Source organism: Triturus cristatus, chromosome 10, assembly GCF_964204655.1.
Source record: "Triturus cristatus chromosome 10, aTriCri1.1, whole genome shotgun sequence".
NCBI lineage: Eukaryota > Metazoa > Chordata > Amphibia > Caudata > Salamandridae > Triturus > Triturus cristatus.
In genome coordinates, this window is record NC_140593.1 from 1180987784 (window position 1) to 1181131962 (window position 144179).

General features: G+C 46.6%; 1 protein-coding gene across 1 annotated transcript; it reads left to right on the forward strand.

The window, feature by feature from the left end:
* The first annotated feature begins 22226 nt into the window (after positions 1 to 22226).
* Positions 22227 to 107913, forward strand: LOC146796956 (anterior gradient protein 2 homolog). Its single transcript, XM_085629583.1, has 8 exons — positions 22227 to 22374; positions 40402 to 40521; positions 42236 to 42299; positions 65784 to 65836; positions 72786 to 72859; positions 74546 to 74609; positions 88638 to 88721; positions 107652 to 107913. The coding sequence occupies exons 2-8, from the start codon at positions 40407 to 40409 to the stop codon at positions 107699 to 107701; spliced, it is 504 nt and encodes a 167-aa protein (XP_085485709.1). The 5' UTR covers positions 22227 to 22374; positions 40402 to 40406; the 3' UTR covers positions 107702 to 107913.
* The last annotated feature ends 36266 nt before the right edge of the window (positions 107914 to 144179 follow it).

The window sequence follows — 144179 nt, forward strand, 5'->3', positions numbered from 1 at the left end:
CCTTATCTGGCACCTATTGGCCTTGATAGTTAGACAGGGCCTGATGCACCACCTGGAGATGATGCAGGTTGTCATCCCAGCTGGAGCTGAAACCGGCAATGTTATCCAGGTAGGTGACCCTGCGGTTTTCTAGCCCAGTTAGGACTCGGTTGACCAACCTCTAGATCACAGGGGTATTCTTCAGTCCAAGCACTTTGAACTGGAAATGGCAATTTGGGGTGGAAAATAGGAGCTTACATGGTGTTAGACTTGGCATCTTTTGGCATGTTTCCCATGTCTTTTTGCTTTCTGACCTCCCGGTTTTGACTCTGTTTTTGCTGGTTTAGTGTCTCTGCGCACTTTCTCACTTCTGTTCAGTGTTAAAGTGCAAGTGCTCTTATTGTAAATGATGTTTTGAATTGTTGTTTCCATGATTGGCATATTTGACTCATCGCAGGGTCTGTGCACAGTTTGTAACTGCCATGTCGACCTGGCAAGTGCACCCACTTGCCAGGCCCCAACCTTCCCTTTTTCTACATGTTTCTGTGCAAAGTTTGTAACTTTCATGTCGACCTGGCAAGTGCACCCACTTGCCAGGCCCCAACCTTCCCTTTTTCTACATGTCAGTCACCCTTAAGGTAGGCCCAAGGTACCCCTGTGGGCAGAGTGCTCTGTTTATTAGAGGTAGGACATGTACTGCTGTGTGTGACATGTCCTGATTGTGGATTACAGTGTATTTCATTTTTCACCATTGCAAGGCTGCATGTTCCCATAGGACGAATTGGGGAGTTTGTTTATAACATCTTATAAACATAACTGGCCCTGAGAACAAGGTAGGAAAATAAAGTTTAGTATGCATGAACTCATAATGTTAAAATGCATCTTATATTGAGGGTGAATTTTACATTCTGTGTTTGAAAATACTAAGCCTGGGCAAAGCACTACGCTACGCTCGCGTAGTTTGCGAAGTTCGCGCTACTTCGCACTACGCGAACTGCACGTAGCACAGTGCGAACACGCGTAGCGTAGTGTTGCGTAGTTCTGCGGTCATTTTTTGCTTGCTCGCGGTCCTCAACGTCAAGTTGGCGACCGCGAGCAAGCAAAATGACATCCCGGCGAGACTTTTTCCTTGTTCGCGATCAGCAACATCAAGTTGGCGATCACGAGCATGGAAAATAAACCTCCCGGCGAGATTCCCAACGCGAGGAGGTCAGGTTTCTCATTGCGAGTGGTCGCGTATGCTCGCGATGAGAAACTACCAGTTTGCGTTGAGAAAGCTGCCGCTCGAGTAAAAATCTACTCGAGCAGCAGAAAACTACAGCTCGCACTGTGCAAGATGCCATTTTCAATGATTGCACAGTGCCGGTTGCTTGTCCGCACTGTGCAATCATTGAAAACGACATCTGGCACAGTGCGAACAAGGTACTACACAGTTCGCGAAGTGCTACGCGTAGCTCGCGTATTGCGAACTGCACTTTGCCTAGCTCCGCAAAGTGCTACTTCGCGAACTACGCCCAGGGTTAGAAAATACCACTTTTAGAAAGTAGTTATTTTCTTGCCTAACCAGCCAGTGTGCCTCTCCTAGGTTTGTGTAATGCATGTCTGGCTTTTGGATGACAGGGGCAGGAGAGGAGCAGCGGCTCCAGAAGTCTGATGGGTCAGGGCTGGGCTGAATAGACCTGGGTTGCATTTAGAGTAGTGGGAGGAGATTTCCTTGCACCTCAATGGGCCTGGTCTGCCTGTCACAATTCCGTCTCCACCCCCTGCCAGGAAGCTGCACCAGTGAGGACAGAACTGGTTTTCGCTGGGTACAGACACTCTCTGACTTCAGAGAACAATTTATTTGGTAGTATAAATATTGGGGCCCAGACCCTAGAACTGTAGAACTCTTTTGGACCAAGAAGACTGCCAAGAAGAAGAGCTGGAGAAGCTGTGAGGAGAAACTACCACTTTGCTGTGTGCTTTGCTGTGATGGCTGGCAGTGGCTGCTTCTGTCTTGGGCAGTGAAAGGACTGGACTTTAACTTTCTGCAATCTCTTTTAGTGAGTTTCTCCAAGGGCTTGAGGTAGAGCTTGCCCCCTGTTCAAGAAGTCTCAGGAACAGCAAAGACTTCAAGTGCCTCTGCCCTCAGCACTGGGGACTGTGTGTTTTGTGCTGCAACAGAATAAAAAGCACCCCGACACCATCTACGACGCCGCTGCCGACTCTGTGTCCTGAAGGCACCACAGAGGGCACTGCTGCACCGCAACCCTGGTCTCACTGATGACGCCTGCTGGTGCCGCTACTGAGCCGCTGCTTGCACCGCGCCCTGTGGGCACCGCACTCTGCACCGTCTTGCTTCACTCCGTCGCCTTGGTTTCCCCGACGACATCGCTTTACACTGACATCGACGCCGCTGCTTGCACCGTGATTCGAGGACACCACTCGTAAAGTTACACGACACACCGTCCTTATCTGGCACCGCAGCCTTGGCCTACCGACACCGGCACCATCGACTCTAGTTCATCAGCTGACGACAGTGATTCAGCAACGACGACGACGCTGCTTGCACCATGACCTGCCAGCACCACGACGAGCACCGCATGCTGCACCACTGACCTTTGTACCGCAGCACCCGACTTCAAGCGCAAGGAGCTCAATCTGCAACGCGTGTGACTTCAAGGGCCTGACGACTCCTACACTGACTTCCAGAACCGACGCCTGCAGACGCCATTCTTTTGGAGCTCAACGAGACGTCACCGACGCCCTACATTTCCAAAGGTACTATTTTGCGGGTTTCCCCGACACCGTAGCTGTCCCGCGACGCCGCGGTCAGCCAGAACTGTTTGAATTTTGCTGTTAACGACGACGGGATAGCCTCAAACGGAGCCATCAACTTCAATGATTTTTTTTTCAAGGTTATTTGTGATAACTGAAGATTCATAAGTACTGTTTTGTGGATTTTTATTGTTTTTGGTCTTGTCTTAAGTATATAGAAATGTTGGATATTTTTCTAAACTGGGGTGGTGTCCTTTTGTAGTGCTTACACTGTGTTACTGTTGTTTATGTGCAAATGCTTTACACACTGCCTCTAAGATAAGCCTGACTGCTCATGCAAGCTACAAAGGGGGTTATCAGGGGTTATTTTAGGATTGTAACTCCCTTATCCTGACTAAGAAGAATGGTCTCTATTTGGACAAAAGTGCAATCCCTTGCCAACTAGAGACCCCCATTTCTAACACTTGGGCACCATCAGTCAGGGAGATCTGACGTCTTGATCTTGACATCATATCAAATGTACTGAGGAACTTGGTAGCCCTCAACCAATCAATGAACTCATCAGCTCTGAAGATAGGATGATCATCAGTCATAGTGATTGAGTGGAGGCCTCTGTAATCCACAAAAAACGTAAGATCTGGGGCAGTGTCCAGTGGGGCAGTCTTGGGTACTAGTGCCACTGGACAAGACCAGGTACTAAATGAGGGCTCACTCATTCCCAAATCCAGCATTGTGGTAACCTCATCCTTGATGCTGGCCCTCACTTTGTCAGACAGCCTGTAGATGTTATTATTGACAGATATGCTGTCCCTTGTGTCTATAATGTGGGTACATAATCAGTAAGACATGGGGCAAGTGAGATGAGTGAGGCAAACTGCCTCAGTAAGTGGGGATAGCTCCTTTCTGCGGTCAGGATAGGGGAGAGGACAACTCCTTCCACTGGCCCATGTTACTTCAGGAGGTCTGGGAGGGGTTCAATCTCCTCCACCTCAAATCATCTATCACCAAGAGAACAGTCACTTTAGACCTCTCAAATTGGGGCTTTAGGAAATTAACATTCAGAACCCTTAAAGGATTTATTGGGGCCTCGCAATCCACCCATTAGGTGACCCCTTTTCAATTTCTATGCCTCATAGTGCTCAATCCACTTGTAATTCATGGTCCAGGGCTCCACTGGCTTCATCCACCACATTTCGGGCCAGGCAGGTACTCAACAAGAGGGGACTTCTGGTGATACCAGTGCTTCATAACTTCCTGACTGGCATCTAGGTTCTCAGTGGCCTCCTTCGACAAGAGCATCATCTGAGACCTGATGTCCATTATGTATCTCACAATGTATTACATCTTGAAAGGGTATCTTGGGAGATTGCTCCAACTGCCCCTTCACAAGACAAAGAGGTCCATGCACTAGATGGCTAAACAGAAGCTCAAAGGGAGTGAGTCTTACTCACTTCAAAGGCACCTCCCTCTAGGCAAATAGTAAGCATGGCAAGAGGACGTCCCACTTACACCTCATAGGTTCTAGTAGTCCCATAATCACCCTTTCAAGGTCTTGTTGAACATTTCAACAAGCCCATTGTTAAACCTTCCAACAAGCCCATTGGTCTGGGGGTTGAATGGAGTGGAGAACTTGCAGCTTATCCCACACTTCTCCCACATGAACTTCATGTAAAGAAACATGAAGTTGGTGCCCTTGTCAGAGACAACCTCCTTAGGAAAACCCACATGGGTAATTATACCCATCAGTGCCCTGAACACCACAAGTGCTGTCACCAATACCAGGGATATTGCCTCAGGGTACTGTGTGGCATGGTCCACCAAGAACAGGATGAATCTGTTTCCTAAAGCAGTTTGGGGGTCCAGAGGCTTACCATTATCATTGTCTATCCTCTCAAAGGAAGTTTTCACTAAGAGAATGGAAGCAGGGGGGGCTTGTGTTTTGCCCCTGACTTACCACTCGTCTGGAAGGCCCGGGAAGATTTGAAGAAGACATCAGACTGCATCTGAGGCCAATAGTGCCCTAACAGAGGGATGGCATGAGCCAGTTCTAGTAGGACCTGGGGGACCATCAACTGGATGATCCAGGCTTAGGGATCTTAGGATTGCTATATAGGAGACCATTATCCCAAAGAGTGAGGTGATCATCACAGGTGTTGCCAGCTGCCTAGGCCTCTGCCTGCTGCCATGGGCCCTCAAGAGTAGGGCACTCCCTCTGCCCTTTGCAGAACTCTCCCTAGGATGACCCCCCTTCAGTTTGCCACCCAGCTAACTCAGGTAGCTCCCACAGGGCAGCAATGTCCTTCCCTAGTAGGTTCCAGGTCGTCACTCAGGATCAGCCTTCTACTGTATTTCCCATTCCCCCTTCTCTTCTTCTTCTTGGCAGGCAGCTTGACCTGTTTTGCAGGCTCCAGGTCCTTCTGACTCCACTGATCTGCCATAAACCATATGTTCAGGCACATCCACTTAAGCAATCACAACATCTCCAAGTGAGCACTGAGCTCCAACTCTTTCCAGATGGTGTGCTCACAATTGCATCCCAACAGACAGTCAGTACGTATGGCTGGATTCACAGCTATTTTTAAGAAACCTGAACTCTGCTCTCCCAATTCAAAGATAATTAGAGCCACTAGATCCACTGGATAGTGGCACACCTGGTTGTCTGCTGTCACAGTCTGCTGGACTGCATCATGGACTACCTCTTCTGAGGACACTGGATGACACCTAACAGTAGTAGTACTGTGCCTGTGTCTCTCAGATCATCACTCCTCTTCCCGTTCATGGTGACCCACTGCCAATACTTTTTGGTATTGTCAGGCATGTGAACATTTGGTACCATTTCCTTGTCACCCAGGGACACAAGAGAAATCACTGAACTTCCCCCAAAACTAACTTGGCAAACTCGCCCCTAGCACTATACTGGCCATTTCTGGGGAATGCCCACCAGGGGGGTGGTTTGCTTTATGTGGGGGCAGATGGCATCCCCTAACACTCATAGGACTTGGGCCAGATGTAGCCCAGGGGCCTCTTTCTATTATAACGACCCTTCTTTTGCTCAGGATTGGAATGTGATCCATTTAGCTGAAAACTCTTTTGTAGGGCCTTTAGAGGAACCTTTGCTTTTTCTTTATTCCTCAACTCCTTCTTCTGTTGTCAATGCTGCCCACCCTTCTGATGGTCACTCCCAGATACCTTCTTTGATATCCTGGTACTAATCCTGAGGTCAACTTCCTTTACAAGCCCACTGGGCATAGTGAGCTTGGCAGCTCTGCAAAGCAATTACTAAACATGTGTTTTCTCAAAATTAGATTGCACAGGCCTACACAGTCACTCACTTTGATCATCCTTCTAGTGTCTTCCTAGAGCAATCTATGAAATCCATCCAAGACTAGTTAAACAGTTTCTGTCTAACTTCAAGTGAAACTTCTCTGGGGTCAAGCCATATTTCACAAATAGGGCTTTTTTCATATGGTTTACTTTATCCTGTCAATCTTACCTGGAGCCAATAAAGTGTCCCTCTCTGCAGTGGATACATGCTTCTGGAGACTCACCACCCACTCCTCCTCATGAACTTTGTGCATTTCCAAGGCCATCTCATAGGATTGAAACCGACTGCCAATATCATCCCCACTCCAAGGTTAGGCCCCTTATGCCTCTTTTAGACACTTCTTGTGTCACTGCCACCATCTTCACTGGGCTCTCTCACCCTCCTGGCTTTCAATGTCAGTTCTTTCTGAGTCATCCCATGGGCCAACTGACTTTTCTGCTTCTCCAGAATCAGCTGTTTTTCCTCTAAGGCTCACTCAGCCTCTGCTCTCTTCTCTGCAGTAGCTTTCTTTTCTACAGTCTCAGCTCAGCTAGCTGATGTCTCCGTTCCCTCTCAAGCTTCCTGTCTTTTAACTCCGATTGGGTCAGGATGGCAAAGGAAACATGGCTCCCAGCCACAAATACGCAGGTGACCTCACTCCTGTGGGCACTTCTTCTTCCTCTTCTGGGTTTGGCTCTGGGCCTGCAGCCAAGTTAATTTCTTCTTCTTCCCCATCCTCCTCCTCCTCTGTGTTGTCACCCTCTTTCTCCTATTTTGCAGCTAACATGAGGCATACCTCTTCAGAGGCTCTGAGGGCTATTGAAAAAGTCCACCTCTGTAGCTTCTGCTCATTGCAGAGCTTCTTCAATTCTGCCACTTTGAAGATCTCACTCATTCTGAGATCTATCTCCATCCTTGCAAAATTCACAGGTGCAAACATATGAAGAAGGAATTGAATTTAGGAAAATCAGAGAAAATTACCAACTACAAAATTAAAGAGAATTCAACATAATGGATTTTATAAAGGTATTTTTGGATGTATTAAAATAACTGAGTGGCACTGCAAAAACACAAGTACTGAATCCCACCACTGAACACTAATGTAAGAAAACAAAGTATTAGTTGAGGGGGGTGAGTACCCACCTAAAATATTAAAAACATGCCTTGTCAGGGTGAACCACAAGAGTCATTAATTAAACCTGTGCTTAACCCTCTGGTAGCTTTGCACACCAGCAGTTCCCATCAGGGTGAACCTCAAAAGTCACTAAATTAATGTGAGCTCAACTCACCGGTAGCAATGGGACAGAGGAAACAGGCTTAACTTAGAGACAATGTGTACAGTATTTATGCAGTACCTAAACAGTTTTAAAGTGAGAACAAACCACAAGAAAAATCTCAAACCTATTTAGTAAGATATAGAATATTTTGAAAACTAAAATGACATGGAAACAATAGTAATCCAATAAGTAGAGTCTGAGCTATGAATTTAAAAATGTAAGGTTCAAAATCATGCCAAAAGGCACCAGCCATGGTCATATGGTTGCACTTTGTCCAGACTAGGGTACGTTACAGGTCGAGCGTGACAGAGTTCTGGTTGGATACAGTGTTGAAGATTGCATTAATTTCTTAGCATGAGCTGAAAGCCATTTTGTACTTGGCAGCCATTTTAGTTAGCTATGTGCTGGACATTTGCTGTTTCCCTCTCCCAGAGTCTTGCACATGCTCAGATGGGCCTAGCTAGTAGAATGCACCTTTCCTAGTATAGAACTGACAGGCTGTTCTAACTGATGTCAGCAACTTATTACTCCTCCTACTTGTTGACTGTGCAGTTTCTGTATGACCATCTATGTGCATAACTCTTCTCATGTGTACTTGTACCGCCTTTTTTCAGCCCGTGTGGGTATATAATGCCCCTGTTCTCTGTACTCCTTAGAAAAATGTCTCATACAGTGATTTGAGAATACTATGTGACACATTTTTTCCCTCTTCAGAGGTTAAATAAAAGATGTCTTTTATATTACAGCTTCTGTGCCAATCTCTTCTTTGTTGGTTTAAAAGGACCAGGTGTATCAGTGAAGCCCCTGAGAAGGTTTTGATTTCTACAATTGGTGCCCTCTGTGAGGCTCATCAGAGAAGTGGCTATCCAAGGGAGTGATCCTGATGGGAGACAGGAATCTACTGAGGAGGAGAGAACAGGACTCTAGTAAAAAGGTACTCTAAAACTGAGATTCTGTCTCTGTAGCCCAGTATATTTCTGGTCTTCCTGATTGGACTCCTCCAACTGCTTACCACTCCTGACTGAGAACATTTTTGGCATATTTGCTGCCTTACAACCATTGCCAGAGGGGCGCGGACGTCAGATCTAGCTTGAGGAGTCAGCACCAGTCCAGCTTGAAGTCAAAGTGAAGGTAACCAGCACAGGCATTGCTCGCAACCAGGACCTCAGTGAAGGTAGAAGGCCGGAAGCACTGGGATGTGAAGTGTGTACCCCTGCCACTGTCTTGGGCGAAAGACTGGGTCACAAATCAGAAAGGAGAAATCGTGGATCAAGTTTTTGATGCCCAGCCGAGAGTCACAGACCGACCAGGAAGGCGAGAAAGTTTTTGCTTGAGGTAACCCCCTTTGAAACAAGGGTTGCTTCAGAGATCCTAGCATCAGGCCTCTGAATCCTGGTCCCAAAGTGGCTGTAAAGTCTTCACCTTTGTTGGTCAAGAGATACCTGGGCACACTGAATGCAATCTATGGCCCCAACGAAAGAGCAGTGTGCCAGCAGAGCAATACAGGAGTTAGGGAAGGACTTGAGTTCAGGGTGCAGGTGCTGTGTCTCTGGTGCCTGTTAGATTAAAGTGAAGAAAACTGGTGCACTGCCTGAGACACTGGACAGGATCGCTGAGAGCATTTGCCCTGGTGGGTGATTGCCCTATCCTGAAAGAAGAAACTTTTCCCTTGAAACTGGGCCGTGATTCCTGAGTTACGAGTTGTGCAGCTCCACCGTGGGAACAACAAGAGCCTGCCTGTGAGGCTCAAACGGACACAGGGAGAAGACTCCCCTCTGGTTGGTTGTACAGCGGCTTTAATTTCCCAAGGACTTCTTTTACTTTTTTGTTGAAAATGTACCCCATTGGTCGTCCCCTTTTTTAGGAGGAGCATCCCTTCGCAGCTCTTTGTCCTAATTCTCAAGGTCCTGTTTGTATTAAGAATAATGTTTATTCTGCGAGAGAAAAGTTCATCTGAGCAGTTGACAAATGTTACTTTACCCTTTCCTTGATTGATACTCTAACCCTCATAAAGGAAACACTGGAAAAGTCTAGTGAAAATGTTTTTATTAGATATGTGCAGTTAGCTATTTTGAAGTTGAAATTGATGGTCACTGAAATGCATAGGAGCCTTGAAAATGTTTTTACTGGATGGTTCTAGGATTTGCTTAGGACTAGAAAGCTAATAGTTCTGTTTCTGATAATAGTAATTACTCTCTCCTGCTATCTGTATGACCCAATGCTCTGTTCCCTTTGTACTCCTGCTTATACCTTATACATACCCGCTTAACAATATTTAGAATGAGAAATGCCCACCTAGCAATGAATTAGGATATTGATAAATTTATGAAAAAAATCTAATGTGCATATTTTCTGTTTTCCTACTGGATTATGGGAATGTCTTTAGCTCATGCTAAAAGGACCATCTGTTGAAGATTGCATTAATCTCTTAGCATGAGCTGAAAGCCATTTTGTACTTGGCAGCCATTTTAGTTAGCTATGTGCTGGACATTTGCTGTTTCCCTCTCCCAGAGTCTTGCACATGCTCAGATGGGCCTAGCTAGTAGAATGCACCTGTTCCTAGTATAGAACTGTCAGGCTGTTCTAACTGATGTCAGCAACTTATTACTCCTCCCACTTGTTGACTGGGCAGTTTCTGTATGACCATCTATGTGCATAACTCTTCTCATGTGTACTTGTACCGCCTTTTTTCAGCCCCTGTGTGGGTATATAATGCCCCTGTTCTCTGTACTCTTTAGAAAAATGTCTCATACAGTGATTTGAGAATACTGTGTGACACATTTTTTCCCTCTTCAGAGGTTAAATAAAAAGATGTCTTTTATATTACAGCTTCTGTGCCAATCTCTTCTTTGTTGGTTTAAAAGGACCAGGTGTATCAGTGAAGCCCCTGAGAAGGTTTTGATTTCTACAATAGGGACCAGGTTTGTCCAAGGGGAAAGTTTTACCTTCAGACTCAGTCTCTGGGGTGGAAATGAAAAATCATCATCAGGATGTGGCCAAAGATAGCTCCATGTCATTGGAATGTCAGTGGATGAAGTCCTGGTGAAACCATTGACTTTTGGCTAGAAAGCTCCGAGCGTGAGTAATTTGAATTTCACATCCAGAGAAGGCCCCTAACCAAACGGATACTTTTCATGCCTTCACCCGGTGGAGATTTCTACCTTTGGAATTGATCACTTTATGGCGATCAGATTTTTTCAGCAGGGCAAGACTGCAAGTTGTAACCAGAGAGGGCTCCATGAGGCTGGAAGCCTTCTCAGCAAAGCCCTACTGGATCAGATTTGCTGCTCCAGAGAAGGACGTAGTGGGAGCAACCTCATTCTTTCACCCAGTGGTGATGCACCTTTGTTAGATCAGTTTGGCAGGTTGGTCCGAGTCTGCCATTAGTTCTCAGAGCAAAAGGCTGGAAAAAGTTTTCTATGCTTCTGGTTTCAGGGCACTTTAGGAGGAGTACACTTTGATGCCAGCCAAGGGTCCAGACCTCTAGGGACAGCACTTGGGTGTCAAGGCTCACTACACCAGGGGCAAGCAGCTGGGTCTAGGGCAGGATCAGTTGGGACTGGTTAGCTGGGCAGTTACAGGGAAGGACACTTGATGCTTGTTGTGTCCCAGTAACTCAAATGGGAGGTCAGCCAAATGACCTTTGGAATCACTTCTGGAGTCCTGGGTTCAAGGCAAGCATGTCCATTCTTAAATCAGGATCTTCAGACAGCAGGGCAATCTTTCCTGTGATCTTCAACGGTCAAGGAGTGTTCTGAGGAGGGTACTGGGTTGCCACATTTATGCCGAGTGCCAGCCTGTGGGTGGGAGAAACACCTAGCTACTCCCTAACCAATGGGGTAACATTCCAAACTAATTTCCGCACTTCCTGTGTGTTTTATTGTACACTATTCCAAGGTGCCCCTCTCTACCTAAATCCAACAAGGCAGAACCCTTCTTCCCCTGTTCAGAGATCACTGTGTTAACCAGAAGAGTTTGCTATGGAAATGATCAAACCCTTCCTTGTGGCTACTCCAAGTTGGTTCTGGGGCAGCTTCCCCCTGCTCCCACAGGGTTTGGAGCCAAGCTGACTACGAAGACAAAGGGAGGCAAACCTAGGAGTGAGCTATAACTGCCTGTGACAGGGTAGTCAACCTTTGAAACTCAGTAAGGGTGTGGGCACAGCCGTCAATTCATCCTGCTCAAAGATTAAACACTCCACTCCACACCCAAGCCTTTTGCCCACTGTCTGGAGCAATCCACACCTCACCACAGGAAAGCCATTCACCAGTTAGATGACACTGGACACTGGCAGAAAGACACATTTGGCTTAGGCAAGAAAATGACAACTTTCTAAAAGATACATTTTCAAAATTGTAATATAAAACCTGACTCTACCATTATGTCGGATTTAAATTACTATTGAAATAAGTCCTTGAATCATTTTTCTAGCTTCCCCCCACCTGCAATTACTAAAGTATACAAAAAAGTGATGGCAGGAATGGTTGAATTAATCTCAACCACTAATAATTAATCGGCCACATCCCAATCCATCATTATTGTGCACACCATGTCACCTCAGTTTGGACCCAGCCATATGCAAATCAGTCTTGACCCTGTTCGAATCAGAACAGTCTAGCCAGAACTGCCAAGCCAGGTGCTCTCTCATCCGGTACACAAGCAACCCATGGCCGGTTGCGCACTAATTATGGTCTCATCAACCGGCTACAGCTTGGTTCCAGTGACAGTAATTCAAGCATTCTGTCCGTAACCTTTCTGTTTTTGCACTTGCCACTCTAAGTGTGCCAGGTATGCCCAGACGTGGGTCCCAGGCTCACTGTGCCACTGGCACTGAGCTATACCTGCCTGAAGAGCAAAAACAAGCGCAAAATAGGTCCTAGGTTGCTTGTGTTCTGGTTCAGGGAAGACTTGATCTAGCAGTTCGGGCTGGACTATTCTCATGAGGAGCAGGCTCAAGATTGATTTGTATATGCTGGGTTTAAACTGAGGTGGCATGGTGGGCAAATGAATTATGGATTGGGATGCGACCCCAGCAATTACCAGTGACTGAGATTAATTCAAGCATTGCATCCATCACCTGGTTGTTTTTGCATATGCCGCCTTAAGTGTGCTGGGTAAGCCCAGACATGTGTCCCGGGTGCACTGTGCTGTTTAAACCATACTACACCTGGCTGAAGAGCCCTAACTAGTGCAAAACTGTTGCTACGCTGGTTGTGTTCTGGTTCAAGAAGGACCTTGCCTGGCAGTTCGACCTGGACTGTTCCCATGAGGAGCAGGGTCAAGACTGACTTGCATGTGGCTGGGTCCAATTTGAGGTGGCATGGTGGGCAAAAAAATGATTGAATGGGAGGAGGCCCTGAGCGGTTGCCAGTGGTTGAGTTTAATTCAAGCATTCCATCCAAAACCTTTTTTTTTTTTTTTCCATTTCCATTTTCAAGCTTTATTTCGGTCATTATAGACCATAAAAGCAGAAAGTATAATACATACCTCACTGGATTTGAGCGATAAAAACATCAATAAACATTAAAAAATATAACCAGAATTCAGATGAATTGATCAGGTTTCATAACAGTTAAAATTTAAAAAGAAGTAAAAACAGCGATTTTATGAATTATTAGTATTAAAACAGTAGAAAATACAAAAAGGGCGTTTAACATATGCGGGGGGAGTTTAAAAACTTACGGCGTCTAAGCCACATAGAATTGAGGAAACGGGACACAGCAAAAACAATCGGAGGATGGGTGTCAGTTCTCAAAACTCTAAGGGCCTCCAGACACTGCCTATACCCCAAGTTCCTGCAAAGTGGTAAGAGCCAGTACCTCCTGGCTGCATTATAGCCAGGACAGAAAAGAAAACAGTAATGACTGACTCTTCTTGGCTGACACAAGCAGTACATCCAATGGGAGAAGCTTTTGACCATTTATTTGTAAATGCATGAACTGGCAGGGAGCCCAATCTGAACTGTATATATAGCTTCCTTGCCATGGATGGTTGAACAACATCAAGGAAAGACTCAAATAGATACTGGTCTTTAAAATTAAGGAAGTCAGAAGTTAGGCGGCCTAGTTTTGTTCTCCCCTGAGTTTCAGCCAGTCTGAGCAGTCTGTAGACATTAACTAGTTCTATCCGCGATATTGTCGGGGACACTTCCTCAGGGTCGGTCCATAGGTTTGGCCGGCCTAATTTGAAGCACATATCTCTTATGTGTGCAAACCAGGATAGTTTTCCCACCCCTGGGAGTCCCACAATCACCTTAAGTACAGACTGGTAGACTGTTAGTTTGGGGGTCGCACATAGTCTACACCAGAAAGTCAAGGGTCGCAGTCCAATCTCCTCCTCTATGGGTCTAATCCCAAGATCCATACATAGGGGGATGAGAGGGGTACTTAGTGGTAGACCCAAGAGCTGCCTCATAAGCTTATTCTCAGATTTGGCCACTCCACCTGCAGGGAGATGACCCCAAAGCTCTGCCCCATACATTATAGCACTCCTGATTTGGACTTTGTAAATCTCGGCCAGCGGGCCCGGCAGTCTATATGATGAGTTCCTGAATGATTTTACTATACCCCCAGCCATCTGTACTAGCCTTAAGCCTGCCTTTTCTTGCTGCGGGCCCCATCCAAATGTTTCTTTCACTGTAACACCAAGGTAATCAAAGACTGCTACCCTCTCTAGCTCGGTGCTATTTAGAGAGGGATTTGGGGGAGATGTTTTGCTTGGGTTAAAAACCATATACTTGGTTTTTGATGCGTTGATCTCCAACCCCCGTCTTTACAAAATAAAGAGAAGCTGTCAAGGATCCTTTGGATGCCCATGGGAGACTTGGATAGTAACAAGGTGTTGTCCGCAAACATCATTGCTGGCACCTTGTCATGGACCAGCTTTGGGGCCTCATTGTTAGCTACCTCACTTAATTGGTCCACCAGAGCATTATTAAAAAGACCGAACAGTGTAGGGACCAGAACACACCCCTGCCTTACACCTCTATTTACTGGGAAACGGGGGGTTAGTACCCCATATATCCCGTATCTCACCTGGGCAAAATTTCCAATATGTAGGTGCTTAATAAAAGTCAGCAAGTAGGGCGGAATGCCCATTTGCTCAAGAACCACCCACAGTTTATCTCGAGGTACCAAATCAAAGGCTGATTTAAGATCAACGAAAATCAAATAGAGGCTCCCACCCTCTATTGACACCATCTTCCAATATAATAATTGGAGCCTGAAGATTTGGTCAATAGTGGAAATATTTTTACGAAAACCAGCCTGGTACGCACTCAGGATTTGGTGCTCGTCAACCCAGGACAGGACACGCTCCAGGACAATCCTGGCAAATAACTTCTGAGTGACGTCAATCAGGCTGATCGGCCTGTAATTAGTGGGCAGGAGGGGTGAACCCTTCTCATATACTGGAAAAATGTCAGTCCCTAACCAGGTATCTGGGATTTTCATGCCATTTAAAATGGCGTTAAATATTACCCAAAGATAGGGGCTCCAGATATTGGGTTGTTCCCGAAATAAGTCCCCAGGGATCTTATCTAAACCAGGGGTCTTTCCAAAGGGAAGCTTCCCAATAGCACTCAACACTTCAGTCAGAGTGAACCCTTCCACATCTTCAGGGGTATTCCCTTCTGAGGTTGATAAAGTTCCCATAGTAAGCTCTAAGGTTTCCTGTGTGGAATACAGCGATTGGAAATTAGATTTCCAGGCGTTTGCAGTGATGTTCGGCTCAATATGTGAGTTCTCTGTGGAGCTATCTGTACGAACTAGGATCCAAAATGCCTTTGTATCCCTGCTAGTGAGGGCCTGTTTGATTGCATCCCATCTTTCAAGCTCCCAGTTCTTTTTGGCTAGCTTTATACTATCACTATATAGTGCCCTATTTGTTTTTATCAGGGATCTGTCTTTGGTTTTTATAGCATTGATAAGGGCGCCATTCGGCAAGAATAATTAAATCATGTAGTTTTAGGGCTCCTCTTACCCTTGGAATGGGTCAGGGGATTGAAGATGTTGGTCAGGCTAGTGGTCAGATCCACATGTAAAGCCGTGAGTTGAGCGATGGTATCAGGAGAATTGAGTATCTGGGCAGCCTCCTCCATCACCACTAAAGGTGAAATAATTAAAGAGTAAAGGGCAGCAGCCTTGCCTGGTGACTGCTTCAGGGTTTCCCATCGAATTCTGCTTCTGTTATTGGCTAGTGTTAGATTGCTGCCAGATGAGGGGCTAGTAGTTGAGGGACTGTAAAGATCCGGGAGCTTGAGGTCGAGTACCAGAGCATTGTGGTCACTGTCGTGTCTCGACAAGACAGCAAAGTCGACAACCCAATGCCATATGCTTGCTTCCACTAGGATATAATCCATTGAGGATGATTGCCCTGGTCTATTGAAAGTAGGCTTCCCTGGTTGGTCTGACTTAATACGAACATTACATGCCCTCGGTGCATGAGTTAGTGTTACTGCACGGACCTGGAGAACCAAGGGAGTCCAGGCCTTTACCGGAGGTATTTGCAGTTCGGGGATTAACCAAAAGGAATCCTCATCAGTAAGGGAAGAGCCAGTAGGAATGGCTAGAGGCTCAAATTGACAATTGAAATCTCCCCTTATACCCATCCTAGTATTCGGGAGAATTAGTTCGATAAATTTGGTTAGCATATCTATGGTCAGGGATTCCTGTGCAAAAGTTACCAGGCGTGAATAGATGTTAATAAAGGCAATTTTAGTCCTGGTAGAAAAAGTTAGGAGGGTACACTGGATGTCATCAGATGCGGTGTTCAACTGTTCAACTGTACAGTCCAGATGTGTAGCAACCCACGTGCATAAGCCCCCCGATGGTCTGCCTCTACCTCCCATAATGACTAGCGCATTAAAAGTTACATAGCCCCTCATGGCAATGTCCTCTCTTGCCCAAGTCTCCTGGCACATACACACATCATAATCTTGTAGGAATTGCCTCCAGTCAGGATTTTGGAGTTTAATTTTAATACCAGCGATGTTCCAAGACAAGACCCTCAGTTTGTGGCCTAAGTTCAAAATGGCATCATGTACTTTATGGCCAGAGGGGTTGGGGGTTTGTGTAATCTCTGGCTCAGACCCAGAGTCTAATACACCCTTTTCCATTAGGGAGCTATTCCTAACCATACTTGGGGGTATGATATCAGGGGTGAGAACTAACACCAACATAATCTTGCGGTCCCTGATAAGGTTCATGTTGAGACTCCCCTGGTGCATCTTCAAACAAACCAAGAATACTCTGTGACTGGATCCCAATGTTTTTCGGTTTAAACTCTCTATTGGTCTCCCGAGACCCACGACTTGGAGTAAGATCAGGTGGTAACAGAAGTCAATCCACTTCTTCAAGGGCTCCAAATCTATTTGCTACTGCAACATTGTACAGGATTCTAAAGGTTTGACCTATTGTTGGATGGGGTTAAAAACAGTGTGTTGGAACTCTAGTGCAAGGGGTCCAGGGTGGTTGATAATTACAAGAATAGAAGAAGTCCAGGGTGTGTGGTTGAATCCCTGTAAGCGGTACATAAGAACGGGAGAACTGGTCTGCCAAGATTTGGACTGTCTGGAGATTACTTAAATTAATAACTATACAGTCTCCTTTAATTGATTTGGGGTTCTTACCAACCCAACCCACTCTTCGCACTAATAATATCTCACCTGCCCTATCATAGGGAAACTGCCCATGCCTAGTAAGCCAAAAAAGGCACTTGTTCCTCAATTCCAACTGGGTTTCTCTCTGGCCTGATTTAATTTCAGGTACACCAGTTACGACTATAACAAAGGGGCGTGAGGCTGGGGGTAGATCTACTGTTGGAGCAGCCAATAAAACTGGATCAGAGTTCTCACTCTCTGCTGGATTAGGCCTCTTCCTACCTAACACATGCTCAGAATGGACAAGTCTGCTTCTACGTGGGCCTTCATTATTAGGAGCAGGATGGGGACTCACATTCTCAGTGGTGAGTCTCCTGGGGCCAGGAGTAGTCCTCCGTACTTGGGCCTGATGGATGCCGGGTTCCTCACAATGAGAGTGAGTGTTTCCCTCTTGCACAGTGCTGCATGCCGCTGCCTTAACAGCACTCGTTAGAACTGGACAAGATGGAGCACTAGAGGGGCCACATCTATCTAAAGGGGATTGTCCTGCTCTATCCGTCTGTGAACTACAGTCTTTCTTCTCCACTACAGCAGATAAAATATTAACCATGGGATTGGCCTGTGAGCTCAGGTCAGACGACTGGCCTCTAGCTATGTTCCCAAGGTGAGCGCTAGTTCTTCCTGGACAATGGCTCTCATCTGTGCCTCTAGTTCCACTATCAAGTTCCTCACCCATGAGGGGAGTCAGGATCTTTATGAGAGTAAGAGGGTGGTTCTGCCACTCCCCCAAGGTGGACTGGTTCATCCTCCCTGGAAATTATTTCTGGACTAATCCTTTTCTTAGTTCCTAGACCATTACCCATTTTGAGCCTACCAGGCTTAGGTAGAGCAGTAGCCGTTCTACTTTTATGGGTTTTTGGCTTCACTGGGGAATGTTTAAGAGGTGGCGGCAAGGTCTCACTTGGACCAGGCAAGGATTCTAGTGGACCAAAAATAGATCTGGGACTAGAGGGTTCAAAGATTGGTGGCTCAGATGACTGAAGAAACAAGTCTGGGGTTAGGAATAATCGCCTCTCTGTAAGCTCTATTTCAGTTGAGACTACACCTATAGCTCTCTGGAGCATCCTATCAATTGAAGTTTGGGGAAGTGGGGCTGGTATCATCACTGGAAGATGTCTTTTAGCTACACAACCACGCTTCCCCATGTCCACAGCAAAGGAAAAAAGTACCAATACCAAATTACCCCGAGGGCAGATCCAGGGAGATCAGGCAGCCCCAAAAGACACCATTGTAAAAAACAGTAGAAGAAAGTACAAAAAAAGCCACAGTCCCAAGGGTCGAGTTAATAAATAACCAGTCTGTTGGTGGAGAGCTGGGTCAAAGAGTTAAACAATATCCGCAAATTGTTTCAGGTGTATCACCTGTTCGCAATATCCCCGGCTCCACCAGCTGCTCCCAATGAAGTTAAACGGTTCCCAGAAAGTCCTACCCATTTTGTTGGCCCCAAAGACAAACTCAAGGGGGGTGGCCCTGCCCTGCCTCTTCCTGACAATGACGGGCCAGGACGGGCCCGCCCTTGGCCCAGGTACCGCCCGGGCACGTCCCGCACTGCGGGGGGGGAGGCAGTGCTATAAGCGCGATGACAGCGCCTCCCCCTCATTAGCAGCACCTGGGTGGGCAGCAGAGGATGCTGGGACTTGTAGTCCCCTGTGGGCACATCAGGCGTCTGGTGGAATGGTGGTGCTGGCGACAGGATGGACCCTGGGATTCCAATCCCACCAGGGTGCAGGAGGAGGCGAGAGAAGCCCCCAGCAGAAGCAGAGAAACTGGCAACAAAAGGCGTCCCGTGCTGCGGGGTGAGAGGCAGCGCTATAAGCGCGATGACAGCGCCTCCCCCTCGTTGGCAGCACCTGGGTGGGCAGCAGAGGATGCTGGGACTTGTAGTCCCCTGTGGGCACAGCAGGTGTCTGGTGGAATGGCGGTGCTGGCGTGAGGATGGACCCTGGGATTCCAATCCCACCAGGGTGCATGAGGAGGCGACAGCAGCCCCCAGCAGAAGCAGAGAAACTGGCAACAAAGAGCGTCCCCTTGCTGGACTTTCGCTGGGCTGTGTTCTTAAAAAAACTTATAACTAGGCCTTGTGCGGTGTGCAGATGAACTCCCCCATAAAGGCTGAAATCGTCCTCAGCACCACGGCACCCCCATATTCTTTTCATTTTACTGTCCTGGTGTCTTTTTATACTTGCACTTGAATTCAGGTTGCATCTATTCAGGTCTCACAGCCTGAAGCCCATTTCAGATTTCTCCCCGGCAGGCTCACCTCCTTTCTCCTTTTTCAGGGACAGGCCTAGGCTCGAGCACCACACCCCACTCCGCCAAGCTCCCAATCCAAACCGGGATGCCTCCCTCGAGCTGCACACCCAGTCTCAGTGGACCCGGTCTCAGCGGACTTGATCTCGGCCCCGTCCTGGCCTGTCCCAGCTGCGAGAAAAGCAAAACTCAGCACAGGGTGGATCCAGAGGACGATAATCGGCAAAACCAAAAGCCGAGACTCGGAGTGCCAGCACGCCAGCACACCAGCATTCAGGTGAGGAAGCTCACCAGTCTCCGAACTCCATTGCGGGGGGAGGGGCCGGCAAAACCGGCAAAGCCAAATCGCCGAGACTCGGAGTCGGAAAAAAATAACTCCTGCAGGCAGTTTTTGCATTTGCTGCCCTAAGTGCACCAGTTATGCCAAAACGTAGGTCCCAGACTCACTGTGTCACTGAAACCAAGCTATACCTGGCTGAAGAACCCTAACTAGGGTGAAAGTGGGACTAGGTTGCTTGTGTTCCGGTTCAGGAAGGACCTGGCCTGTGAGTTTGGGCTGGACTGTTCCAAAGAGGAGCATGGTCAACCTGATTTGCATATGGCTAAGTCCAAACTGAGGTGGCTTGGTGAGCAAAAGAACAATGGACTTGGTTGCGGCCTGAGCGTTTACCAGTGGCTGAGATTAATTCATGCATTCAGTCCATGACCTTGTTGTTTTTGTCCGAGTTGAAGTTAAGCATTATAAGTTGTAATAATGGGACCCAATGTTTTCTTATGGGAGAGCCTGCTTTGCTACATAGTTAACTGTCGGAACATGTAAAACAATAAATATACATGTTCCATGTCTTAAATACGATGCACCTTGGCATATGGGCATTTAGAGCCTACCTTAGGAGTTGCTTAAAAAGTATGGTTTAAGCCTGGTAAAAGGTTTATTTTGCCAGGTCAAAATGGCAGTTTAAAATTGCATGCCTAGGCTGCAGGGGCAGGCCTGGAGACATTTCACTGTGCTACTTTAGTGGGTGGCACAATGAGTGCTTCAGCCCACTTGTGGCATTTATCTTACAGGTCCCAGGTACATGTAGTATCATATACTAAGGACTTATTTTTTTTTTTTTATGTTCAGAATATTTTATTGAGTTTTTGATCAAATACAACTAAAAGATAGACAACACATAAAATATTATGATTAAGCAATAATACCTAGATAACATTGCATATCATAATCAAAGTCATAGAAAAAATTATCTTAGGTAATGAGAAAATACATAATCAAAATATACTAAGGACTTATAAGTAAACTAAATGTGGTAATTAGGTGTATGTCAATGTTGCCATGTTTGAAAGGGAGAGCCCAAGCACTTTTGCCACTGGCTGGCAATTGTAAAGTGTGCAGAGTCCTAAGGCCAACAAAAACGGCTCAGTGCAAAAGGGTCCCAATAAAATCTGGGGGAATACCAAGCAAAGGATGGTCATTTCCAACATTCTGTATTAGAGAGCGGTCCCCAGATGCTTCCGCGGCCCCATCTATAACAACAATTAAGCGGACCCAAGTTTTATGCAGTTACATTGTCAAGGTGCGGTTCCTCATTTTCATGTGGTCATGGCCACGTTATCAACTCAGGGTCTAGGGAGGCTTGCTAACTGCGTGCTCCCTACACTGTGGCGCTCAATCAGTGCCCTCTAATGTACCATTTAGGACCTCGGGGTCCCCTAAACCGCTCAGGTGACCTTCAGGGGACAGTAATGTCGCACACAACTCCTGTTTGCACTAAGGTTCATGCCCCGTCCTCAATAAAGGCCAGGCCCCCTACGGTGAAAAGGACAGCCAGTGTTTGAGATTGACATTCTGTCGGTCCCTGATGTGCTGCCCCAGTGCAGAGACGAGTTTGTGCACTCAATTGAGGAGAGTGCATGTGTTTGTAATAGGTCAAAGGTTCCATGCCAGGCGAACCCAATAGGTGTACACACTCACACTGGTGTAGATTGGCAGTGTGCACCCAATTACATGAAGTCGAACATGGCCTTTCATTTAATAATTTAGCGTGTTTTAGGATTTTGCAGTCTTTCCTTTCTTCCATTGACCCAGTTGCAGTATCACACCTGACAACAAAGATTCACAGCAAAAACTCCAGGGCTGCAAAGAGCGTTTCCTGAGGACTCGTAGGAAGGTGGGAGCCCTAGTTGTGTGAGATGTCTGTGCACACTGCCGCAGAGTTTCACAGTCTTGTGAATTACAAATTGGACTGTAGTTCATGGCTGGCTAACATTGGTCCACGGGGGCTGGACCCCCACTATGCTCCTTTACATAGTCCGACGTTGTGATGGAAATCGGGGGATAGATTCGTTCCAGGTGCACTCAGCCCTGCATCTGCCTCAAAGAAGATTAAGGGATGGAGGGGTCGGGATGAAGCTAAGCCTGTTCCTCCATGACACATGACAAGCGTGGGCATTCATTCACTAGCTTCTAAAGCCAGGGACCACGTCACTTTTTATGCCGAAATTATGGTGTTTTTGTGATGGAAAGTGCACTCCTGATTAAGTGTGCATGGTACAACCAAGGAGGCCTGTCGGAGACAGTTTCACAAATTCGACATTTGAAGGGGAAAGTGGATAGGAACGGTGTTTGAAAAGTCTCACAAAGGCTGCAAAGCGGGCCGGGGGGGGGGGGATGTTCCAAACACCTCTAAGGGCACGAGGAGGCAAAGAAGGGCAGGGTGCCCTTTGCCCACCCAGCTCTTCCAGGTCCAGGTGAGACCAGAGCCAGCCAATGGGGCAGCGACAAATCCTGCCTGCGAAGTGCCGGACGCTGAACAGGAACTCAAGCGTCTTGAAACGGTTCGAGCACGGTGCCAGAGCCAGAATGAAACTTCACTCAAGGAAACCTTTTTAGAAACGTGTTTCTTTCTCATTGTTCGCAGAGTTAGATGCTCCCAGGTCCCCTCCCAAGCTCTGGGCCTGCAGGTGCATTCCACGGCAGAGGTGTGGAGGCAGGGGGAGGGATGGGTGTAAACTAAGGAGGAGGGACGGCCGCGCAGGAGGCAGGGCCTTGGGTATTAATCCAAGGTGCGTTCTCCTCGCTGGCTTTCACTTCGCCACAGAGCCCACGGACAGCAACTTCCCCAGGACAGGCGGCAGCCAGAGAACAGGTGAGCGACTTACACTGTTAGAGCAGCAGATGAGATCTGTACCTGAGCCATACATAGTGCGCCCGGCTCGCACACCCGCAGCCGGCGCTGCTGCTTCCGGGCCTCAGATGAGTACAGATGATGCAGTAAATGCACGTGAACTAGCTCGCCCCTCCGTGCCTTTCTCTTACAGCGCACGAGCAGTGTCCGTGCAGGGCCCAGTGCAGTGAGCTCTGTACCTGAGACACAGTGCGCCAGGTGCTCACACCCACAGCCCTGCGCTGGTGCTTCCGGGCCTCAGATGAGTAGAGATGATGCAGAGAATGCACGTGAACATGCTCACTCCTCCGTGCCTTTCTCTTACAGCGCACGAGCTGTGTCCGTGCAGGGTACAGTGCAGCAGGTGAGATCTGTTCCGGAGTCACAGTGCGTCAGGTGCTCACACCCACAGCCCTGCGCTGGTGCTTCCGGGCCTCAGATGAGTAGAGATGATGCAGAGAATGCACGTGAACATGCTCACTCCTCCGTGCCTTTCTCTTACAGCGCAGGAGCTCTGTCCGTGCAGGGTACAGTGCAGCAGGTGAGATCTGTTCCGGAGTCACAGTGCGTCAGGTGCTCACACCCACAGCCCTGCGCTGGTGCTTCCGGGCCTCAGATGGGTAGAGACGATGCAGAGAATGCACGTGCACATGCTCACTCCTCCGTACCTTTCTCTTACAGCGCAGGAGCTGTGTCCGTGCAGGGTACAGTGCAACAGGTGAGATCTGTACCTGAGCCACAGTGCGCCAGGCGCTCATACCCACAGCCCTGCGCTGGTGCTTCCGGGCCTCAGATGAGTAGAGATGATGCAGAGAATGCACGTGAACATTCTCACCCCTCCGTGCCTTTCTCTGACGGCGCACGAGCTGTGTCCGTGCAGGGCCCAGTGCAGCAGGTGAGATCTGTTCCGGAGTCACAGTGCGCCAGGTGCTCACACCCACAGCCCTGCGCTGGTGCTTCCGGGCCTCAGATGGGTACAGATGATGCAGAGAATGCACGTGAACATGCTCACTCCTCCGTGCCTTTCTCTTACAGCGCACGAGCTCTGTCCGTGCAGGGTACAGTGCAGCAGGTGAGATCTGTTCCGGAGTCACAGTGCGTCAGGTGCTCACACCCACAGCCCTGCGCTGGTGCTTCCGGGCCTCAGATGAGTAGAGATGATGCAGAGAATGCACGTGGACATGCTCACCCCTCCGTGCCTTTCTCTTACAGCGCACGAGCTGTGTCCGTGCAGGGCCCAGTGCAGCAGGTGAGATCTGTACCTGAGTCACAGTGTGCCAGGCGCTCACACCCACAGCCCGGCGCTGGTGCTTGCGGGCCTCAGATGAGTACCGGTTCAAGTGTACTTTATGATTTCATTACCTCCCACTTTCAATCCTACTTGCTGTCTCTCCTCCATTGCTGCTTTTCGTCTCTCCTTCTGTCTAGATCTCTTCCAATGAGTGCTTTCAGCCCCTCTTCTTTCCGTCTCGTTCCTTCTCTCTCCTCCTTTGCTTCTCCCAGTCAGTTTTATCCCACTCTTTTCTGCAGCTGGCTCCCTTGCCTGTGTCTATCTAGTTCACGTTTTTTCTTCCCCATTGCTGCTCCTTTCTCTCTTCTCTAGAGTTGCTTCAACTTTCCTTCTCAATCAAACATTCTCTCTCTCTCTTCTCCATTGCTTCTTATAGTCTCACTTTCTGTTTATTCTGTTTCTCTCCTCCATTGCTACTTCCATGTTCTAATTTTGCCCATCTTTGGCTCTCTTCTCCGTTACTGTTTACCGTCTCTCTTTCTGTCTAGCTCTCTTTCTCTCTCCTCTGCTTCCTAAAGCCTTTATATCCCATTCTTTGCCTCTACTGCATTGCTGCTCCCCGCCCCTCTGTCTGTTCCTTTCTGTCCCATTCTCTTTTTTCCCATTATTATGTCAACTCCCTCATATAGTCTTGCTTTTTCTCTCTTCTCTATTGCTGCTATCTAGTAGTAGAAAGTTTCGCGTTTTTCATCCTTCAAGATCGATTTCTTGAATGATTTCTCAACCTTCGTTAACTTTCGTAAAGAACACAAGGTTGGTAAAGTTTTAAAATTATATTCATGAAGTGGGTGGCAGTGAAGAGTAACCCTGGGCGTAGTTCGCGAAGTTGCACTACGCGAAGCTATGCAAAGTGCACTACGCGAGCTACGTGTAGCACTTCGTTAACTGCGTAGTACCCTGTTCGCACTGTGCAAGATGCCATTTTCAATGATTGCACAGTGCGGACAATCATCCGGCACTGTGCAATCATTGAAAACGGCATCTTGCACAGTGCGAGCTGTAGTTTTCTGCTGCTTGAGTAGATTTTTACTCGAGCGGCAGATTTCTCAACGCGGACTGGTAGTTTCTCACCGCGAGCGGTCGCGAGCATACGCGACCACTCGCAATGAGAAACCTGACCTCCTCGCGTTGAGAATCTCGCCGGGATGTTCATTTTCCACTCTCGCGATCGCCAACTTGATGTTGCTGATCGCGAACAAGGAAAAAGTCTCGCCGGGATGTCATTTTGCTTGCTCGCGGTCGCCAACTTGATGTTGAGGACCGCGAGCAAGCAAAAAATGACTGCTGCACTACGCAATGCTACGCTACGCATGTTTGCACAGTGCTACGTGCAATTCGCGTAGTGCGAAGTAGCGCAAACTTCGCAAACTAGCCGAGCGTAGCGTAGTGCTTTGCCCAGGCTTAGTGAAGAGTCCAAACTTCGCACACCCCTAGTAGAGGCTGCTCCCGAAAGGAGTTATGTCACTCACCCAAGCCCAAATTTTCTTTTTCCTTTCCTGTGCTCTCTTCTGTTTTATTAAGTTTGGCTTTAAGCTCATAGGATGGGGATGAGGCTAGCGTAGTTGGTGAAAATCCAGCAGTGGCTGGTGTGCAGTCGGGATGGCCGGGTGGGGGGGGGGAATGGACATAGAAAACAGTAAAAAAAAATGCTAAAAGAAGAACTTACCTGCCGCATCGCGCCTGCCAAAATGCCACTCTTCTGTTTCTCCCTCACTGCAGCACAGGCTCCCAGCCTCCCCGGTGGCCAATCCTGATGCTGCTCTCATGCTTGAGAGCAGAGTCAGGATTGGCCTGGGCACCCTCGATTTGAGTTCCCATGGAGACTGGGAGCCTGTGCTTTGCTGTCTCCAACCTGGCAATGCAGCTGAGACCTGAGACGGTCGGTCAAACCCACACACGCACTGAAGGCAGTGCTCACTACCCCCTCCCGACTTGCTTCGTGATGGCCCTGTCCCCAAACCTCATTCAATGGAAGAGAAATAAAACAATAATAAACACATTTTATTGTTCAAATTTTGAGGCTGGCGGGGGCGGGGGGGGCGATGCTCCTCCGCCACAGCGGAGGAGCTGCCGTTGTGATAACCAATGGACTGGAATGTTGGTCCGAGCAACTGCCAAAGGCTGAGATGTTTTGCAATTATTCTACCCAGTCCGCTTGTGTTAGCCTCAGTGTGCCATCCCTAGGAGTGACAAGTATGCCTATGCATGCATACCATTTGCACTCTGGCATAGAATGAAGGCTATATATGTCTAAGAATGCCTATGTATGTCAGAACCTGTGTAGGGCTGCTTGTGTTCCCATTCAGAAGGGACCTAGCTTGGAGCATCAGGATGGACTGTTCCAAATGGAGCAGACAACTCACAACACAAGGGGGTCAGGGGAATTTATTGACCCGGACAGACATCAAATCTAGGGGTGGGTGGTAAACTCCACTCCTTCGGCAGAGTTTACCACCTCATGCAGTTTTGCCCACACAGTGCTCAAATTGGAGCACAGAGGTTTGGAAACACTCTGCCAACCACCACCAGACAGAGTTTTTTTCTCACAGGCAGCTCACTAATGTTAAGTTGGCGAGTGCAAGCGAGAAAATCGAGCACTTGACCAACTCCGTGCGAGATTTCTCAATGCTGGCTGTCGCAGCAGGGCACTACCGCTCATGTTGAGAAAGCTGCCGCTCACAGTGTGAAAGTTGCCGCTCGATTAGAAAATCTACCCGACCAGGAGAAAGAAGCAGCGCCCTCTGGCACATCATGTGGTGCCACTTGTGCTGATTTTACAGAGAGGACAAGCTTCTGGTGCTAAAAATCAGTGCGAGCAGTGTGATGTACTGCAACTCTGCTGCTCGCGGAACTCCGCAGAATCTCACAGAGTTTTTCTGCAAGTTCTGCCCAAGTCTAATCAAATCCTCAATAAATCTAATGTAACTCACACAGAGATGCAGTCAGTCATGTGACGCTTGTGGTTAAAATCTGATGATCCAAATACGAATCCTGTACCTCAAGAAAAATCAAACATTTTAAGGGCGAAAGCCCTCACCCACCCTGAGGTGGCATGCTTCAGCATCAGGCCCTTCCTCACACCAAGACTAGAAATCCAAGGTGTGGGCTCCTAATTCTGATTCTCAACTCCTGAGAAGCAGCAAAAGGAGCTCTTTGAGTTTTTTTGAGTTTTTTTTTAGAGCTGGTGTTTGTTTGGGAGAAAGGTGTGTATGGGGTCAGTTGTGAGTACAAACTGCGAAGTGTATGTGAAATACATCTAGACTAAAACGACCTTCTGGTGGATCAGTAACTTTTTTGGCGGTCCCCAGATGGCAGATAAAAAATCAAGGGGAGTGAAACCTTCAAACCAATCAAAAGAATTGTGTACATCGACATGTTTCTGTACTACTCAGCACCCTATCTAGAGGTTCCAGGCATCCATCAGGACACTTAGATCTTCACTCTGCTGTAAAGTGTAAATCAGTGGGAAAAAATGGTTTATATTTGTATAAATTCCATTGAAGTGGCAATTCATAAAAGTACATTATTTCTGGTGCCCGCTATCAAGTAGGGAGCTAGGCTGCAACTCAAACCTTTATTTGATGGACACAAGCAGGGCTTGATGCGTCCGCTGCTCTCCTAGTCCTAGTGAGGAGACTGGAATTTTTAAGTAAATAAACCATGTTTACCCTTTCCTCACTGCTCTACACTTTACAGCAGAGTGACGACCTAAAAATGCTTTTGATTGGGTTGAAGGTTTCACCCCCCTTTATTTTTAATCTGCCAACTGGGGGCCACCAAGAATGTCATAGGTAGTTTTAATCTAGTTGTATTTCACATTCACTTTACAGTCATCACTTGCGATTGACCCCACCCACACCTAGTTCTCAAAGGGAGACGGTTTCTCAAAAACACCTCAAGAACCCTCAGACAGCTCCTGCAGTTGCCCCTCCGGGGAGTGAGTTGGATGTAGTAGCCCACACTATTGAACTTCCATTCTTAGGGTGAGGACGGGCCTGATGATGAAGCATGCCACCTAAAGGTGGGTGAGGATTTCATCCGTAAAAGACATTATGGGGCAGATTTACAAGCCCCTTGCGACACATTTACGTTGCTGTTGCGTCACTTCGGTGACGCAGCGGCGGCGTAAACCATGCGCCATGTTGCGCCTTATTTACAACGTGACGCATCTAGCGAGATGCGTCACGTTGTAAAGCCCTGCGCCACATTAAACCTGCGTCAGGTTTAATGTATGCAGGGTGGGCATTTGTCCAAAAAAGCCTCGGAAAAGTGACACAGTGAAATCTACAAGATTTCACTGAGTCACTTTTCCAACACTGCTGCTTCAAAACCCTGCGCCTGCATGAAGCAGGCATAAGGCGTGACGCAGCATGTTAGGTATGGGCAGCCCCTGCACATTGCTGGAGTTGCGTCGCGCTTGAGACACGACTCCAGCAATGCGCCGCCCTTACGCCATCAGATGCATCACGCATCTGTTTATCCTTGCGCCACGATGCGGCGCATTGTAAATGCGGCGCATCTGTGGTGGCGCAAGGGTAAACTTGTGTGACGCATCTTACTTGGCGCATCCCTGCTGATATGCAGGGATGCGCCTGTCCTTGTAAATCTGCCCCTACATTTCTTGAGTACTGGATTCTTGCTTGGATCATCAGATTGTGGCCACAGGTGTAACATGGCCGGCTGCAGCTCTGTGTGACTTCCAACTGGAGCAGACCGAAGGCAGATTTGCATATAGCTGGTCCTTGTCTGGAGTGGCATAGTAGGTGAAAAACAATGGAATAAAACTGCCTGTGGCTGAGAGTTTTTTACAAGCATTCCACCCATCTGTTTTGTGTTTTCCTCATCGTGGCTATTGTCAGGATAGGTTGCGTGTGTAACACAGCAGTATCCTGTACTAAGTCACAGTGTGGTTTTTAGGTCTCTCTGAGTCAGCGCGCATGCGCTGCTCGGAGAGACTTTAGTAGGTGCGTTTTCAAAGTGCTGCTGGCTGGCGACAAGCTTGCGTTCACGTGAGCGTGCACTCGCGAACCGCCAGCCTTCAGCGCCATCTGTCTTTGCTCTTGCTTGCTCCTTGCCTCCGCCCTTTCCCCCGCCTTCGCCCAAAGTGTTCTCCGTGCCCACAAATGTGCTTCAGGAAACACGGTGCCCGCACGGTGCGCGTTCTAGAATTCAGCTCAACTGCGCTCTACTACAGGATGCTGCTAAACACAAGCTTTCTAAAAATAGGGCTGTGCTTTAAAATGTCCCCATGTCTAATGTGCCTGTAAAAATGAGCATAGTGAGCCCCGTGCCAATGATTTCGAGTCGTGAATTATACGAACAATTCACGCATACAGAACAAATTTTGAGCCCTTTAATGCACAACATTCTGTCAGCAACAGAATGGGAAATGTCACACGAAAATAAACACATTTCTCTTGCTGTCTCATCTCTCACCTTTATCCTCCTTTCTGTTTCCACCCCCCTTATCTTTCATCTCTTTTTTTCTCCGCCTTCCTCACAGTTGTTATCTTCCTTGCAATCTTTTTTCCCTTGGTCTGTATTTCTTCCTTTACTCGTATTCCCAATATTCCACTCTTTGCAGTGGTACCTTCCTGAGTCAGTTTTCTATATTCACACCATGGTTGGCGAAGGATTCAGCATACATTGAGCAATAAAACTCAGTCCTTCCTCAGTGTCACTTACCAACATCCAAAAACGCTTGGTCATAGAATAGATGATGCAAATTATATCAAAGCTACACAAAGCACAGATCATCTGAAAAAGAGCCATCCGAGCCCCAGACTGTCAGATCTGCAAAGTTGCAGTGTCCTTGCCATATTGTGGCTTCATCCTGGGACAAACGCTTTGTTAGACAGGATTCACATGAGACAAATGCTTCACACCCTTCCCTCACACCGCCTTCCTCACGCCACCTCCCCTGGGAGAGGGCCCCTGTTGTCGGGTACCAACATCAAACATACAAAGCTCAAGGTGTCCTAATTGTGGAGATCGAGGGAATACAGTGCAGTGTTCAAAGGCTTCAACTGCCTTTTGTTTCTGAGCCTGAAATATGCTGCTTACAGAGGGAAACAAGCATTGGCATATCCAATAGGTCTCGCCTTTGGGACCTTATAAGTATTTAATTATGCAGCACAATTTGCTTGGTGCAACATCAACTATTGCATGGCTAAACAATTATAATGTCCCAAAGGCGAGACCTATTGGCTATGCCAATGCTTGTTTTCGTTGCTGGAGTTCCCTTAAACACATTGCACATCAAATCTATTGTATCAGGACTTGCATTTTATAGTTACAATAGTTTGAAAGCAAAAGAACACTTCCTTCAGTATCTATGAGCGCAAAATTCATCCCACATAGTTGGAAGAAGACACCAAAGTTCACCTTCTATAAAATGTAACAACCGATCACTGTCAACCCTGCAGTGAGAGGAAGTTTCAATTATTGTGAAGTGTGCGTCGGTCATTCATTGGAATGATTATTTTCTGACTGATTTTCAAAGAACGTTTGTCCTGCAGTCTAGGACACTTCTGTTCTGAAGGCATACCTCATAAAGTCGTGTCAGAGAGAGGTGAATGGAGAGCTACCGAGAGGGGAGAGAGGTACACGTGAGACGAGAGAGGCCCTTATCTTACATCCACGCGAACAGTTATCATCCATCAGTCCAGCCGCCCACCAACCGGTGCCTTCGGCCGTCCGTCCAGAGTTATGCATGTATCACTCTTTCCATACCTATGTCCTCTGTCAACCTATATTCATGCACTCATCCATTCACCCTTCCACATCTACACCCATGCATCTACACACTCATCAACCATCATCCACATATTCTCTATCAACCCACACACTCAAACACCCAATGACCCTGAAATAACCAACATACCTCAGTACACTGACACTCATGAAGTCATCCAGCTAAACCCATGCAGGTTTCATCCATCTACCTATAGAGTGGCAACCTTCCGTCCATCCATTATCTACCCTCACACGAAACCTTTTATCGCTCCATTCACTCACACCCGTCCCCAGACATCCATTTTCAATGTTTTCTGCCTGGGCTGATTAAACCATCTGTCAGCTGTCACCCTTGAATTCATCTACATATTCATCCATACATCTGTTCACACTCACACCTATGCATTCAACCCAAACTCCTACATCTGCTCAAATCCATACAGTGATGCATCCACGCACACGCATCTTTCTGCCCATCCACCCATTTAAACACCATCAATTCAACCATCCATTCATACATGTCTATCTATCCATCCACACAACCCCTTCACTCAACATCTCACATGTATTCTGCGTGAATCTGTCCACATGCGTGCAGTTATACCTCAGTCACGTGAATGCTGTCCACAATCCAGTGGCTCAATCTGACGGTCCATCTACCCATTGTTCGTATGATCTTTGTGTCCTCATGTGTGTTGTGCCCATGCTTCTATACAGTATCCTTCTTATACATATGTGCATCTGTGTGTGACATCTGTGTGGCACGTGTGTTTAGGACTGTGTCATAATGCATGGTAGCCTGAATGTCAATTGGGTTGTGGGCATGTGTGGGAGTGGTAAACTATGTCTGCATGTGTGTGCATGCTTTGCGTCACAGTCTGCATGCGCTATACAACACCCAAACCTGTTGGCTTAGTCAATGCTTGCTGTAAAGAAGCAGTCATAACACACTCTTGCCTGTCTGCAGCGGCTCGAGGCCCAGTGCACTGCAATGGGTGGGTGGGGGAGGGCATCCTACATCGGGGACACATTTCAGGGAGCGGTGAGTTGGGTGTCTGGTCAGCAGAAAGCCACCCGCCACCTTCTGCCATTCAGCCTGTGCAGTGTATTTGACATCAGCATTTTTTTTAAAACAGAGAAAGTGGGCACAGGCTCTTGCTGTCATAATATTAATCAGATATGATTAATAGAACTGATGTACAGTTTTGAGACCACAAACATGTAGTCATCATTCTGTCAAAGCGCTTCTCTTGGCGGTTAGGGTGAAACCGAGCTGAGTATGGCTGTCCTACCATCTGCTCAGTCCTAATAACCAAGACCAAACCTTGAACTTTGAAGCCCATGAGAGTGCGCGAGCTCACGGTGTGCACTACACCACAGCACTATGTCGGCCACCCTCCCCCCCACTCCCCCCCACTCCCCCTCCTGTACTCGCCTCCTTCCCTGCTCAGCCTCTCAACTGCCCTCTGTTTCCACTTCTTCATGACCACAGTGATTGAATGAGCCAGTGAATGAATAAATGTGTGAACGAGGGAGGAGGAAAGGGGCGGTGGATCACTTGAACTAGGGAGTGAGGATGACTGAGTGACCTAGGGAGCGAGTAAGAGAGAGTGGATGAGCAGCTGAGTGAAAATATGACAAGTAACTGCACGAGTGAGTGCCTGCTTCTCAGCTAGAAATATTATTTTGAGTATGAGCCTACTACAGCACTTTTTCTGGACTGAACCGTCCCTGGGCGTGGTCTGTATATGTACAAGATCTACCAATAGCCAGGCCTCATCGCAGTCAGTGCTGGAGCAGGGTCTGCAGTGAGAACAGGGTCATTCTTTTGTTTCTGCCAGATGTGCTAGTTCAGCATGGCACAAAGAACCTGTTCAGAAGGAGTCGAAGAGCTCTTGACTCATATTCATGAATCAGGATTCCACATGTGAATCCTTGCAGATTCACAGCTGGGATTTGCAGGGGAGAACATACCTCCAAGGGCGCATTTGAAAAGTGTCAGTAGTGCAACTCTTGTATCATTTAGTCTTTCTTTATGCGTTCCTATGTTTTGGAAGTTATTCATAGTGTTTTTTGCAGGTCCTGGCTTCATTGCGTTTTAGATAAAACATTGTGATGCATGCATAAAGGGCAATCGCAGCCTATGGAAACAGAGAGGTCAGATGAAAAGTTAAATCCATAATAAAAAAAAAAACTACAGACAATATTAACAGCAGCGTTCAAGTAAAATAAACAGTGATCAAAGAGATATACATCGGGTAGTTCAAGTTAGAAACTGAACTCGAGAGGAGACGGACAAGGAGGGCGCTTTCCAACAATCCTTTTGAATTGGTAGTGACTACAATCCTCCACTAAATATGTCGTTCCCTACGAAAATCAAATCGGCATATTTTACATTTATTAGCCATAAAGTGTGAATAATTGTTAGAGGCTTCATGAATGGCAAATCCCAATGTACGTCTTTGAAGTTGGAGCAAACCCTGGAACATGAGCTATGGAACGACCATCTAGTTCTCCAGGCTGTGCCTGGGTATTAAAAGTAAAATATGCTTTTTTTTTGCTAAAATTATTAGGTTTAACACAATGTATCAGCTGTGTCTACAAAAGTGAGGTGTAAGTGCATACCCACTAATAATATATTGTAAGTGCTGAAAGGATGGATCAGGACAATTCGCATTGTTTACCTGCTGATCGTGCGGACAGTCAGGCACTGCCAGGCGCCTCCTGTTAGAATCACAAGGTTTGAAAGAGGGGGCAGCTGAACACAGGGGGCAGAGGCGGGGTGTCAGAGGCATGTACGGCTGCAATTCAAAGCCATCTCTCGTGCCTTTAGACCCACGTATTACAACAATCAAGGCAGAACATGTTCATTCATTGTTGAAAAAAATGCCCTTTTTAGGTCTCGCATCAGCCAGCGCGGGGTTTCAAAGTGCTACCCCATGCTTTTGATGGCCTAGCGCTTGCGGACATGCGCGTGTGCACGCGCGCACCCGTCAGCTTTCACGGAACGAGGCGTCATCTGGACCGCCATCAGTTTCACTTTGGCGTTCCACGCGCGCGAGCACACAACTCCCGTTAGGGGCCGCACGTCATTACCGGCTTGTTTTTAACTAATAAATTGAGCGCGCAGCAGCGGCGAGGGCAGGCTGGGTTCTCCTCTCAGGTTACTTGTTTTTCTTATTTCCTGCCACTTTCCGTTATTCACTCATTTGCTCTCTCCTCTGTTATTGTATTATATATTTTTCTCATTTTTACACCTTTATGATATAGAGAAATATTCAATGGGGAAATTCGTTAGTAAACAAATAGAGACTGTTCTGCCATCCGGCCCAACAACGAGGAAGTCATTGGCAGAGATCGGTGTTTGAAAAGTTCATTCTGTATCTGACCTGCAGAGGCCGGTCGGCTTTTTTCTAGCCTCACAATAAAGGGCAATCCCTTATGCGCTGCTGTTATTGCCGGAAACATTGAATTAAAAAGATTATTTAAAACCCGTCGTCCCTCCTGTTCAGGGCACTCCTATTTATTGTTTTTTACGATTATTTTCAACAGATTATTTCCCCGCTTCTAAGTTTTATTATTGAAGAAGCCTCTTAAATTCTGTTTCTCCTCAAACTATTATTTTTGTACCTTGGATGTTATGTTAAATTCTTTTGTAAGCACCTTTCTGTCCAAAAGGACATTACATAAATGGCTCTTCAGCCACGACCTACAACTGCAGTGCCAGAGCATCCATGGCAGCTCTCTGTGGTGGGTTCGAGGGAGTCGCTCGTGGGTCAGAGGCAGTTCATTATCTGCCCCTTCTATTAAAGCATCATCTTCTTTCTAAACAAGCATTGGCATAGCCAATAGGTCTCGCCTTTGGGACCCTATAAGTGTTTACTTATCCAGCACAATATCCTTGGTGCAACAACATCAAGTGTTGTATGGCTAAAGACTTATAAGGTCCCAAAGGCGAGACCTATTGGCTATGCCAATGCTTGTTTATATATATATGTATCAAATAAGAGTAACCCTTGTTTTAAAAAGTTATTTTGATTTTATTCATATCAACTCCTCAATACGTGAAAAATGTGCATGCGATTTACATTGGCAACATTATTTAAATGCTCTTATCACATGTCCATTGGGCACAGCACCTGGTTTGTTTTTGAGAGTGCTCAAATAATCAAGAGTCCTCTTCAGGTCAGCAATAAATAGAAAACATGGTCATAAGCTTCTTAGACCCCTACATGAATTATGTAGGATAATATGAACCATGAATCCTATATGTACTTGTATGTATAATACACATTGTTAAGTTTTTACCTACCTATGACTATAAAGGAGGGCTTGATAAGGTTGTGGCAGCCCTTTTCAGTGATGAAGGAACATTGATGCACACCGCCTAAGCTCATTTTTCAGTCTCCAATTTTTATTAGGACTTGGTCTCTGGTTTTGGTGTTCAAGGGTGCAAGCTTGGACGTCCAGCACAGTCTGGCCGGCTTTACTGAAAATGTATTAAATACGTTCCTCCTGTATTGGTCTTGAGTTGGGGTGAGCTCTTTCATTCTTTTCCATGGACCAGCATGCTTGTGAGTGAAAGCATCCTATGGGCTCACTCCGCATTTCGCCTCCACATGGAACTGCTCATAAAAAGTGGGGGTCACCAATACTTTGGTAAACCTGGCTCCTGAGGGAAAAGCTGAAGTTCCATGGGGGGGGGAGTCATATTTCATCAAGCCCTTGATGCAGCATGTGGGACACTGCTCCGGTGACAAACAGAAAGCACCGCTGCCCTAGGTGCTTGTATTTGAGAATCCCAGCTCGTTCATTGGTGGGTCATTGTGTACTCCCAACGCAGAGTTTGATTTGACAGCATGTCGATTAATATCTTAAAATAACTCACTAAATCACTACTGCACAAGTACATTGTTTTTTTGTGCCATTTTGGGTAATTGAATCTTTGTTTATTAAATGTAACGTTTTTGGTGCAGCTCTTAATGTACCACATGCTGTATTCTCTGATGAAGGCCTCACTGTTTGTGCTGATTTTTAGGACAGAAACATGTTAATCTAATAGGGATTAGATCCTTTAAATTTGTGGAGACCCAGGCTTCCTACAAAGGAGATATAGTGTACAAATAGGCAGAGCTAGGTATAGCAGTTTACATCTGAATGCAGAGTGAAGTGGACGGAAGTTGAGGGAAATACATAGGTAGAGAAAAAAAATTATGGTATTGAAGAAAGAAGAAACCTGCTGAAGAAATATTTAAATTCAGATTTGGGTGAAGTGAATTGGTGCATCTGGCATGGAGGATGTAATTCTGGATGTTAGGACCCAGAGATTGAGTGGGTCATAATTGTATGTGTTTTTCAAAGCTGGAGTATTCAAAAGGAGTGACTAAACTTCGCAGAGAGATGTGTGAAATAAGTGGTAAGGAGAGCTGGGATGAAGGATTCTGGACACCAGAGAGGCCATTTTGAAGATAAGGTACAGTGTCAGATGTCATAGTGCAAAAGGAAAATTAGGGAAGTATTCAGTCCACCGTGATGCTTCTGTCTGCTCCTTCTCATGGCTCTAGCTGCCAATCACACAGTGGACCCTGTCCCCATTGAACAGTTTCCTCTATGTGAATGATGACAACTGCACTTGTACGTTGGCAACCTTTTAATGATTTGCAAACTCACCTCGCTGCCCCTTTGTCGCCTCTTCTCTCTTCTTCTCTCCTCTTTTTAGGTCTCGCTTGACCCAGCGCATGCGCTGGTTTGGCGAGACTTATTGAGAGGGCTCCAAAAAGTGCTACCAGGACAGCCTAGAGCTACAGTGCATGTGCGCGCTTTACCGCAATTACTTTCACTTTCGCTGCCGCATGGCCGCTTTGATGTTTGATCGCGATCACTTTCGCAGCCACACGGCCGCTTTGCATAGCCAATAGGTCTCGCTTTTGGGACCTTATATGTATTTAGTTATGCAACTGTTGCATGGCTAAACACTTATAAGGTCCCAAAGGCGAGACCTATTGGCTATGCCAATGCTTGTTTCTCCATCCTTCGTGTTCTTTTCTAAGATGCTTTTTAGAATAGTCGTGTGTGTTTCAATCAAAGTACAACAACCACATGCCGATGGATTCCTCTTTACACTCCTTAGCAATAACAATACCAATAACAATAACTTTTATGTAATACATACCGCAAACCTAATTGAATCTTGTTTTCTTAATAATAGATGTTATTATCATTAAACACTGTGGTCTTCATTTTATAAAGTTTTTGAGACTCAAAACCCAATTCAGCCCTGCTGTATTTTAGATCAGTGACAATCGGGTTATGTAGAGATATTTTCAGTAGGTGTGCAACCCACTGAGCAGTCTTACACCAACTATAACTACTTTTTCCTTGGGGTAGGTCCACAAAAGCTCGCTAACTGTAGGTGGGATAGATGCATTTAACCTGAGACCTCGCCTGGCATCCTGTAGCCTCCCCCCAACCTCCACCCTAACACAGCCTGGGATCTCTCCTTGGGTACGGTAGGCTCACCTCTGTGGCTGGTAACTCTGGCACCAGTCCATGGGTGCTGATGGTTCACCATTGGCTGCCCTTCCCCTGTGGGAGCTCTACCTGTGGGCTAAAGACTTGCCTTGCTGGTTGCTGACCCCAACTCTGAGACAGTGGTGCAACGAAACATGAGGAAGCTCCCCTACAAAGTACACGGAGCACCCCCCGATCCAGTCAGGAGCTCTTAAACCAAGGGCGCACCTCCTGTACACAGTGCCAGAGGGAGTCCCTTGGCACTCAGGGTCCCCCCTGCACCATGGGGTCTTTGAGGGATAATGTTACGCCACTTCTGTGTGACCTCTCTGTGAGTGCTAAAGGTGCGCCCCTCTGGCTGCTGAAACAACACCATGGGATCTCTCTGTGTGTGCTGAAAGATGGTGTTTCTGTCTGGCACACGACTCTGACACTTGCCCAAGTGTGCTCATGTCTGTGGCTGGTCCTGTTAGACTTCCTTGGGACTTCATCTTGAGTTCTGACTGCTCAGCTCCCCGGTGTTCTACCCTCTCTCAACATTGGAACTGTAGCGTCCTCCCCATCCCGGGTACTCGTCAACGACTACGCCACACATGGAGCTTAGTATAACACGTCTTTATTCTGCTGCATATAAGCATAAATGCAACATTCTGTACCTGCATTCAGTTCACTACCTTTTAATGCTTACATCACAGTTCTACGGAGTCCATCAGGAGCCACAAAGGTTCTGTCATTACATGCTCACACCACACTACAGGAACCACTCATTGAATGCTGACGGCTCACATGTGTCACAAACATTTTGACCTCTCTATAGATGTTTAAAGCTCTTCCCTCCGGCTGGCCATGTCCTCTTTCCACCCAGGAACCACTCCTGAGAGGCTGAAAGCTTACATCTCTGTCCGTTCCTTCCCCAGAACAGAAAGGGTCGGAGTGACCCAGGGACGCCCAGGTCCTGGACACATATCCTGCACAGTCTGCTAAATTCAGCCTCTTGAATGTGTAAACAGTGCTGATCCAGGGCTCCAGAAAGGGATCACGCTGCCGGAGTCTGGCACGGGTTCCGGGAGTGCTCACACAAATGGTGAACGAGCATCAGTGCACTTAGAAGGGGCGCACCCTGTTTTCTGTCCTCCCAGTTCCCAATAAATCTAACCACACTGGTCTGCTTCAGAAGAATAGAGGCAGCTGGCTTATTGCCATTTGTTCAGCTACAGGTATCCTCAATACCAACCCATGTGCCCTCAATGCCAGGCTGTTTAGTTATTATAATCCCTACAAACTTGCTGTTGCTTTTCGGTATCCTGTAAAACTTTGAGCCTTTCGGGTGATCCCTGGGGAGTTGTGGCATTTCTATTGTTTAGTATGATATGCACAACGTTTGTGAAGTTAAATCTTTTGTATGAAATACATTACACCGGTACCTCAAGTAACTTTTCTCCGAGTGTAGACCACGCACAGGAAACCGACAGGAGACTTGTCTGTTGACAAAATATCTTGTTCAAGGAAACAATGCCTCCCTGTAAAATATGTTCTACTCCAGTCAGTCCCGCGGGCACAAATAGAATAAAATTTAACTTAACGAGTAAAATCCCACACATACACAAAACACAAAATTCAGGAATGATGCGATGCGAGAATACACCAGTGTAACCACATTTTTGCACTGACATAATGACCACTCAGCCTTGCTCCCTGACATTTCCTTTTCTGAGTCCTCTAAATATTTGTATTTTCACTCGGATGATTTACTTCCAGTGGCTTTAAATATTTATACCTTTCACGTGTTTATTCAGTGTCCTTACCTCTATTCATTTATTTCATCTGGATGATTCTCAACTTCGGGTAAATTTTTCAGACTGATCATTCACTTCCGGGATACTTAAAATTCATGTCTTCCACTGTTTATTCACTTCTGGCACCCATCAACATGCACTCCTTATTGGAGAATCGTTCACTCCCAGTTCCCTCTAAACATTTGCAGAATTCGTGGGATATCTCAATTCTCACCTCTAAAACGTTATTCCTTTTATCTAATCGCTCCCTTCAGTGCCTCCAAACATTTACAGTGATTCTTGAACTCTGGTAACTATAAACATTTATAACTTTGAAGCGATCCCTCCCTTCAGGGATATCTAATATTCATGTCGTCTGGGTGGTCATTCACTTCCGGTACCAGCCAGAATTCTTACCTATTAGATTATCATTCACTTCTGCCTGACATTTCTACTTATGTCACCTCAGTGTCTCTGTCCTGAATGGCATGTTTCAGAATCAGAGTTCCCTGATATGTTCATGCCAAGGTCTTAGATTACATTCTTTGGCCTCTCTATATATCTTGCCAGTGGTCTAATTCAGGAAACGTCCTGCATTTTTATCACTTATACTGTTTGTTTGTCTGTAAGTTTGGCTTCTGTGTGACACTAGTCACTGCCCACAACCCGCTTTCAATCTTCGTGCCACGCCTCTCTCAAGTGATCATGGTGGGCACGGTAGTAGAAACCCAGCTGATTTAAAAACTTTTCCCACAGACTTGAAAGCAGACACTCTTCTCGCTGGCTGGCATCTGTCCTGACAAGCACATGCAGTTGAAGCCAGTTCTTTAGGGTCAAAGACAGCTGAACAAACCAGTTCAAGCATGTTAACTTGATCAGGTAAAGCCTTAGGCACAGATCGGCTCCGCTCAAGAAAATGGAGTCAGTAGCCATTGAAGCGACTGATTCTGTCTCACTCTAGGGCATTCTGCCTCTGGCTGACTGTAAGATTCAGACCAATAATTTTAATTTGTAAGGATTTTATTGGGTGAATATGACCATTCTTAGGGTGAAGCCTGCAACGATGTTGGACACAGGTAACAACTGGTAAAATGTTAAAAATAAAAACGGACACAATGTTAATAACTGATGACTGTGCCATAAAGACTAGGGTTGCTGGCTACTCTTGGTTGGTCTGTGTGCAGTTAGACTCTAGGACCAGGGGTGTGGAGAGGAGCTCCCAGTGCCCTACTGGGTCTCATAGGAGGTCTCCACCAGGGGTCCAAGATGTGGTCTTTCTACCATGAACATCTGGACGATGGGTTCGATGGATGGGTGCTTCATAGAACGACCATTATAGCGGAATCACATGTCCCGAGGAGCAGCTGTGGCCGATAGGAGGTCACGATATTTAGGGTTGGGATAAACTCACATTAACCGATTGTGTGCATTTCCACAGAAGCTGCAAATTCTGCTGAATATTCAGCAGATTGGGAAGTGGGCGACATGCTTGTTATGTGAATGTTAACTGAGCAGGGTCTAGGAGTCTAGGGAAGTGGCCCCCCCTCTAGGCCAGGGTGACTGGGTGTGTCGGCACACATTACTGGGATGTTGTGATATTATATCGATTTCATTTCTGTTTGGAAGATGTCAACCACCCTATTCAGATCCAGAGGTCCTGAGTCTTCCCATCTCTCAAGCTTTGTCTTGCCTTTGCAGGCATCATGCAGACACATCATGTGACCATCGCCCTGCTCATCTTGGGGGTCTCCTACTGCCTGGCCCAGGATAAAGTGACTTCGAGGAAGCCAAAGAAAGCACCCCAGACAATGTCCAGAGGTAGGGTATGAATGAGAGCACAGCTCACCGTGTGCAATGAGTATTGATCGGTGTACAGACATTGTTTACACTTCTTTGACCTGGTCACCTGCAGGTTTGTCAGACCCTAGTGGTCAGTTGTAATATAGAAGGGGTGGTTGTGTTATCCCCGTGCAGATGCGTGCTTTGTGTTACAATAACAGAGCACAGAGGCATTGCTAATGGGCAGCAGGAGTGCAGTGGACACTTCCTGAATGGTGCCTCCCTATTTTTGCACTTGCCGCAAATACCCTAACAATGCCATGGATGTGCTGTATTTACAATACAGGGCTCCATTGCACAAGGATTCACGGATGCGTCCAAAATTCTCACACAACAGTTGACGTTAAAGTGACACACTGCTGGAGTTGGTTGTAAGACTGATGCAACTCCAGCACTGTGTCAGAACACAGAGGCGAGTCCCATGTTAAAAGCCCTGCGTCAATCCTCACGCCTGGTTTGAGAAGGCGTAGGGATTTTGACGCAGTCAAGTCGTAGAGTGGCACAGTGAAAAGTTGTACATTTCACTGCGTCAGTTCTATGTGGCTTTTAACATGGAAATGCCTACCCTGCATACATTATACCTAGCACAGGTATATTGTGACGCAGGCCCCTAGAAACTGACGCATTGGGCTCAATGCATCAGTTTGTAAATATGGAGCAGTGTGGACCACGGATTGTGCCGAAGCTGTGCCAAACAAAATGACATTGCGGTAGCGCTAGCTTCTTGTAAATATGCCTCAAAGTATCTTTGTGCACCTCTGCCTTAAGCTGGGGATTTGTTTTTGTAAAAGAGACAAACACCACCACATTAATACAGTCAGATATACAAGAAGGCTCTTTGGGCTGCTCTGCTGTGAGCCCCTGTGAATGCCACCGGGCCGGACATGTGCATTTCGCACCTTAACACTTGAGATCAGCCCTGAATCTTGCCATCATTCTGTGCTTCCTCTGCCACATTTGCCAAACCTTGAAGCACTTAAAAATGAGCTAAATGCAAACATCAACCACTGTATAACTTAGATTAAGTGGTTTGGCATGTTTCCCTGAAAGTGGGTAACTTGATACATTAAACAGTGTACAGCCTGGACAAACAAAATGCAATCCTCCATAATACAAACACACATGCACGCACGCATGCACGCGCACACACACACACACACACACACACACACACACACACACACACATACACTGCAGCTTCCTCCCCCACCTCTTGTTGCATCTGTGCAAGAAATCCTTGCACATGTAACAGACAGGAGCAAAGGAAGATGCTGAGCATAGATACCCCTAGAAGCAAAGCTGGGGCCACATTGCAACCGTGGCAGTAATCGGTTTCCTCAGCATTCATCCTACTATTCCACGTCTGACCTACTTTCCCATTTCATGTTTGGTGCCTCAGCTGAGACCTGAGAAAACCATAATCTTTGCTTTTTGTGATGGTGGTTCAAGATTAGGAAATGATTGTCAAATGTCCACTGGAGCGACAAGCCCACACACCCCCTGGTTACTGAAAATACCCATCAGTGACAATTCATTAAAACCTTAGCAAGTGGGGGGCAAATGTACCCAATAAGATGGAGCTGAAGTGTAGTCTTAACCTCGCTTCTTCTTCTGTCAGTGTTGTTTTTCCATGGTTTGATCTATCTTGAAAGCCACCGCTAATTCTTCTCGTCTCCAATCTTGTCTCCTCTAGGGTGGGGAGACAATCTGTACTGGACCCAGACCTATGAGGAGGCTCTTCACCGAAGCCAGACCAGGTAACCACCCTTACCCTTAGTACACAATGCGTATCCAGAATAATTTAATGTCTGAAGAATATCTTGAGAGGTTCCAAGATGGCTGAAAGGGTTGACTCCGCTTGGGAAGCCATCAAACCTTGACGACTGATTGTCACACGCTCTTTCCCACACTCTTTTGTGTTGCATAGCATGCATATCCACAGGGCCTTGCAGCCACTGTGACCTTGGTTACATCTTTCCCCTAGACACCTGATGTATGGAGAGACAAAGAGGGGGAGGGGGACAAAAGGGCATCAAGGTGTGGAGAAGGAGAGAAGGGCATGGGTGAAGAAGAGCTCCCACAGAATTAGACAACCGACTCCACGATTAAGGGAACTGAGAAATTAAGAATTCATCCTTCGACTTGCCTTACCTCCTTGAATTAGCAACAATTGCTCTCGATACACCAAAAAATTCCCCACAGTTAGCCTGATACAAAGGCACTGACTAAGCAAGGGCAGTGTTTCAAATTGTCACTGGACTGTACCAATTGTTCTAGGATTTATATGGGGCAGTAGAAACTACTTGGCGCATTACACACAGCGTCTACCTGCGGATTAATATGTTTACCCAACGTAGAAAGCGCAGCGCGCTGGTACTTGAGTGCTTTAGGCACAGTGAAAACCCAGTCCTGATGATGGTCCCTGGGAACGTGTGGCAGAAGAGACCAACATGTTGATGGGTCTACCTGTATAACCATAATTATATGATTGCATCACTCTACAGTTCACATCATTGCTGGAATCAATAAAAAAACAGATGCAACTCAGGATTTATTAACCTACATGGTTAAGAGGACTTTACGCTTCCTAATGATCCTTGTATTTGTTCAAGTAATATTGATCAATCAATCAATCAAAGTATTTGTAGAGCGCACTAATCACCCGTGATGGTCTCAAGGCGCTGAGCGGAGGTGGGGGTGCAGCTACTGCTCAAACAGCCAGGTCTTGAGATGTTTCCTGAAGGTCAGCAGGTCCTGGGTCTGCCGCAGCTGTGTGGGGACGGTGTTCCACGTCTTGGCCGCGAGGTAGGAGAAGGATCTGCCTGCTGGTGGCGGTCCTGTGGATGTGATCAGATGATGTGATCAGATGGGTGGCATCAGTGTTGTTTCCGTCTATATTATATGCTTTCTTGACTGTATACAATATACTATATGTTTTAAAATATAAATAATTTTGTGATAGCAATGCGAATGTTTCATACTCTGCTTTGTACGGTTGGATCAAGTGACCATCATATGTTGTAATATAGCAGAAACAATTGCTCCAGGAACATATTCTTCCTGTATGTTGATAACCGAGTTCCCTGGCGGAACATTGGGTTGTCCTGTTGTGTAAGTACTAGTGGGCCTGCAGCACTGATTGTGCTTAAGTAGCCCTTTAAACATGTCTCAGGCCTGCCATTCCAGAGCCTGTGTGTGCAGTTTTAAAACTGCTATATCAACCTGGCAAGATATACCTCCACCCACAGCTTGGTCATAGTGCGGGGTAACGACGGAGAGAGCGTGGCCTCTTATACCTGAGCTGTGTTCCAGGCGAGGTAAGGCCCATTCCTCGTATCCCACGGGTATATTCACACTTTGTGGATACAGAGGATACACACTCGATAGGTGAAATTGTATTTATTCCAATCTGCACATTGATGAAACATTCCTTGAAAAAGAAAATTAAAAAAATATTTTTGTTTGCACTTAGTACACAGTAAACACCGATGCAGTAGCAACACAACAAGAAGGGTCTGATGAAAGCCAGGGTAAATAGTCCCGCAGGCTGAAACATGTTGACCGTATAAGACAGGCGGTGATGTATGAAACTGCCTGGATCCACTGTTTTTAATGAGGATTATAACCAGATACTTCAATAAATTCTTTCTCTGCTATAAATCCTTTTTTAATCTGCACTTACACCTTTGCACTGCACTCAACATTCCCATCATAACATCTTTTTGTAAGACCATTTTTGATAGGGTCTTTTTGCACTTGATCTATCCCTTTCGTTGCAGTCTCTTTTGAAGACCCCCTTTATGATATAATCCACAGCTGAATCCTCATTGATCAAGAGGAGAAGTGGATGGAAGGCTGGATACCCAGATGATAAGATTGATCAAGTTTGCGATTTTGATGGGAATCCAACTACTCATAACGGCTGTGTTTCTATTCTACAGTTTTTTTGGGATAGTTATATTTTCATGATCATTGTATGCGCACTTAGTACAGACTGGTAGTTAGTATATAGACCCCCGGGTCCTTCTCTTTGTTGACATTTTTAGATTAGGGACTAAACCCGTGGCAGGTCTTTAAATTCCCTAAGACCCCCTAAGATATACCTATTGCCAGGCCCAAACCTTCATTTTTAATACATGTACGTCACCCTAGGGTAGGCCCTGGACAGGACAGGGGGCAGGGAGCAGTATATTTAAAAAGCAGGACACGTACTTTTAACTTTTACATGTCCTGGTAGTGAAAAACCCTTAAATTCGTTTTTTACTACTGCAATGCCCATAACTCCCAGGAGATAACATTGGGATTACCTTATTACATTTTATAAGCATAATTTCAAAATGGAAAGATGTTAGACCTGTCAGCCCTTTGGGTGGTCCCTCCTCATCATTATTTATTTTGTCCCACTTTTGCCTCAAACCCTGTTTGAATTTTTCCTTTTTGGGAACCACCAGACTTTTTCGTGTTGCTGCAGATTCAGGGAGCCATTTTAGCTACCCCTGAAACTTCTGTCTGAGGGCCTGGAGCACAAAATGGTGGCCACCTGTGACATCACCAGCATCCACTGGAACCTACCAGCACCTTCCAGAACATTCCAGAACCCTGTGACAGTTGGAGGCGGTTTGGAATGTTGGGAAGCTAAGAGAGAGAGTTGGCAGTTGGAGCTGGCAGTTGGCACCTGACTGGTGAAGAGTGAGCAGCAGAAACTTGAAGGAGGAAGGAGTGAAGCAGCAGGGGTGGAAACTTGTGCCTGGAGTGGGGTCCATAAACCCACCCTTGATACTAGTCCCTACTGACGGAGCCCAGCCTAGAGCCCTGTGTGGGAAGAAGCCAGAAAAACCGTCCTAAGGACCTGGACAGCAGGAACAGGCCTTAGAAACAAGAGAACAGCAAGATCCTGACCTGGAAGCTGGTTTCCCTGAAGTCCGACGTCGAGTAGCCTAAGACCTGGAGCCCGAGGTGGAGAAGCGGCGCTGACTGGAAAAGCCGACGTCGTACCCGGAGCCGCCAGAGGTCGAGAAAGGGCGCCGTCAGAGGTCGTGAGGAATACCAGAGGTCGAGGAGGAAGTCACCCGAGGTCGAGTGAGCGGCGTCATCGGAGGAGTGAAGTCCGCCCTCCGGAGTCGTCGGAGACCGAGGTGAAGTGTAACGGAGGTCGGGAGTGAGGATCGCACTCCGGAGTCGCCGGAACCTGTGAGAATCGTGCCGGAGGTCGGGAGTGGAGGTCGCACTCCGGAGTCGCCGGAAACCTAAGGAGAGGAGCACCGGAGGTCGGGAGTGAGGATCGCACTCCGGAGCCGCCGGAAGTCGACATCGAGGCCAGGCCGGCCGACGTCATCGTATCCGAGGTCGCCATCGGACCGGAGCCGCCCGAAGTCGACATCGAGAAAAGACTGCCCGACGCCATCGAATCGGAGGTCGAGATCGAACCGAGGCCGCCGACATCGGAACCGCCTACCGGCGTCGTCAAGAACTGACATTGTGCCGAGGCCGCCGACATCGAACCGGAACCGCCTCACGGCGTCGACACGACTCCAGCGGCGTTGGAGCATCAGAAAAAGGGCAGTAAGTGGAGTAGAGGGCGCCTAAGGCCCTGTGGAGACCTGAGAGACTGCTCCAAGGGGCTAGGGAGGTGCTGGAACCAACCTGACTGTGCCAGGGGTGAACTGGGACTAATCTAGAGAGGTTGTGTGGAGAGAGAGAGCCAGGTCTCTGGTATTTCCCCCCTTTATCTACCTCAGTTTAGGCCTCAGCCTTGACCAAGCCAGGGAGTAGACACCCTCAAGCCTTCCACATCCCCACAAGCTGTGCCTGGGCCAAATCAGCCCTTAGGAATCAAAAGTGATCTGATTTCATGAGTGTCACTGTCAGCTTTTAAGTATTTATTAGGGGCATTGTATTTATTGTATTTAACCTATTTATTGTTCCACTGTATTTATTGGTCCACAGTATTTATTGATGCACAATATTTATTGGTTACAGTATTTATTGCCTCAGAATATTTAATTGCCTGTCTGTATTGCACTTTTATTTATGCCTTCAGTATTTATGATCACCCCTATTTATTGAATCATTAAGCCAGTATTTATTTGACCTGCACTTTCTAAAAGTTTGTATATTGTGATTGTTATTTATTTTCTCCAATCAGCAACTAAGAGAAAAAGAAGATAAAGAAAGATATTTTCATAATTTTTACGGTGTAGAGTCGTTTTTGGAACGGATGCACGCATGGTTATTGTTTGGGTATGTTGTATGCTTAGCACGGAGCCTGATTCCTGACCACTCGAGCCAAGCTACCACAGTGTGTCCGGAAGACCACCACCACCCCTTCTAGTGTGGGAGTGGTTTTCCAACATAAATTGGTGTTCAGTGGTGGGATAGAGCTGTGCCTACGTATACTCGACAATAACTGTGGGTAGTCCATAGGCCTACACCGGGAGTTTTCTCAAAGCGGCCTTCCTAATTGTGGGTTTTTGTTTTTTCCAAATTTACTCTGGTGGTGGGAGGAGGTATTATTAAAGGTACCCCCCTGCATAGTTACTGCACAAAACCTGTCCTCTAACCTGAGTGGGCGAGATGGAGTTTGTACTAGAAAATCTAGAAACGTACACTGTGGCCCAACTCAGGGAGTTTTGCCAGCGGGAGGGGGTGTATTGTCCCCCAGGAGCAAAGAAGGGTGCACTCCAAACCAGCTTAAGGGCTTGGGGGGAGGCACGCCGAGAAAGCAAGGCTGAGGAGGAAGACAGGGATGGAGAGCCTGACACCGAGGGGGCTGAGATGTACCAACCTGAGGTGGGGAACCTGTCAGCGGGGCCCAGGACACCTTCTAGGAAGGGCAGCACTGTCTCTAGTGGTGGCTTATCTGAAGTGGAGTTAACAGACCGGAGGGAGAAGAGACAGCTCACATGGGACTTAGCAAGGCTGGAGAAGGAGAAGGAGGAACAGAGGATGGCTCATGAGAAGGAGAAACAGAGGATGGCTCATGAGATAAGGCTGAAAGAGATAGAGCTTCAGATCCTAAGAATCGGGGCACAACCTGTTCCTAATGGTGGCAGCCAAACCCAAGAGATCACCAGGGAACCTAAACCATACCTGCCAAAGGACATAGTAGCTAGCTATGGAGTGGGCGACGATATCGCCAAGTGGCTAGCGGCCTATGAGGTCTCGTTGAGGGCCCATGGGGTTCCAGAGAAGTACTGGGGGGGGGGATTGTACAAGTACATGCCTCCAGCTGGTAGGGATGCTTTATTGGCCCTCGAAGAGGATGAGCAGACCCACTACCCCACCATGAAACTGGCGCTCATAAGGAAGTTTGGACTAACACCCGAAAAGTACAGACAGAAGTTCAGGGGTAGTCACAAACTGGGCACACAGAATTGGGTGGACTTCCTGGACTATGCAAAGAAGGCACTTGAAGGTTGGATTCAGGGCAGTGAAGTGAGGAACTACGAGGGGTTGTTTGACCTAGTACTGAAGGAACACCTGCTCGAGAAATGTTTCCCTGAACTGCGGCAACACCTGGTGGATAGCAAGCTGACCAGTCCCCGGAAGCTTGCTGAGGAGGCGGACATTTGGGCTAGTACCCGGGTGTCCACAAGGGGGACTGGAGGGGATACTCAAAAGGCCGGACAGGGCGCCCCCCAGAAGAAAGAGGGAGGGGAAAGGAAAAAGGAGTTCTCCAAAGGCCCCCAAAATAACTTCCAAGGGAAGGGAACAGGATTCACCCCTAGGGCTAACCCACCCAGAAACCCTAATCCTGGCCAGAGTCAGCAGCCAAGGGTTGTCCATTGCTATGAGTGCGGTGGCGTTGGACACTATAAAGGAGATCCGAAGTGCTTGAAACGACCACCCCCTCCCACTGGAGGAAAGACCCCCGGAGTAGCTAGTGTAGTGCTCGGGGAGGAGATGCCCTTAACTAAGGGAAGGGAGTGGGCGGGTGTCACTTTAGTGTCCCTGGGAGAACGGGAGATGGTTCCTAAGATCCAGGTGCCCGCAAATACTGCAAAGTATGGGCAGTGGGTCACCATCAACGGCCAAAGAGGGGAGGCTCTGAGAGACACAGGAGCCAGTATGACTATGGTGCGTAGCCAACTGGTGTCTCCAGAGCAGGTAATTCCCGATGTACTCCACCCAGCCGCGATGGCTGACGGCAGAACAGGCCACTATCCAGTGGCCGAGGTTCCCTTTGAATGGGGGGGGGTTGCAGGTTCACTTCGAGTTGCCGTAAGCCCTGCCGTGCCAGTCGATTGTCTGCTGGGGAATGACGTGGAGCACAACGCTTGGAAGGAGGTGGAATACCGGACTCACACTGAGATGCTGGGTACACCTGACTGGGCCTGTGTTAGCACAAGGTCCGCAACTACCCGAAGAGGGAGTTCATTTCGGCTGGAGCCTGGAACAAAGGCCCAGCCAGCTGCCAGTCAAGGGGAGAACCGAGGACAGGAGGAGCCTGCCTCGGCGTCCCCACCCCGTAGGACGGATAGGCCACCGGAGCTGGTGGACCAGGAGTCTGCGGTGGGGGACGTTACCAACCTGGAGGACCTACCCATCCCGGCCGAGTGGCACGTGGAGGGAGGCCCGTCCAGGGAGGAATTCTGCCAGGGCCAGAGGGAGTGCCCTACCCTTGAGGGGCTGAGGCGACAGGCCGAAGCCCAGGCAGCAGGGAACGTTGAAGGGAACTACAGTGTTTACTGGGAGGATGGCCTCCTCTACAGTGAACCCAAGGCACCCCTACATGGATCGTCACGAGCCTTGGTAGTCCCTCAACGTTATCGAGCCTTCCTTCTGGAGTTGACTCACGAGATACCATTGGCAGGACACCTGGGGCAAGACAAGACCTTCGCCCGTCTTGTCCCACACTTTTATTGGCCTCAGATGAAAGTGTCGTCCGATACCTACTGCCGGACATGTGTGTCTTGCCAAGCCAGTGGGAAAACAGGGGTGAAGCTGAAAGCTCCCCTGGAACCACTTCCTGTCGTTAGCACCCCCTTTGAAAGGGTGGGCATCGACATTGTGGGTCCATTAGATCCGCCAACATCAGCTGGTCACAGGTTTATCCTGGTTCTGGTGGATCATGCCACACGGTACCCAGAGGCAATACCTCTGAGGACCATAACAGCACCTGTTGTGGCAAGGGCCCTGATGGGAATCTTTACCCGAGTGGGTTTTCCCAAGGAAGTTGTGTCCGACAGGGGGACCAACTTCATGTCAGCGTACATGCGGGCCATGTGGAAGGAGTGTGGAGTGACCTACCGGTTCACAACTCCTTACCACCCCCAGACCAATGGTCTGGTGGAGAGGTTTAACAAAACCTTGAAGGGCATGATCAGAAGTCTGCCTGAAAGCCTGCGGAGGAAATGGGACGTCCTCCTGCCCTGTTTACTTTTTTCCTACAGGGAAGTGCCACAGAAGGGAGTGGGCTTCAGCCCCTTCGAGCTTCTGTATGGGCACCCTGTACGTGGACCTCTCAACCTGGTGAGAGACGGATGGGAAAGAACTCCCAGAAAGCTTCCCCAGGATGTGGTGAGCTACATGCTGGCCTTCCGGAGCCAAATGGCTAAGTTGTGGAAGCAAGCTTCTGACAACTTGGAAGCCAGCCAAGCAGTGATGAAGGCGTGGTATGACCACAATGCTCACCCGGTGGAGTTGGAGCCTGGCCAGAAGGTGTGGGTGATCGAACCGGGAGAGCTTAGTGCCCTCCAGGATCGCTGGTCAGGACCCTTTGAGGTGTTGGAGAAGAAGGGTAAGGCTACCTACTTGGTGGACCTGAAGACCCCTCGTCAGCCCCTGCGGGTGCTGCATGCCAACCGCCTCAAACCCCACCACGAGAGGCCCGAAGTCATCTTGATGATGGTGACTGACGGAGGAGAGGACGTGGAAAGCGAGCCTCTCCCTGATCTGTTTGCGTCTCAAGAAAAGGATGGGTCGGTGGAGGGAGTGATTCTCTCCCCATCTCTAACTCCTGAACAGCAGGAGGACTGTCGCCAGGTCCTGGGGCAGTACTCTTCGTTGTTCTCCCTTGTCCCGGGTAGGACTCACCTGTGCGTCCATGACGTGGACACAGGAGACAGCCCACCTGTGAAGTCCAAGATCTACCGGATGTCAGACAAGGTGAAGGCCAGCATTCATAGTGAAGTCACTAAGATGCTGGAGCTAGGAGTGATCGAACCTTCTAGCAGCCCCTGGTCCAGTCCGGTGGTACTAGTACCAAAAGCTGCACCACCGGGTGCCCAACCAGAACTGAGGTTCTGTGTGGACTATCGGGGACTGAATTCAGTGACCAAAACTGATGCTCATCCGATCCCTAGGGCGGATGAATTGATTGACCGGCTGGGAGCTGCCCAATATCTAAGTACCTTGGACCTTACTTCAGGGTACTGGCAGATCTCTTTGACTGATGGAGCAAGGGAAAGGTCAGCCTTCTCCACGCCCAATGGCCACTACCAGTTCTGTGTGATGCCCTTTGGGCTCAAGAACGCACCTGCCACGTTTCAGCGCCTGGTAAACCAGATCCTCACCGGAATGGAGAGGTTCTCTGCTGCTTATCTGGATGACATAGCTGTCTTCAGTAACAGCTGGGAGGATCACTTGCGTCACCTGCAAGCTGTTCTCCAGGCCCTGAGACAAGCTGGATTGACGATCAAGGCCAGCAAGTGCCAGATCGGGCAGGGGTCGGTAGTGTACCTTGGACACTTGGTGGGTAGGGGAGCGGTGCAACCCCTCCAGGCGAAGATCGAGGCCATCATGGCCTGGGAACCCCCCAAGACTCAGACTGAGGTCCGAGCATTTTTGGGCCTCACGGGATACTACCGCCGCTTCGTGAAGGGGTACGGTACCATCGTAGCCCCCCTCACGGAGCTCACGTCCAAGAAACAACCTCGACGGGTAGTCTGGACGGAGGCTTGTCAGCAAGCCTTTGAGAGATTGAAGAAAGCCATGTGCGAGGCCCCGGTCTTAAGGGCCCCAGACTTTTCCAAGGAGTTCATTGTCCAGACAGATGCATCAGAACATGGCATTGGGGCAGTGTTATCGCAACTCAACGAAGAGGGTCTGGATCAACCCGTGGTCTTCCTATCCCGGAGACTACTTCCCAGGGAACAGAAGTGGAGTGCAATAGAGCGTGAAGCCTTTGCAGTGGTATGGGCTCTGAAGAAGTTGCGGCCATACCTGTTTGGCTCGCACTTCCTGGTTCAGACCGACCACAGACCCCTTCGTTGGCTAATGCAAATGAAGGGGGAGAATCCCAAGTTGTTGAGGTGGTCTATTTCCCTACAGGGAATGGACTTTCAGGTGGAACATCGGCCTGGAGTGGACCACGCCAATGCAGACGGTCTCTCAAGGTATTTCCGCCTTAGTGATGAGAACTCCCAAGGGGTTGGGTAGCTCTCCCCACTTTCAGCTGGGGGGGACACGTGTTAGACCTGTCAGCCCTTTGGGTGGTCCCTCCTCATCATTATTTATTTTGTCCCACTTTTGCCTCAAACCCTGTTTGAATTTTTCCTTTTTGGGAACCACCAGACTTTTTCGTGTTGCTGCAGATTCAGGGAGCCATATTAGCTACCCCTGAAACTTCTGTCTGAGGGCCTGGAGCACAAAATGGTGGCCACCTGTGACATCACCAGCATCCACTGGAACCTACCAGCACCTTCCAGAACATTCCAGAACCCTGTGACAGTTGGAGGCGGTTTGGAATGTTGGGAAGCTAAGAGAGAGAGTTGGCAGTTGGAGCTGGCAGTTGGCACCTGACTGGTGAAGAGTGAGCAGCAGAAACTTGAAGGAGGAAGGAGTGAAGCAGCAGGGGTGGAAACTTGTGCCTGGAGTGGGGTCCATAAACCCACCCTTGATACTAGTCCCTACTGACGGAGCCCAGCCTAGAGCCCTGTGTGGGAAGAAGCCAGAAAAACCGTCCTAAGGACCTGGACAGCAGGAACAGGCCTTAGAAACAAGAGAACAGCAAGATCCTGACCTGGAAGCTGGTTTCCCTGAAGTCCGACGTCGAGTAGCCTAAGACCTGGAGCCCGAGGTGGAGAAGCGGCGCTGACTGGAAAAGCCGACGTCGTACCCGGAGCCGCCAGAGGTCGAGAAAGGGCGCCGTCAGAGGTCGTGAGGAATACCAGAGGTCGAGGAGGAAGTCACCCGAGGTCGAGTGAGCGGCGTCATCGGAGGAGTGAAGTCCGCCCTCCGGAGTCGTCGGAGACCGAGGTGAAGTGTAACGGAGGTCGGGAGTGAGGATCGCACTCCGGAGTCGCCGGAACCTGTGAGAATCGTGCCGGAGGTCGGGAGTGGAGGTCGCACTCCGGAGTCGCCGGAAACCTAAGGAGAGGAGCACCGGAGGTCGGGAGTGAGGATCGCACTCCGGAGCCGCCGGAAGTCGACATCGAGGCCAGGCCGGCCGACGTCATCGTATCCGAGGTCGCCATCGGACCGGAGCCGCCCGAAGTCGACATCGAGAAAAGACTGCCCGACGCCATCGAATCGGAGGTCGAGATCGAACCGAGGCCGCCGACATCGAAACCGGAACCGCCTACCGGCGTCGTCAAGAACTGACATTGTGCCGAGGCCGCCGACATCGAACCGGAACCGCCTCACGGCGTCGACACGACTCCAGCGGCGTCGGAGCATCAGAAAAAGGGCAGTAAGTGGAGTAGAGGGCGCCTAAGGCCCTGTGGAGACCTGAGAGACTGCTCCAAGGGGCTAGGGAGGTGCTGAAACCAACCTGACTGTGCCAGGGGTGAACTGGGACTAATCTAGAGAGGTTGTGTGGAGAGAGAGAGCCAGGTCTCTGGTATTTCCCCCCTTTATCTACCTCAGTTTAGGCCTCAGCCTTGACCAAGCCAGGGAGTAGACACCCTCAAGCCTTCCACATCCCCACAAGCTGTGCCTGGGCCAAATCAGCCCTTAGGAATCAAAAGTGATCTGATTTCATGAGTGTCACTGTCAGCTTTTAAGTATTTATTAGGGGCATTGTATTTATTGTATTTAACCTATTTATTGTTCCACTGTATTTATTGGTCCACAGTATTTATTGATGCACAATATTTATTGGTTACAGTATTTATTGCCTCAGAATATTTAATTGCCTGTCTGTATTGCACTTTTATTTATGCCTTCAGTATTTATGATCACCCCTATTTATTGAATCATTAAGCCAGTATTTATTTGACCTGCACTTTCTAAAAGTTTGTATATTGTGATTGTTATTTATTTTCTCCAATCAGCAACTAAGAGAAAAAGAAGATAAAGAAAGATATTTTCATAATTTTTACGGTGTAGAGTCGTTTTTGGAACGGATGCACGCATGGTTATTGTTTGGGTATGTTGTATGCTTAGCACGGAGCCTGATTCCTGACCACTCGAGCCAAGCTACCACAGTGTGTCCGGAAGACCACCACCACCCCTTCTAGTGTGGGAGTGGTTTTCCAACATAAATTATGACTGATTCTTTTATATGTTGAAGCCACACCCTCTCAGCATTGTGAAGGTCATTTAAGCACTTTCATCTTACTCAAGGGGGACACTGTAAGGAAACAGGCTTTTTGCAGGTTTCACCACACTATTTGCCCTCAGAATGCACTGAGGCCTGTTGTCCAGATCTCAGTTCTGACCCATTACAAAAGATATGCTGAAACAGATGTACCCAATTGACAAGCACTGACTTACATGTAAGCCCCTACTATATGGTATCCAGATTACTAAGGGCATGTAAGGCACATTGTCCACCCAGGGCGTCAGCACTGTTTGTGCCACTTTGAGTGTGACAAATGACAAAATGACTCCCAGCCTGCCGCTGCAGATTGGAAAGGCAGTTTTTACACAACCAGTTTGGCTTTGCCATTTAAACTAAAGGCAAAGCCACCACTCTCCCTAAAAAAAGCCTGTAGGGTACTATGGCAGGGAGATGTGTTTTGTTAAGAAAGACATATAGGTTTATATATGTCTTAGCAGCAAAACTCCTAGAGTTGTCATTTTACTGAGGAAAAGTTAGGAGCCCCATTGGCTATCACAGAGTTACTGGCTGGCATCCCAATCTGGGTAACTTGGTAGTGTTGGGTATAAAATTAATTGTGGCATTAAATCTGACTTGATGCCCAAGTTGAAATAAATGTCAAATTAAAGTACAGCAAATTTTAGAAAGTTGCCACTCTGTGACCTAGCTGGTCCAGTGGCCTCAGACAGGCTCTGGTGCACAGAAAGCTTTCTGCCTGTCAGGGGAAATGCGTAAACGGCTCCCAGACTAAGGAATAAAGGCAGTTGCTGTAGGGTGAGGTGTTACCCCCCCCCCTCAGGAACCCACTCAGGGTATTACTCCAAAAAGCAATCTACAAAGGGGAAGCCGCTTTCAAAGGGCAAATGCTGATAACACTCTCGAGCAGGCTGCCTTTTGTTCATGTAGACAAGTTGGAGACAGGAACAGAGAGGAGACACCCATCCCCAAACCAGTTTTCTCATGGGTTTGTAACCCTTTGGTAGCCACATCTGTGGGGTTGGCTGTCAAGCTCCTCACAGATGCAAGAATATTGCACTCCAGGCTTGCCAAATGTCACACATCACCGGAACCTTGCCACCAAATAGAAGGGGCCCTACTAGCCTATTGGCTACTGACTGTGCTGTACCCATGGGACACTTTCCCAAGATAAAATGGCACCCCATGCACCATAGACCTTTGTACACGTTGGATTTGGAGAAAGGACCAAAGAAGGACTTGCCTGCTGCTCTTGAAACTGCACAAAGAGAGGCTGCACCTTCAGGAGGACTGCATCTGCTGCATTTTGGGCTAGTGAAGTTTGGACTATGCCTGTGGGGCCTGGCTCAAGAAAAAGTTGATTCGCAGTGCCAGACCAAAGCAGTGACTTCAAGGATCGTTGTCTGGCCCCCTGGAACAGCACCAGGGACATTAAACCTGAAGAAGCCCTGGACAGGGGACCGGTGTTGTATTCCAGATTGGTCACACAAGGCGAACACTGTCCCCCACCAAGGATATTCGCTGTGACCTCTGTATCGCGAGTTCTGTAGCTCAGCTGCAGCTGGCCTTTTACTGTCACCAAGAGGACATAGTGGGACCCCAAGTTCAGTGACCAAAGTTGCCACACCTCACCCGTGAACCAAGGAATCACACACACGTCACCCTGGCCGACCCCAAAGCACAAGTAGCATCTTTGAGCATCTTTTAATCCTGCATCCCCAGCATCAGGACCACTCCGCTGTAGCCTGCAACAGTTGTTTGATAAAGGCTGGAACTAGACTTGAAAAAGATCTGGTGGCCCGGTAACTATCCAAAGTAACCCTACTGGCAAACTAGACTTCCATCCTTTCGGATTTGGTTGCCTGAGTTCGGCACAGTTGCAAAACAAACGGTTTCAAACTTTTCAAACGTTTACAAACTTTTGTTTTTGAACAATGCTTGTTTGCGGTGGCATGCAAAAGTATTTTTATCTACAAAAATCTAAATCTTTGGAACCCTCTGGTGGATTTGGATGAAGGAAGTCTCAAGAAATCATAAAAATATACTATATGTTTATAAATTGTTGTTGTACCTCTTTCTTGTTATGTCGCTTTCTTATTCCATTTTTTGGTGCTGTTAAATGCTTTATACTAGGTTCCTTTCTCAAGCCTTGCTGGTCAAAACACAGCTACCCAAGGTTGAGTAAAGGGGATACAAATGAGCCACAATAAGGTCCCTCATATAAGACACCCAAATCCTCACAGACACATAGTAACCACTTAAGGTATTGCAACCCATGACTGAATTTCCAGGCTTTGACATTGACTCAAGAGGAGCCTCTAGTCAGGAACTGAAGTATTGCAGGTCTGTTGAGACTTGAGATGGATTTGACTCAAGAGAGACACCTAGTACCCCCTTGAAGTACTGAAGCTTTGTGAAAAGAATTTGATGAATTTGAAACTGACTGGAGAGGATCTTTAGAACTCAGATATAAGGTACCGCAAATACCTTGCCAACCTCAATAAAATATATGCATGCATATATATATATATAAATATATATATATATATATATGTATATATATTCAGTCTCCAAGAAAGATGCAAAGCACGCATGGGACGCGTTTCAGGTGGATTTATTCAGCAAATGCATTTCGGCATCGAGCCTTTCTCAGTACTGATCGACTCGGCATTCGGCATTACACAGATTTAAAATGCATAATCACAAGATCCTGTTGGAGGAACATAAACTCATGGGCAGCGACGAAGGACTCATTAGGTTGAGGTCATGATACCTCTCTTCCTGACGGCCATGACAGCATGTCTTGGATGATTTATCACCTGATGGTAAACATTTCATTACTTGTTGTAAAGGTTCTCAGTCTCTCATAGACAATTAACAATTGAAATGTTAGATGTTGCTCACATGCCTCATGACGCATACACAATACCCTTGCATATATATATATATATATATATTCACTTAAAAAACCATAGGTTTCACACATGTTATAGTTAGCTGGACATTTCACTCGTGAAAAACCATTGAAATTCCCCCGTTATAGTTAGTGCAGGCAACTATAACTCACGCGACCGCAATCCTCTGCTGATGACGTCAGATATTACATCACTGTATTTAGACACTTATTTACCCATGTCTTCTTCCATTAATTTTTAGCTATACATATATTACAAATATTTTTTTTTCAGATAGACACATATGTCATCAGTGATGTAATATCTGACGTCATCAGCAGAGGATTGCGGTCGCGTGAGTTATAGTTGCCTGCACTAACTATAACGGGGGAATGTCAATGGTTTTTCACGAGTGAAATGTCCAGCTAACTATAACATGTGTGAAACCTATGGTTTTTTAAGTGAATTTGCAAGGTTTTTTAAATGCTAAGTTATGTATTTTTTTTTTTTTAAGGTTTTTTTACCATGCGCGTACCGTACGCGCACGGTGCGCTTCGCACTCCGTGCGCGCGCTGTGGGCGCGCAGTGCGCTTCGCGCACTGCACGCCCACGTTACGCAGTTCGCAGAACTCTGTTTAGAAAAGAAACAGCGACCAACAGTATCCTACATGGAACAAGCTTCCACCCAATTCCACTGAAAAATAGCATCCCATACGGCGAATTCATACGAATGAAACGCAATTGCTCAAAAGAAGAGGATGCTGAAAAGGAAATATCGGAAACCATGGCCAGACTAAGAAGTCGTGGATACCACACAAGAACTCTGAGAAAATGTAAGGAAGCGCTGGATAAAAAATCAAGAACAGAGATCCTAATTCCAAAAAATGTGATGCAAGATAATGGAGAACAACAAGCACCAAGGTTTATAACAACCTACAGTAAGGAAAGTGGCATGATACTGAATAAAATACAAAAATACTGGCATCTCATCTCTGGTGATGGGGACATTGGCAAAATACTAGGAGAAAGACCAGCGGTCACATACAGGAAAGCCAAATCCTTACAGGATATGTTAATAACGAGTCACTTTCAAGAAAAAGCTAAAAGCAATTGGCTAACTAATCAAGCAAAAGGATTCCGGAGGTGCAATACATGCAAAGCCTGTAAGATTGGTAAAAACATGAAAACCTTTGATGAAGTTGATGGAAGTACCACCAACATTGAACAAAGTATCCTTTGCACTTCACGATTTGTAGTCTACGTTATAGAGTGCGATTGCGGTATGAAATACATTGGCAGCACAACCTGTACTCTAAAAAAACGAATATTGGAACATATCCGTGCTGTAAAGAATAAGGATATGACATACGCCACTGCAAAACACATGCAGAAATGCAAAGATGGAGATTGGCAAAAAATGTGTTATTATGGAATCTACATGACACCGGCACAGGAAAGAGGAGAAGACCGAACGAGATCACTACGACAGATGGAATCTAGATACATAATTAGACTCAGAACAAAAGCCCCGAGAGGCATCAATAATGATGAGGAACTTTTCATACATCTCTAAGGTTCTAATGAACAATTTGTAAGTCTGCCCCGAATCTTGTAAACAACATATTTGTTTAGTATACAAAGGATATCAAGTGATAATGTGACCTCTTGGGTACTATACCGGGTTACAGCGAAACATATTGAGATAGGCATCACTTGTGTATACAGGCCTAATGAGCAATGCACTTACATGCTTAATACTATATCCACCTGCTGGTGTTAATCAATATATACCAGCAGTACAAATTTAAATGTAAAAGCCTAGCTGTGTTACGTTATTCTTTAATATAATTTAAGCACATTCATATTATTTACTACAAATCCCACAATGCAACAGTAAGGCTGTAGTGGGTATAAATAAGGAAAGAGACAAAGGACTCACTAACCGTGAGAAAAGCCAAGGGCTGAAACGCGTTGGTGGAGGTTGCTAAATAAATTGCTTTGAATATACAGTTCCTGAGTGCCACGTCTTTTGCTTCGACTTCTATTAATACTGGGTCTGGATCCGACCCCTACGTGGAGCACCAGCTGTTGAGCGCGTCGAGTAAGGGATCACATTGTTGAAAATATATATATATATATATATATATATGTATATATATATATATATATATATATATATATATATATATATATATATTACCTACTGGCGGTCGCCAGTAGGTAGTTATAGTTAGGACCACGTTTCCATAGGAAATCCGCAACATTCTATTTTGAATAACTTTGGCGCCGGTCGACGAATCCTCGCACATTTTTCAAAATAGGTGGGGCGCTACGCTCCGCTCCTACCCTGAAAGTCTCGGGGGGATTCGTCAAGCGGGGGCTGAGATAAAAGGGGGGTCCCAAAACGCGTTTTTCCCATGCATTTTTCCATAGGACCTTTAGACACAGCTACAGCCCGAACGGCTGAACAGAATTACTAGAAATTTGGCAGAGAGGTAGTCCTCAGGTCAAGGAAGTGCCTTTTGTAGGTTTGGTATAAATCTGTTCAGTAGATTCTGAGAAAATAGCCTTTAAATCAATATATATATCTGAGCCAGCTTACGGTGCGCTTACGGTACGCTTACCGTACGCGTACGGTGGCGTGCGCGAGCGCGATTCTGATTGGCTCTTAGATCTTAGTAAACATTCGAATCGGCCGAAACCAGGAAGCGGCGGCCGCCATTTTCTCTCTCGCACTGAGAGTGTGGATTAAAATACAAAGCACAAAAACATGTAAAGGGGCTGTTTGGACAGCTCCAAAACACCTAGCCATGTTGAGGGAGTCCCCAAAGATCCCCCAAGGCAAAAAACGGAATTTTTATTTTTTCGCTAATTTCGCCGATTACGCTTACCGTACGCGTACGGTATAAAAATGTTAAAAAAAAAAAATTATCCACACTCTCCCCACCCCGTGAGCAAATGGTAGCGCACCGCGTGCCCACCGTGCGTGCACAGCACTAACTGCGTAAAGTGGGCGCGCGGTGCGCAAAGCGCACCGCGTGCTCACTGTGCGCGCACGGTGCGGGAAGTGCACCGTGCGCGCACGGAACGAACTGCGTTAAGTGGGTGCGCGCGCGCGTTAAGTGGGCGCGCACGCCACGAATGGCGTAAAGTAACTTAGCATTTAAAAAAACTTACAAATTCACTGAAAAAACCATAGGTTTCACACACGTTATAGTTAGGAATTAGCATTTAAAAAACCTTGCAAATTCACTGAAAAAACCATAGGTTTCACACATGTTATAGTTAGCGGAAATTTTACTGATAAAAAACCAATGAAATTCCCCCGTTATAGTTAGTGCAGGCAACTATAACTCACGCGACCGCAATCTTCTGCTGATGACATATGTGTCTTTATGAAAAAAAAATATTTGTAATATATGTATAGCTAAAAATTTATGGAAGAAGACATGGGCAAATAAGTGTCTAAATACAGTATTAGCATCAGCAGAGGATTGCGGTCGCGTGAGTTATAGTTGCCTGCACTAACTATAACGGGGGAATTTCATTGGTTTTTTATCAGTAAAATTTCCGCTAACTATAACATGTGTGAAACCTATGGATTTTTCAGTGAATATATATATATATATATATATGTATATATATTCAGTCTCCAAGAAAGATGCAAAGCACGCATGGGACGCGTTTCAGGTGGATTTATTCAGCAAATGCATTTCGGCATCAAGCCTTTCTCAGTACTGATCGACTCGGCATTCGGCATTACACAGATTTAAAATGCATAATCACAAGATCCTGTTGGAGGAACATAAACTCATGGGCAGCGACGAAGGACTCATTAGGTTGAGGTCATGATACCTCTCTTCCTGACGGCCATGACAGCATGTCTTGGATGATTTATCACCTGATGGTAAACATTTCATTACTTGTTGTAAAGGTTCTCAGTCTCTCATAGACAATTAACAATTGAAATGTTAGATGTTGCTCACATGCCTCATGACGCATACACAATACCCTTGCATATATATATATATATATTTATATTCACTTAAAAAACCATAGGTTTCACACATGTTATAGTTAGCTGGACATTTCACTCGTGAAAAACCATTGAAATTCCCCCGTTATAGTTAGTGCAGGCAACTATAACTCACGCGACCGCAATCCTCTGCTGATGACGTCAGATATTACATCACTGTATTTAGACACTTATTTACCCATGTCTTCTTCCATTAATTTTTAGCTATACATATATTACAAATATTTTTTTTTCAGAAAGACACATATGTCATCAGTGATGTAATATCTGACGTCATCAGCAGAGGATTGCGGTCGCGTGAGTTATAGTTGCCTGCACTAACTATAACGGGGGAATTTCAATGGTTTTTCACGAGTGAAATGTCCAACTAACTATAACATGTGTGAAACCTATGGTTTTTTAAGTGAATTTGCAAGGTTTTTTAAATGCTAAGTTATGTATTTTTTTTTTTTAAGGTTTTTTTACCGTGCGCGTACCGTACGCGCACGGTGCGCTTCGCACTCCGTGCGCGCGCTGTGGGCGCGCAGTGCGCTTTGCGCACTGCACGCCCACGTTACGCAGTTCGCAGAATTTTTCCATTTCTACCGTATGCGCACGCTACGCGCACTCCGCGATTTTTCGAAACAAAATTAAAAGAAATGTTGGCCCTTGGGGGTCCTTCTGGGACCCCCTGACAAAGGCTAGGGGGTCAGGAATTGTCCACCCTGCCCCCTTTTCACGTTCTCCACCTTTGTTTTTCACCCCCTCAGACTGCGAGAGACAAAATGTCGGCCGACACTTCCTGGTTTTGGCCGATTCGAATGTTTACTAAGATCTAACAACCAATCAGAATCGCGCTCGCGCACAGCAGCGTGCGCGTACGGTAAGTTTTACCGTACGCGCACGGTGCGCGCACGGTAAGTTTTACCGTACGCGCACGGTGCGCGCTTATAGATATTTATATGCTTTTAAATGCTATTTTCTCAGGAAATACTGAACAGATTTACACCAGACCTGCAAAAGGCACATCCCTGACCTGAGGACTACCTCTCTGCCAAATTTCAAGTAATTCTGTTCAGCCGTTCGGGCCGTAGCTTGGACTAAAGGTCCTATGGAAAAATGCATGGGGAAAACGTGTTTTGGGACCCCCCTTTTTCTCAGCCCCCGCTTGACGAATCCCCCCGAGACTTTCAGGGAAGGAGTGGAGCGGAGCGCCCCACCTATTTTGAAAATTTCGCGAGGATTCGTCAATCGGTGCCAAAGTTATTCCAAATAGAATGTTGCGGATTTCCTATGGAAACACGATCCTAACTATAACTATCTATTGGCGACCGCCAGTAGATTATTTATATATATATATATATATATATATATATATATATATATATATATATCCAAATCCAAATAAAGAAGTAACGTACGCTCTCAGTAGAATTAGGCAGATACCAAAATGCTGGGTTCAAGTGTTTATTTCACACAACGCGTTTCGGCAGATAGCCTTGTTCACGTGAACAAGGCTTTCCGCCGAAACGCATTGTGTGAAATAAACACTTGGACCCAGCATTTTGGTATCTGCCTATTTCTACTGAGAGCGTATGTTACTTCGTTATTTGGATTTGGATATTGACTGTACCGGCGCGCTCCGCCGGTGTGTACGCCAACCTTCGTTGGTCCCAGCCACACTCCAGTCACTACCCCAACTTTCCTTTACCACGCAAGTCATTACAGTGACTTGCTTTTGGGGACGCGTTGTTGGACTGGTGTTGGGTTTTAAGCCCAACACTTTCCCTTCTGATACAATGACTGGATTTGGATTAGTAATTTGCATTTTGGCCAAGCCTGGTCTTGCTCACACACACACACATTCATATATTACTTAATACCCCTTACGAGGCATTGAAGTGATTTATGACTGACAACAGGCTGCTCCGGTTATAAGGATTAGTATTAGTAGTCACTTCAATATTATTAGCTATTTGGGGTTATTAGGTTTAGTCTTGTACACTTGAGAAAACCATTCCATGCATTGATTTCACTCTCTTTGTGGTAGATTGAATTAATAGAAGTAAGGTTGGATCATTAGTGGGGGAGGGGTACAGGAGTTTTAATTGAGATGGTTGATGATGTAAGTTGATGATCATGAGATTAGGTATTGTTATGTTGCATAGGTATGACTTTCAAAGGTGAGAGGTTGTGATTTTTGGTATGAGTAGTGGGTTGTTTTCACAAAAACAATCCTATAGATTAAGGCAAACATGCATCTGACTTTGAGAAGGTTGTGCTTAAAGAGAGCAGGTATGCAGAGGATGAAAAGGAATAAGAGGGACATTTGAAAGAAAAAAGGAGAGGCAGTACTCAGATGTTTCAAGCAAAGGTCACTTTCCTAAGCCAGATTTCGAAATGTAATGGATGCTTTTTGAGCTAGCATTGCTTTTAGGAATACAAGACAGTAGAAAGGAACAGCATAATTTGCACTTGAAGAAAGTGATACATTAGCTGCTTTTGATAGGCACTAAAATTAGGCAAACAGTCTTCGTGGCTAAAACTAGTTCACTCCACCAGCAAGGACTGCTGTCCAGCTCAGGGTCTGGAAACATATATGATGGATGGACACATACACATGTAGATATGGAGAGATTTAAGGTTCTGCTCAAAGGTAGCAGTAACCTCAAGATCATAGCAATGTGAAAAAAGGAAAGGTTAAGAAGAGGAAACATTGAGAAGGAGATTCTGCAAATGCTGGAGTTATACACTCCAGTATTTCGCAGTGCGACAGATGGGTGCGCAGCAACGTGCCCTTTGGCTTATCGGAGTTATACACTCCAGCATATGCAGAATCTCCTTCTGTTGGTTTCCATCTTCAAGTGTGCCTTACAGGTATAATAATGAAAGCAAAGAAAGATTCATTTTTGATGCCTTTGTTTGTGGCATGGCAAAAGATGGAGGGCAAGAGCATCTTCCTCAGACACTGGAAGTGTATTGCCTTAATTCTTGTGGCTAAAAGGAGGGGGTCCGGACCCTGAAAATGAGGATGAAGGTTACCAGGCTCCCTTTATAAATTAATTGAAGACTTTGTTAGAAAGAGGCAGTGAATACAATTCTGAAGCACTTCCCTTTAGTAGACTGTAGGGAGAGGTTTAGGTCTGCATGATCTGTTTGTGCAAGGTGAAGGGAACTCTTTAGTTGAGATCCAGCCTTTTGTCTTTATTGATCACAGTCAAATGCTGAGGCCTCACACCTCTCTGTGTGTTCTGTAGGCAGGAGGCAAACATGATGTGAGGGCCATCACTACACAAACGTTGTGTCTGGGGTGGAGCTAGGATGGTCATCTAAATTATTGTAAATGCAAGAGCAGAGTCGTTTCTAAGAGAGCAATCAGCAATAAATTAACAAAAAGCAGCTTTTTATTTCCCAGAATATAAATGACTATATTTCAAAGAAACCGCTTCAGTCAGGTAAAACAAAAAGCTTCCCATCATAGAGAAACATGTCAATGATAAGTATGATGAGCCAGCAAGTCAAAAAAGTGTACCATATGCCTATGTAGCCTCATCTGCAACTAAATACATTTTCGCTGAGTGCACAGTGTTGAAAAACAGTGTTGCAACACACACACACACACAAAGGTGGCATTAGAGTCAAGCCTTGGAATAATATAAAGACTACTCACCGTGCATTGCATTTAACCGCACATATTACATCATTCATGGCGTGAAGTCATAAGTAGTGCATGGCAAGGGGACAAGTTATAGGTAGCTCAGTAAACCTCAACTGGTGAATTTCAGTGTTTTGTTTTAAAATGATAGTTTCCATACTATTAAAAAGCCTAACTACAACATAATTTTAATGTTTGTTTTTACAGTGAATTTATAAGATTTTTAAACTTAAAGTTAGATATTATTACCATACTTAACTATAACCTCAAGTTATACCTTGGCTTTTTCAATGAATTTCAGGCTTTTGATCATATTCTCCCAACTCCCTCATTAAACATACCTTTTGACTGTAAGCAGTAGAGGTCTGGACACTGGGACTGGCCTGCAGCCAGGCCCTGTGCCCAGCCCTACATGGGTAGCCAACCTCTTCTGTGTATGGCCAATGGTGTGGGCGTCAACAAACTGGCTATGGCCAACCCCCAACGCTGCCCATCCTCTTATGGTCAAGAAACCCCCCATGGACACCTACCCTTCATTATTCTCTGTACTGCGGTATACCCGCTGGATCATACTGGGAGCTGGCAGGAGCTGGTCATTCTGGTTTTTGTTGTAGGTGCCCCCAGTGTGGCTGAATGTCTCTTGTCTGTCACAGTCTCAAGAGAACTCTAGTGAGCAACTATACCAAGCAAACAAATCTCAACGGGGCAAATACAAGAGAGGTTGATCCAAGCAGATGGTACCACTACTCCTCATAGGAACCTGTTCCCTACTTCTCTGATTAATGGAACTCCCTAAGGGAGTATGAATCTAGGACCATTTTTTAGATGGAGCCTGTATTGTTTTGAAGAACATGTGTTGATCTGCATGAACGTCTGAATTCCTCTGGACCTGCAGATGATTTAAAGGACATCTGCTGCCCATGTGGTGAGTGCTATGAGGTCCAGCAGGTCATATTGGATACTGAGAATTCCAAAGCTGATCTGCGCTTTACTGTCACTATCCTGTGCTACCTTTGACTGCCCTCCTTAAGACCATTAGTGTAATGCAGTCTCCTGTAGCCCCATCTCAAACAAACCCCCTACTTGTTTAAAACCCTTGTTTATGAAATTGTAGGTATATAGAGAGAGATTAGCTCAATTCAGTGGATTTTATATACACTCTGGCATAATTATCCTGGCTGTCCTGTCACAATTCACACTACCTTTCTTACTTTTCAGCCAGAAGCCATTGATGATCATCCACCATCTTGAAGACTGCAAACACAGCCAAGGTAAGGCAAGGCTTGGAGTCAGGGCATTCACAGATCAGAACTGGGACTATGGCATCCCACGATTCTCTGCACAGTGCACAAGCATAGGGAAGTTGGTTGGTCTTGCAGTGAACACCTTTCAAAGAAGGCAAAGGTAAACCGTCATTAACTCATGTAGGAAACTGGGTTCCAGGTTGAAGGGGGCTGAAAACCTACTCAAGCAGCAACCACAATTCCCATTAGTGTGACACACAAGACACCCCAAATTAGCCTGTGCTTAACCATCTGGTAGCTTAGCTTAACATAGTTAGGCTTAAATTAGAGGCAATGTGTGAAGTATGTTTGCAGCACTTCCAACAGTAATAAAGTGAAAACACAACACAAGAAAAATCCCACACCAATTTCGAAAAGTAGAGTGGATTTTAATAAATTATTTGACACCAATACAGCCAAAATTAAATGAGTGGAACAAGAGATATGCAATTCTATAGATTTAAGTAAGACTATTGCTTCAAAGCACAATTGGCCAATTGTGGTTATCTAGTCATGCTGGGCAGGGACAAAGCCACAAGCTCAGACCTACTGTGATGGAGCGCGGGCCGCATAAAAGGATCAGGTTTAGCTCACTAGGCAGTACCTTGTGGTCTGGGTGTCGAGCTCTGGTGTCTGATGTCGAGATGTTACGCACACCGGCGAGGTCGATGAAGCTATCAGCACGGTTCAGGGGCGAGGTCTTGCATCATTGCAGATGATGCAAAATCCTGCATCAGGGATGCGTCGTGTTGGGGCAGTCATGAAGAGCTGTAGGGCTGTGATGCGAGGTCCTGTGTCTGATGTGTCACATAGCTGTGATTCCGATGTGGAGCTGCGAGGAGATGCATCACGCTACATTGGTTCTTGATGGGGACCACTGATAGGCTGGCAGAGCACCTTCAGACCGACTTCTAAGGGTACAAGACTGGAAAGGCACTATTTGGTGGGGAAATAGGACTCACAGCAGGCAGAGTCAAGGTGGAGGGCTAACAGTGGTTGGAGCCTTTTTTGTCCCTGTGGCCCTGATCAGGAGGCTAGTCAACTAGCCCTTGGGGTCACTCTGGTGGACCTAGGTTCAAGATGCCTGTCCAGCCCTTCTTACTTAGGCAGCAGGCCAGCAGACTAGCAGGCCTACATGCTGCAGAGTATCACAGCAATCCTTCTTCTAATTCTTCCACAGGTCCAGAAGTGATCTGAAAAGTTGGGCCTGAGGGTCTGTTACTTACACCTGGTACCCACTTTGAAGAGTGAGAAGCTTCTAGAGTCCTCCCCTACAGAGGTGTCTGTAATTTTCTGCCTCACTACCCTAGGCCCAGCTTGTCTTGGCTCACCGAAGACTAGTGTGAAACCCGTTGTGAGTGTTGGTAGATGATATCTCTGCCTCCCTATCAAGTTAGAGATGGTCCACCCTGCCAACCCTATTCCCCTTTCATCTCACTGTCTGGGAGTAACACACAAAGGCCAACTGCCAGCTACACCTAGTCATGTGTCACATGATATAGGCTGCAGGCACCAAATGGATGTGAAAAGAAAATGCCAACTTTCTAAAAGTATTATTTATATTGATTGGGCACCCCGATAAACCCTTGTGAGCTTGGGTAACAAAATATATTATCTAGTAAAGGTGCCTACAAGAGATTTGATTTAGATATGCAAAAACAAATGAATACTTTTTAGTTTCACTTGTGAGTGCCCAAATAGTGGCTTCAAAAACATGAATCCTGAAAATCAATTTACTTAATCACAAAAAAAATAGATAAATAACAAAAACAAGTTCCAGGTGTATTCTTTGGTTAAGGTTTATTCTCAAATAGATTCAGTTTAAGGGTACAGAACAATATTCAGATAAACAAGAGTAACAGGGAGTAACAATTCTTCAACAAAATGTCTGTTTGTGACTCATGTCAATAGCCCATTTCTAGTACCTATTTACAAAGAAATTTCCCTATACATCAGGTAAGAATTTCTTGTACAATAATATTATTTCAATGATGAAAATGGGTATGTTGGCTTACCTTTTGGTCTTATTATGTTGTCCATCTACAGGACAATCTTCAGGACAAGAAGATTTCTTATGTTGAAAATGGATCCTTTAAGAAATAGAGCTAAATTGAAACTTTAAGGCAATTTGTCCTCAAAGACTGTCAAATCCTGAGAAATTTATGCCACAATATTTGATTGATTTGGAACAAAGCGCAAAGCATCTTTAAAGTATCGTAGTCGAAATTGACTTGCAAACCATGGCGTTCGTGATAAAAAACACAGCGCCGTCTCAGTTTGGCATCTGCGCGTGGTGAGTTACATAGCCACCGAAAAGTGGCATTTTCAGAATTGTGACTTAAAATCCAACTTTACCATTCAAGAGGTTTTAAAATTGCAATTCTTTAGAGACCAAACTAAACTTTCCTAGCTGCTCCCAATTATAATTTACCACTTTTTAAATGTAATAAGTAACCCAAAGTTATCCTATGGGAGAGATAGGCCTTGCAATAGTGAAAAACAAATGTAAGAGTTTTTCACTACCAGGACAAGTATAAGTTAAAAGTACACTTCCAACTTTGGGTAAATACACTGCACTCTCCTCAATAGGCTTTTTAGGGTTTTTCCGAGGGGTGACGTATCTGTAATAAAAAGGAGGGGTTATGCCCGGCAAAAGGTTTATTGTGCCTGGCTGAAATGGCAGTTTGAGCTGCATATACAGGCTGCAATGCAGGCCAGAGGCATGTTTAAATGGTTGCTTAGGTAGGTGGAACAATGAGTGTGGCAGGCCCACTAGTAGCATTTAAGTTACAGGCTCAGGGTAAAAGTAGTGTCACTTTGCAAGGGACTTACACATAAATTAAATGTGACAATTTGATGTAAGCCAATCTCACCATAGTTGAAGGAAAAATAGACAAGCACTTTAGCACTGGTTAGCAGTAATGATGAGTGCAGCGTCCTACGGCCAACAAAAATGAATTCAGCAAAAACAGGAGGAGGAGGCAAAACGTTTTGGGGGATGATCACCCTAAGGCTGACAGGGCCAACAACCTAAGTCTCCCTAAGTTGAATGAGGAGCACAGGATCAGCTGTAGTTTTCTGTCCCCAAGATGAGTCAGGTGGTAGTTCAACGTTTGCTGAATTACAGGATATGGTTTTCCATGAGTGAGAGCAAATGATGGCATGCTTTGCCCCATGTATGGCATCCCAAGTGAATAATACACATTTATCTCATGCCTGTGTCTGGATTGTGGTATTTTAGGTGCAGTTTTGATGTTTCCCCAGGGCATGCGTACAAAGATTATGTGATCAAAAGTCCCTTTTTTGGTCAAAACATAAATTGTCACAATTTGAATTTCCAGAGGGAACATTAGCTTATCCGTTTAAAGGTGTAGAGTACCACCAAGACCTTGTGAAATGGCTCTCATCTTTAGATTCTATATCATCTCCTGACTCATTTCTTAAAACATTCTTGGCCAGGTATTCTTCTGTCACACCTCCAGTCAGCAGGAAAAAGGCACGCTAACCCTGATCACAAAGGCAGCCAATCCCTGCCCATGTAGTTGTAGTGCATTAATCCACTCTGTGGTCGTAAGGGGGACCACTTGTTATTACACTCGCACCACCAGGCCATTGTAGCACTCCTAAGGAACCCAATAGGGCATTTTCCTCAGGTCTTTCACCCATTGAATATTTTATTTTCTCTAGTATCGAAAAGTTATGTTTAATACCCTAAGGTTACAACCTGATGAAATGCTTAGGTTTTGATACATTTGATATGTCTTGGTGTAAAAAAAATTTCTCTTTACCCTATCCTTCGCACTTTCCAATTTTTGGGCCACTGCCTATTTAGGGGGAACCGTCCCTGCATGTTATATCCTGTAAGTCCATCCTACCAGGGGAGTCCAATGCCTCTGACTCCGATCTGCACGTGGTCCCCGGAGACTGACTTTCTCCTATGGGGGAAGATTCTCAGCACCTCATGAATCTTCATTCCTTTTTGCCCAAAATCCACTCACCCACCCCTCTGGTCCATGCTTTGACCTACACCTCTCCAGCTGGCGGACACCCAGGGCATCCTGACTCACTTTGTTTTAAACCCCCTGCCCGCCTCTTGCTGTCCCTTCTTCCCCTTCACTCTACTCATCATGTGTGTGCGAGTGCAACCTTTACTTAGCTTTTTTCGCTAGTGCCCTGAAAGCACGAAACCATGTTGCACTTATAACTCATACTATTATGTATGCGAGCTCCTACATTGGTCAGCTAACTCGTGCTGCATAAGTCCAAAATACTCACAAATACCCTGATTTTTAGGTGGTCTTTGCATTTGTTTCATATATTTTGTTTGATATACCCTAAGATCACAAAAAAGAGCTCTGCATACTCGTAACACACACCTCAGTTTCCAACAAAGCGTTTAGATTTTATTCTGTTGTGCGAACCCTACAAAACCTCATGGGGCAGGAAGATGGACTACATTGAAACTAAAATGTTTGCACTACTTCACCTTTAATGTGCACCCGCTTTAAACTTTACAGCAAACCTCTAGCCCTCACCACCCATCGCCTCAACGTGATCATGGTATTTTCTGTTATTGTGATTTTATTAAAGTACTTCTTCACCCGAATAGTTTTTTTGCTGCTAGGGTAAGAGACGACAAGCGCGCTGCCTTACACCGCTACAATGAACAGCCAAGTCTTCAGAGTTGAACGAAAGGGGGAGATGAGATGGCCTGAAGAGAGAAAGAACATCATTCCACTGGGATGCCTCCAAAAATGAACAGGCAATGGCAAAGCCAAAAGCCAGACTTTTAGTTTTCTTAATGACTAATTTGTTATGATATTTGGAAAACTATATTTTTAGGGTAGCTGCTGGGCCCTCATTAAGCTAAAAAAAACATTGGCTAAAAGCAAAAATATTCTCTGTATGATAGGGCAGAATGCCATCCCTCACAGTGAAGTTAGCCAATGGCTGATGTGGGATGACCCACTACCCAATGCTTTGTGCTGTTGTGTCCAGAAGAAAAATGTGGATGACAGTATCAAACCAATGGATAAAAAGGGCTGGCAGAAAGCCTCAGTAAGTAGGTATATTATATAAATAATTTTATAAAAATTAAAAGGTCTTGGCTAAACCAGACCTAAAAATGCCATCACTTAACCAAGCACTTTTAGTTTTTGGAGGGCAAATAAGTTGGCTGAAGAAGATCCTTTGTGATCTAAAATGGATTTAGGCATGAATATGCTTTACGAATAATTCAGGAAGAGCAATCATACATAGCTCGATTTAAAACACACAGAATTTGGAAAGTATTCTGAGCTTCTTTGGGTAGCCAAGGCAATGCCCACAGAAGTCGTTGAGCACAACTAACTCTAAGGGGCCAGTAACAAGCTGAGATACCGGAGTCTGCACAAATTGTGACCTTTGAAGTAGGCATTTGGTAAGCTCCATGTATAAAGATCTTCTTTACTCCAGCTAGAAGATAATTATTGCTGCTACTGCTAAGTGCTTTTCTACTGTCATTAAGTAATTGAAGAATCTTCTGTACACGAAGGATGTTGAACCATCAACTTGGCACAATGGCAGGGTTTGAGGGCTCAAAGAGTAGGGAGAGTCAAATGGGCTTTCATATAATAGAAAAAAGACTGGAGGGGAAAGTTATCATCTCACTGGGCCAGCACATACCCATCCAAACATTTCCTCTGCTGCCGCCACCTCCGCGTCAGTCTCATCTGAACTGAAATTTGAGTCAATGGCAGAACTTTCCACTCCAAGACCTACCCAAAGTAACTTGTGAAGATGCTGATGATGATGGATCTGCACCTGCCCTAATAATAGGCAAAGGACTGTAAGTGTAAATGTACAAGGCCAAGCAAGAGAGGTGGATGAGCTTAGACAAAGGCTCAGCATAGATATTACAAAGAGAGGGGGCAGATAATAACAAAGATCCCTGGAGGACTCCAGAGTCCAGGAAGAAAGTCAGGAGCAATGAATGGATGTACATTCATGGACACAACACTTTTAGGAGAAAAGGGAACTGATCCAGGGCTGAATGAGCCAGTGATTCTGAATGAGATGATACCTAACGTAACATGGACCCTGCTCAGAACACACTCCATTGTGGACACTCAGGATTCTCTCTTGTTAAATCTCACTAAGTGAACAGTTAGGGAGGGAAATTCCATGTTTTCAAACATTTGTAAAGTAAATAATTCATTTTCTCCCATAAATGTATTTTCTATGGTATTTCTTAGCGGCAGTGCGGCAATAAGCTGTAAAATCTTTATCACCATCACGTCTGTATTGTCTATGTTAAATTCATGGGCCTGATTTACAGTTAAGGGTTTTGGTGTGCAAACCTGTTACCGATTCCAGTTGACCATTTACAAATATTTTCATTATATTTTGTTGCTGGTATATGATTTTTTAACATCTACTCTATTTCTGTGGAAAATGCCAAACAAAGGCATATGGCAAGTAGTATGTAATGCAGCACTTAATTTTAGTGATGTCTAATGGTGCCTGCTGGATTCAGTTCAGGAGCACACTTTGTGCTCAGCTCCTAATTCTTGCTAGTGCTCAAACCAAGTAACTCTACTGCTCCAGTCTTCATGACCCAGTTAGCGTCTTATGTCAACCTAGCTCATGTGTCATTCTACAAAGTCACAATGGTCATTGTCTACAGAAGCCATTGATGTGTGAAATAACGAGACATTTAAAGACGACCCATAGCAAAATTCAGCTGTTTGACAAGAAGTGGCAAAGAACTGACCAGCCAAGCTGTGGCCAGTGATTAGAGTTTAGAAAGGTCGGTTCATTCCAACTTCATTACTTTATTGCACGTCAATGAAACCGTGTGAACTTAAAACGGATTGTGGAGTAAAACAATTGTTTGAGAAACTTTGGAAAATGCTATTCTGCAATGATGTGGCTAACTAAGTGAATTTTTCCCTCATAGCCCTGAAGAAGGTGTTTGTTGAAAGCCAGGAAGCCCAGAAACTGGCAGAAGATTTCGTTCTCATCAACCTCACTGTGAGTAAAAACTTCATAACTTGAGCACAAGGTGCTGGGAGCCAGACTGGTGGACTCATGCAAGTTTATAATGAACATTACAAAGTCAATGAGCTCTGTGGTAAAATGGGTGGGAAAGTAGTTTGAAGCAAATGGTTCTCAACCATGTGTTTTTTTAGGTAAGTGCCACCTGGTGGTTCTTGGCCACGCACACCACAGTGCTAGGAGTAATAACACATGCAAAATGAATGCCAATACCATTGAGTATGTGAATACCCATTAATAAGTGTTATTTCTTTGTTTGGATAAAAATATACTGAGAGCGTTTGAGGTAAAACCTGTATCTACAGGGATATTTCAGTACCAGATTTAACAAGTGGGTCTCAGTGAAAATGCTATTCGTCAACCCAAAAAGTAGTTGACTGGTATGCCAGTTTCCATGGCCAGGTAACAAAGTCTGCGTTGGGCATTCATTTTTATGTTAAAACCTTTATTGCAATACATTTGAAAAATAATATATATATGCTATATCAAAACCCCGAAAACGTTTCTTTGTTTTTGAGAAGCAGGTAAACATGATTGAAAAAGCTAAACACTCATCAATGTGTGATAAAGCATCACTCTAAAGATAAGTAAATGACAGCAAAATGAACCATGATAGAGTATTTCCAAAAATCATCAACAGTATCTATCCAATGGGACTGCTAAGTTGTGCTGTTATTGGCACTGCCATCCATCAAGGACATTGCACTGCAGCTGAAATGCAAATTAATAAAATAAAAAAATATGTAGACATTATTATGTCAAAAGTATTTAGTTGAACAATTTGGAAATGTGGCAATGTAAAAGAGTGTGGATATGTTTCAACACTATGGATAAACATTTAAATGGGACTTCATCAGGATGGGGGCAGCCATACAAGGGTAAACTATTTGTGCTGGCTCACAGTTGTGTATAATAGGTGGTTAGGCAAACGATGTTGCTTGAGAGGAATGATAAAATAACCTGATCATTGATTGGACCCAAGTAGTTATTGAGAAGCAATCAGCTTCAACATCAAGTTCAACATGTAAAGCTGAAATAGACATTCTCATTTGTGGCCCATACTGCTTACCATACTGAAATTGAAATCCACTGAAGGGGACGATAACGCCAACACTCACCATGCCGGTTTTCGCCAGGAAGAAAAAATTCATAAACAATTACAGGCCCTTCCTATTTATATAAAAATCCAGTACCTTTCCCACTTTAATCCAAATAACCAATAAATCAGTCAGTCAACACCTGCAGCACCACCTTCCCAATTACTGACATGGTGATATTCCAACATTGATATTACAATGGGGCATCGATTACTTCTCCCTTCCCCTTGGAATGAAATGTTTCATAAGAACAGAATGCAAAGGCATTTTATCCCGGCCTTCTGTCCCCCTGTGTGTCCCCTGCTCATCTTTGGGATTCTGTGATGCAAATTGAAATACAGCGAATAAGCTAACAAAGGAGGGTGTCTGCTCCTGTGGACACATTCGTTATACTGTAGCCATACTTGGAACTAGTGATTACATTTCTCCTTTTGTCCAACTGTATCTCGGTTTCTTCTGTAAAGGATGACCTTCTAAATGCTGCAGACATGCCTTTATCTGTACATACCACTAAGGGACCCTCTTCCTTTTCTGTACTCTTTATCTCTTCTCTTTGTTCCCACAGTATGAAACAACAGACAAGAACCTGTCTCCAGATGGCCAGTATGTACCCAGGATTATGTTCATAGGTGAGTGGAAGCTGAGTATGTGATCTGATCGACACAAAATAAGGCCAGCAGTAGGGAAGGGCCTCTGCCAAAGCAATCCTGCTTGAATGGATGGAAAGCTTTCAAAGAGTTTCAATCTTGGGATGTATGTTCTTCTGCCATGTTTATTGTTTCTTCCATTTGCACAATGCAGAAGTACCCATAGGACACTAAAGATGGACATGTGACTGAGGATAAATAGATGTGTCATATCGCTACAGTTTTGTTTACATGACTACACTGGGTATTTTGCCAGTCAGTTCTTAAAGGAACTAGGAAGACAAAGGCAGATACGTCTGTTAAAATAAAATGTCAAATGAACATATCACCTAGGCTTCTATATGAGCTCAAGCACTTCCAATATTCATCCAAGACACTCTCTTCAAATCCCTGAAAAGCACTTTCCTAAAATATATTTCTGGGGAGTTGGGAGACCGAGAGTGGCATATAGGGTACTATGTGGTCCAAAGTAGGGAGGGTTAGCCTTACCCAGTATCCGCACGTTCTAGGAAGTATGCCAAAATCGCTTTTTGGCAGACCAGAGTGCCAGGGTTTTTAAAAAAACTTGGCTCCATGTGGCCAGGGAGGTGGCAGGCTGACATCTCTGGGATCTAGTCTAGTGCCCTAAAATGGAAAGACACGGTAATGTCTACTTGAGTACCTGGGCAAACACTACACTACAGGTCTGGGATGTATAAAAAGTTCCTGTAACTATATATCCTTGCTCCTACAAGCCCAACCAGTTCAACCCATCCTTCACTCCGGCCTATACTTCTGGACAATTTAACAAGTGGCGTGCATGAGACTCTCTTATGGTGTGAGACTTACTAAATAAAGGGACCATTAAGTCATTTGAGGACTGTAAGCAGGACTTTCTTCTTGAAGAATCAGAAAAATTACATTATGCTCAAATCAGACACTGGCTACCACACCCAACTATTAAAGAGACGATCTCCAGGGACTCAACACTAATACAGATGTTTCCTATAGTGGCTATGGGAACAGAGGGGACCACCTCTAAATTATGCCAAATACTCCTGAATGAGATGGCATCTCACACACATCCATATGCTGATAGATAGTCAGGATTACTGGGGACAATGCCTATGGATCAAGAATAGTCACACTCATGTTGAGATCTAAACAAAACATTGCACAGTGTTGTGTGCTGGGTTAGGAAGCGCACTGCAAAGTATTGTTTGACTGGTATATCTGGCAAATAATTACTCTTGTAAGTGTCACTGTTAATAAATTCTCCTTTTGGATTGTTCCTGGAGAGGTTGCGATTAGTTTAGAATTTTTTTTGTACAATTGTTTGAAGAACAAGGGGGGATCTGTGTTATTCTTTTTGTGTTATCTAAAACTACGCCGAATTCCCATCCATGATGAGTTGCTGTCCTCTTCATATTCAAAATTAGTTAAAAAATGTGGTCCAAAAATAAATGTCTTGGCCATCCAGAGATAGTGGAAGTTTGATAGGGCTGGGCCAAAATCAGACACACGTCAGGTGGCTATGCTGACAAGTAACTCATTGTTACCTCACTGTACCAATCTTTTTAATAATGTGTCAAGCTCTAAAAAGAGCAGACCACCTTTGCTTAAAAATCTATACATGTTGTTTACCCTTGAAATTCAAAATGAATGATGACAGTGAACATTCTAGTTCAAAGATCAATTTTGTGGCCAATATTTGTGCAAAGGACCACTTACAAACAGAAGTATTATGTTAAACACGACCAGAAAGGAAACCAAAATAAATTCTGGTAATGTTAGGACAGAACCACACTGCTTGAGGCTGTGAGTATAATGTGGCTATGCGAGTTTTTGTGTCTGGCTCATAGAAGTCCATCCAGTTCTCAAAGCATTGCCCTAGCATGAACCCTCTGAGAAAGTACTAGTGTCACAATTGCCGGCCTACCCTTGTGCTGAACTCATCATTGAAAATGGCGGCTCCCAAGTAGTGATATGTGTCAATTCAAAAACTGAAGGTATCACCGGGGCAGATGGAAAGTAGACTGGGACAGCCATGCCTCAGCTGGTGGTTGGGTGGAAGGTCTTACCATCAGTTTACTCTTGCCGATAAGGTACCAGAAACATGAAGAAGAAAACACTTGACATCTCTGGATTGGAACACATCTCCCAGATAAAAAGGATGCAAGTCCAAGCCAAGGGATTGGTTTAAAGACTTCATGACAGACTCCCGCACATGTCACAAGAGTCACCCACACTGTCTTATACCAAAACTGCATAGTTTTCTAAGGCGAGGAGAGAGGGGAAAGGAAGCAAATTTCAGGGACAAAGAAAGGGGTGGATGGCAGATTTGTGCTTTTTACTTAACACAAGTCATAGTGCTGTGTGTGTGCAAGAGGGTGTGCTAGTGAGTACACACCTAGAAGATACCTTTTCTTCAATCCCAACACATTCTTAGACAAACACATGCAAGGTAAGGTTCTGCATGCCTTGCTCTCACCAGTGAGAGCATTCAGACATTTTAGACCATGTGTGGCCAGTAAAGATAAAGTCTGTAGTGTAAGAGGATACTACTGCCACATATTTTATTGTTCCAGCTTTAAAAGTATTGAAAGGAGTCTATCCAGCTTAATAGTGGTCTTCCTGCCTTAATAATTTCTTCTGCTGCCATGTGTTGAGGTCTATTTTGGGATGATATCAAATGCACTTATCCTAGAGTACATGTGTTTCTTATCTATAATTTAAAAAGTGAAACTGTTTTAGATATTGTGTTTTATGTAGAATGTCAGTTATAATTTTTCATGTCGAGTGATAAAAATTCAGTCATTTATTTTTTGGTACTTCTTATTCATGTGATCTATCCAATTGGCTTCCTGCTTCTATTAAAGTGTTCATTGTTCACGTGACTTCTGGTAGTAAGACTCCTGAGTGCATTACACTTTGTATATGGAAGGCTGCGCGTGTTACATTGTTTCACACGCGTGTTCTAGGATGAGTGTTCATTTTGGAGTCGAGTGACCTCTGAGGAGAGTGTGTCGTCATAGGTTGGTGTCCTAGTTACCTCCGGCTTTAGTCTTGACCCTGCTACTAGGTATTATTCAGAGATCTGTAAACTTTTTTTTTTATGGTTTTGCAAGACACTGCTTGGGTTGAGCAAGGATTCCAAGGTTGACCAGGTGTGGCCGCATGTGTCTGTCAGGGAAATCTTTGATGAGTCTGACCCTAAAGTAAGGACTCTAAAGGACTGATTCATAAGAGCTTTTATGAATACAGGAAGGATACTATTGGAGAACTTTTACATGCTCTAACATTTCTTTGGGAATCCGTCATGATACATCTTTTTCCCTGTTTGTAAGGCACCCTTCTTTTTATTTCTTCCAATGGTATATGGATATTGTGCAAATTCTCCTATTTATTCCGATTTTCTAAGTTTTGGAGCCAATTTATAAAAGCAATAGACCCCTTTCGGCCTCATTTCAAATATTTTGACAGACGGCAGTGCTGCAAGCCTTCCTGCTGTGCTGCTGTGCCTCAAAAGAAAAGGGCAGGAATGCGCAGTATCTGCAAGATGTGGTTCATTCCTGTCCTTTTTCCCTGCGATGGCGCACAGTGGGCTGACATGTGCCAATGCAGGCACCCTGGCGCAATGGTTCAAGGGTGTCGGCGTTGTGGGGTGATTGTTTTTGTGCAGAAAGGGAAGCCTTCCAGCACAAAAACAATAACGAGAGGGGTTTCCTCTTTCTGTATGCTGCAAAATGCCGCACACATAGCAAAAGGAAAAACAAGGAGAAATAAAGGTATTTATTCTCCTTGTGCTCCCTTACGCTTCCCCTGGGAAAGCATAGGAATCTAACAAAAACCTAGTAAATCTGGGAATGCTTCAGGTTCAATGGATGTTGCGTGGGAACACTCACTGTAATACCCATGGAATCCCCTTTCCACAGAGAGTAATGCGTGAAAGGGGGCCATATTTACAAGGCCATAAATAGCCACGCAGGTGGCTTTACGTGGCCTTGTAAATATAGGCAGTCGCACTGTGCCACTGGTGCATCAACAAAAATGATGCACCGGTGGTGCAATGGGCTTGTAAATGAGCTCCTTCATTTTGCTTCTCTTTAAAAGATGCCCCTTGGTGAGCATGTGCAGAGAGCACATGTTAGCCAGTGTTGTTGTAGAGGAATAATGCATCACAGGCAATTCTTTACTGGAAACATGATATACCTGATTAAGCATCATTGTGTTTGTCACTGTTCCACTGGAGAAGAATGACTTCATGAATCTGAATGTTAATGTTTTCCTAGGTGTTTTGCCAATCTAGGGCTTTTACTTAGCATCACTTTTATGGCTTGTTTTAGTTTCTGATATCGGAAGTGGAGTCGCCAGTAGTTTTGGTCTTTCATGGTTTAGAGGTGGTATTATAATAGTTTGACCACTATGAGCCCCTCTACATAGACATGATGTACTTCAGATAATTGTGTGACTTTATGGTATCATAGCTGTACAGATCCCATAGAGGAAATACATTTGAGCAGCAACAAGCAAAAATAGGATCAGAGGGACATAATCAGCTCTAGTAGATTGGAGGGCAGTGATATGTGTCCTTTACACACTTCAGTGCAAGTAGACATGGAGCTTAGTCATTGAGATTCGGGGGATTTGAATCTCACAATTCCCAACTCGAAACAGATGGGTCGCAGGCTGGAAGGGTGACACAATCAAGGATTGGGATGGACGTTCCCATGAGTAATAAGGTGAGTAGTGATTTACATTCAGTGGGCCTCTGTCCGTAGTGGCACCGTGGGTAAATAACGATTTATGTAAATGCTACCTTAGGCAATTGCAAGTGGTTAGACTATTTGCAAGCATTTGTCCTATCACCTTTTAGTGGTTTGATTACCAGTAGTATGCCTGGAAACCTGAGACTGGAGCAGCTTTTCAGGCCTCCTACTGCCAATGTTTGAGATTTCCAAAATCTTGAAAGTTTGCACCCTTTCAAGCGTCCTTCTCTGGGTGCAGATTTACTACTTTTTTCGAAAACCTGTGACTATCTATATTTATGTTCCTGGTCCAAAAAATGAACAAGTTAATACCAATTAGCGAAATTAGATCAATGAGAAACAAAATTACACAACCATTCCAGATCTGACTCAGCCCCCCCATACCCAACTACCAAGCCAAGAATGCATTTATTTGAGGAGGGTGTCACACCACAAACATCCTCCACCCCCACCCGGAAGCTACATCAGCGATCACAATCTTTTCATTCTTTTATTTCATGCTGTAGACACTAAGGGCCTCATTTATGAGGTTTTGCCGTTGGGCAGCGCAGCAGCGCTTCCCTGCGGCAAAAGAAAAGAGCAGGAATGCGCCATATCTATAAGATACTATAATCAAAGCATGATACCTCTGACACCGTTGATAACAATCTGCTCTGCTACCAGTTGGATTTTTTATTTATCCCTGGGTTGCAATTGAATACACATCAAACTTATTTTTTGTTTTCACCAAGACATGTTGTCCCTGTGCAGGACCTACTAAAAAAATAACTTGATGCTTAGAACAGTGTGTGAAATGAGTACAAGAAAAAAATCAAAATTCAAAACATATAGACCATAAATACCTAAGACTTACATCTGTACATATAGCAAGAAAAATAACTATATAATTTACACAGAACAAGTAACTGTACAATTTACAAGCATCAAACAATGCAGTTTTACATGCGAGAAATAGTCCTACTCTTTTCTTAAAGAGGGTCACGGGGACTCCTTTTGTTAAGGTCCTCACGGTACAATAGTCTTTTGTATGCCAAAGGGAGGGCGCCTCAAAAATTTTGAACCCAGATTGGAGCCGTACTAAATGGGCTATAGGTTGTCAAAAGTTCTGGACATAAATTTATCCTGGGTTCTTTAGGCTCGCCTCACAACGTAATATAGCCAACGTGTTTTGACCTTCTGCGTGGCGCTTCTTATACCAGAGGTCTTCATCAGGGTGGATATTTTGACAAGGAGGACTGATGGTACCAAGTCTGTTCTTTAAATGACGTGAAACTACTTGGCTCTCTGATGGAGAAAATTCTTTGGACTGAAATTGCTGGCAAGTAGCTTATGTCGCGGCGTCTGGGAGAGTAACCCCATTCGAGAACTTCCGCTCGGCCCCAAGCTGTATTCAAACGGGGAACGGCGGAGCAGGGTACTTCCCTCGAGCGCTCGAACTCGGACTGCAGGACCACAGTGAGGTTTTGGTAGTGCAAGTAAAGAAACGGATTTATTGTCCGTTCGAAGCTGCCTTTACGTTCGAGCGCTCGAGGGAAGTACACTGCTCCGCCGTGCCCCGTTCGAATACAGCTTGGGGACGAGCGGAAGTTCTCGAATGTTAAAAACAGGGGGGCCGATTCACAGAACTAACTTAAGACAAAATCCTAAACTTACTACTTTTGGTATTCACAGAAGTTAGGATTTTGTCTTAAGTGTGTCTTAAGACAAACTTAAGACAGACTTAAGACAGACTTAAGACAAACTTAAGACAGACTTAAGACAGACTTAAGACAGACTTAAGACAAACTTAAGACAAAATCCTAACTTAAGTCTGTCTTAAGTCTGTCTTAAGCCTGTCTTAAGTTTGTCTTAAGTCTGTCTTAAGACTGTCTTAAGTCTGTCTTAAGACTGTTTTAAGTCTGTCTTAAGACTGTCTTAAGTCTGTCTTAAGTTTGTCTTAAGACACACTTAAGACAAAATCCTAACTTCTGTGAATACCAAAAGTAGTAAGTTTAGGATTTTGTCATAAGTTAGGCCTGTGAATTGGTCCCGGTGACTTTTGTAACTATCTATTTCACACACATCCTGATCATTAACAACATGATTTTATTTTCAGAATTAATTAGGCCCTCATTCTGAGCTCAGGTGCAACAACAATATACAGTACCCTTGGGGTACTGTAAGTAGTGGCTTCTCAATTTACAACACCATTTGCACGTGCAGACCTCTCAGTGTGGAATAACAAACTAATCGTAGACATTTTCCTTCATTACAAGGTGCACAGAGCCAAAATATGTGCTTTTTGGCCCAACATTTTTACCCTGATGAACATTTCACTGTCCAAAATCCCAATTTAAGTTAAAATGGAGATCTGAAAGAAACACGTTAGTTAGATTCCTCACCTTAGAATATCCCCAGGCGTCAGACTGGATCCGGAAGATTTTTCGTCAGCAATACCCCTTGCGCGTCGCTAGGCGTCGTCTGCGGCTCCGCGTCCGTCGTCGGCGTCGTGCGCCGGGATGACGTCGTCGGAGTACTTAGACGCCGCCCTCGCGCGCTGACGTCAGTTCTTCTTTTTTCCGCGCCAGTAAGCGCAGATCCGGGAGAGCTACCCCTTTTAGTCTTTTTTGACTAAATCTTTTTGATCATTTTTGATCCTTGTCTGTCGACATCTGGTGCCGGTAGGATGCCTGGGTTCAAGGCTTGCGAAGATTGTCATCGACTGATGTCGGTGACCGATCACCACCGCCGGTGCCTCTACTGCTTAGGCCTCGACCACGACGCGGAGTCGTGTAACGACTGTCAGGCCCTGACTTCGAAGGCTAGGCGGGAGCGGTCCCGCAAGCTTCTCGAGCTTCGCCACTCGGCTCCGCGTCGTGCGCGATCCCGGTCCAGGAGGAGGTCCAAGGATCGCTCGCGGAGCCCTAGCCGACGCCACCATCGATCGTCAGGCTCCAAGTCGTCGGGTAAGTCCAAACACTCTAAGAAGTCCAAGCGGCGACATCGCTCTTCGGACTCCCCTCGCCGGTCGCGCGACTCGGCCGAGGGTCCAAGTGGTTCCACCCCCGCGGCTCCGGCGGAGCCGCAGGTGCCGCGTCCGCCCCCATACCTTCCGGTCCCTGGGGCTGACGCGGCGCCGGCGGAGATCAGTGCCTTCCTCTCGGCCATGAGGAGCCTGGCCCCGCCGTCGACGCCCGCTGGCGCGCCTTCGGGCCCCGCGGACTCGACTGGGCGACCTCGCGTGCCGGCGGCTCCGGCCCCGGCGCCGTCGACGACTCCGGTCTCGACGCCGCAGGTCCCCGCGGGGCCCTTGCCTGGGCCCCAGTCGACGCCGGTTGACCTTGTCACTCCTCCACCGGCGCCGACGCCTGAACCACCGACGCCGTCACCGGCGCCACCGACGCCGACGCCTGTGACGCCGACGCCCCAGTTTAGCCCTCATCCGGACCCGACGCCGGCACGGCGTCCGCCGACGCCACATCCGACGCCGCTTGAGTCCTACCATCTCTACAGTCCGGTTCCGATCATTCCTCCTGTTTATCAGGAATCGGAAGAAGGGGGCGACTGGGAGGGGTTCGAGGACCCTCTGGCTGTTCAGTCACAGCTTTCTCAGGACTGGGCAGATGAACTGGGGGAGGCCAGCGGGCTGGACACCTCGCCAGACGCTGGATTCACTTCTCCTCCGACCGTGGCTTCGGAGGAGGGTGCGGCATTTTCTGTGGTGCTGCGCAAGGCGGCTGAGGCCCTTGGGCTCGAGTTGCCTGCCGTGGCTGTGAGGACCAACATCCTCACTGAGGTGCTTCAAACCTCAGCAAGCTCCACTGAGCCTCTGCTGCCGTTCAACGAGGCCCTCACTGACATTCTGCAGGGCACCTGGTCCAAGCCCTCCACAGTTCCTCCTGTGGATAGGAACGTTGCCAGGCGCCACCGCCCTGCTCCGGGCGACCCCAGTTTCCTGTCCCAACACCCCACCCCCGAGAGTCTGGTTATCCAGGCCTCTACCTCCCAATCCTCCTTCCCGACCGCTCCGCCGGACCGGGATTCCAAGAGACTCGAGCAGTTTGGCAAGAAACTGTTCTCGTCCCTTAGTTTGGGCCTGCGGTCCTTAAATACCGCCTGTCTCTTGGACCGTTATTCCCATTCCCTGTGGGATACGGTGGAGGACGTGCTGCCCCTGTGTCCGGAGGAGGTCCGGACGCGTCTTACCCAGGCTTTGGCCGATGGGAGGGATGCAGCACGGCACACCATAAGATGTGGGCTTGACACCACGGACTCGCTAGGTCGGGCGATTTCCACCACGGTGGCGCTCCGCCGCCACGCCTGGATGCGGTCCACGTCATTTTCCGGGGATGTCCAGAACACCCTCATGGACATGCCCTTTGATGGCACTTGCCTGTTTGGTGAGAAGGCGGACAGTGCGCTGAACCGCTTTAAGGACTCCCGGGCTACGGCCAAGTCCTTGGGCCTCTCGGCTCCGCGGGCGCACACCTCCGCTTTTCGCCCCTTTCGTGGCCAAGGAAGGGGCGCCTCCTCACGTCCGCAAAGCCACCAGCCACAGAACCAACCTGCGCGCGGTCGCGGACGTGGCTTCCGCCGTGGCGGAAATGGAGGCCGACGTGGTCAGCCCACATCCACCCCGGCAGCATCCGCCTCAAAGCCTTCCTAGTCCGAGCTTTCAGGCCCATACCACGCCAGTGGGCGGCAGAGTTCGCCATCACCTGCTCCACTGGCGGTCCATAACATCGGACAGGTGGGTGCTGCAAATCGTCCGAAGGGGCTACTCCCTCCCCTTCGAGACGACCCCTCCAGCCATGCCACCGCAGCACCACCGTATCTCGGGGGATCATTTGGATCTTCTCCGCGAGGAAGTTTCGGCTCTCTTGGCCAAGGGGGCCGTCGAGCGCGTTCCGAGTCCAGAAGTAGGTCGTGGTTGTTATTCCCACTACTTTCTGGTTCCCAAGAAGGGCAAGGGGGGCCTGCGCCCTATCTTGGACCTCCGGAACGTCAATGCCTTCCTCCGAAAGGAAAGGTTCAAGATGCTAACGTTGGCTCAGGTTTTAGCTGCCCTAGACCCTGGAGACTGGATGGTAGCGTTGGACTTGCAGGACGCATATTTCCATATCCCCGTCCTGCCGGCCCACCGGCGTTACCTGCGGTTCACGGTGGGCCAAGAGCACTTTCAGTTTACCGTGCTCCCCTTCGGCCTCACCAGTGCCCCTCGGGTGTTCACGAAAGTGATGGCGGTGATCGCAGCTCATCTGCGCAGATCAGGGGTCCCAGTCTTCCCCTATCTCGATGACTGGTTGTTGAAGGCGGGCTCGCCCCAGGCAGTCGTCTCCCACCTCCAGACTACGGCGGATCTCCTGCATTTGCTGGGGTTTTCCATCAACGTGCCGAAGTCACACTTGAGTCCCTCTCAGAAGCTCCTCTTCATCGGAGCGGTTCTCGATTCGGCGCAGTTCCGGGTCCATCCACCGGAACAGCGGGTCCGGGATATACAGGCCCTGATTCCCATCTTTCGGCCTCTATCCCGGGTTTCGGTCAGGCTAGTGTTGCGGCTTCTGGGGCTGATGGCCTCCTGCATCCTACTAGTGCATCACGCCAGGCGGCGCATGCGGGCTCTGCAGTGGGACCTGAAGTTTCAGTGGGCCCAGCATCACGGCAACCTGTCCGACCATGTCTTGATCTCGGAGGGTACTGCACTGCAGTTGCAGTGGTGGCTCACGGACCGCGAGTGGGTCACGGGCAAGAGCCTCTCCCTTCCCCAACCGGAGCATGTCGTAGTGACGGATGCGTCCCTCCTGGGATGGGGTGGCCATATGGGAGAGGCGGAGATCAGAGGCCTCTGGTCTCCGGCGGAGTCTCGTCTCCACATCAACCTGTTGGAGTTGAGAGCGATCCGGCTTGCACTGAAAGCCTTCCTTCCCTCTGTCAGGGGAAGTGTCGTGCAGGTGTTCACGGACAACACCACCGCCATGTGGTACTGCAACAAACAGGGCGGGGTGGGGTCGTGGACCCTTTGTCAGGAGGCTCTGCGCCTCTGGACATGGCTGGAACACCAGGGCGTCACCCTGGTGGTTCAACATCTGGCGGGCTCTCTGAACGCCAGAGCAGACGAACTCAGCCGCCGGTGCATGATGGATCACGAATGGCGTCTGAACTCCGAAGTGGTGCAAGGCCTCTTTCAGCAGTGGGGAGAGCCTTGGTTAGATCTATTCGCCACCGAAGAGAACGCGCAATGTCAGCAGTTCTGCGCGTTGGAATTTCCAAGGCGGCACTCGCTCGGCGACGCTTTTCGTCACGAGTGGAGTTGCGGTCTGTTGTACGCCTTTCCGCCTATACCACTTCTGCCCAGAGTGCTGAAGAAGATCAGGCGCGACCGGGCCCAAGTCATCTTGGTGGCTCCGGATTGGGCACGAAGATACTGGTATCCCGAGCTACTCAGTCTGTTGACCAATCCCCCGATACGTCTGCCCCTTCGGGAGGATCTTCTGTCGCAGCAGCAGGGGACGGTCCTCCACCCGAACCTGTCCAGCCTCCACCTCCATGCGTGGAGATTGAGCGGCGGCAGTTGATGCCATTTGACTTGCCTCCTGAAGTCTGTGATATCATTCTGGCAGCCAGGCGTCCCTCCACAAAGACGGTATACGCCTGCCGGTGGAACAAATTTGTGGCATGGTGCACAGCAAAGGCTGTGGATCCCCTTTCCGCCCCTCTTTCTGAGGTTCTCCTCTTCCTTCTTTCTCTGGCCCGGCAGGGCTCTGCCCTGGGCACCCTGAAAGGTTATCTTGCTGCCATCTCCGCCTTCTTGCGGCTTCCTGATCAGCCTTCTCTTTTCAAGTCCCCTGTGGTTACACGCTTTCTCAAAGGCATTACACACACGTTCCCTCCTGTCCCTTTTGTAATGCCTCAGTGGGACTTGCATCTGGTTTTGACATTCCTGATGTGCGCTCCCTTCGAGCCTCTTCACAATTGCCCTCTTCGTCTTCTAACTCTAAAGACTGCTTTTCTGGTAGCCATCACCTCGGCTAGACGGGTGAGTGAGCTCCAGGCTTTATCTTCAAAGCCTCCTTTTCTATCTGTTCATCCGGACAAGGTTGTCCTTCGGCCTCGTCCCTCCTTTCTTCCTAAAGTGGTGACTCCATTTCACCTTGGGCAGTCTGTCACCTTGCCCACCTTCTTTCCGCCTCCGCATCCTTCCAAAGAGGAAGAGAGGCTCCACCGTCTGGACCCAAAACGTGCACTCTCCTTTTATCTGGACCGCACAAAACAGTTCCGGGTGGACGACCAGCTTTTTGTTGGGTACGTGGGCGCTAAGAAGGGGAAAGCTGTGCACAAACGAACCATCTCTCGGTGGGTCGTTTTGTGTATAAAAATCTGCTATTCCTTGGCTAAAAAGGACCCTCCTGTTGGGCTGCGCGCCCATTCTACTCGGGCCACGGCGGCTACTACTGCCTTGGGACGGGGAGTCCCTTTGCAGGACATCTGTCAGGCGGCGACGTGGGCTTCGCTACACACGTTTGCCAGGCATTATTGCCTTGACAGCCAAGTCCGGAGGGATGGCTTCTTTGGCCGTTCTGTCCTCCAGGACTTTCTGGTGTGATCTTGGTTCGCAGACCCACCACCGGGGATGGTATTGCTTGGGTATCTATTCTAAGGTGAGGAATCTAACTAACGTGTTTCTTTCAGATGAACAAGTTACTAACCTTCGGTAACGATGTATCTGTAAGAAACATTAGTTAGTTAGATTCCTCACCGACCCTCCCATCCTCCCCGTTCTGCGAACTGACATCTAGGGTTAAGGTTGTCCTTTCAGGCCCCTAGATTTTATTTTTGGCACCAGTGTCGGTCTTTGCATGGCTCTGCGTTCCTGGCGCGGAAGGCTATGTACAAGAACTGACGTCAGCGCGCGAGGGCGGCGTCTAAGTACTCCGACGACGTCATCCCGGCGCACGACGCCGACGACGGACGCGGAGCCGCAGACGACGCCTAGCGACGCGCAAGGGGTATTGCTGACGAAAAATCTTCCGGATCCAGTCTGACGCCTGGGGATATTCTAAGGTGAGGAATCTAACTAACTAATGTTTCTTACAGATACATCGTTACCGAAGGTTAGTAACTTGTTCTTTTACCCCAAACTGAGATTAGCTCACATGCCAGAAAGAGAGCCATAGTGCTCTTTTCCTGCAGTTTCATTGTTCATAAAAAATATTCACACAAGGTAAACGTGCAGAGAAACATTGTGCGTACCTTTTCCACCTTTCCTGACATCACCTGCAGTGAAAATACTTAAGTATTTGCAAAAAAATATATATTTTTATTGTAGAAAAAGCTGTGTTTTTTTGGCAAAGCTAAACTGTGAAACTTTGCAAACACAAAGGGCCCGCTTTAAAGTTTGACACACAGAGTACTCCAGTGCAAAGGTGAAAGAGCACCCTGTCCGCCAAACCCTCAGCCTGCTCACTTCATTCCGATATAGCAGACAATAAGTATTCCCTTGATGGAAACTCTGTTGGCTCTATCGACAGTAAACTACCTCCGATTGCACGACAGAATAGATGGCATCAGATAAAGGAGATTACACCACCTTCTGCCGTATTTAGAGTCAGGCGTCAGCTGCGGTCCATGCAGGTAACACCGGTGAGGCGGTAGGGCCGGGTAAGGGGGGATTTCGAGAGACGATGCAGAGGGTAAACGAAATAAATAATGAGTTTTCCCTCGGCATAGTCCCTCACAATCCCCCCTTACCTGGCCTCACCACCCCACCGCTGTTACCTGTACGGTCCGCGGCTGTTAGGCGTGCTGGCACGGGTAAGAGTGGTGGAGCGGGACAGGGTGGGGGGAAGTCGACAGACGATGTGATAGGTAAAATTGAATGAAAAAATAAATAAAACCACTTTCCTTGCACTCGCGGCATCCACGAGTCCCGTCATCTGTCAACTTCCCCCCACCCGCACCGCCCCACCACTCTTACCTGTGCCAGCCTTGAATGTTTAGAGTGGGTCCTGCAATTATGTTCCTGTCTGTCGAAACTGATGGCAGTTGTGCACCAACCTTTTTGTATATGGACAGACATAGCAGTTCCTTTCAGTGCATAGAGATAGCTGCTTGGAAGGCGATTATATAACTCAATTTAACTGACTGTAGTTTGTCAGGATGGCAGAGATTATGTTATCTGCCACATTGCTAGATGTAGTACAATCCTGCAAATTCTAAATCAGGTGCAAAGACTAGGAATCAAGATTGCAACAAAAAAACTCATGGTACTTTCATCTGATTTCAGACCCTTCATTGACTGTGCGAGCTGACATCACTGGGCCATATTCTAACCGCCAGTTTGCCTATGAGCCAAAGGACCTACCGCTGCGTAAGTAGAGTATAATTGAGATCTCTCTGTTGGTATCTGGAGTATTCACCTCAAGTCATTTTATATTGTTGTGGGAGAGGCAGTGTTTCTAGTGTTGGGGATAATGTTCTACAAGATAAAGGGCATCTGAAGCTCTGGAAGTTCTGCAGAGAGTGTCAGGAAACTAGCTGGGCGAGATTGGGGTGAGGCTGGATAACTGGGGTTGTTTGTGTTCTATAAAGGAAGAGGGATTTCCTGAGAAGGGGTACAATAGGAACTTGAGAGTACCTGAAGGTTGGAAGGTAAGCAATACAGAAGCAGAGGGCTGAAGCAGGTTGGAACACTCAGTGATTATGCAGCTGGAAGTCTAAAGGGAAAACTACATAGATAACACATGTACAAATAACAGGAAGGTAAAACAGGGAAAGGAGAGACAAACGATCATGATCACGATCGCAACTACACGCGCTAGAGCCTCCACGCGTCATCACGTCAGTCGGCTTCATTAGGAGCCAATGAGGCGACTGCGCAGTGGACGCGTAAGTCCTGAGCACCATGTCCTACACTGTTCTAGCTGTGACTATAAAATCTGCACTCCTATATGCAGGCTCAACCCCTTAGTAGGGGAAAGGGAGCTCAAAATGTTTTTGCTCAACTGTCTTTTCCTGTCCAGGCACGCTGTGGAACTCCGCATCTTGCTAGAGGAGGAAAAACCTGATATCCTGTTCCTCACTGAAACCTGGTTGAAGAAAGAATCAGATTATGCTACCGTACAAGCCCTCCCACCTCAATATATAATACAGAGGCAAGACCGTGATGTTGGTCGGGGAGGGGTATTGCCATCATCTATAAGGATGATTTTAAATGCCGCATTACTATTAACCCCATTCTTAACTGTGAAAGCATCCTGTTCTCTATCCGGGTACCCCATGTTACTTCCCTATCGGGAATTTTACTTTACCGGCCCCATTAGTCCATTCTGCCAGTCTATACCTGAAATTGTAGTCAATCTGGCAAGCTCCCTGCCTAACCTCACGGTATTGGGAGATTTTAATATACATTTTTATAATGTTCTACTTCCCCAAATATCAAACTTTGTTGAAGGGCTAGCCGCCTTTCAGCTCAATCAAAAAGTCTTAGGGCCAACATACAATAAAAGTCATTTACTGGGCCCATCTTCTCTAATATTCAAACATTGGCTACCTCCCAACCGATCCCACTCCCCTGGTCGGATCACTTTCTGCTCCCATTTACGTGGTCCAGGCAGGAAATAAGCCCACCGGCCAGAAAAACAAAAAAACATATTTTTGGTGGTTAGAGTCCTCGCTAAACACTATCCTCCAAAAAAAGAGATACAGATAAAAACTGGCACTAACAGAAATCCCTGGTACTCCCCGGGACTCCGGAAACTTAAGCAAAAATGCAAAGTATTGGAAAGGAAGTGGAGAAAAGACTTCTCACTCATCAATAAAACTAAATAAAGAGAAGCCATCAAACACTACAAAACAGAAATAAAATCTGCACAAAGCTGCTACTATCAAGATAAAATAACATCAGCGGTAAACTCTCCGCATGAAATCTTCCTCATTGCTAAATCACTTTTGACTCCTCTTGCCCCCTCACAGACTGCAGATAATCCCCAACTTCGTTGCAACCAGCTTGCAGAAATCGTTTTGACCAAAATACAAACCATCTATACGTCCTTTCCCTTGGAAAGTGACATGCAGCTGGTCCCTCAAATCGATCCAAGAAAGGAACAAGTCCTACTGAAAGAATTTCCCCCACTGGACCAGAATTCCTTAGTTGAAATTCTGACCCACCTTAAATCGGGCTCACCTGCTGACCCAGCTCCGCCCACTATTCTATACAAGATTAATAAGACCAACTCTTCAGTCATAGTCGACCTGAATAATGCCTCTTTCCTCACGGGAGTTTTACCCCCCCTGTGGAAACAAGTGATGGTCAAAGCCCTGCTAAAGAAACCCAATCTAGACCTGGAAGACTGGTCCAATTATCGACCAATTTCCTTGCTGCCTGACATAAGCAAAATCGCCGAGAAGCATGTAAACTCGTACCTGTCCGGCTTCCTGGAAAATAACAACCTGCTCCACTCCTCACAAATAGGTTTCAGATCACAGCAGGGCACTGAGACTGCTCTCCTGGCGGTAGTGGAGGAAACGAGGAAAATTCTCGACTGCGGAAGCTGAGCTGTAATTATCTTATTAGTTTTAAGCGCAGCTTTCGATACAGTCAACCACTCGCTCCTGATTAGCAGACATCGAGATGTTGGAGTTAACGGAATAGCACTAACATGGTTGCAATCCTTGCTGGAAAATAGAGTCTTCTCAGTCTTTGAGGATGATAGTATTTCCAAACAGATACCCCTTACATGTGGAGTCCCTCAGGGATCTGCATTAAGCCCCGCCCTGTTTAACGTCTACCTGAGCTCCCTGGCTCATATAGTCATCCCGTTCGGAGTGCAGATCGTCACTTATGCAGACAATACTCAGTTAGTCGTCTCCCTGAGTAAAAATGACAACTCAGGATCTGCTCTTACATCCTGCTTAGGAAAAGTGGCCAGTTGGATGAACACCTCATTTCTGAAGCTCAATGAAGCAAAAACGGAAATTATGCTTCTTGGCAAAGTGGCCCTCCTTAACATAGACTCCTAGTGGCCTAACGGTCTGGGCTCCCCCCCCCACCCCGAAAAAGTATATAAAAAGCCTAGAAGTCGTACTCGACTCCAACCTAGACCTTAAGGAACAAGCGCGGAGGGTGGCAGGCATTTGCTACGGCCTTTTGCGGATGATTAGGAAAATTCTCCCTCTACTACCTTTTCTGGCCAGAAGGCTGCTAGTACAAGCATAAATCCTGTCTCGACTGGATTACGCAAATGCTATTTACTTAGGAGCACCACTTTCCACTACTAAAATACTACAGACATTCCAAAATTGTGCAGCTCGGCTGCTCCTAAATGTTCCAAAACTGCTCACAGCCAAACCTGCTTTGACCTCATTACACATCCAGGAGAGTATTCAATTTGAAGCTATGTGCATTGCACATGAAGCACTAGCTGGAAAAGGATCCCCGTTGATTCAGGCTATGATCCATCCCTACCAAAATAGCCCTAAGATCAGAGGATAAATACTTATTAATAGTAACAAAAATCAAACAAACAAGAAGTGGAGGCCATCTGTTTTCATATAATGTTGCCAAGATTTGGAATCTCATCCCCCTTCACATCCGCTCTCAATCTAACCACCTGTATTTCCGTAAACAGTTAAAAATCCTCCTTTTTTAGGTCTCGCCTGGCGTAGGCTGCACACATGTGTAGTCTCGCTGGTGAGATTTAATGATTTGGGGTATTTTCGGTAAATGGCATTAAGCCCCGCCCCTCTTTTCCATTGGCTGGCGTCACCGTTTATGCTAAACGGTGGCCAGCCATTGGAAAAGAGCTGTTCCTGGCGTTTTCGATCGGCTTTTTCGCCCGTCCCACTTGGACGGGCTCGCCTGCTTTCCTTCTGAATTAAAAGGTTTCTTATCTTTATGGGGCCAAACATATGGCCCTATAAAGATAAGAAAGCTTTTACTTCAGAAGAAAAGCAGGCGAGCTCGTCCAAGTGGGACGGGCGAAAAAGCCAAAAGTAAACGTCATAGGCTGCCTGCTTTTTTATGCATGCGCCTCACGACTTCACCACTGGGAATATGTCTCACACCTGGACACACGGTCTCACTCGTGCCCCGCCTCAATAGTCTCATTGGGCATCCAGACTTTCCCGATAAAGGGTGAATTTATCGTCTTTCACACCCCGCTCCCGGGAAGCTTTGGACCGCGCAGCTCATGGCCCCGTTTTGGACAACAGAGACCTGCCCTTTCTGGTATCACGTTTATAATTTTACAAATGGGCGTTCACCTCCCTGGTCGATAAAAGAAAGCTTTGCTGCCGGAAAGGGTCAGCAGGGAACCCACGGACCATGCATCAGCCGTTCACGCCTCTCTGATGTCTCTCCCTGACAAGCTGCACATGGCATGCCCCCTGGTCTGTGCAAGGAATGCGGGGTTTAGCTCCGCTAAGACCATCACAGACCTTTGTGCTTGTGGGCATCCGAGGGGCAGGTCAAAGGTGAGGTGAAACTGAGCTGCCCTCATCCCGCAAAGGAGATCACAAGTTCCGGAATGCCAAGGATCACATGGCTGGGAAAGCCTGCGCTCCCAACACCCCGTTCTCCCAGGGGGAGATAATTAAGGCAGAACTGTCCTGTAGGTCTTAGAAGCACCCCCACCCCGCCATATACCCCACCACGACTGGCCACATGTCATGTGAGTCGTCTTCAACTGATCCCCTTGCTTTTTTAGCCAATTATATTTGGGAGTCTTGGATTGTAAGTAGGAGCCCCGAAGCCCAACATGGCACGTGATGTTGCCAGAATGGTAAAAAAAGACCGACTAAACGTAAGCCTGGTGACCATGCGGCTCTTTCGGAGTTCAGCACTCCTGAAAGAGGCCAACATTTGCATGGGCAACGGAAGTCGAATGGCTGTTTTCTTCTAGAGTTGCCAAGGATTGAATGGGCGCGATTGTGGCCTAGTCGGCGAGACGCTGACCTTGAAACATTTAACAAAAAAAAGAATGTGATTCTGTACTAATCAGTTTATCTCTTTGTGTTTCAAAATATAAAGGAGTGAAATGTAAATCTGTAAATAAGCACTGATAAAGCCAGTCAGTCTCGGCATTGAAAGGCGTTAGCCAGCTCTTTGGATTTGCCAATGTTTTTTTAAATACAGTTTAGCACATTTGTCTTAAGTATTGTCCATATCCAAGTATAGGAGGTTGGTAAACTGACCATGTACGTAATAGTTGTGTTAGAATATATAAGAATAATAACAAACATCTGGAAACGAATTATGGACCAGTTTTAGCATATAATGGCATGGAATATGTTATTAATTGAAAAGGTTTAGGGTAGATGAATCAACTTTCAAATGCATTTAACCGAATCTTGGCAGACTGTACATTTGATGTTTGAATGGCTTTGGGAGATATTTAAACATCAGCTTTAACATACTCCCAAAACAGAATTACAGCTCATGATGTTTGTCTCATGTTTCGTTCGTGTTGTTAAAACAATGGAAGTTTAGGGTGTGAGTGGCAAGCATTGGCATAGCCAATAGGTCTCGCCTTTGGGACCTTATAAGTATTTAGTTATGCAGCACAATATCCTTAGTGAAACAACATTAACTGTTACATGGCTAAAGACTTATAAGGTCCCAAAGGCGAGACCTATTGGCTATGCCAATGCTTGTCCCTGATCTGCTGTGAATCTGGGCTAACGTACTACGTAGCACTGGGATGCCCTTGGGTAACCAGGCGCTTTACAAGTGCTTCCTCATTCATTCATTCATGAATGATAGTTTGTCTGCTTTTCAAAGTGATATCTCTGTGAGCACAGAAAGATATTATAAGAAGTCAAGGAGCAGATTCATGGAGTTCTGGGAGATTCCCAGCAGCTCTTATAGAAAAAGAGCACTGGGTGGATCTCTGTATCAAGGGCACAAGACAGCAAAAACATACTGGCACCCTTAGTAGTTATGATAATCAACATTGTTATATAGTACACATGACAAGATTGGAAGGAACAGAACAAGGACCAACAAAAGAGAAGCCCGGCTCAGGGAAAACAGTACTGGAATCAGGGCCAGGAACAGTAATGTAATACACATAACTAAAATACTGAAAACAAAATAGGAAAGATCTACAACTCTAACAAGGCAAGATGGAAATTTGCAGACCACATAAACACAAAACACAACCCAAGGTTTCTGCGTATAACAGGGCAGATCTCGAAGAGTGCAGACAAGAGACTAGGAATAAATGCTAACACAGGAACATAGATGCAGGAAAACAAGAGACCGACAGAAATAGCCAAAAAGAAGGGAAATGGGTTCAGGAAATAAGGGGAACAGATTGAAAGAACAAGCCTGGAATGGCAGCAGTAGGAACTCTACAGAGCACAAAGCCACTCAACAGAAGTCAGTTGCGAGCCACTGCACTATGGGCTCACAGGACTGAAATAGCTGGAGTCACAGGGTAGGAGTACAGGTGCATGTAGATAGCCAGGTGCATGGAACAAACCTGGTGGAAAGAATCAGGGAACCACTAATTATGGGAAGGCAGAGCTGGGACTTGGAAAGGGGAAGACCATGGAACTCAATAGACACAAGATAGGACATGAGAAATTCAGAAACGTGTTGGGCCATAGGCAAAAGGGTGAAAAGTGCAGAAGGCAGGTATAAAGAGGTGAAAAGGGCTGTAGGATCCACGAATTAAGAGAGGGAATAAAGTACCACCACCAGGAAGTGACCATGTCAGGGTTTGGAGACAGAAAGGACTACAGGGGCCATGATGCATCAGGAAGGTAGTGCAGAAACCTCTACTGGAATATGATGTGGATCTGAAATGCAAACTGTATAAGTAAGTGTAGTTACTACTATTTAGGGATTAAGGCAGGGCCACAGAGGGCCTTCATGAAAGTCACCTAGTGGCCGGGTGGTAAAATTCTTACAGATTGGTGCTCTACGAGTTGGCGGAGATAGGTTTGAGATTAAGTCTACTGGCTGAACTGCTTACTCAAAAGCTTGAAAACTTCAGAATTAATTTCTGCTTTGGCACTTCAATTAAAATCATATGAGTCTGGGCAAATCATTTAATCTCCCTTTGCAAAGAAGAAATTCTGTAATTTCCAGATGTAAATCCCTACTAGATGTAAGCAATGTTGTCAAGATTCCCGGAGTCCCTAATCCCCTTTATTGATCGCTACCTTATTTCCGCTGCATACCAAATTACAAAGCATACATTTGGAGACTATCCAGTCCTCTAGATAATTTGGAAACGAGGAGTAAAATTCAAAAGATGATTAGATTCAGAAAGTATATTAGATTTGGAGGTTTGGTGGGGGCGTTAAATCCCACCATCATTTAGGTTAGGTCTGTGATTGCTGTTTATGGAAAACAAAGAATAAGGAAGCTATATTTAAAAAGAAATGCACCAAACATTATCATAAATAGAGCTCTTTGAAACCTTTAGTTTGAAACACCTTTAGTTAGAAACATTTGGGCCCTTAGTATGTCTCTCCATTTGTTGTAAAACCTAAACTCTGGTAATTTTGTAGCCATGTCTGGTATCAATGATATAACTGCAGATTTTGATTCAAGTGGAGAAAGCCATATGAAAATTATATTTCTGCATGTTTTCCACATAGCCTAGAGGGGTAAAAAGTACACATTTTCCATAAAGTGGAGCAGTATAGCCACATTTCTTGATGCATTAAAAACACCTTTCTCTAAATAAATTGTGTAGTTGTATAGAAATCCACTTTCTGCTTATGTTACAAGTTTATTTATATTTTCTTTGGGTTTGCAGTCTCAAAGGGTTTTGTACATCCAGCACATAATGCTCTAAGTAGCTAGATGCATTAGAACAATGCACTCATCCAAAAATATTTAGCATTGGGGTAAAAGAACATATGCACATATGTAGACATTTATGGATTAATGAGAAATGTAGGATCTTTTTTTAACTCTTTTCCCAATTTATCATGATTGAGATGCAGAAAGAAAGATTGAAAGTAAGGATATTCTCCGTTTTAAAAACAAGTACATTAAAAAAAAGGGGATTTGTGTAAAAAAGAGTACAAATTAAAAACTAAGAGCTATAGGTTTTATATACCCAAAGACCAGGGCTTTCATCTCTTATTAAGTGGAAATATTCACATAACATATCTCCCTGCCACACTGGGAAACTGGCTGCGAAGACAGGTAATATAGAATACATAAAAAGGCTCTTAAGGATAGGATAGGATAGGATGTACATTTGTATAGCGCGAATTGCTGCCCGGAGGCGTCCAAGCGCTAGGAAAACCGAATACCTACAGCAGGCTTAGAAGGAGAATTAGGAATGAGATTAGCTAGACTGAGTGAAATAAATGGGTCTTTAGTTGTCTGCGGAAGGTTGAGAGGTTAGAATTAGCTCTAAGGTGCAGTGGGAGGGCGTTCCAGGCTCTAGCACCGTTGAAAGAGAAGGTCCTGCCTCCGGATCTGGATCTTTTTATTTTGGGGGTTTTTGCAAGAAATATTTGACTGGAGCGGAGGCTTCTGTTGGGCACATAATGGGTAATTAAGTCTTGGGTAATTTTAGGGCCAGTGTTCCAGAAGGCCTGGTGCGCAATGCACATGGCTTTAAACAGGACCCTCTGTCGCACCGGTAGCCAGTGGAGGGTAGTCAGGCCTGCTCTCACTGACTGTCTGCGGGGAAGGTCTAATAGAATGCGTGCTGCGCAGTTTTGAACTATCTGGAGCCTTCTGAGGGTGGATTCGGGGGCACCAAGATAAAGTATGTTGTTGAAGTCGAGTCGCGATTGAATTAAGCCTTGTATGGCAGTTTGTTTGGCATCCCAGGGAAGGAGGGGGAGGATTCTTTTCAGCATTTTCATGATGCCAAAGCAGGTGGCCGAAAGTTTTGTGGACTGCGTATTAAAGGACAGGGATCTGTCCAGCCACACTCCAAGGCTTTTAATGCTGTTTTTGGGAGTAGGTGGGGGGCCCAGACTGGGTGGCCATAAAGAGGGGGGAATGCTGGGGTCTGGGGAGCCCAGGATCATCAGCTCCGTTTTGTCCCCATTCAGTTTTAACGAAGAAAGGGACATCCAGGTTTTCACTTCTTCAACGCACTCTCTAAGCCCGCCTGGAGCCGATGGAGTGGCTTCCTGAGTCATGGAGACCACCAGCTGCGTATCGTCCGCGTAGGAAATGATCTTAATCCCATACGGACGGATGACGTCAGCCAGTGGCCTCATGTACAAGTTAAAAAGTGCAGGGCTTAGAGATGATCCCTGAGGGACTCCACATTTCAAAGGTCTGCTGGCAGAGACAGAGTCGTCTTCAAACACACAGAAGGATCTGTCTTGGAGGAAAGATTTGAACCAAGACAAGGCTTTGTCTTCAATCCCAACCTGGGACATGCGATATAGCAGAGTGTTATGGCTAACCGTGTCAAAGGCCGTGCTGAGATCAAGGAGGATCACTGCCACTGATCCTCCTTGATCCAAGATCTTTCTCGCTTCCTCAGTGACCATAAGGAGTGCGGTCTCGGTCCCATGCTTGGGTCTGAAGCCCGTCTGGGTCGGGTCCAGTAGTTGGTGATCTTCCAGAAAAGTGATTAGTTGTTTATTAATATATTTTTCCAGAATCTTGCTGATCCATTGGAGCAGGGATATGGGGCGATAATTACTCAGATCATTAAGGTCCAAGTTGGGCTTCTTCACTAGAGCTCTGACCATAGCCTGCTTCCAGGCAGTCGGGACCACACTAGATGAAATGGAGGCGTTTAGGATGTCCTTAAAGCTCATAAACTTGACTAAGGAGGTAATACTGTACGTTTGCGTCATATGTATAAAAGGTATGGTAGTATAATGATGTGTGACTGGTAACTGCCACAATGTGACAACAAAATTATGCTTAGATATTTTTTTAATGTCTTTTTATCAATTCCTATTTATCCTTGTCAATCTTCCTGGGAGGTAGAATTGCATGTAACTGTTGGTTGTTTGAGATAGACGAGCAACACCCACTTATAGCAGGATCATACAGTAGTCTAACAGGGGTCAGGGATTGTCTCGTGTTTTGAGCAGAAATCCTGTTGGGAGGCCACCAAATAAGATATTGACACTCATTTATGGAAGGATAGGATTGTAAATATTGTAACCTCCTGGAACCTGGAACTATAGGTAAAGCTGGTACTGAAGAGAAAATGAGTTTCTTGAAATAGGGAATCTAAGTGGAAACCCATGGTTGCAATTAAAATATAGTTGCCTAAAGTATTGTTGTGTAAAGTCTAATCACGGCATGCTCTATTGGCATCCAGTTCCGATAGATGGGGGCATGTCTAGCCAATCAGTGTATCATGTTTGGCATGGTTACTCGTGCTCTATGATCTAATGGTCTCCCAAGTGTCTAGACAAACAGTTTGAAACATTTGGGGGGCACATTTACAAGAACTTAAAGCCACCGTAGCATTAAATGATTTGATGTTACCGTGGCTTTATTTGTTATCGCCTTATTTACAAATTGCAGCTAACTCCGGTTAGTGGCAATTTTCCAGCAGAAACGTGAATTTTCAAAATCGCCACCTTTGTTAGCGGGACTTAACAAAAATGAGATGCAAGGTAGGCGTTCCCATGAAAAAACTGCAGGTAAACACACAACACGGAATTTACATGGAAATCCCAGTACATCGATAAACCGTAAAAACTGCCACAAAGTCCAATTAAAGGCAGTTTCTTAGGCCAGAAAATAGCTGGTCTTAAAATTGCTGCTAACACTTGGGCCCACATATACAATGTCTGAGTGCTGGACAGCGCTGCGAGAAATATTGCTGAGCTGCCCTGCGCCAAAGCAAAAGGTCAAGAATGCGCATTATCAATAAGATAGGGCGCGTTATTTGGCCCTGTTCATGAAAAATGTTGCATCACTGTGATAAAAACAGCAATTGGACACTTTTCACTGCGCCCTACTTGCAACATCATGGCTATGCAGTAGTTACTGTATGATGCTTCTTGTCACAATCATGACAGATACGTCTGGACACCTGATGTATCTGTCAGTGCTAAAGTCACGTATTGCTGCAGTTGTGTCACAAGCATGGCACAACTCCAGCAATGCATAGGGCCAGCCTATCCCTATGGCACTGTGTTACCCTTATGCCTGTCATGAGGCTGGCATAAGGTTTAGACCAGGGGTCTCCAACCGGTCGATCGCGAGCTACCGGTAGCTCGCCGAGACCCTGTGAGTAGCTCGTGACACTTGCTGCTCAATTTAGTATGCCTTTAGTGTTGTTTGGGCTTTTTAGGCTTTTTTCAGGCTGCGTTGCCCGCCCTCACCCAAACTAGCAGCTCTGATTGGCTTTGAGCTTAGCTAGGGCGGGTTGGGCCAAAGAGGATGACGTTCCTCTTCTACGTGGAGAGCAGCGTCACTCTGGAGTGGACTATGCGCCCCCTGCCTTTTCCTCACTGGCACCGCGCTGTGCATTGTTTGAGTCACGAGCGCGAAAGGTGCTAGTGCGGAGCTGAAGCAGGCATAGCAGGGCAGACCAGCTGGTTTCCAGGTCGCGCAAGCGGCATAGAACTGCCGGGACCCGCGCCATCTGCTGATTTCAGCAGTACAGCCTGCCACCTTCTATTGCATCGGAGCAGCAGGCAAGCCGTGAGAGCACACCCTGGACCCACAACACTTAAGCCGGTAGGAGTAGAGAAATGTTATACTATATGTAGAATTCCCTCAAAGGACTTTAACTATCCTGCGCGTTTCAGCGTAGCAATTCAGAAGTCCCACAGATGTAAGCGGCTGCTGCTAGGGCTATTCCTTGCTCAATGAGAAAAACAGTAACGGGATAAAAAGGCAACCGTTTTCCCCCCATATTCATGTGAAAAAGGTCATGCTATCTATCAGCGCACTATCAAACGACATCACAACCACAGATCTGCAACAATCCTATCGTTTGATGTGATCACATCTAGCGCCCACTGCGAGATTGTGAGAGCGCTGAAGACCATCCTGAGACAATTGAGTTTGCTTTGTCCGCGATGGAAATCCTCTCCAGTTCACTCACATCTTTTCAGAGAAGAGCGGAATGCATTTTTGCCGACAAATGCACAAAATTGCGCTATTTTCTGCAGGAAATGAGAATATTTCCAGCACATTTACAACCCCGTGCAGAAAATGGAAATATAACTTTTTTCAATGCAGAAAGTTTAAGAAACCGACAGATGGATGATAAAAGTGCTGATTTGTTTTCATTGGCACGAAAATGTTGTAGCGGAGGCGTTGCTTGACAAAAAAGTTACAATCTCTAAAAAAAAAAAAACATTTAACAGCTGAACAAATATTCGTTTCTTAAAACATTTCAAACTGCTTGTCTTGGGTATGTGGTCAGTGACGATTGTAAGTCATTTAACTTCAAATTTTGAGGAATGAAAGTCACTTATGCATGTCTTTTGGGACAGAAAAGTTCTCTGCATGGTTACAGACATGTAACACTACCCTGAGTGCCCAACTGTACTGTTGTCTAGATCCCTAAGGCTGATTTTTGTTCTTATAAATAAACACAGATCATGTGTGCGCATAAAGCCACAGGCCGGTCTCATGGCTTTAAGAAGGCAATGGTGGGGTTTGTGGGTTTGAGTATTTTGGGATATGGGGTGATTTAGGGATAGATGGAATAGTGCAAGGAGGTGGAGGAATTTGGTCAGAAAGGGAAACTGGAGTGGCGTTTGGAACAGTTCAAGTGTTGGGCTGGTGTCATGTAGTTGAATAGGGTTAGGGTGGTACTAGGGCAGAAGGAGGAATTGAGGCAGATTTGCTGGAAGCGCTGGTGTCTATTAAACCACTAGTTGAGATAGGACCTCTCTATGTGGCAGACAAGGCAGAGTGCATGTCTTCGAGGATATTAATGACTTGAGGCAGTTGCCGACTGATGCCTTGGATGGCATAAAACAATGTGTCTGCCCCACAGGGAGGTTCCTAAGGCCCTCCAGTGTTTCTGGGATGAGAGCAATAGAGAGATGCCTGGGATGAAGGAGAAACCAGTCCATTTGTTTACCTAGTGCTGGCTTGGTACTGGGGACAGGATTGAAGGTAATGCTGGTGATAGTGATTGCCACATGAGCAGAGGTAGTGGCCTTTGAAGTTTCATTTGCCACCACTAGGGACCAGCCAGAATTGGAGGCTTCAGAACCAAAGGGTGAAGTGCCCTCTTGGCCAGCCCCCTCATCTTGAGTGCTACTAAGTGCTTTAATGTCAGTGGCCTCACATTCTGGCTCCCAGTGAGCCTCCTGATGATCCCTTGAATTGTGGCTCTACCTCGCTTGCTCCGGCGAAAGCCTAAAAGAGACATATGCACAGGGCAGAGTGAATTCATATCTTGTTGATGGCACCTCGTTGAGTCCTGTGACAGCTCATTCATTGTGCGCAATAAGTGCTGGTGCAGGTGGTGCAAGTTGTACTGAACAACAGGATCACCTGCCTTTTCAGCCTGTCACCTTTATATTTGATCGGAGAAGCATGTAAGATGGTATCTACAGTGGTTTATATCACAGTGTTGACATGATTGGGTAAAAACTGAAGTTTTTAAACAAACATTTCCTCACCTATAATGCCCTGACAACACTGCCATGAGCCAGAAAAGTGTGTCTGTTTGTAATATGCACTTTGTATATGGCCACAATTGTTAAATGTGCGACATTATTGACCATTAAGCCATATATACATGATGGGGCTGACGCCATTTGATAGGACTGCACTCAAGAGGTCAGTGGGGAGGGAATGTCCTACAGGTGAGCCAGGCCATACCAGCAGGGCTGGCCTGACAGATCAGTGCATTGGTTGTTTTTTGGGCTGTTTGTGGGCCGATTCTTTTGGCTGGTGTGCTGTGCCAATGCTTGTCTGTAGTTTTTTGGCTATTGTGGGCTGATTTCATTGGCTGGTGGGCTGGTTTTTATTGTTAATTTTTCTGATATTGCCAAACATTGCGTGCTGCAAGCACAAATAGCTAGTCTTCCATACCTTGAAAAACACCTCCTATACGAAATTTCTTTACATTACAGTTTAAAACCTAATTTGCAAATGTGGTCCACTTTTTAGCTATTAGATTTGGCGTTGGAGGGTCTCTCGGAAAAATGCGCGACTTGCTTGGGGTTTAGTAGCTCACGACAATTTTCACGGACCAGAAGTAGCTCTCACTACACAAAAGGTTGGAGACCCCTGGTTTAGACGCAGTGGCATCCTAGAATTGTCAATCCTACGAGGCTTTGTTGCATGGGAACGTCCACCCTGCATACATCATACCTGATGCAGGTATAATGTGGCACAGTGCTTTACATGGTCACGCATATGCCTAGATGCGTCACTTTGTAAATACTAAGACTGGGCAAAGCACTACACTACGCTTGCGTAGTTTGCGCTACTTCGCAATACGCGAATTGCACGTAGCACAGTGCAAACACGCGTAGCGTAGTTCAGCGGTCATTTTTTGCTTGCTCGCGGTCCTCAACGTCAAGTTGGCGACCGCGAGCAAGCAAAATGACATCCCGGTGAGACTTTTTCCTCGTTCGCGATCAGCAACATCAAGTTGCCGATCGCGAGCGTGGAAAATAAACCTTCCGGCGAGAGTCTCAACGCGGGGAGGTCAGGTTTCTCATTGCGAGTGGTCGTGTATGCTCGCGACCGCTCGCGATGAGAAACTACCAGTCCGCATTGAGAAAGCTGCCGCTCGTGTAAAAATCTACTCAAGCAGCAGAAAACAACAGCTCGCACTGTGCAAGATGCCGTTTGCACTGATTGCACAGTGCGGACAAGCATCCGGCACTGTGCAATCAGTGCAAACAGTATCTTGCACAGTGCACTACGCAGTTTGCGAAGCTACGCGTAGCTCGCGTAGTGCGAAGTGCACTTCGCGTAGCTACGCGTAGCGCTACTTCGCAAACATATGCTCAGGGTTAGTATAAACGGTGCAAAATTTACTCTGCCAGTACGTCAAGAAAATGATGCACTGGCGGCGGTAAACTGACGTAAGGGGCTAATGAATAAGCCCCCCTGTATTTTTCCGCTACGTTGACACACAATGGCTGCCATGCGCCAACGTAGGCACCCTTGCTCCATGGTGCAAGGGTGACTGTGTTGTGGAGTTGATTGATATTGTGCAAGAAGGGACACCTACCTGCATAAAACCTATCATTCCAGGGTATTTTCTCTTTCTCTGTCTGCTGCAGAATGCTGCACACATAAAAACAGTGAAAAAAGAGGAGAAATTAAAACATTTATTTTCGTAGTGCCTCCCTAACCTCACCCTTGTGGTGGTATTAGATTCTGACGCATTCTGAAGGTTTCCAGTTTCTGGTAAGCCTGGGAAAGCTTCCGATTCCATTGGTTTAGTGTGGGAAGGCCTAAAGCAACAGCCATTGAATGCCCCTTTCACACTGTTTAACCTCTTCTGTGCCCATGACGAGATAGTCTTGTCATGGAGCACGGTCGCGCTGTGCCCATGACGAGACTATCTCGTCATGAAACCCGCCCACTAAGGAAACACCCGGCACAGGAGGGGGAAAGGGCGTGGCACCGAAGGGGTTAAAGCGTATTTATAAGTCCATGAAATGCCATGTAAAGTGGCTTTGCATGGCTTTGTAAACACGCTTTGGCACATTGTGCAACTGGAACGTCAAACATGTGATGTCACAGCAATGCAAGAGTGCCGCTAGGGCCTCATAAATGAGGCCCTTGGATGATAGAAGAACTCCCACAGTTCATCTTTGGCAAGGTCAACAGCGCTATGGACCTTTTGCCATTACAGCTCGGAGCATCACGGAGACCACCACCACCACCCCTGACATGCATCGCTCACATGAACAACTGCTCCATTCACTTTGGACGACAACTGTACCTGATCCCCTCTAAGTACTGACTTCTGTTCATCAGAACTTCAGCAACAGGAAGCTAGAGGCCAGAAACCGCAGAAAACCAGAGACCCTCCTGAGCTGTCTGTAACTGTGGAAGAAGGAGAGACTCGCAGTCAGTCAACATTAAATTAGGTTATCTGCCATCTGAGGAGTCACATCCGGGGGCTGCACGGACTCTGCACCGGATGAGCACATTGCACTGGAGCCCACGTCGCTGGGGAAGCTTTCAGGTGAAGTGTCTGGATCTTGTCCCTGAGTGCGATTGCACATCATCCCTGCTGCAAGCAGTGCCTCCCCCCTCTCTTGAACAACCTAGTGCAGATTTGGGTTGACTTGTAGTTGTGGCGGGGACACCTGCTCCTCCTACGCCTCCCAGTATGTGTGGAGAGGTGTGGTGCAGCGGCCAGGGCAGTTGACTTCAGAGCACAGGGTTCATGATACGATCCCCGGCTCTGGGGGCAGCTCAGCTCAGCACCATGTGACTCTGGGAAATAGCTCACTTAATTTCCACGACAGCCCCCAGCGCCTTGAGACCCGTAAGGGTGAGTAGTTTGCGCTTTACAAATACGGATTTTTACGTCTGCCTCCACAAATGACTGCTTGTTGCTTAGATCCTTCACTCCCTGTCTGCAGCACTTGGTGACCAGTAGGTTGCAGCCAGGTCCAGACCTGTTAATTGATTTGCGTGTCAATATCTGACATCGCTCGCAGCCTTTATGGGTAGGGGAGGGAATATTTGCTGCCCACTATCAGAGGCATCGCTTAACCACTTTAGAAAAGCCCCTCTGCCTCTGCATCCCAATAACATAGTTGAAAATAACTGCGGCATTATACACTTTCACCTCCTCCAGCTTGCATAGCTCTCTCAGGACAGCGTCATGATTTGTGTAGGAGGTGCAAGAGAAAGCATCTAGGACCTGTCCCTGGCAGTGGGTGGCTCACCAGCACTCAATGGACCAGCTCCACAACAAAGAATGTGGAGAGTGCACCTGCTAGCAGTAGGTCACACAGCCATGCCTCAGTATATGCCACTGCATCAGCCCTTTCAGCTCCCTCAGGCAGACCCAACACCCTCACGTTGTTACGCTGAGAGTGGCCCTCCACATCCTCAGCAGTTCTTGCCAGTGACTTCACATGTGCCATTAGCTGCTGCACCTCCAATGCTGTGCTCAGGGTACTCGGGGGGACTTTGTCCAGTTCTTGCTCAATGTTGTGTACCTTGTAAGCCAGCTTGTGATCTGTGCACTCCTGGATGAAGTCGACTGTGATTTTGTCTATGCGGTCCTCAAAGTAAGTGCCCGGGGAGGTACCCACTGTGAGTACAGAGTGTAGTTTGGAGTTCAGGCTGTCCACTGTCACCCACCCTGGCGGCCAGAGATCACCAGCCCCTTGGTTCACTGACACGAAGGGGCAGCCAAATGTCGACACCGCCCCGACTGCAGGCAGGCCATTGTTGCGCCAGACATCCAGGCACTATGTATGACATGCGGTGCAGTGCAGTGTGGACAGCCAGCCCCTCTCCTCCCATCAGGTGTATACTAGCCAGGAATCTCCGTTCCGGCAGCACCAATGAAAATCCTCCATACACCTAAGAGCTCACTACCAGGGGGTGAGGCAGCACCACATGGTTGCCTCCTCCAATCTAACAGTGGTGACCAGATTCTGTGTTCCCCAGTGCCCCAGTGAGTGATGGCAGATCAAGCTGGGCGTCCGGGAGCCTGGGCCTAAAAGACCCCTGTGCCCCTGGCAACTGCCCCCACCAACGGCCGATATCAGCGACTAGAGCCAGTTAGTGGATTCCCCCACCAGTCTTGTGCGGTTCCCTCGGTGATACAGGTCAGCCGCAGCTCAGGGATTGATCAGGGCACGGTGTGAGCCACCCACAGGCTCTAGGCCTGGGCCCGACTCGACTCCCGGGCCTCCTCCGCTATGTGTCCTACCTTATCCTCACCTGGACTTCGACCCAGGCGCTCAATCCGCCGCACTCTCTCCGAATTTGTGACGAAGCTAGCAGAAGCCTCAGCCAGGTGGGATTTCACAAGCCTGGGTACAGCAGTCTCCCCCAAGTCCGCTGGGGAACCGCCAGATGCAGGTGATGCGAGAGGGCCCCTTAGGCGTGAAGTTGCAGCGCACCCGCCACACAAATTCAATGCAGCTGAGGGGCCTCACCCTCCACAGCATCTGGGCCATTCCACATACTCCAGCCTGTGATGCTGAGAGGCACAGCCCACCATTGGCAATCTCCTCCATGCAACCGGGTGTAGTGGTGTCCCATGTTATGCAATGCAGCCCTCCCTATGTCGGTGCGCAGGAGCGCCTCTACCGATCATAGTTTCAAGGGGTGTCAGGCAGTCTTCTCACACAGGTCAGCAACGGGTCTCCATGCAACCTGCCTGACTTCGACACCAGGTAAGGGCAATCGCCGATGCCTCAATGTCTTCCCCACAACCAACAGGCTTGGGCCCGACATGGCCTGCCTCCACCCTCAGGCTGTAGCAACTCCACAGCACCGCTGCCTCCCACTCTTGGTCTCAGATGCAGGCTCAGCAAGGCCTCTGAGTCCCAGAGACTGTCCGCGCTTCCAGGCATCTTCTGCCATGGTGCCGAAAGGATGGTGTAAGGCAAAGTGCTGCATCACTGTTTTTCCCCGGGGATGCACCTCTTTTCATAAATGAGGCCCTGATTCTGCATGTATCTTCCCCTGGGAGTCTGGCAGGTCATCCTGGCTGTTGGGGGGTTTGATGGGGTTGTTGACCTGTGCTGAACTTGGCCCTGGCTGCTCCATTCAGCATTCCATTATTTTTATTTTATTTTTTCATTAGAGGTGTATTTATTGTTTTTTTGCAGCTCATTGGCCTATCGTCACTTTTCTCTTGCTAACGTCAATTTTTTTATTGCCTTGGTGCTAGTGTTAGTGGCAGTTTTCACCACAGTTAGCTGATACTATCACCATGTAGCGACGTATTGAAAATATGTCGATAACAGGGCGATAGTTTTCGGTGATAGAGTTAATAAAATTGCTGCTAAGTAACGCAAAATCTGGTTAGCGCCAATTCTTGTAAATATACCCCTTAGTTGAATTTGGATGGGGCCAGTAACTCTTAATACCTAATGCTAAAGCTTCTTTGGGATTAGAAGGGCCATGGATTTATTTAGGACCCATTTTACTTCCCAGTGACTCACCTTCTCCAACCAGGTGAAAACTCTCGGAGAAGGACAGTGGAAAAAATTACCAGGTGAATCGGGTGTTGTATCTGAAAATCTGGAGGGAATCAAGAGGGAGAAATACCCACAATTTCCTGGGCCATTCATAATGAGGGTTTTCACACATGAGGTCTGGTTGATTGTTTAATTAATTAACTGAGTGTTGGGCCTGTTATGCACTGTGGATAAATTATTAGTTTTTTACCATTGCTCAGTATACTTTATTTCTTTTTTATGTTTTCAGTCATCAGCAACATGCGAAAGGCTCAAATTGTTCTGAAGGCAGAGCTTTAACCTCAGGCCAGAGTCCCATCATTGTGGGTACCACTGTTCCCGGAGACAACTCACTGTGCAAAGGCTGTCCCTCCCGTTTACATTATTTGGCTGGTTACGGGTATTTTGTTATTATCCCCTGTTCAGAGCTGCTGGAGGATTGAATGTATGCTTGGTTTGTTTCTAAGCGAGTGGGTAGGCGTCTTCATCAATAAAGAATTTCTCTCAAGAAATGTGTCTTCAAGATTCTTCATGCCAATTATGTCTGTTAAGTATTATCTTTCAGGCTCAATCATCAGGAGGTGCAACATCAAAATCCTAGAAAAACACACATCATCATTAGAAAAAGACAATTTTCATTCCATGATTCATTCAGAAGGCATGCTCTGCTATGATGTGACACCTTTTTCACAATGTTTAGGTGCAGCAATTTATTTGTCAAATGAAGGATGTATGACATGCTCTGTGCACTAGATCATTCCTTAACATTTCTCACACCACAGTGGTATCGCGTCTAAAGGCATCAAATCAAACAAATGTCTGCCAAAGTGTATCAACAGGAACATCACAACACATAATTTTTTTTCTGAACACCTTAGTAAGAATGTTTTGAATACCATAGTAAATGTGCACTTCTCACAACGATTTTGCTCACTTGTTGGCTCTCGTTAGGCTGTTCTAAAAATACTATTGACTGCATCACTGCCACACATGGTGTTGCGAGGATTCTGCACATACACAGAGCTATGCACAGGAAAACAGGACCTCGGTGTATAGGGGATGTACCTTCTTACCACCCTAGTACCCAAAATCGACGATCTATAGTGTCTCATTCATTCTCCTACATACTCATTGTTGGAAATCCTCCGCTCCCACACCGGTAAGGGTTGGTGGTAACGGGGTCTTTCCAGACATATACAGTGGTAGCTTGGCTCGAGTGGTCAGGAATCAGGCACCGTGCTAAGCATACGACATACCCATACAATAACCATGCGTGCATCCGTTCCAAAAACGACTCTACACCGTAAAAATTATGAAAATATCTTTCTTTATCTTCTTTTTCTCTTAGTTGCTGATTAGATAAATAATACACAATCACAATATACAAAGCTTTTTAAATAGTGCAGGTCAGATAAATACTGTCTTAATGATTCAATAAATAGGGGTGATCATAAATAAGGAAGGCATAAATATAAGTGCAATACATACAGGCAATTAAATATTCTGAGGCAATAAATACTGCAAACCAATAAATATTGTGCAACAATAAATACTGTGGAACAATAAATACAGTGAAGCAATAAATAGGTTAAATACAATAAATACAGTGCCCTCAATAAATAATTAAAAGCTGACAGTGACACTCATAGAATCAGATCACATTTAAATTTCTATGGGCTGATTTGGCCCAGGCACAGCTTGTGGTGATGTGGAAGGCTTGAGGGTGTCTACTCCCTGGCTTGGACAAGGCTGAGGCCTAAACTGAGGTAGATCAAGAGGGGAATACTAGTGACCTGGCTCTCTCACTCTACACAACCCCTCTGAATTAGTCTCAGCTCACCCCTGGCACAGTCCAGCTGGTTCCAGCACCTCTCTAACCCCTAGAGTAGTCTCTTAGGATTCCACAGGGCCTTTGGCGCCCTCTATTCCACTTACTGCCCTTTTTCTGAAGCTCCGACGCCGCTGGAGTCGTGTCGACGCCGTGAGGCGGTTCCGGTTCGATGTCGGCGGCCTCGGCACAATGTCAGTTCTTGACGACGCTGGTAGGCGGTTCCGGTTCGATGTCGGCGGCCTCGGCTCGATCTCGACCTCCGATTCGATGGCGTCGGGCAGTCTTGGCTCGATGTCGACTTCGGGCGGCTCCGGTCCGATGGCGACCTCCGGTTCGATGACGTCGGCCGGCCTTGGCTCGATGTCGACTTCCGGCGGCTCCGGAGTGCGATCCTCACTACCGACCTCCGGTGCTCCTCTCCTCCGGTTCCGGCGACTCCGGAGTGCGACCTCCACTCCCGACCTCCGGCACGATTCTCTCAGGTTCCGGCGACTCCGGAGTGCGACCTCCACTCCCGACCTCCGGCACGATTCTCTCAGGTTCCGGCGACTCCGGAGTGCGATCTCCACTCCCGACCTCCGGCACACTTCACCTCGGTCTCCGGCGACTCCGGAGGGCGGACTTCACTCCCCCGTCGATGCCGCTCACTCGACCTCAGGTGACTTCCTCCTCGACCTCTGGGACTCCTCACGACCTCCGTCGGCGCCCTCTCTCGACCTCTGGCGGCTCCGGGTACGACGTCTGCTTTTCCAGTCAGCGCCGCTTCTCCACCTCGGGCTCCGGGTCTCAGGCTTCTCGACGTCGGACTCCAGGGAAACCAGTATCCAGGTCAGGATCTTGCTGTTCTTGGATTCTAAGGCCTGTTCCTGCTGTCCAGGTCCTTAAGATGGTTTTTCTTGCTTCTTCCCACACAGGGCTCCAGGCTGGGCTCAGTCAGTAGGGACTAGTATCAAGGGTGGGTTTATGGACCCCACTCCAGGCACAAGTTTCCACCCCTGCTGCCTCACTCCTTCCTCCTTCAGGTTTCTGCTGCTCACTCTTCACCAGTCAGGTGCCAACTGCCAGCTCCAACTGCCAACTCTCTGTCTTAGCTTCCCAACATTCTAAACCGCCTCCAACTGTCACAGGGTTCTGGAATGTTCTGGAAGGTGCTGGTAGGTTCCAGTGGATGCTGGTGATGTCACAGGTGGCCACCATTTTGTGCTCCAGGCCCTCAGACAGAAGTTTCAGGGGTAGATAAAATGGCTCCCTGAATCTGCATCAATACTACAAAAACGAAAACAAATGAGGGAAAAAGGGCCAAGTCCTACATAACCCCCTTCCAGCCAAAAGCCAGGGTAGACCGATCAATGCCTTGATGGTCTTCCCTGCTTGGGGCGAGAAAAGGTGGACGCAGGTCCGCAACGGCAGGAGCACCCGCAAGTTCTCCTCCGCTCCGGAACCCAATGGTTCCCTAACAAGTCTCCCTGGACCAACAAAACCACCCCACTGGGGCTCCCTAGCTAGTTGTGGCCAGGACCGGCCCCTGGGCCGTCCAGATGTCTCTGGCCCGGGTGATCTCGCGGAGTGGGGGGCAGTAGCCCCAGGCCTGTAGTGCCCGTTGACCACTCCGGTCCTCCTCCTTGCAGTCCTAAACTGCCTCTGGTCCTTCCTCCTGGGGTTCACACCCTTAGGCTGACCAGCCTTCAGGGGCGAGGCTCTCCTCCCCCTAACTCTCCTTCTGGGGTTCCTCACCCTACCCTGCGAGGCACCCTCAGACCAACACTTCCTCCTCAGTCTAGGGCCTTGACCCCTCAACTGATCCTTCAACCTAGGGTCTAAACCCTTAGGCTGAGTCGGTGCCCGAGGCGAGACCTTCCTCCCTCTGCACCCCCTTCCAGATTTCAGCACCCTCCTAACGGGAAAAGTACCCCTGGAAGTCAATTTCGGGGGGACCCGGTTAACAGAGGCCCCACCCGCCAGGTCAGGCAACCCCTGAGCCTGGCATCCCAGCCCAGGACCTAAACCCTGAAACTGGGCCAACCCCAGAACCTCAGGCGCGCTGGTTACAGTTGCCCTGGGTCCTCCTGACACTAGGGGTTCCCCTGCACTGGAGGGCACATCGGGACAGCCTAGGCTCCCAACCTGGGGCTCCCTTGCGGAACTCTCCAGGCCCTGAGACTTCGGTTGGGGCACCTCGGGACACCTCCCCGTCTCACGCCTTCCTACAGATAGGTCGTGAGGCCCTACAACCCTCTCTCCCTGGGACCTAGCTGGGCTATCTGCCACTTCTCTCACCTCGCTGGGTTGGGAGATCCCTGCACTACCCCCTTCAGGTTCCCACCCCAATGCCTCCTCAGACACCCTGGTGATGTCATCCTGGGGTAAATAAACTTCTAGCTCCTGTGGAGCTTCCGGTATGCTGCCACCAGTGTCCTCGCTGGACACACTCATCTGGAGGGCACGCAGCTCCAATTCCTTCATCTGAAGCTCGTGCGCCATCCTTCTCTCCTCCATCTCTTTCTCCAGCCTTGCTAAGTCCCATGTGAGCTGTCTTTTCTCCCTCCGATCTGTTAACTCCACTTCAGACAAGCCACCGCTAGAGGCACTGCTGCCCTTCCTGGAAAGTGTCCTGGGCCCCGCTGACCGGTTCCCCACCTCCGGTTGGTACAAACCAGCTCCCTCACTGTCCGGCTCCCTATCCCTGTCCTCCTCCTCAGCCTTGCTTTCTCGGCGTGCCTCCCCCCAAGCCCTTAAGCTGGTTTGGAGTGCACCCTTCTTTGCTCCTGGGGGACAATACACCCCCTCCCGCTGGCAAAACTCCCTGAGTTGGGCCACAGTGTACGTTTCTAAATTCTCCAGTACAAACTCCATCTTGCCCACTCAGGTCAGAGGACAGTTACTTGCAGTAACAATGCAGGGGGGTACCTTTAATAATGCCTCCTCCCACCACCAGAGTAAATTTGGAAAAAACAAAAACCCACAATTAGGAAGGCCGCTTTGAGAAAACTCCCGGTGTAGGCCTATGGACTACCCACAGTTATTGTTGAGTATACGTAGGCACAGCTCTATCCCACCACTGAACACCAATTAAATGTTGGAAATCCTCCGCTCCCACACCGGTAAGGGTTGGTGGTAACGGGGTCTTTCCAGACATATACAGTGGTAGCTTGGCTCGAGTGGTCAGGAATCAGGCACCGTGCTAAGCATACGACATACCCATACAATAACCATGCGTGCATCCGTTCTAAAAACGACTCTACACCGTAAAAATTATGAAAATATCTTTCTTTATCTTCTTTTTCTCTTAGTTGCTGATTAGATAAATAATACACAATCACAATATACAAAGCTTTTTAAATAGTGCAGGTCAGATAAATACTGTCTTAATGATTCAATAAATAGGGGTGATCATAAATAAGGAAGGCATAAATATAAGTGCAATACATACAGGCAATTAAATATTCTGAGGCAATAAATACTGCAAACCAATAAATATTGTGCAACAATAAATACTGTGGAACAATAAATACAGTGAAGCAATAAATAGGTTAAATACAATAAATACAGTGCCCTCAATAAATAATTAAAAGCTGACAGTGACACTCATAGAATCAGATCACATTTAAATTTCTATGGGCTGATTTGGCCCAGGCACAGCTTGTGGTGATGTGGAAGGCTTGAGGGTGTCTACTCCCTGGCTTGGACAAGGCTGAGGCCTAAACTGAGGTAGATCAAGAGGGGAATACTAGTGACCTGGCTCTCTCACTCTACACAACCCCTCTGAATTAGTCTCAGCTCACCCCTGGCACAGTCCAGCTGGTTCCAGCACCTCTCTAACCCCTAGAGTAGTCTCTTAGGATTCCACAGGGCCTTTGGCGCCCTCTATTCCACTTACTGCCCTTTTTCTGAAGCTCCGACGCCGCTGGAGTCGTGTCGACGCCGTGAGGCGGTTCCGGTTCGATGTCGGCGGCCTCGGCACAATGTCAGTTCTTGACGACGCCGGTAGGCGGTTCCGGTTCGATGTCGGCGGCCTCGGCTCGATCTCGACCTCCGATTCGATGGCGTCGGGCAGTCTTGGCTCGATGTCGACTTCGGGCGGCTCCGGTCCGATGGCGACCTCCGGTTCGATGACGTCGGCCGGCCTTGGCTCGATGTCGACTTCCGGCGGCTCCGGAGTGCGATCCTCACTCCCGACCTCCGGTGCTCCTCTCCTCCGGTTCCGGCGACTCCGGAGTGCGACCTCCACTCCCGACCTCCGGCACGATTCTCTCAGGTTCCGGCGACTCCGGAGTGCGACCTCCACTCCCGACCTCCGGCACGATTCTCTCAGGTTCCGGCGACTCCGGAGTGCGATCTCCACTCCCGACCTCCGGCACACTTCACCTCGGTCTCCGGCGACTCCGGAGGGCGGACTTCACTCCCCCGTCGATGCCGCTCACTCGACCTCAGGTGACTTCCTCCTCGACCTCTGGGACTCCTCACGACCTCCGTCGGTGCCCTCTCTCGACCTCTGGCGGCTCCGGGTACGACGTCTGCTTTTCCAGTCAGCGCCGCTTCTCCACCTCGGGCTCCGGGTCTCAGGCTTCTCGACATCGGACTCCAGGGAAACCAGTATCCAGGTCAGGATCTTGCTGTTCTTGGATTCTAAGGCCTGTTCCTGCTGTCCAGGTCCTTAAGATGGTTTTTCTTGCTTCTTCCCACACAGGGCTCCAGGCTGGGCTCAGTCAGTAGGGACTAGTATCAAGGGTGGGTTTATGGACCCCACTCCAGGCACAAGTTTCCACCCCTGCTGCCTCACTCCTTCCTCCTTCAGGTTTCTGCTGCTCACTCTTCACCAGTCAGGTGCCAACTGCCAGCTCCAACTGCCAACTCTCTGTCTTAGCTTCCCAACATTCTAAACCGCCTCCAACTGTCACAGGGTTCTGGAATGTTCTGGAAGGTGCTGGTAGGTTCCAGTGGATGCTGGTGATGTCACAGGTGGCCACCATTTTGTGCTCCAGGCCCTCAGACAGAAGTTTCAGGGGTAGATAAAATGGCTCCCTGAATCTGCATCAATACTACAAAAACGAAAACAAATGAGGGAAAAAGGGCCAAGTCCTACACTCATGAAGCTACAAATGATTAGACAACCCAGAACACAACACTCCCGACTCTCTCAGGAATTGCGGTAGCAAGACATACCCTTTAGCTCACTCACTTGTACTTGTCCACAATAAGAATTGACAGAGTCATGGTTATAGTTCAAAATGTTTATTTTAACTATTGCGCTCTATAATGAAGTATCCGAGCCATTACCAGCAGCAAAATGCATAAACGTAAAGCAGTTAGCATTGTTACAATTCCATAGAATATAAAGGGGGATGTCATCATATATAGACAGTGGAAAAAGGACTACAAGGCCTAACCACCCTCCCCTTGGTAAGGTGAAGTTTATTATATAAAGGAAGATCTCTGGGATTTGTCAGCAGACCCCATACCTTAGTGCCTAGATGGAAATTTTACATCATAGGAACAGCATATCTCTGCCCCCTGGAAAGGTCTGCTCCAAGTGTGTGTATGGACAACATGCATCCCAATAATATCAAAGCACGAGTTTCCAGCAGTGCAGCTGTGTTTAGCATGTTTTGTCAAGGTGCTAGGGACTGACTAGAACAGAATAACAAGGGGCATTGTTTATCGACCTTGCACATCGTATTCAGACTAAACTCCAGGAACTAGCAGAGAATGTTAAAAACAGACAGTTCTCATGTGAAATGCATAAACAGAGTCTTGAAAAATAAAGTTATGCAGTAACGTGTGCAAAAACAGCATCATGGCAGCAGAGCTCATGCTAACTTAGCAATGTCGACAATTACCCTAATGGCCATATAACAATAGTGAAAGCTTGCTCAATGCATTCAACATCTTTACTGTAAATAAATGTTTTGTGATTTTCTCTAACCATCCCTATCCCATTCTCCTAGAGTGGCACGTCCATGCTCAGCGCATCTGCTTATTTTAACCCCAAGGTACTCAAATCCTCCGCTGTTTCAGTTCCCTACTCTTACTCACAGAGGTATACCTTTTGTAAATATATCAACGTGTTCCTCACCAATGGCATTTAGGTTAGCATTTTCTCTAATGCAGTGCTTCCCAAACCTTTTAAAACTACAACCCAACATTTAGAACGACAAACTTTTGCAACCCACTTAGCTTTAATGGAACAGAAGTAGGTGTTTTTTCTCATGCAACTAAAGCATCGAGTGGTAGGGCACTGTCATTTACAGACAGCACATTTTCCTTTGAAGTGGTCACTAAATTTCCCCAAATATACAGTTTTACTGATAGCAATATGTTGCACACACATGATAATGTGTGGAAATAGGGTTTCAATGAATATGTATCAGTTGTGCATCACCAAGTAAATGGTCTTGATTTGTTTTAATGCTATTGGAACCTTTGTTTTAATCACAGTGCAGAATTACAAAAATGTGCTTCAAGTTTGCTTTCCTAACTGGTGAATGTGTGCAATTAATTTACAGGTATTTGCATTTTGATGTGTGTTGCAAACCTGGCATCCTACAGCCTTTCCTTTTAATATTCCGTGCACCTCAGCAAGATTGTCACATAATTCCCTTTTACTTTCCTTTTTATGACCTCAAAGTGAGAGGAGTTAAAAAATAAGCAGTAATTTGTCAGACAGCATCGCCTGACATTTGACCTGTGTCTTTGAAGTGGAGAAAATGTGAGAAAGTAAATACAGAATTTCGAGACATTTAAAGACCCAAAGTTTGGGAAACACTGTTCTAAAGGACAGGTCGGGCTATAATTTCAATTAATTAGACCATTCCAAGATGGCTGTATTTTTCGACAGTTCTTTTGCTCTGCATAGCTGTGGCCCTGGAAGTAGGGGTGTGGCAGTAGCTGCAACAACCCGTTGATTCTGTTACACATTACTAAAAAACTTTCTTTGTCAGAAATGGGCAGAATTAGGCATTGGGCAGTTTTAAAGCAAGATCTGTACATCCGTTGTTGCTGCTGTGAACGTTTCTCCGCAGCAATGTATTCTGATTTGATCAGCACAAGCGGAAACTTTATTTATTGTCAAATGTATATTAAACAAAAGCAATGATTGCGCAAGTAGAAATGTCATATTGTTTTGGGATCATAGTTCTGTTTTTCGTGTGATTGCTTCATCAGTGCTTCTTCAAATCACACACAATTTTCATGGAAATATATATGTTAAATGCAATACTTGTCAAAACAGGGCAAAAAGGATGAGAAAGCCAGTAGACTTTTGGCATTGATGCTGAAGCAGGGAGAATGCATTTGCCCCCATTGACTTCTATTGAAACAGAGTAAATTTCAGGCTGGAAACAGCCAAAATGAAGCCATTTTTGGCCTAAAAATATCATGGGTGTCCTGCCTGAATACGGTCTGTTGGCATTGATGAATTTGTTATATTTTACAGGAAACTATCATACATCAATCAATCAATCAATCATACATTTGTAGAGCAAGCTACTCACCCGTGAGGGTCTCAAGGCGCTGAGGGAGGAGGGGGAGCAGCTACTGGTCGAACAGCCAGGTCTTGAGATGTCTCCTGAAGGTCAGCAGGTCCTGGGTCAGACGCAGGTGGGTTGGGAGGATATTCCATGTCTTGGCGGCGAGGTGGGAGAACGATCTGCCACCGGTGGTCGTTCGGCGGATGTGTGAGACTGTGGGGAGGGTGAGGTTGGCGGAGCAAAGCTGGCGGTTCGGGTGTGGAAGGACAGTCGTTCGTTGAGGTAAGCTGGTCCGGCGTTGTGGAGTGCTTTGTGAGCATGGATGAGGAGCTTGAAGGTGATCCTATTGTTGATCGGGAGCCAGTGCAGATCTCTCAGGTAGGTGGTGATGTGGCTGTGGTGAGGGAGTCCGAGGATGAGGCATGCAGAGGCCTTTTTTATGCGTTGGAGTCTCTTCCGGAGTGTAGCCGTGGTTCCTGCGTAGAGGGCGTTGACGTAGTCCAGCCTGCTGCTGACGAGTGCTTGGGTGACCGTTCTTCTGGTTTCAGTGGAGATCAATCTGTAGATCTTTTGTAGCATGCGAATGGTGTTGAAGCAGGAGGTGGAAACATTGTTGACTTGCTGGGTCATGGAGAGCATTGAGTCCAGGATGAACCCCAGGTTGCGTGAGTGGTTGGTGGATGTCGGGGCAGCTCCCAGCATGGCCGGCCACCAGGAGTCGTCCCATGCGGTAGGAGTGGAGCTGAGGATGAGGACCTCCATCTTGTCTGAGTTCATTTTCAGCCGGCTAGTCTTCATCCAGTCTGCGACGGCCTTCATTCCCTTGTGGAGGTTGTATTTGGCGATGGCCGGGTCCTTGGTGAGGGAGAGGATCAGCTGAGTGTTGTCGGCGTACAAGATGATGTTGAGGTGGTGTGCTCGGATGATGTTGGCGAGTGGTGCCATGTAGATGTTGAAAAGGGTCAGGCTGAGTGATGATCCTTGGGGTACGCCACAGGTGATCGTGGTGGCTTCGGATCGGAAAGGGGGGAGGCGGACTCTGGGTTCTGCCGGTGAGGAAGGAGGTGATCCAGTCCAGGGTTTTGTCTCGGATCCCTGCATCGTGGAGGCGTGTGCGCAGGGTGTGGTGGCAGACGGTGTCGAAGGCAGCTGAGAGGTCCAGAACAATGAGGGCCGCGGTTTCGCTGTTGTCAGTGGCGGCGATGAGGGCCAACATTTTAGACTAGTAAAGTGGGAGAACTATATAAAATAAATCGGTGGAATGTATTTCCCTCACTGACGGTTATTGAATCAGATGCAAAAACAATGGATAGAATGCAGAACAATGTCATACATTCACCCCAGTACAGAGATCCGGGCCTAAATTCATCATTTTTTGCTCACCACGCCATTCCAGTTTGGACCCAGCCACATGCAAATCAGTCTTGACCCTGTGCCTCATGGGAACATTCCAGCCTGAACTGCCAAGCCAGGTCCTCCCTGGACTGGAAACAGGCATTCTAGGACCAGTTTCGGGGTTTCACCCTTCTTCAGCCAGGATAGCTTGATTACAGTGCCATGGAGAGCACGGGACCCACATCTGGGCATACCTTTCCCACTCGGGGTGACAAATGCAAAAACAACAGTTGATGGGCAGAATGCAGAACAATGCCATACATTCACCCCAGTACAGAGATCTGGGCCTAAATCCATTGTTTTTTTGCTCACCACGCCATTACAGTTTGGACCCAGCCATATGCAAATCAGTCTTAACCCTGTGCCTCATGGGAACAGTGCAGCCCGAGCTGCCAAGCCAGGTCCTCCCTGGACTGGAAACACGCATCCTAACACCGGTTTTGGCGTTTCTCACCTCTTCAGCCAGGATAGCTTGATTCCAGTGGCATGGAGATCATTGGAGGACCTGGCTTGGCAGTTGGGGCTGGACTTTTCCCATGAGGCACAGGGTCAAGACTGATTTGCATATGGCCAGGTCTAAACTGGGGTGGCATGGTGAGCAAAGGAATGATGGATTTAACCCCGATCTCTTGACTGGGGGTGAATGTTTTGATTTGTTCTGCATTCCGTCCATCAACTGTGTGTCTTTTGCTTTCTCGACGTAAGTGCGCCAGGTATGCCCAAACGTGGGTCCTGGGCTCACTGTGCCACTGGAATCAAGCTATCCTAGCTGATGAGGGGTGAAACCCTGAAACCGGTCCTAGGATGCTTGTTTCTGGTCCAGGGAGGACCTGGCTTGGCAGTTTGGGCTGGCCTGTTCCCATGAGCCACAGGGTCAAGACTGATTTGCATATGGGCAGGTCTGAACTGGGGTGGCATGGTGAGCAAACGAATGATGGATTTAACCCAGATCTCTTGACTGGGGGTGAATGTTTTGATTTGTTCTGCATTCCGTCCATCAACTGTGTGTCTTTTGCTTTCTCGCCCTAAGTGCGCAGGTATGCCCAGACATGGGTCCTGGGCTCACTGTTCCACTGGAATCAAGCTATCCTGGCTGATAAGGGCTGAAACTACGAAACCGGTCCTAGGATGCTTGTTTCCGGTCAAGGGAGGACCTGGCTTGGCAGTACGGGCTAGACTGTTCCCATGAGGCACAGGGTCAAGACTGATTTGAATATGGCCAGGTCTAAACTGGGGTGGCATGGTGAGCAAAAGAATGATGGATTTAACCCACATCTCTTGATTGGGGTGAATGTTTTGATTTGTTCTGCATTCCGTCCATCAACTGTGTGTCTTTTGTTTATTGAGTCAGAGGCAATTTCAGGTGGTAGACAGCTACAATGAAGCCATTTTTGTGTTATAAAATCAGGAGTATTCACATGGATCAGGTCCGTTGGCATGTTTGAACTAAATATTTCTTATACTAGTGATACTTACTGTTCCCTTGAGGACAACTTCATCAAACACTTACTCCTCCCCCACTTATGAGAAGCGGTGGCAGACAGTACAGACGAAGAAATAAAGGCGGCTATCAGGTCTATGCCATCTGAAGGAGCTCAGAATGAGGATGGGTTTGCAGCTGAACTCCACAAAATAAATGCAGATGTGCTCAGGAGAAATGCGGGTGTTATCTCATGATTCAATAGAGCTGCAGTCTCCCTGCTACTGAAGCCAGACAAGGACCAACACGATTTCAGTCTTTACAGGCTGATGAGTTTGATTAATGCTGACCTTAAGGTCATGGAGATAGGGTGGGTACATTGATTCACAAAAACTCAGGGTGCTCTTAAGTTTTAGAATTCAAATGGGCTTTGTAACAGAGCACTCTTCAGGCCACTTGAAGAGACTACTGTCCCACTTTTCTGGTAAGAATAATTCTATACTGGCAGTGTTGTTGGATGCGGACAAGGCCGTCCAAAAAGTTGGATGGTCTTATATGATCAACATACTGAAAGCATGGGCTTTAAGGATGAACTTCTTAAAGAAAAGTTTGTCTACTTGTCCCCTACAGCTGCAGTGACGTGTAATGGATTATGCTCAGAATATTTCATCATCAATAAGAGGCATGCATTAAGGGTGTCCTCTTCCGTCCCTTCTCTTTCTGCTGGTAGTTGTGTGGCTTGCCATTAAAATACGATACTCCCTACAAGTATCAGGTATACAACCAGCACCTGGAGAGTTGAATCTAGTGTATGCGCACAATATCCTACTTGTACTTCCAAAGCAAGATACAGCACTACCTAGAGTGTTAGAATCTGTATCACCGTTTTGCAAGCTCTCTAGGTGAAATATAAATTTGAGAAAAAGCGAGGCTATAGCACCTACTTTCTACCTCAAATTGTGTTCCTTAGCAGACCTATTTAAGTGGTCCTCAAATATGATCAAGTAACTAGGATACATCGGCAGGGACATGAAGGCAACGATCCTCAGAAATGCATCACTCCTACTAGATGAGACGAAACCGATTTTAGGCTATGGTCTGGCCTTGGATAATCACACTGGGGTAGAGTGCAAATGGTAAAAAAAACAGTAGTACATAGATTCAGGTATATATTTGGTTTATTGTCACTTCCCTTCCCCCAAACACATATTACAACTCATCAACAAACTGATCAAAGATTATATCTGGGGATAACACAATGCCTGATTAAAATGTCTAAACTGGAGTTCTCTAATTGCCTCACGTGGACCTATACTACAAAGCACATCATCTGTCACATCTAGGGGTATATTTATAAGAAGCTAGCACTGCCACAACGTCATGTTTATGCAGCGGTGACGCAATCAGTGCTCCGCAGTGCGCCATATTTACAAATGGATGTATTGGGCCCTATGCATCAGTTTTTAGAGGTTTGTGTCACATATATGTGCCAGTTGTAATGTATGCAGGGTAAGTGTTCCCGCGTTAAAAGCCACCTAGAACTGGTGCAGTGAAATTTACATTTACATTTCATTGTGTCGCTCTGAGACTTGAGTGCTTCAAAATTTGTACGCTTTCTCTAGCCAGGCGTAAAGATTGATGCAAGGCTTTTAACATGGGACTTGCTCCTCTGTTCTGACGCATTGCTGGAGTTGCATCAGTATTAGTACCACTGCAGCAATGCGTCACTATAGTAACAAAATATGCATGAGATTTCAGAACCAACCATGAATCCTTGCACCATGGAGTATTGTATTGTACATACATTGCATCAATGACCTCATTACAACATTTGCGGCAGGCACAAGAAATCAGACACATTCATGCCTTTACGTCAGTCCTTGTGAATATGCCCTCTAGGTTATATTTTCTAATTAGAACTGAACGTACTAAATTAGGTAAGACTACAGGAACATATGATGGATCAAGGGTGGGGTCCAGGAATGTAATATAAGAGTACAACTACCTCAATAAACCCCTAAAATCTAGACTCAAGCCCATAGACAATTGAAAGTTAATTGCTTCTTACGCACTTTAGACCAGATCTGGAATACAACTGTATTGAGGGTTGATAAGTGCATGCTGTATCAAGAAGAATGGTCAAGCAAAGGAATTCAACAACTGCACCACATACTTATGGGAGGAAGGAATACGTGATTTGAAACACTACAAGAAGAATTCAACCTGGAAAACAAAGAGGAATGGAGGTACATCTAATTCAACTGAATAAACTCAAAGTTTTCCCCAGTTCACTCAAATCCCAATACATATTTACTTAAAAGATGGAGTAACTCAAAGGAGTCATGTCATATGTAACATCCTAATTAAAGAACTCATTTTGAAGCCATTCCAGCAGTATTTTAGGGAAAGATGAAAGGTTAAGCCCGGAGACTGAGTGGTCTAAAAAGCTCATAAATCACAACCATGTATTATGAAGAAGTTGGAAATTCTGTTATTTAAAAATATTAAATAACTGTCATTGCCCCCCCAGAAACTGAGACAAGCCAATCTGATCCATATCTCAGACTGCTTGAGATGTAGATATAATGACGTTGATATGATACACCTGTTGCGGTCCTTCAAATCCCTCCAAAACTTGGCAAAATCTATTAATACTCAGACATTTGGTCCACTGAATTTCTCTCATGCATTGATCCTTCTGCATGATATTCTGGAGGTGCCGAGAATGATGAAACAAAAGAAAAGACAGACTGGCACAGTATTAGCAGTGGTCAAAATATATCCTATTCTTCTTGTCTCAAACTACCCTAAATTAATCAGGAATTATACCTCAGGTAGCGAGCTGTCCCCAAATTCTAGTGTCTCTCTTTTTTCAATTATCCCCTGATGATATCAAGGGCAAAATCAATTTTTGGATTAGTGATATATGACATAAATAAGGAAATAATATGGCTCCACATGATTACTGATATGGATGTCTGAGGGAAAAAAGGTTTTTATTTTTCAAATTTTTCTAGTTTCTCGTTGCCAATGCCCAATTACCCTCGAGTCCCTCCTGTCCTCGTCCCATTCATGACAAGTTGAGATAATCATCTCCCCACAGAAAAAAGAACAGAGGAATGTTGGGACCCTAACCCCAGCCCCTCCCATTGGGAGTACATAAGCAGTCCTCACCCATCATTACACCTGTTCTTTTTTTCTGTCTGTCGACTGGAATGGGACGAGGTGCTGGTGCTGCTCCTGCTGGGCTTGAGTGGCGTTCTTCTTGGTGCCCCGTTTGGCTGCTTGGCTGTCCTAGACAGGGTGTGTTCTTCCTCCTGGCCTGCTGGGCGTGCCGGGAGGCTTGGATGTTTTGGGCTGTGGTGCGTGCCAACTGGCCCGGCTGGTGCGCCGGCTTCCTGGTTGGTTCCAGGTTGGAGGGTGCATCTTCCTGCGGCCTGGCCTGGTGGGAGACGCACCGCAGTAGCTGGATGCCTTCTCCACTTCTGTCCTGCTGTCTTGGCTGGTGGTGCGCCTTGGCCTGGCTGTGGCGAAGAGGGGGGGCCTTGTTCAGGGCTGCCACCCCCCCCCGGTGAGTGCTGCGTAGCGGTTTTACTTTTTCTTTTCCTGGTTTGTGGGGGCAGTCGTGAGGGGAGGCTGCTTGTCCACGTTCTCCATGCCACTGGAGTCAAGCAATCCTGGCTGATGAGGGGTGAAACCCCGAAACTGGTCCTAGGATGCTTGTTTGTTTTCTGTCCAGAAAGGACCTGGCCTGGTAGTTCGGGCTGGACTGTTCCCATTGGGCACAGGGTCAAGACTGATTTGCATATGGCGGGGTTCAAACTGGAATGGCATGGTGAGCAAAAAAACAATGGATTTAGGACCAGATCTCTGTACAGGGGTGAATATATGACATTGTTCTGCATTCTGTTTTTGCATTTGTCCATGTTGTGAGCAGTGTGTGCTGGGGGAGCCAGACGCTGTAGCTCTGAGGCAGTGTCATGTTCCTTTAGTGTGGCAAGCCCCTTCCATGCAAGGGTTTGAGTCTCCCTAATGGCTCCCAGGTGTATGCTTGTTGTCTTTTAGATACTTCCCGACTCCTGAGTGGAGTCCTGCTGTTCAATGTTGGGGGTCAGTCATTTTCCTACGGCACTGCGCATGTCGGGTTGCCTGTAGGTCGCAATGTGCTAAGCGTGGGCGAAGTGTTCGTGACTCCAGCCCTCACGTTTTGTTGCAGGTTCAACTGTCAACTTTTCAAGCACTCTCAGCTGCCTTTGCTGTTTTCCAGGAAGATGTGGCATGTTGACCGGTGCTACCGTCTTCGGAGCTCGGGCTCCGTGTTCGACTCGGCGTCAGCTGTGATTCCGGGCTACTCACCTGCTCTCCCCGTGCCTACCATTGATGGTTGTGTCCTTTTCTGATGCTCTTTACCCGTGCATTTGTTTTTCTGTTCCATGCTGGTGCTGCGCACTGGTTCCACAGGTACCCGGCCTTGTCTGCAGCTCGATCTGTGTTGCCTTTTGTGGCCATTGGTTATGCCCCTGCCTGGTGGATGCAGGATCCTGTCTGTGCAGGGCCGTGTCCGCTTCCCACTGCATGCATGTTCATGCTCATGTGGTGGTCGCTGGGTCTGCGGCTCTCTCCACGGGCTTGGTTCGCCCCAGGTTTGGAGCCCGCTTGTTCCTGCCTTAAGCTGCTGGTTTTTGGTTGGCCGATGTTGTGCTACGTTTTTTTTGTTGTTTCCCCTGTTGCCCCGGCGCTCCTCCTTCGTTGGCCCTTCTTGTGGCTTGGGGCCTTTCTATGCCAGTTTGCCCCTGGGTGCTGGGATGTGTCTGGCCTTGTTCGTTCCTGTGTGGGGGCCCTGGTGTTGTGTGACTTTCGTTACACATTGTTTTTTGCTTGACTGCCTGGGTCTGTTGCTCTGTGGTGCAGTGCTTCAGCTGTTGGAGTCCCCTGCATTGTCTGGTTATTGTGCCCCCTGCGTTGCGCCGCTGTGGGTGTTCTTCTTTCTCTTCCTCCTTGTGTGGTGGGCGGTTAGGGGGGCTGTACTCTGGTTGCTTCTGTTCTGTCAGCTTGCAGCTCGTTTGGCTTGGCCTCTGGCTGTGCCTCCTTGGAATTCTGGCTCTTCTCCTGTCTGTGGTTAGGCTGGTTTGGGCCTGGTGGCATGTATGCCTGGTTACCTGGGTGCTGTGTGCTCTGTGTTGACCCGGCACTCACTTGCGGCTCTCCTGGGCTGCCTGGTGGGACTATGTTTGGGTGTGGCTGTGCTGTGGGGATGGTGCCGGCTCTGGGGGGTGTTTCGCCTGGCGTCCCCCTTTTTTTTCTGGTGTCTGTGTCCTGGCTTGCGTGCTCTCTGCTGGTTGGGTGGCTGGTCCCTCTGCTGTCGGGTCCTGGTCCTTGCGGGTGTGAGGTGTTCCTGCCGTTGTGGCCTCGTAGTGCTGGCTTGGCCCGTCTTTGCCTGTCTGCCTGCTCCTGTCTTCCCTGCATGTTCCCCGTGGGCCTGCTCCTGATGTAGGTGTAGGTCAGGTGGCATGCCCCCCTCCCCTGTCGGGGTGGGCCGGTCCTGTGGTGTTTGTCTTGCCTCTGACGCTGCCTGCCTGCCTGGGCTGCTGGTTCCCCGGGGTCTGCGGCTGTGGTTTTTGAGGGGGAGTCTTGTGCCTCTTATTGCTCTGCTTTCTTCTGTTCCTGGGCTGTTGTCCCTCTGCCTGCGTCCCTTGTTGTGCTCTCCCCGAGCCGCTTGCTCTCCGCCTTGTGTCTGGTTAGCCTGCTTGTGGCTCTTTCTTTTCTTTGGCCTCTTCTGTTCTCTGTTCCCGTGTGGGGCGGTGGGGGCCATGTGTCCCCCGTAGGCGCTGGGCTCCCGTTCTGCTTCTAGGGCTTTGGCTGCTGCCTCTGATTTGTTTTGGGTCTGGCTGTTGTGTTCTTGGCCCTGGCTTGTCTGGGCCTTTGCGCCGTTGCCTTGTTTGGGTTTCAGTGCTGCATGTCCGGTGGTTCTGTGCCGAGGTCTCTGCAGCCCTCCCTGGTCTTTGCCTTTGCCTGTACTCTGCTGAGGCCTTCCCTGCTTTGGTCCTTCCCCGGGTGTGGGTTGGGCCGCCGGGTCCTTCTGCTCAGGCGGGTTGCTTCACTTCGGCCCTGGCTCCCCGGCTGCTTTTGCCCTCTGTGGCCTTCGTTCTGCCCTGGGGGGTTCTCCCCTGCTCATGCCCTTCCTTGGTGTGTGCTGGGCCATAGAGTTTTGTGTCCCTGGTTAGTCTGCTTGGCTTCAGCCGTATCTTCTGTTGCCTCTGTGGCTGGGCTGGTGTTGGGGGTTCCTTCCCCCTGCTCAGGGGTTTTGGTTTCGGGATAATTGCTGTTGGCCCTGTCCCACCTTTTCGGGCCTTTGTGGGTTCTGTTTCGCTGGCCTGTCTGTTATTTGGTAGGCTGTCGGCTTGGTCTCTTTGGGGTCGTCTCTGGCTGGCTTGTTCTTTAGGCTTTGCTGGTCTTGGCTCGTCTGCTGATGGTGTTGGGGCTCGCTTGGGGTTTCCCATGCTGTGCTCCTGGGTTCTCAGGCCCGCTTGGTTGGCCAGCTGTTCTGCTGGGGGGCCCGTTGTGCCTCTTCTCTGGTGCCTTCTCAGGGACTGTGGTCTCCTGCTCTGGTCGCCTCCGGGTGTGTGGTTAAGGTGTTCTGCGGGGGCTCTGCTGTTTGAGGCAGGGTCTCCCTCTTTTTCCCCTTGTTCTTTGTATTGCCCTGGTCTCTGTGCCCTTGAGGGTTGGCCTCACCTACCCCTGCTTCTCTGGTGTTTCGTGGCGGGCCCTGGTCTGGTTTGGGGCCTTGTTCCATGGGAGGTGTTTGTCTTCTTGGGGTTCTGGTCTCTGACTCTTCCCCTGTCCTTTCCAGTTCGGATGGGGTTGGGGTCTGGCCGTCTGGTCCTCCTGGTTGATCTTTCCATCTTCGGTGGCAGGTTTTCTTTTGGTTGCTCGGCTGCTCCCTTCTGGCTCTGGGGCCTTGTGGGGCAGCGTTCCGGGGGTTGTGTTCATGTTTCCATCTTTTTTTTGTGTGGGCCTTGCCCTTTGCCTCTTGGCCTGTCCCTGGGCTCTGGCTGCCCCTCCCGGGCTGGGTGCTTGGTGGTTGCTGTGTGTCGGCTCTGTTGGTTGTTGCTGGTCCTTCTTTCTTGTGGCCTGGTCCTCTTCTGTGGGGTTTTGGGGGCTTTGTCCTCTGGGCTCTCTGGGGGAAGGTCGTTATGGTTGGGAGGCTGGTGCCTGGCCGGTCCTTCTCCCCTTCCTTGTTTGGTCTGGGTGGTCATGCCCTTGTTTGTCCTTTGGGTTTCTGCCTTTGCCCTGTTTGCTGGCCCGGTCCTCTTCCTTTTTTGGGTTGGTCTCCGGTGAGTCTGCCCGGTGGTGCAGCCTTTTTGTCTGGTGGGCATCCTTGGGGGTTTTTCGTGTCCTGTTGGGGCTTCGTCTTCTCTGGTCCACTGGGCTACGGGGTGTTGGTTGCTTTGGGCCCCTGTTTCTCTTCTAGGGATGTGCATTAGGGGTGCCTCATTTTTGGCTATGTTTTTTGGCCTGCTCGCCTTTGTGGCTTGCTCCCTTCAGCTTGCCGGTTTGGGGTTTCCCTTTTGGTTGGGGCCTGGTGGCTGCCTCTTTTCTGTCTCTGTCGCCTTCTGTTTTCCTTGGTTCTGGGTTCCAGTCCTTGGTTGTGTCCCTGCTGGCTTGTTTCTGACTTGCTGGATGGTCTGGCCGCTGGGGGTCTTCTTCCTTTTGTGGCTTCCCTCGCTGTCCTTTTGTTGTTGGTGGCCTCTGTTGTTGGTCGTTTTCCGTTTGTTTTTGGTGGGTGCTACCCTGCTGTGGTGAGGTGCTTTCCTGTTAGGGTGCTCTGCCTGCTGTTCCCTGCGGTTTACCCTTTTGCTTCCCTTGGGTTGCTGCCTTTGGTGTGGTTTACTTGGGTGTGCTTTAGCGGTTTTGGATGGCTGGATTTCTGCTTTGATATTCTCCACTTGTCATGAATGGGATGAGGACACGAGGGACCTGGGGGTAATGCTGCATTACTTACCGGTAATCTTCATTACTCCGGGTCCCATTGTCCTCGTCCCCTTCATTACGCCCCACCCTCCCTACCGGATGGCCACCCTTCCTGTTGGGGGCTTGGTAGTTCAGGCGGAATGCTGGGTGAGTACTGCTCATGTACTCCCAGTGGGAGGGGCTGAGGTTAGGGTCCCAGCATTCCTCTGTTCTTTTTTTCTGTCGGGAGATGATTATCGCCACTTCTAATGAATGGGACGAGGACAACAGAACCAGGAGTAATGAAGATTACCGGTAAGTAATAGAGCATTTTCTCTGACCGCTTTTTTGAAAACCTAATAAATACAATAATATAAGTATAATGCCTTTCTATAGTGCATTTCTAAACATTCTGTGACTTTCCCAGTTCCACATATAATATCACCTCCGGTAATAGGTCATAGGAGGACAACAGTAGTACCTTACATCTCAACCTACAGTGAGAAATTTGAAAGTTAGCTCCTCTCATGTTATTCATAAGTAAGGTAACAAATTGACCCCTAGCCAAGCAGAAGCCCCTCAGTTTAGTTGACGAAAGGTGACTTCTTTATGGCTGAAATGACTGCCACATCCTGAGTGCAATCCATTCCAGAAGTCGACCTAATAGAGACGGCCACTTAGGTTTCTTATAGCCACATAAATAACTTGCTGTGTCCAGTCCTTAAAGTATTGGAATATTCCTAGAGGTTCTCCTCAGAAGTATCTGTAATTCCTTTGGAAATATAACCAATATACTTGGAAAGTGCTAAAGAAGGAATAATTAATATATGGTTCCACCTGCTAGAAGTGCCTATTCAACTAGTGAAAATTTGTGTTGCTTCATAATAAAAACCGGCATCTGCACTAGCTTGGCAGGCTGGTGTAATATTTTGTATTGTGTTTTTCTGCAAGCATATGCCACAATAATATATAGAAATAAAATGCAGCCACCTAAACGTGGCTTTCACATGTTTGCAAAAAAAAATTCAATGCAAAATATAGGTGGGCCGAACTCGCGGGTCCTTTCATTCCACGCAGTTCTGCAGAGTTTCACCCATTGGCAGAAATGATGCAGCTTGTGCTGCTCGCTTCAATTGAGCGCTAGTAGCATGAGCAGCCCTGACAATCAAAGTGAATGGCACCATGCGCTGCACAAAAGCATGCAGCCATGCAAATTGATTTTGGTGCAGCTCAAGGAGAACATCTAATAGAGCGTCAGGAAGTGTACTCGAATGACAGCCCTCTCGCGATGGCCACCAGTGGTAGAAAATCGCGCCTGGGGACGCCAAATCTCGCTCGCACTTGCCAGACTGTATTTTTCGAAGCCTCACGGGAGAAAAAGTCTGCTACATGGCGATAGGGGGAATTTGGCCAGAACTCCGCATTAAAGAGTAACAGGAAGTAACCAAAATTCCCCTAATTCCGTGGGCGGAACGAAACATTTTGCACACCCCTAATTAAAAAACATTCACTTATGTACTGTTTTATCAAGCTTTTTAGTTGTACTGTGAATTTTAATATTTTTTTTAATTTGGGTAGGAGACAAGACTATATAACAGTGTCACTTGCACACTTTATAAAAGCAACTTCAAATAGAATGTAGCAAATAAATCACCATCTAACTGGCCACCCAAGTGTAGGAAAGATAAATAGCTGATAACAAAAGTTAATATAAATAAATAAAACAAAACCCACTTGGCCCAGTTTTGTCAATAAAGACAAAAGGAACTACTTTTAGGCAAATGTGAATAACTGCATAAGTTTTGTGCAGTGAACTGAACCAATATCCCATGCTATGGGCTGTGGTGTGCAGAAGCAAAATGTGGATTACAACAATTTAACAGACCAATGGATAAAGCCCCCTTACCAAAAGTCCCTCAGTTTAAGTGTATGGTACATGATTTTTTGATCATTTTGGAAAATCAGCAGTCTGACAAGGCAGCTAAGGCTGTCTCAAAGGACACAGTCAATAATTTGTTTTTATCTAAGCATCCAGTATCACATTTCTGCCTTGACAGCACTGTAAAACATGTGTTTCTCTTAACCAGTGGAATGGCACTCAATTTATCAACCTCAGAAGGATGTAAGGCTTAATCTGCCTTGTTAGCATTTACATTTGTTACCAACAGATCACTGCATCTTTCTGCATCAAACATGAAACTATCTGAAGCACGTTGACAACAATTTGCACCGGGTTTGTATCACAAAAGTGACACAAGCAGGTGTAGAGTGCCTTTAGAGATTTGTTTTCCAGATTAAGTCCTGATTACCTTAGAAAATAACTATAAAGTAATGCAAAGGAGTATTTTGCTTTACTTTGTGGGCTACTTTGCATCACTTTGCGTCACAGGGGCATTCCATGGGTGGTACATGGGTGTTCCCATGCAACCACCCATGAATTGTGATGCAAAGCCCTTTCTACTAAAAGGAAGACAGGACTTTCTGCCAAAAATAATGCCAAGTTAATGAACTTGAAGTTTTATTTCTTCAAAACGTTTCCAGGTTTACAAAGTGGAATAAGTGTGCCAAGGTACCCTTGCATTACAAAACCTATGTTTGACAACACGCACACACCATTGCACTATAGTGAAAGGGTATGTGCATTGGCCCAAGGCACTCAAAAGTGGACCAGCACAGGAGGAAAGAGCAGTTGTTAATTTGGAAAATTAAGTGCCGGGCCTCTCGTCAGGAGGAAGCTTGCACCAGCCCATTTCTCCTGTCAGCACCACCTAAAACAGAACCAACTACTAACCATGAAAGTGGGGAGAGGATGTAGTGTAATGGCCTGAGCTGCAGATTTCAGAGCTGGAGAGCCAGGTTTGAATCTGGCATCGGCTCAACATTGTCTGATTCTGGAAAAAACATGAATCTCTTTGTAAATGAATGTGCCCTTAACTGGTGCTCATGAAAAGCACCAGTATTGATGATTAAGTGCCGGTGCTTAGCACTGGAAACCACCTTCTCAAATTAAGCTCTGGGAGAGTGAAACACTGCCATATCTTTATAGATGTGGCGCTTTTCGTCTCTCTCGCTTTCACGCAGGACAGCAAAATGTATTGCTATGTCGATTAAATCTTAGTAAATCTGCCCCTCTGAGTCATCCTGTTGGCTGTGTGGGTTCTAGAAAGTACATTTACCTAGTCTAATGCACAAATATGTCAGGAAACTTTCATTTGAATGCTACCCTGTTTCGCCTCAGTGATTCCAATGCAATACCACTTGAACATACTTCATTTACAGAGTCCACTGGTATGCCCACTGCAGAAGCTGTTGTTGTGACAGGATGCGGAAGCCGCAAACTTTGTGTCAAGGAGTGAACTTTAGTTGAGGTGCCCTTTGTACCATTTCATATTTCATGAACTTGGCTGCAGGCTCAGAAAGTGGCTCAAATGTTGCATTCTATCATCGTCGTTGGTGGCCTTCCCACGTCACCATGGAAACAGCCCCTAATTGCATTTTTCACCATTGTCTCTTTACAATACTCTCCGGCCTCAGAGCATGTGTGCAGTTTGTAAGGTAAGCAAACAAACTGAAATATGGATTTTCTATCAGTAATCCACATATACTTACCTTGATAGCGATATTCTGGAGTCAATGTAAGTGTAGGTAGATCTACAAAACAGTATTTTGATAGTACCTGCAAATACTTTAAAGAATTTACAGAAATGTATCTGAGTGATATTTACCAAAACCATGCCCTGTTATGAAAGTGACCCCTTCACTCTGATCTAGCCCACCCTAAGTCCCTGCTGTTTACACTTACAGCCTCATTCATGTTTTTCCTGGTAAAGAAACTCATTGGTGCATGATCTTTACAAACAGCTTTTGTGAACTTTTGCCCCATTTTGCGCCTACTGCCTATGAGTGACGTAAGTCATCACTATTTGTTCTCAGTGAGCAATAAGTGCCTTGCTAACAATGGGTAACAACATGTTTTGGCTCATTTGTAGCAGGGTGTTAACTGTAAGCAAAGCTGCTAGGCCATCATTAGTAGTGGTATGGTAATCCTTCTAGTAACTCACCTCGGACTTAGCGATACTGGGGATGCGGGTAACTTCATATGGCTGAGCTACCAAAGTGTTGCAAGTTTGGAAATGAGGGTCTGATTCCCAAACTGCATTTTGTAGTATGTAATGTAGTTCTACTATATTGCTACTTAGCTACTACGAAATGCAGCTCGCAAACCTGCAGGTGTACATCACCTCTTTCACCTCATGTATTTTCTAATGGGAGATACTTACACGGGTGTTTATTGATTAATTTGAAAAGTTGGAGGGACCAGGGTGAGTGTCTGGAAAAAGAGAATATCCACTAGTGGGAGCAGCTTAAGGAAGAGTAACAAGGGGCTTAGAGAAGGCTAAGGATGGGTTTAAGTATGTACAGATACCCACCCACAAAAGAGCCCACGGTTATTCACAAACTGCACTTCTAAAGTTAATACAGGAAAAAGGACCCTGTAAATGTACTTCATCTCAGATCTGAAGTCCAGCACCACGCATGGCCAACCACTAGTACTGCAATACCCTCTCCTCGAAGATCATGGAGGCATGGACTTAAAATAAAACGCCATGGGAAATCGTGTTAAAATAAATTCATTTATTTTGACTTTTCGAAAAGATATATATACATTTAATTTAATGTAAAAAAATTATATCTAAATAAATATTTTTATAAACTAAATGCAACTTCCTTTTGTAATAATTGATTTGCATTCATTTCGTACAGAACATTTTGAATTTTGAATACATACTAAATACATTTAAATATTTTACTTCAGGGGGATTTTTTTAATGTAAAATGTTAAGTTTAAATAATTAATTAGTCATTCAAAATTAGTTAATAGTTCTGTAGCACTTTTTATATTTTATTTTACATTTAAAGTAAATAAATAAAATCAATTTGCATTAATATTTAACATTGAAATATTTTTACTACTGGTCAATGCACTTTTTTAATTTCCCTTCTACTTTACCCTAGGGAGATTTCAGACCCAGTGGTGGAGAATAGTGGTGGGTGTAACATATGTTATTTCATGTAGCTTAATATTGCATAAAAAAAGTACCCAAACGGTCCATTCAGGCAAAAATCCAAATCAGAATTGTAATTTTAAGTTGATTTTCAGTTGCTTGCATTCCAAACACTGTTCCTTATGTTCTGATTTGTAAATGTGTGCTAAATAATTACCCCAACGGCCAACTTGGTTGAAAAGAATCTACCTGAAATGTTTGTTGAACTACTGCTCCCGGTCAAAACACTTCTGTTTTCATTTGGATATGTAGTTGGAAATGTCTATTTGCTCAGCCACTGGCCAAATAGACCAAAATCTCTGCTATTTACCCAGCGGCTGGGAAAGCAGTACCTTAACTCTGCTGTTTTGCCAGCCATAGAGGAATAGTAGAGGTTATGTACAATTTGACAAGCAGGCAGATTAATATTGTGAAGGACGTGTTTACTTAGCCAGCAATAAAGAAAAAAAGCATTCCATGCAACAGTAGTGTGGTAGCCATCTTGTCATGGGGATGCAACATTTGTGAAGCATTTAAAAGTAAATGGAATTTAGAACTATCTAATATCCGTTCCAAGATGACTAAGTTTTTAGATTTGGATCCAAACTAGCAACCACCCAGTAAAGCAAATGTTGACAATATATAAGGCACGATGTGTCACCACTGCCCTATATGGTACAGGGGTATGGGGTCATAGCAGCTGCCAGTCACTATCACAAGAAGAAAATGGCTTTTTGAAACGCCTCTTAAGTCTGCCACCTCCAGTCTCTACAGAACTAATACATCGGGACTACGATCTGACATACATTACAGACTTAATTGCTATGCAGCCACTGCTGGTTTGGAAATCGATTTGGGCTAAAGATGAGACTGTTTTTACTAAATCTATTAGTGAAGATTGTTAACTTCTTGAGAAAAAATACCATATCCCATGATTAAAATATATTCATGATACATAAGTAAACTATTTAATATACAGATTTTTGTAAATCCGGGACAGGTGTCTTCAGTGAGCAAACAGGAAATTAAGAATTCATTCCTGGCATACAAAAGAGAAACCAGTAGGGAAGTTATTGAGAAACAATCGAGTTTTATTTTTCATCAAACAATTGAATCTAACAGTGGAATTCAAGATTATTTAATTACTGTGACTACATCTTTGCACAGTTATTTGATGACTAGATTGAGATTAGGTATAGTGCATCATTTAGTGGCCTTCCCTGTTATGAAAAAGTGTCCTCTAGATTTAACACCATGTCCATGCGATGAGCTTTCTAAACAAAGCACAGTGCACTGTATGCTCTTTTGTAAGTTTTATCTGCACTTTAGGCAATTTTACCTGAAACCACTTTTTATAAAATATAATGTGAGATCGTATCATGCTGCTATAAATTTGCTCATTGCACTGAATGACCCTGGAATATGTTTTTACGTTGCATTATACATTTTAAAAGCGATTAGTGTGAGGAAAGGTATTGTTCATGTATGTTGATATTAAAAAATATTATTTATTCTGGAATATGTTTTTTAAGATTAATTATACAATCCGAAAGCAATTAATGTAAGGAAGGTACTGTCTCTCTAAAATGATTTTTAAAGATTGTTATTAGTAAGACAAGGTAATGTCGCTGTAAATTGATCTTCAAAGAACAGTATTTACTATGCAATCGCTGAACTGAACTGAAGTGCATATACAAATGTACAATAGGTAAGTGCATAATAAAGCTATTCTGTTTACAGATAAAAAAACACATAAAATCAGTTTTTAATAAAAACATTTATGTTATGTTAATATTCAAATAAGACATTACACTGCCTAACATATGTTTTCATATGTTAGGCAATGTAAGGTCCTGTCTCTAATGGCCCCTAATTTCCATACTTGACAGTGCTGTCTTAGCAAAAATATCTAGAAGCCAAAAATAAAAAAAAATCTGTGGGACAGACTTGGAGGCTGTACTTGACAAAATCATTGTGGAGGGATGCTGGGGAAAGAAGCAGTAGAAGGAGGAGGATGACAAGTAGGAGAATAAGGGCCAAGAGGTGAACCACTAGGAGGGCTAGCATTACTAGAGATACGAGGACCAGGACAAAAAGAAGCAGGTCCAGGAGGCCTCAAACTGTGAGGACCAGGGTTACCTATGCCAGAGGGGATCAGAAACAAACAGATGATAAGGAACAGAATAATTAATAACAGCTCCAGGGGTACTGGGACCAGGGTTAGGAGGATCATGAGGGCCAGAAGGATGTGGAACAGGGAAATCTGAACCCAAAGGACAAGGGCCCGAGGAACAGAGGAACCAAAGATAGAAGGAACAGAATGTCCTGGAGCATAAGGATAAAGAGGACTATGAGAAACTGTGCCCACCGACCAGGACCAAAGGGATGAGGACAGCCAGTGTCAGGAGTAGCAGATCCAAGTAGACTGACCAATGAGGACCAGTACCAGGTAACCAATGGAGAGAACGACGTGAGCCAGGATGCCAAGACCACAGACATCAGAAGGACCAAGAAGCCAGAAGTAAAAGCACCAGGTAGGCCACAACCAGAACTACCAGGACTTTCTTCAAATGGAAGGTGTACCAGAAAATAAATTCAATGTAGCAAATTTCAGTCCATCATCTTCTTTTATTTTTCAAAATTATTGCACATGAATACAAATCAGCCAACGCCTTTTGTTCCTTTCACACTAGGAACTTCATCAGGGCTTAATATGTATATTAGAGTGTATTCACAACGTTTTTCATTGTTAATCGCTGCACCGTCATGAGGCAATCTACCAGGGCTAGAAGGACATGGAGACCCTAGATTGGAATGACCAGAGGTTATAAAGAACAAGGAAGTCTAGGTCCAGTGGGGCCAGTATCAGAAGGTCTGGTAGTGTCAGACTCAGAGGATTGTAAACCCGGGTGACAAGAATTAAATGAGCTAGGGTGACCCACAATGTAGGAACTAGGAGGACCAGTGGCAAAAGGATGAGGAAGACCAGACCCACAAGGACCATTACTATGAGGACCATGATAGAGGGGAACATGCTCAGATGGGTAAGAACAAGGTAGAATAGGCAAACCAGGAGGACTAGTGGGAGTAGGTTGGGGTGGGAGGACTAGGGGCTAGGTGATATAGTGAAACAAAGGGTGGATCTAGCACCAGAACACCAGATACATGAGGGCCTAACAAATGAGTACAAGAACTAAGACCAGGATTACATAAACCAAGGTGACCAGGAACAGAGGGATTAGGTACAGGCAAATGAGAGGACTAAATAAATCAGGGGGGCAGGACCTGGAGGACTGATGGAAGAGAATTAGGGTGAGGAGGATGAAAAGGTCCAGGAGCCTATAAATCAGGAGACCCAGGATACAAATGACTAGGAGCAGGAGTACATGGGAATGATGACCAATCAAACCTGGAGCAGAAAGCACAGTGACAGGAAGTTCATAGACTAACATGAACTGGAGATCAAGGAACATCAGAACTAGGAAAGTCTACGATGATCTGTGACAGTACAAGTTAGTTCAGAGCTATGTGGACAAGGAGCAGGAGGATGAGGGCCATGAGGATCAGGACCATATTGAAGAGGACTAAGAAGATCATAAAGTGAAGGGCAATGGTCTGTATGTCCGTGACAAAAGGATAAGCAGGACAAGGATTAGGAATACTGAGGCAGGCAGTACCAAAGGCAAATAGAAGACCAGAGTGAGAGTACGAGGTAAATTAAAAGGACCATGACCAGGAGGACATGAAATAGGGCTCAGGGGGTCATGAAGATCAGGATCTAGGGTACCAGGGCTCAGTTTACCAAGTGGGACTGAGCAATCATTGCAAGTAGCATGGTGAGAGTGAGGGGGATATCAGGTAAGAAGGCCACCCAGCATCTGGAAGGCCAAGTGAATGGACAGTGGTGGGCAAGAGTACTAGGTCCAAAATAACCAGGCTAAGAAGGACCCTTATAAGGAGAACATAGATCAAGAGGACCTGGATCACTAGCTGAGGAACCACTAGGACTAAATGGACAAGGAAAAGATCCAGGAGAACAAGGACAACCTAAAGCAATTGCACTTAGACTAAATTGGTATAGGGCACCGCCGCAAGGCCTTTATTTGAAAAGACAGGAATAGACTGTATTTATGCAATATGGTGCATTTCTGTCCTTTCAGCCAGTGCCAGCACACAATTTGGTGCCTAACACCAATGCAGACACCCTTACACCATGGCGGAAGGGTGTCTGTGTTGTTGGCAGGATTGTTTTTGTGCAGAAAGGGGCATATTCCTACACAAAAACACTTCCAAGAGGCATTTTCCTCTTTCTATGTGTTCTGCAGAATGCAGCACACATGGAAAGCGGAAAAAGCAAGGAGAAATGAAAGTAAATTCCCTCTATACTCCTGCTCTGGGGTGGCGTAAGGTTTTGTCGCTGCCCCCTGTTACGTTTGTAAATTCAGGGCAGCATCAAAATAAATGGAATGCCGGCATGCCGCAGAGTAAGGCAACACAGCACTTTGAGCTGCCTTGCCTTACTCCATGACTATGAGGTCAAGCAAAGCCACACAGGGTGGCTTTGCACCACCAGGTATATATGATTGAGGGACCTGCGCCACCCGGAGCTTTAAAAAAATGGCACAGTCCTCTTGTAAATAAGCCCCTCAGAGTGCTAGGAATTGGAAAGCAAGATGGACAAGGACCTTCGGTACCAGGGACTAGAGGGCTGATGCTGAGGAGAGCCAGGACAAGGTGACTAGGACCAAGAGGACCGAAAAAGGAGCAGTGCTAGATGGGCCAAGACTGTGGGATCCAGGAAGAGCCACGATGGCCAAAAGGCAAAGTCTATGATAACAAGCTCAAGAGGACAAGAAGGACCTGGACCAAGGAAACTCTTGTCTTCTAAGATAGCAGGTGGGTCAGGTCCAGGACAACTATGTACAGGAGATCCCAACCTATAAGGAACAGATCCAAGAGGATCAGAGACAATGGGCACAGAATCCCGAGAAGGACAAGGACTATTAAAAACAAGAATAGCATGGCCTTGACCAGGGGTGTTAGGTACCTGAGACCAGGGACACAGGCAGCTAGAGTCAGAAGGAAACATTCTAAGAGGATCAGGAAACTAAGGATTAAGGGGAGCAGGAAAATCAGGGCAAAGGAGGTCAGGACTAGGAAGACCAGGGTACAGAGAAAAATAGGATCAGCATGATCAGAACCAGTATGATCACAGCCTGGAAGTCTAGGCCACAGATCTAGTAACAGGATGGCCAGGACGATGTGCATGAAGATGTGCAACAGGATGGCCAGGCCCAGCAGGACCAGATAAAGCAGCACCATGATGAGCGTGTGTAGCAGCATGAGGACAAGCAGCAGGAAGATCAGGTCCAAGAGGATCAAGGCAAGATCCAGGAAGACAAGATCCAGGCCAACAAGACCGGGGGCAGAATAAGCAAGGAAAGGTGGTCACTACAAAGAATACCAAGAGGACGAGTGCCAGAAGAACCAGGACCAGAGCAAGGAGGATTAGACTAATCAGCACCAATAGCACCAGGAACAGGCTTAGGTGTGCCAGAGGGACCATAAACATAAGACCAGGGCCCAGAGTACCAAGTGGAGCAGAATGAACAGGACCTAGGGGTAGCAGGACTAGGGTGAGGAAGATCAGGAGGACCAGAAAAGCCAGAGCCTGGAAGCCTAAGGGGACCTAGATGTCCAGGAAGATCAAGACCAAAATGACTTGGCTCAGAAGGACCCAAGTAAAGAGAACCAGGACCAAGAGGGCCCAGACCATTGGGTGCGGTGCCAGAAGGGCCATGAGGATGAGGCACAGGGCCAGGAGGACAAGGATAATCCAAAGCAGGAAGACAAGATCTAATAGGGCATGGCCTAAGAGTACAAGAAGACTAGAGTCCAGGTGGAATGAGGGGACCAGCAGAACCAGGAACTGATGTGCTGGGAATCAGATGAGCAAGGTGAGAAGGATCTGAAGGACCAGATTAAATGGATAAGGGTTAAGAGGAGCAGGAAAGAAAAGAAAGAGCTAGAAGAAGAGAGCCTGAAATGACCAGGTGGGGCAGAAGGAGCTGCACCATGAGGATTAGTCATGCAAAAAGCCCAAACAAGAAGGATCAGAAACAAAAATATTACGTCTAGTGGGCTCAAAACCAGGAAGATAAAACAGATTGTGAGGTCCAGGAATAGGAAGACCATTGCAAGGCAAACCAGACTGAGAGATAGGAAGACTGAAGAACAGGTCCTGAAGAATAAAGAGGAAATCGCCAGGCAACCAGAACTAACAGGACAAGAGCAAAGAAAAATAGGGCAAGGAGGACCAGTGGAACCACGACCAAAAGAGAAAGGAAGCTCAGTTCACAGAGGCCAGGAGTATCAGGACCTGACAGCCAAGACAAGCAGGACCAGGATGAGGAGGAAAAGGAAGACTAGGGCAAGGGCAAGGAAAGCTAGAATGACAGGAACCATGATGACCAAGCTGGAAGGCTAAGAACGGCTAAAAACAGAATGATCTAGACAAGGAGAATCAGGATAAAGTGGACAAATTAGTCTAAGATGACAAGGAGCAGGAGGGCCATGGCCAAGAGTATCATGACATGTTGGAGGAAGATTGGGAGAACTAGTCAGGTCAGAAGTAGGTGGACAAGCGGCCATTAAGACCAGGGGCCAGATGGGGAGGATTACGTGGACTAGAAGGATCAGAATAAGCAAAACCAAGAACAGGGCTAGGAGGACCAGAAAGGTGAGAACCAAGAGACCAGCAGCTAAAGTTCCAAGTGGAGCAGGAGAACTAGTAATTGGACTAGGCTGGCGGAGATCACTGGAACCAAGTCAACTACAGCCACAAGAACCAAGGAAACCAGACCTGGACCAAAATGACAAGGCCCAGTCCAAGAGGACCTAATAAAGAGGGCCAAGACCAGTGGAGGCAGTATAAGGTGGACCACAAGGGCAAAGACCAGGGCAAGGAAAATCAGAACTATCCAAACCAGTTAGACTAGGGGTGCCAGCCCAAGGAGAACTAGAGAAACAGAGCTAGGTAGATAATGACACAAAAGACCAGGAGGATCAGGATGCATATCAGTAGTACTAGGATCAGGAGGCCCAGGAAGGGCTATAGCATGGATGAGCCAGGAGCAGGACCAGGATGACCAGGGTCAGGAATGACTACAGCCAAGACCCCCCAGATTCAGGAAACTAGGGTGACCAGACCTAGTTAAACCAGGGCCATAATGAGGATCAGAAGATCCAAAACAACAGAGAAAAGGAGTTCTTGGAGCAGGACTAGGAGGAGAACCAATGCCGAAACCAGGAGCACATATGTCAGTCTATGTCATATGCATTTGGATATCTCTTATAAAGGGATAAAAATGATCTTATTCCTTCTTCTTATGCTGCCAACCCATAGAAACCCCCCCCCCTTTCAACCCACACAAAGAAATAATAAGTATTGGCTGAAAAATCAGAGCATGCAAAGGAAATAAAAAGCCAGGACTGGTACATTCTGACATCTGAGTGTAGTAGACATGGTCTGATGCTGGTCACAGTAGTCTGAGGGGGGATATGAAGGCATTGGGACTGAAACTTGGCAGAGGAGTTTAAACGTGGATGGGTGAAAATGAGTGTGTTCTGTGAAGGATGGAAAAAAGGATTTGAGAAACTCAGATGGCTGAAGTCGGGAAAAATGGTTAATTGCATACAATGTGGTCAAGGGAATATGTCAATCAGCAAAGGGATACTCAAGATGATAAGAAGGTACAGATTAGCATAATAGGGGCAAGTGGAGGCTCCAGATAGACCATCTCACATTGCCCAAAGAGGGTTTCTGCGTGACCCCCGGATCTTTGTGCTGACAATCCATGTGTGTGTATATGAGGTGGTTATGTAGCAAGGGTCAGATTTACTAGGAAGTCACACAAGGCAGCAAGACCACTGTGCTACATTGTGTGACAGGGAGAAATCAGAAATGTACCATATCTACTAAGATATAATGCATTTCTGCTCTCTCCCTGTGCTGGCACACTGTGTGCTGCTTAGAGCCAGTGAAGGCACCCTTGCACTGTGGTACAAGGGTGCCTGCATTAGGAGTAGGATTGTTTTTGTACAGGAAGGGGTACCTTCCTGCACATAAACAATCCTTTGAGGACATTTCCTCTTTCTGCGTGTGCTGCGGAATGCAGCACACATAGAATGAGGAAGTAACAAGGAGCAATATAGATATTTCTCGGTGTTGCACCTCACTTGGAATGTGCACCATTTTGATACAATCCCAGGTTTACTCACCTTAGTAAATCTGGGAGTGCATCGAAATCCATGGAATGCCTACTCAACACAGGGTAACGCAAGACAGTGATTTGCGCTGGCTTGTGTTACTCTTGATTTACTAAGACACACCGAGCCATTCAAGAGGGGCTCGCATCACCGTGCATGATGCAAGGGCAACTCAGGCCCTTAGTAAATCTGCCCCTAAGTGCAGAGTAGCAAGACTCCTTTTATGATGAAAGTCAGTACATGGACCAGTGGAATGTATTTTGCACGATGTGACATACAGAGTAATACAGCTTCCCTACACAGTGGGCATATATTGGCTACATTCCTGTGGCTACAGGGTAAAGACGGTTAATTAAAGTAAGGGAGAGTCGAAAAAAGGCTATTCAAAACATTCTGTGAGATCCTTTTTAGCAAAGGGCTGATTAGTTCTTCCTGTGTGACTACATAGGGTAGATGGTAGATGTAAAACATAGATCACAGGTTTCCCTTGTTAAAGGTATCAGAGTTTCCAAGCAGGGCTGCCCTTTTTGCCTGTGCCTGATGACTACTCAGAAATGCTGATGAAACCCAGGTACTGAGATCTGATGCTTTATTGTGTCCTTGTTGTGGATACTTCTGCTTGGAGTCAATACCATGCTGCTGCTGTGAGAGCCATTCCCCAGCACAAAGGCTATGTCTATGCGACAAACAGAAAATGATATTTGAAAGACAAACACCCCAAATCAGTTCACAAGAATGGAGGTAACAAAATGTCTTTGTTTTTTCAGTGTGTTACTTGTTTGCAATATTTGTAATGTAGTCAATGAGTAAAAATCTCTGTGATTTTCCTTTCTTCTGTGTCTTCGATGCTGATTTACTGGAAAAATGCATTCATATTCCAATGACGTTCATCTCAATTAATTATAGTCGCATTCTTCTGTTTGTTGCTTCTCAGCAGAATACTTCCTCTGATGGCATGGCAATGTATAGGCTGTCAAAGAAAGGACTTTATACCATATACCCTATTTAGAGTAAAACCTGTCTATAAGGCACAGGAAATAAAATAATGACCCCATCACCCTGGGAGAAAACTCCCTGCATTTAGGACCATTAAGGTTTTGGGGATTTTTGTTTTATGCATAAGACAGAAACTGCCATGATATCAATTAGTGCCAATGTAGAGAGATGTCCACAGGCCCAGAGGACAACTCAAAATTTGGTGGCTGGATGTCCCTCGGAATGTCAGAGGTATCATCCTCTGCCATCCTGATGGACTTAACTCTGTCTTCCAAACTCTAATACAGGCCCATAGTTTTTTAGATCGAGCGTGAGCCAGTGCGAAGATCTGTGGTAGTTCAGTATAGATGGAAGCTTTGCCCACTCCCCCGCCCTTATTTTTCATTCGCTTGTGTGTTTGTCCTTTGTAAATTCTGTCTTCTGATTCATTATGAGGCTTGTTAGTCCCACTTTAGTATAGCCATGTCGTCATTTGTATCCTCCCATGGCTACTGGCTCCTTTACTTAGTCGTTATACGGTACGTGTACTTTTTGTTGACTCGTTGTCCGCCGGCCACTTGCAGCCTGTGTTCCGGGTCCCTCCCTCTGCAGCACCGCCTGAATCCCCTGGAACCCGTTTCCCTCCCTCCCTGCCCGGCCTGGCCCTTTGCTGGTTCTTGCTGCAGGACCTTCCGCCGCTCTTGGCATGTGCAGGCAAAGCAGCGACTCGCCTGATATTGATGTCCTTGATTTAATTTCGTTTTGGCAGGCATCCATTCTGCACAGGGCCTCTCGAGCCTAGGCCGCTGAGGTGCAGCCCGCTACACTACAGTGTGCTCAAGCGCTTTGGCAGCACACACAGGTCCAGGAGAATGCCTTAAACCCATCAAAGGGTCGTCCGGCATAGGAAAAAATACAGTTCTCTATACCAAGTCCTGCATCCCTGACAATTGCATTAGGCATCCCAGAATTTTGCCTTGTTTGATGACGTCTGCTTAGGATTTGAGACTTATTAGGACATCCTTCCTGGATAACCCATTTAGATTGTGCACAGCTGCATGCTTGGGTGCCAAAGAACCTCAAATGCAGACGGATCTACTTGGAAGTGGGTAAAAGTACATGACAGGCTTGTGCCTCTGGTAGGACTGGGGCGGGGACAGTTGCATGTCAGGTAAAGCCTGGCACCCAACTGACTGTGCACCCACCTGGGAGCTTTTCCAGAGGGGTCTGTCATCTAATCCGTTCTTTTCCTTATGATTCCGCCTACCTCTCACTGTCATTGAGCTGAGCCTCGGTCTATCAGGACAATCAGTTATTTTATTTTTAAGTCTTCTTGCAAAGGATGATGGGAAGCACTGCATGCTGTGCTGTGTCTGTTGCTTTCCAGTTAAGAGACGACAGGGCACTCTTTCTGAAGGATCCTTGGCGGAAGTCCATACCACGGCCTTTGTGCGAAGGGGGCCTCCTCCGCAACCACACATTAAAGGACTCAGCCTGCAGACGGTTTTAATTTGGTGTTACCACTGATACCAAAGTAAACTGCCATTAAGACTGAAAACAATATGTTATTTATTTTAATGTACACAGCATCATTTTAGTCATTTGAACAACTATTCAGCAGATGAGAATGATAGAGATCCTGGATATAAAGATAAATTAATGCATGAATAAACTATGAGTTTTTCTGGGAGTAAATCTCAGTTTGACAATAATACTGAAGAAGAATGTCTACTCCGAAGCTGATATTATAGTGGAGAAAATGAGATGCATAAAATGAATATCATTTTGTATTGCATCTTTTCATATAATGCTTAAAAAGTATTAAATTAGTCAAATTATTCATCCCTTCTTTTTAAGGAACAATTCTTTAAAAAATGAACTCCTGAAAGTATCAATCAACGTTATAAAAATCTGTTCAACATTGTGGAAACAAAAAGGAAATATAGCAACACAAAGAGAGAAAAGAGAGAAAAGATCTCACTAATCAATTTACAGTGCATTGCCTTTTAATGGTTTTATGCCATTGGTAGTTTTATGTTTTTGTAATGAAAATTAGCAACATAATTTAAAAAGTTGACTTTGTAGGTTTTTTTTGTGTTTCCAAAGACGTAGCGTTTGCAATACGTGAACAAGAACTTTGGGGAAATTATTTTGGAAAAAGCAAGCCAGGTGTCATTAAGGAGGCTTCCTGCACCCATTAAGTGCCTTCGTACATCATTTCAACAGAGCAGCATCTGCCCGGGGTGCTGGTCTCTATCGTTGTTTTTTGTCAGCTCGGGAGAGGATGAAGCGTCCTTCTCTAGTGGCCATGGCCGCAGGAAAGAGTGGCCTGTTTGTTCCTGAAAGGTCAGAAGGCAGTTGGTCAGAAAACCCATGAGAGAGGGTCAAGTTGACAAACAAATGTTTTTTTTGTGGTAAAAGCTTTTAC

Coding starts and splice junctions, on each gene's coding strand:
- LOC146796956 (XM_085629583.1), top strand. CDS start 40,407: ATGCAGACACATCATGTGACCATCGCCCTGCTCATCTTGGGGGTCTCC. Junction 42,300..65,783: donor CTTCACCGAAGCCAGACCAG/GTAACCACCCTT, acceptor CTTACTTTTCAG/CCAGAAGCCATTGATGATCA. Junction 72,860..74,545: donor TCGTTCTCATCAACCTCACT/GTGAGTAAAAAC, acceptor TTGTTCCCACAG/TATGAAACAACAGACAAGAA.